At 46.4% G+C, this 123,230-nt stretch overlaps 4 protein-coding genes across 26 annotated transcripts in view; all 4 read right to left on the bottom strand.

The window, feature by feature from the left end:
* Positions 1–9,269: 9,269 nt before the first annotated feature.
* Positions 9,270–43,096, bottom strand: IFT52 (intraflagellar transport 52). The gene is made up of 14 exons (XM_060618172.3): positions 42,954–43,096; positions 41,076–41,200; positions 40,128–40,215; positions 36,396–36,525; positions 36,041–36,116; positions 34,886–34,957; positions 28,995–29,121; positions 25,952–26,038; positions 23,283–23,351; positions 19,152–19,306; positions 14,709–14,796; positions 13,741–13,849; positions 11,159–11,304; positions 9,270–9,586 (listed from the first exon to the last, which is right to left on the bottom strand). Exons 1-14 carry the CDS (start codon positions 42,972–42,974, stop codon positions 9,539–9,541), a joined length of 1,341 nt encoding a protein of 446 aa, XP_060474155.2. The 5' UTR covers positions 42,975–43,096; the 3' UTR covers positions 9,270–9,538.
* Positions 43,097–44,756: 1,660 nt separating this feature from the next.
* On the bottom strand, positions 44,757–67,734 carry SGK2 (serum/glucocorticoid regulated kinase 2). Of its 10 annotated transcripts, XM_081795350.1 has the most exons (16): positions 64,984–65,652; positions 63,904–63,969; positions 62,360–62,598; positions 61,094–61,153; positions 60,533–60,582; positions 59,947–60,004; positions 59,661–59,744; positions 58,620–58,751; positions 57,448–57,560; positions 57,112–57,148; positions 56,032–56,118; positions 53,284–53,379; positions 52,235–52,390; positions 50,146–50,235; positions 46,255–46,454; positions 44,757–45,151 (listed from the first exon to the last, which is right to left on the bottom strand). In XM_081795350.1, exons 4-15 carry the CDS (start codon positions 61,127–61,129, stop codon positions 46,290–46,292), a joined length of 1,104 nt encoding a protein of 367 aa, XP_081651476.1. In that variant the 5' UTR covers positions 61,130–61,153; positions 62,360–62,598; positions 63,904–63,969; positions 64,984–65,652; the 3' UTR covers positions 44,757–45,151; positions 46,255–46,289. The 10 variants fall into 10 exon arrangements, 8 of the variants coding, with proteins under 8 accessions (XP_081651476.1, XP_060474219.1, XP_060474166.1 ...); XM_060618236.3 differs by lacking the exons at positions 63,904–63,969; positions 64,984–65,652 and adding an exon at positions 67,557–67,734 and having other exon boundaries at positions 58,620–58,748; positions 62,360–62,604; XM_060618183.3 differs by lacking the exons at positions 63,904–63,969; positions 64,984–65,652 and adding an exon at positions 67,557–67,730 and having other exon boundaries at positions 62,360–62,604.
* A 7,554-nt stretch (positions 67,735–75,288) lies between these two features.
* On the bottom strand, positions 75,289–117,601 carry L3MBTL1 (L3MBTL histone methyl-lysine binding protein 1). 14 transcript variants are annotated; one of them, XM_060618062.3, is made up of 24 exons: positions 111,817–117,601; positions 108,730–110,820; positions 102,929–103,094; positions 102,550–102,776; positions 102,087–102,228; positions 101,709–101,859; positions 101,416–101,545; positions 100,696–100,780; positions 93,041–93,129; positions 92,416–92,520; positions 91,376–91,511; positions 90,933–91,042; positions 89,611–89,762; positions 89,099–89,175; positions 88,444–88,529; positions 88,134–88,244; positions 87,552–87,666; positions 86,611–86,710; positions 86,230–86,427; positions 86,090–86,139; positions 81,778–81,935; positions 81,285–81,347; positions 77,926–78,056; positions 75,289–76,405 (listed from the first exon to the last, which is right to left on the bottom strand). In XM_060618062.3, the coding sequence occupies exons 2-24, from the start codon at positions 108,940–108,942 to the stop codon at positions 76,195–76,197; spliced, it is 3,006 nt and encodes a 1,001-aa protein (XP_060474045.1). In that variant the 5' UTR covers positions 108,943–110,820; positions 111,817–117,601; the 3' UTR covers positions 75,289–76,194. The 14 variants fall into 14 exon arrangements, with proteins under 14 accessions (XP_060474045.1, XP_078300184.1, XP_060474051.1 ...); XM_078444058.2 differs by having other exon boundaries at positions 108,730–111,944; positions 112,861–117,601; XM_060618068.3 differs by having other exon boundaries at positions 112,861–117,601.
* Positions 117,602–119,741: 2,140 nt separating this feature from the next.
* SRSF6 (serine and arginine rich splicing factor 6) overlaps positions 119,742–123,230 on the bottom strand; it is a 4,057-nt gene continuing 568 nt past the window's right edge. Inside the window, exons 2-6 of the mRNA XM_060618257.3 lie at positions 123,210–123,230; positions 121,725–121,849; positions 121,151–121,359; positions 120,798–120,881; positions 119,742–120,701 (exon numbers count right to left, since the gene is read on the bottom strand). The exon at positions 123,210–123,230 is cut by the window's right edge and continues 128 nt beyond it. Coding sequence (XP_060474240.1) covers positions 120,341–120,701; positions 120,798–120,881; positions 121,151–121,359; positions 121,725–121,849; positions 123,210–123,230 — 800 coding nt within the window. The 3' untranslated portion in view covers positions 119,742–120,340. The remainder of the gene's footprint in view (positions 120,702–120,797; positions 120,882–121,150; positions 121,360–121,724; positions 121,850–123,209) is intronic.

Raw genomic sequence — 123,230 nt, 5'->3', positions numbered from 1 at the left:
TTGCGGTCCTGAGCCGGCCGCCATTTGACTGAGGCCGGACCCAGGCCAAATGTGGTGGGTCCCGGGCGGCCCAGGAGTTGCCCATCCAGGAGACTGAGGAAAGGTAGTGAGGCATAAGGATGGGAGAGTCAGGCCAGGGAAACAGCCTGTGCAAAACCCTAAACGCTACTCCCAAGGCTCTCCTCCGTCCCCTCACCCCTACCTAGGCAGGGTCTGTGCCTTCGAATTGTCTCCCTGCTTCCTCTCCAGCCTCGAATTCGATGGCTCTCGCTCGGTCCAACTCCCGGCAGTCTGAGTGAGCTTCCTAAAATGCAAAATCGATCTTTCCTCTCCGGAACAGAAAACCTCTCTCCCCTCCCTCAGGGTAAAATATTCCCTAATCAGGTTTATAGGATTCTGCCAAATCACCACCCTGCCCCTAGCCAAAGGAAACTAGCTAGCCTCCTGGCCTTTTGCCTTTGCGTGGGGCCATTATCTGGCCGGGAACACTTCCCGCGTCTCGCACCGAATTCCAATCTATGCTTTGGGTTCCCTGCCCACCATCTGCTCGTCGACTAGTGCATTTTTCCCTCCGAACTATGGGCACGCTGAGGTCCAAGCGGCCTCTCAATTCACTGCAGTATCCCCAGGGCCCAGAATTGTTCAAGTGCTTAAACTACTAGAGGCTTAGCAAGGATTTTCCATTTTAAGTTGCCATTTATGCCAAGTACCTCCCAAGAGGCACGTCACACCGGGCTCCCTGGGAGGAATGCTGAGAGCAAGGTAAATGAACTATGCGACGGGAGACTGGGGAAATCTGGCTGAACCCCAGCTCTTAGCTCCTGCTACGTCTCAGATTCCTCTTCCTGAAATCTGAGGAAAAGGCCACCTTACTGGGCACCTGAGGCCAAACTAGCCAGCTGCTGCAAACTTCATTTACCACAGCAGAAGGAACACTGACATCTTAAGTACCAGAAGCTTCCACATCAATTAATTCAGGTCTTCCCCCACCCACTTCCTTCATAAAGTAATTCATGCGGACATCCCCTCTTCATTGCTAGCGAATGATATTTAAAAGTGCAGGCTCTGAAGCCAGACTTCCTGGGGTTTGATTCCCAGCCCCATCATTTACTAGTTGTGTGATCTTAGGCAAATCACTTAACTCCTTTATGCCTGTTTTGTCATATGTAGTAATTAGATTTATCAAAAACTTAGCTTTTACAATGTGCCAGCCACTGTTCTGTATGCTTTATAAATTTTAATTCATTTAATCCTCATAACAATTCTATGAGATAGTATTAGAATGATCCTCTTTTGGCAGATGTGGAAACTGAAACACGGCTGTCCCCCTCACCCCCATACTATTGGTAAATGGCAAAGCAGGGATTCAAACTTGGGTTATCTAGTCTAGAGTCTATGCTCTTTTTTTTTTTTTCAATGTTTATTTATTTTGAGAGAGAGAGAGAGAGAGAGAGAGCAGGAGAGGGGGAGAGAGAGAGGGAGACAGAGAATCCCAAGCAGATGCCTCACTGCCAGTGCAGAGCCCAACCCGGAGCTCAGTCCCACAGAATTGCAAGATTGTGACCTGAGCCAAAACAAAGAGTCAAACACTTAACCCACTGAGCCACCCAGGCGTCCCTAGAGTCTATGCTTTTAATCACCACACTGGTACCTACTTTGTAGGAAGGTTGTAGGACTAAACAAATTAATATGTATAAACCACTGAGAATAATCCTTGGCCCTTAGTAAATATTACTTTACTTTCAGTTTTTGTTATTGTTATTGTGATGGTGATGATGATGATGGTGATGATGATGATGACTCTTCAGCTGCCCTCATGCTTGTTCTTTGAAGTCCAGGAAGCTGCTTTGCACACGTTCCCACACGGATTACTAGTTGTATTTCAGGAGAAAGACAGAACCTGGCAGCTCAGGCAAGGTATTTGTCCAAGGCAAGAGACAGGGAGCAGCTGGAGAGCCCACGCGGAACCTGGAACTGGGGCTGACCTGACCAATACACTAGAGCCTAAGAAGCCTAGGGTCAGTGCAGTGAGTCAGGGAGCAGGGAGATCACCCTGGTGTGGGATGGAATCTGGTAATCTCCATGACTGTGTTTTCTCCAGTTACCGTCATATCAACAGATACCCTCTGGAGACAGGACTCCCAAGTATACTGAGTACAGCCACACCTGGGAGTGGTCCCTGGGGCCAGGATTGATTACACACTGCTTCTGGGAAAACTTTCCTGGACATGCCCATCTTGGACAGGGAAGCTGCAGTCATTTGGTTATTCCACAATATTCCCCACCCCAGGGTCCAAACTCAGGGCCTGCCTCGGTCTTGGGAACACAGAATGAAATCTACTTATTAAATGCTCGGGGCCCAGCACCAGGCTGGACACAAAACAAACAGATTGAAGACAGGTAAATGATAAGTAGGATCATGTGGCCCTTCTGCCTGGCTTCCTCTCCACCTACAGAACACCTTCCTTAACATCATTCTCCCATCATACTTCCTGCGCCCACAATTTCATTGTTCTCTCAAGAGCCTGGACAGTTCCACATTCACATTTTTAGCTTCAGATCTCTACCATAATGTTTGGCTCCTAGTAGGTACTCACAGAAGGGATTTTACACTTTTTTTAATTGAATGAATGAAATATAACACTAATATTTGGGCTAGAGGGTTAGTAAGGCATAGACCAAAACTGAGAGGATGTGCCACGCTAGAGTCTGAATTGTATTTAGTAAGATATGGGACATCAAGAGATTTTGAAACAAAGGCAAGTTTTTCAGATACTTTTGCCCCACGCTCAAGGGTCTCAGTGTAGAGGACAGTCATGGTAGCAGGTAAGTGGTGAAGGGTGAAGACAGACCTGAGAGGCCAGCACCAGGACTGGAAATGGCACAGTTACTACAACAGGGTGGATTCCCCAATGCAGGGAAAGCAATTCAATTACCTGCTGCAAGGAATCTGACCTCTACAGAAAAATTTTCCCACTCACTTCTCAAAAGATTGAGATTTTATGAGTAACTATTTGTAAAGCACCTATCTGTGAGTTCCAGGAAAAAAAAAAAAAAAGGCAAAATATCCAAGTTAGAAAAGTTGCCATAATCATACTGCTAGAGGGCTCGTAGCTTGACATAAAGCACCCATAATTTGAAATGTAAATATAATGGATACTGTTTGTGAAAATACACTGAAATGATTGAGACTGGGCTGCAGGCAGGGGCTAGTCATTGTGAGGTCATCTAACCATCCATACTCTCCAGAAACTCATCAGCTAATAGGATAGACAATGAGCAAACAGAAAAGTAGAACTGTAAGGGTGAAGATAAACTTCAGGGGCTGTGGGTGCCACCCAAAAGGGTCACTGAAGGCTCTTCAGACCTTGGTGGTTTAGGAATTTGCAAGGTAGCTAATGTGGGGAATAGCACTTCAGGCAGAGGGAGCAGCCAGTGCATGCCAGGGAGAAGAAATATTAAAAAGTACTCAGGGATTGGCCAGAGTTGAAGTCATTTTTGACTCTTCTCTCACATTACTTATCTGATTCATTTGCAAATCCTATTGGCTCTACCCTCAAACTCTACCTTCAAAATATATGGGAAATGCGAATTAAAACCACCCAGCCACATGGAGACAAGAAAAATGAGTGCGTATGTCCACACAGAGATTTTTACATAGCTTTGTCTGCAACAGCCCCAAACTGGAAACAACCCAAATGTCCATCAACAGATGACTGGGTAAACAAATAATAGATATAAAATAAATATATCCAGGGGTGCCTGGGTGGCTCAGTCGGGTAAGTGTCTGTCCAACTTCAGCTCAGGTCATGATCTCATGGTTCGTGGGTTCGAGCCCCGCATCAGGCTCTGTGCTGACAGCTCAGAGCCTGGAGCCTGCTTCGGATTCTGTGTCTCCCTCTCTCTCTGCCCCGACCCCACTTATGTTCTATCAAAAAAAATAAATAAACGTTAAAATAAATATATCCATACAGTAAAGTGCTATCCAATAATAAAAAGGAATTACTGATACAATATGAATCTCAAAAATAATTATGCTGAAAAAGCCAGAAAGTGGATATTGTATATCATTTACATACAACTGTAGAAATTGCATAACAGAACCAATCAAAGTGACCATGGTTGCAGAGAAGAGATTACAAAGGGACAGAAGGAATTTGGGGCAGTGACTGATATGTTCCATTTGCATAACTCTAGGGGTGCCTATTCAATCACTGGGAGAAGTGTGGGGTCACTGACCACAGAACAAGGGAAACAACTCTGCTGGGTTTGTCCAGATCATGCCGGCCCCTGCTGTGTCCTTATTTTCACAACTGCACAGAATGAGAATTTGGTCTTTTAGAAACCATTTAACCCAAACTTCTGGCGTTCTTGTAAGGAAGAGGAGACTCAGATACAGCTGCCAGGGCCCTGGGCTGCTTTATACACAATGTTCAGCCTACAGCCCCGACCTCTACCCTGGGCTTTCTGGGCATCAGCTTTCACAAACTGAGTTCTTTCTTTTGCAATGTGTCCACTTGTCCAGCAACCAAGCAGGGAAGGATTCACAGGTTAGGGAGTTCCAGCACAAAGTCAGGGATGGAACCGTCGAGGGACACCAAAGCCTCCTCTGGCGGCGGTGGAAACCACTTCCACAGCCTGACCATGCCCCGCGGCCACCCATGGCCCAGGGCCGCGTCATCACCCACACCTGGGAAGATGAAAGGAAAATCGCGTTTTGAAGTCCACGTGGCAGTCTGTCGCCGCCCGCTGTGCTCCGGAGCGAGTGACGTGACCTGTTTTGAATCGCCCCTCTGGTAAACGGGGCCACACGAAGGCCCGAGCGGTCGGACTGCCGGGCGCGCGTTCTGTGTCAGGCGCGGCGCGAAGCATCGCGGGAGTCGCGCCTCCTGACGTCACAAGGGGGCGCCTGCGCTCGGGGTCCCCTGGGAGCCAGGCTGCGAGGTGTGGAGCCCTGACAGCTTTGCCTCTTCCAGCTGCTGCCTGGCGCGTGATCCCTCGAAGCTGTAGTAGCTGGGAGGCTTCTCCCGACGCCTGCCATTTCGGGTCGTGCGGAGGACGGGTGAAAAAAAGGACCAGGGGTTATGGAAGTGGTCGGCTCCGACCTCGTGGCGGTCACGGGAATTGGCGTCCAGTGGTCGCTCGGGCCCAGAGCCCTGTTGACCGCTCTGCCTCCACCTGGCCCTGACTCCCCGTGTATTTCAGCAGCCCGGCACAGGCTCCTGACACTGCAGTTTCCTTCATGCTACCATTGCGCGTAACCATTTGCGACTCTACGAAGTTAATTTCTCTCCCCAGTTAGATTGTGAGCTGCAGAAGCAGAACGCTAGTGTAAACGGTGGTAGGCTTCATGGTAAAATTTGGTATACGCAAGATTTCTTATTCTTTTTAAAGTAAATATTTCTTGGGGCACCTGGGTGGCTCAGTCGGTTGAGTGTCAGACTTTAGCACAGGTCATGGTCTCGCACTTCGTGAGTTCAAGCCCCATATCGGGCTCTGTGCTAATGAATAGCTCAGAGCCTGGAGACTGGTTCAGATTCTGTGCCTCCCCCTCTCCCCCCCTCCCCTCCCCTGCTCATGCTCTGTCTCTTTTTGTCTCTCAAAAATAAATAAATGTTAAAAAAAATTTTTTTTAAATAAATATTTCTGTTTCTTGAAGGCAGGGGAAGAAATTGATGACATTAGTTGCAGAATAGGGAACTGAATGGCTGAGGAGGTTGAAATTCTTTCTCTTCAAAATCCTCCAGTTCCATGCATAGGTATTACCTAATCTTTTAAATTAAGTTTCATTAGGGCACACGTAACACTCTAGAACCTTTTAGGGAACAGTTTGAATAAAACCTCTCATATTTGGTTTAATAAATAAATAAGTTAGCAAAAGCCAGACTGTAGGTAGATCTGTGAATAAGATACTCCAAATTTTCCTTCCTGCTCTTGGGGAGAGGAGAGACCTTTGTCCCCAACATGTTATCTCCCCTTTCTCATTATATCTCCTCTTCTTTTGACACTCAAGTTTCTCTGAGCAGAGATGTATTTGAGTTCAACAAATAAGATCTCCAACAGTTATTTTTATGCTGTTACCCACTAAGACTGATACTATCACTTTTTGTTGTTTTTGTGTTTGTATTTTTTTAAGGAGTTTTTAAACGTTTATTTTTGTGCATGCATGAGAGAGAGAGAGAGAGAGAGAGAGGGAGGGAGGGAGACGGACAGAGGATCTGAAGCAGGCTCTCTGTCAGCACAGACATGGGGCTCAAACTGACAAACCTCGAGATCATGACCTGAGCAAATGAGCCACCCAAGTGCCCCAGTTTTCGGGTATGTTTTAAGAGTGAAGTTGAAATACTTGTTCAGTTCCATTAACTTTTTCATTTCGAGAGGCTTGCATACCAGAAGTTCGAGAATATAGGTGAACAGCAACTGGGATAAAAGCATTCTTGTAGCTCATGTTTGAATTTATTTATTTATTTTTTTTTTTAAATTTTTTCCCAACGTTTTTTATTTATTTTTGGGACAGAGAGAGACAGAGCATGAACGGGGGAGGGGCAGAGAGAGAGGGAGACACAGAATCGGAAACAGGCTCCAGGCTCCGAGCCATCAGCCCAGAGCCTGACGCGGGGCTCAAACTCACGGACCGCGAGATCGTGACCTGGCTGAAGTCGGACGCTTAACCGACTGCGCCACCCAGGCGCCCCTCATGTTTGAATTTAAAAGCACCCCTGCTCACTACCTTAACCAGTGGATTGAACTTAATTTCTCTAATAGAGGACTGTGATATACACAGCATCAGCTATGAGCTATTCTTGCCAAAAATGTTTAATTCAAAGATAGTCAAGCCTTTAAACTTAACTTCCACTTTGCAGTAAAGGAGATAATGGGACAATAGACACCATCAGAAAAATCCAGAATGTGGGACATATAATTTAGTCTCCTCAAAAAAATCAATGTCATTAAAAAAAAAGAAAGAAGAAGGAGGAGGAGGAGGGGGTGGGGGGAGGAGGAGGAGGAGGAAGGGAAGGAGGAGGAGGGAAAGAAACACAGGGAACTGTGTTTTGGACTTAAAACAGATCAGAGACAATCAAATCCAATGTGTGAAACTTGACTGGATTCTGGCTTGAAAAAACATCTATAAAACATTTTGGGGACAACTGGGGAACATCTGACTAAGCATGAAATATCAGAAATGATAATGGTATACTGTAGTTATATAATGAAGTATATAATGTCTGAAGTTTAATATTAAGCATTCAGAAAAATATACACACATATATAAAGTATACATGGTAATATGTTAATTTTTAAAAGGTGGTAGGTATTGGTGTTTATTATACTATTTCCACTTTTCTAGATGTTTCAAATTTTTCAAAAAGTTGGGAAAAAACATACATCCTTGCCACAAGGGAAAAAGCCACATGACCCATGACAGGACAGGCCTTGCCCCCTCCAAGGCACCTTTTCAAGTCCATGTAATGGGAACAGCTCTAGGTTAGTAGGCAGGCTGTCAATGCTGCTCTGCCCCTAGGTCTCTCTAGGCCTCTGTGTCCCCTTTGGGAAGTAAAGTTGGATTAAATTCAGATAGATCCAAAAAGTTCTTGCTAAAATCGTAGGTATATGTTCTAATCATCTATTTCTACATAACAAACTATTCAAAATAAGTAGCTTAAACTGTGATTTTATAATGTTTGTGGATTCTGTGGATCAGGAATTGAGAAAGGTACAGGGACAGCTTGTCTGCTCCATGATGTCTGCCGCCTCAGCTCAGACAACTCAAAGGCTAGGGATGACTTGATGCTGGAGACAGGAATCAGTTTGGAGGCATCTTCACTCACATGTTTAGCAGGTGATACTGGTATAGGTTGGGACCTCTAGCTGTTGGCCAGGACACCTATATGTGGCCCATCCACATAGTCTATCCAAGTGGCCTCAGACTTCTTCCATTGTTGGCTTGTAGCTCTAAAGGTGAGTGTCCCAAGAGAACTAGGCAGAAGCTGTATAGCCTTTTATGACCTAGCTTCACAAGTCAGTGTCACTTCCACTATAGTGCCTAATTCAGAGGGAGGGAACATGGACCTCATCTCTCAATTGCAGGAGCATTAAACCCACAGTGTAAGAGAAGAGGATATGGGCTGGGAGACAATAGTTGAGTACATTTATGAAATGTATTCCAAATACATTGCCACAACACTCCAGTTGTTCTATGGCTAGTTTTCTCTCAGCTGGCCTCCAGATTCTACCCTCTGAGCAAAGTGGTCTCCTCCTTCCCCAAGACTCTGCTCTGACTTGGCTACTCTGAATAAGCCCCGCACTAGGGCTCCAGTGTGTGAGACAATGGAAGCCTGTGAACAGAGCTTTAACATGAATAAATAGTTTGAAATTCAGGATGTGAGCCTTTATTTCCAAGGCTCTGAATTTCTAAAAATGTTAATTCCTTGGTAGACTGTTCTCATGACTTCAATTATCAACTCCATATGAACAATAGCGATATCTTTTCTAAACCTCGGATTTCTAGCTATTTACTGGTTATTTCCACTGCTATGAATTGCCATCATCTCAACTGGATTCATATGCTCCAAAGCAGCTCACTTCTCAGAATCTCCATCTTCCAATAGCTCCACCACTTCCCAGGATACCAGGCTCAAAATCTTGCCAATCTGACCTTCCAACCATCAGACCAAATCTATTTCAAAATGCCACCTTTCTTACAACAGCACTTGAGTTCATCCTCATTACTTCCTCTTGGGGTTATATCACACTCTCCATAAATGGCCTTCCTTCCACAGTTCCCATCTTTATAGAACCCACCAGCTAAACTGTTCCCATTGCAACACATTCCTTACACACTGGTAGTGGCTCTGCAATCTTCTATCTGGCTTTGAGGGTCCACCAATGCAGGTCCCCAGTGTATCCAGTACCCAGCTGTCCCATTCAAGCACGTACAGTCTTTCCCATTGTCCTCGGGACAGATGATCACATCATTGTAACCGAAAATGACAATTCAGTGCTTCAGGAGCTCAGAGGAGGGTGGTAAAGTGTGAATGGAGACAACAGCCTCCAAATGGTTGTGTCCTGGGGGTAGCTGAGAAAGGAAGGGGTGAGTGATCTATGTAAGGAAGGTATCTATCTACTATTTCATCTTTTTCATTAAGCACATTTGGCGAACAGGTCATGTGGGTTAAGTTTGCTTTATATCCTTGAGGTAGTCCAAAAGCTGAATAATATTCATAATATTGACATTTATGCCTTTGATAAAAGAGACTCAAATTCAGAACTACAGTTGGAAGAAAAGACTTCAATGAAAGACTTTCATAAATTATAAAAGTACAGATTCAGTAGGTTTAATCTTAAAAATGGAATGTATCTTACATAAGGATCTTGTTAGAAACGCTATACCTATCTGGGCACTACAGAAGACGCACAGACCTTCCACAACTCATGGAAGAAAGAGTGTATAGACAATGTTGATAAGGAATTGAGAAACAATTCAAAAATAGTTTACAAAGGAATCAGGAGGCAGAAGATGCTTCAAGAGGCATGGTCCTCAGAAATTGTTCTGGAAGGCTGGTTCACTTGTATCAATGTCGTGTTCCTGAATGAAGAAATAAGACACAGAATTTTAGTATTTCAGTACAAAGCATGAAATGGGAAGTCTGGTGTTTTATACTTTGATTAAGATTCTGAACCATCATTAATTGGGACATATAGAAATCCCTGGCTTTAAGGCTGAATCCAGCTGGAGGATCAAGTTTTCACTCTCAGGACAGGGCTTTTGACTACTGCCCGCCACCCACCGCAATGAGCGGGGAGCAAATACAGTTGAAGGCACCAAGGCAAATACCACACCAGACTTCTTATCTTGGCCTTAGGGGCCTGTCTCTGCCTTGTCAGCAGGGTGAGTACTGCCGAGAACCTACCTGAGCAAAATTCCACATTTCAGTGCTCCGCAGTTATATCAACTCACTTCTGTGCTCCTCACAGCATTATATCAGAGCGCTGTTAATTGCCCCTATATATTCCAGTCTCCCCCACTGCATGTGGCTCAGGAAGAGATAGCAAAGGCCACTTTCATCTTGTTTACTACCACAGCCCCAACACCTAGCATCATGAGTACCCAGCAGAGTCAGTCCCTGCCAGTAGATTCCAACCATTCCACTCAGCACATACAATCCTAAGTATGTATATATTTATAGCCCTTCCCCCCAACCCCATTTACCATATCCTGAATGTCTTCCCAAGTCCTCAAACATTCTTCTAAACATTTTTAATCTTAGGGATGCGCCCTTGGTACTTAACTAGCTCCATACTGATGAAGATTTTTCTTCTGTTAAAACAGTGCTACACGGAGCATCCTGGTTGGCAAATCTACACACCTTCAGGATTATATTACTAAGACAAATTCTGAGGATTAGAATTGCTGTGTCAAAGGTACATACATTTTGAGGACTTTTAAGCAATATAAAAAAGCTCTCCAGAAAAGTGGGACAAATTTATTCTCCCATTGGTAGAATAGGTAGTATATAAATGCCCATTTCCAACGGTGGTTGAACATTTAATTTTAGAAATCTCATCAAGGGATAGACAAAATGAAGGCCAGGCATAATTTTAAAGCCCTTGATCCTCAGTCCAGAGAAAGATGATTTCCGTCATGAGGTGCTGACCTCATGGCCTGCTTCTGTATCCTGTGCTCAGGTCTCTCTAGCAACATTGACATCACTGCTATGCCTCAAAAAAGCCAGGCCAAGCCCAGCCTTCAGGACTTTGTACAGGTCTCCCTCTGCCAGGGACACTCATCTCCCAGCTATCTGCATGGCAAAATCCTCAACACTTTCAGGCCTTTGCTCCAATATCACCTTTGTAGTGAGACCTACCCTAACCACCCTATTTAATACTGCCACATTCAGCACGCTTGATCCCTGCTCTACTTTTTCTATGCCATCACCTTCTAGCATACCATGTGATTGACTTATCTATTATGTTTATTGTCTTCTGTCAAGCTTCAGCTAGAACATAAGTGCAGGGATCATGGTCTGTTTTGTTTACCTAGTAGATACTTAATAAATACTTGCAGAATGAATGAATGGCATAAAATACGAGAAGTCCAGTTTATGGAAGATACCACCACTCAAAGAGCTTCCACTTCAGTGGGCTTTCTAGGCTCTACCTGATTCAACTTCTTGAACTCCACTACTTGGAAGAAGATGTGCTCAAGGATATGTCTGGCATCTTGTTGGTCCTTTGGTAGTTTACTGGTTACTCCAAGAATATCACCACACTTCCTGACGTAGAATTCCAGGTCTTCTTCAGTACCTAAGCACAGTTGGAGCAGTCAGATTAACCCTTATTTCCTGTCCTTTCCAAAGTACAGACTTACTATGGTATAGGTGTCCCCTTGTCAGGTTCCTATACCTCTCAAGATCACTCACTTTTCCTAGGGTAATGTGACCACAGGACCTACACAGTAACAAACTAAAGAGATCTCTGATGTGCTGCTTTTATAAATCAGGACAAAAGTGTGACACTCCTAATTAGAATAAAACTGGGGGCGCCTGGGTGGCTCAGTCTGTTAAGCATCATCCGACTCTTGATTTCAGCTCAGGTCATGGTCTTGCAGTTAGTGAGTTCGAGCATCGGGCTCCCTGCTGACAATGTGGAGCCTGCTTGGTAGTCTCTCTCCCTCTCCCTCTCTCTTTCTCTCAAAATTAAATAAATTACACTTTAGAATAAAGCTGGAATGGCTCTGGCTCTCCTATTCCCAGATCCAGCATTCCTACATTACAAAGAATAGGAGGAACTAGAAGGAAATCAAATTACCATTCTCTGAATGTAGCAAGGACAATTATGAGAAGGGCATATGGGTATTTTAAATAGCATTTATTATAGCAATATTATAGAAAAGGAAATGAAAGAAGAAAAAAAAATCACTCATAATTCCACCAATAACATATCTCTGTGCAACCATCCCCAGCAGCCCTGTATCAAGGATGGACAGCCATTACAGCCCTTCTTACACTATACTGTAATTCCTTTCTGTTTTCCCCTTCTGATGTGCATTTTTTAAAGCTATGATAGAAATGTAAGTTTTTTATTAAAATATTCAAACCATAGGGGCACCTCGGTGGCTCAGTTAAGCATCTGACTCTTGATTTCAGCCCAGGTCATGATCTCATGGTCAGTCATGAGATCAAGCCCCACGTCAGGCTCCACACTGGGCATGGAGTCTGCTTGAGATTCTCTCTCTCCCTTTCCCTCTGCCCCTCCCCTACTCGTGCATGCACACACACTCTCTCTCTCTCAAAAAAAAAAAATCAAACCATACAGCTGCAAAAATCTCTTGCCCCAACTTTATCTCCACTGATACCACCTAAGGTAATTATTGCCATGTATGCCTACATATTTACATATGTGTAAAAAATAGGATCAAACTATAATAGTTCTGTAAGTTGCTTTCATTATTTAATGATGTCTCATGGACATCTTATGTCAAAGCTTATGCTCTGTATCTTTCCTTTAACAGATGTATAATATTTCGTTATTTTTTAAACCGAACCCTCTACTGATGGGCCATTAGACTGTTGTCAATTTTTTAATGCTACAATTAATATCTCTATAGCTATAATTTTTTGTTTCACATTTCTACAAGGATTTCTTTGGATAAACTGGATAAATTAGAAACAGAAATGCTGGGTCAAACCATCTGACACTTCACAGGTGTGTTATTCCTACTGCACCAATCACTACGTCTTGCTAATTTTTGCTGTTCAGCACTTACCACAAGGCTTGACAAAGAAGAGAGATGCAGTTAAGGTGTTCTACACTGAACTGTTTTTATTTTTGCAGTCTCCTTCCTGGTCCTTGGGTACATATAGATGTTGTTCATAGTTAGGATCCTAGTGAACATGGAATTTTATATCCTGCCCTTCCTCATTTAGGATTCTCACTTAAGTTCTATCAGTGTCACTCCCTGGCCCCTGGAAACCTCTTTTATAATGACATGTCATCCCATCAAATAAATGTGACACAATTTACTACCATTCCCCTGCTAGTGTACCCTAAGCCTATTCCCAATGGGTAAATAATTTTTATTCCTAATTTAAAAAATAAATAACATAGTAATCATCTATATGCCTTCACATATCTCCTTAGATTAGATTCTCAGGAGTGGGGTCACTGCCTCAAAATGGATGGTTAATTTTATGCCTCTAGGCACCTGTGTGCAGGCCCATTTGCTATGCATGTCAGGGGAGCACTGGGCCAAGAGTCAGGAGAACCACTCACCTCGTAGGCATGAGGCTTGGGGCCTCACCTCCTCATCCACATGTCAAGGTGGGTACACATAACTCTCCCAGGATCCCTTCCGATCTGAAGTCTCTATAATTCTTCTGGCCTTGACTGAATTTTCTTATTTAACGGCTCGTATGACCAATGACCTAGACTTGCTAAGTGGCAGCCAGGGTCAGAATGCATCCTATGGTTACTCAATAAGTCAGAACTAAAGACCTATAAGGGTTAAAGCTGAGACCTTGGCTTCTGCTTTGCATCATGTTCTAACTCACTGAGCAAACTGGCCTGAGAGAAACAACCAATATCATTTACATGAAATAAACAGAAACTCTCATTTTACACTGCCATTCATATTTTGTTCTCCCTGAACAAACTCCAGCTTTCTCTCATGGCAAATCTCAGAAGTTCACAACTACATAAAACTTACAAAAGAAAACAAAAAAAAAACCTGGCCAAACTTACACTTATTGGTAATCTGAGCGAGGCGGGCCTTCTCCGAAGAGAATGTCTCATCCAAGTCAAACAGCTCCAGTGGGGGAGGTGGTAACTCCCTGAAGCTGGGAGGGAAAACCTGAAAGGAAATCAGGTCTTTCATGAAAGAAGACATGCAAAGCCACAACTGACAGTGATAAGATGGAAGGAAATGAGAAGCCAATTCAGCCCTTCCCTGGGATGAACCACCCAAATGCCTGTCACCTCCTCCTGCCCTAACCCGTTAGACCGTATCAAGCAAGAGGACTAGTGCACTGTAAGCAATCAAACAGAATCAGCTCTAAAACAGCACTAAACTGATCAAACTGACACACCAGTGCCCACTAACTTGTGCAAGGACAAAAGCTTGGGGATAATTATGCTTATTTGTGTTGAACATCTGATTGGACAACTTGTTTCTCATTTAACTATGAGTTCATTAGGGGCAGAAATTGGGGAAGCAGATGTAGATCCATGTAGAAAGTGTATTCCAGAATGTGGTGGGATAAGAGAGTTTTGAAGGTAAGTTGACTTAATGCTGGACTGGAATGTTGAAAGTGACCTGTGCACACGTGACTACCCCCTGGGCTACAGACTGTGCTATGAATCTGAGGGCCTGTTGCCTAGAAAGCTGCAGTACAAAGCATTTCCTCCTTTCCACCCAGGATTTCTCCTATATACCCTCCAAGTACACCAGATGGGAAATGCTTAACGACCAGAAAAGTCCACGCCCTTGATTTCTCAGTTGGGAGCTACACCCAGTGGAAGTCCCTAAGGAGTACTAATAGGTTTGGTCTCTGCATGTTTACAGCCAGAGAAACACAACTTCCTGAGAAGTACCACATGCATTGGGTGTACAACTACACATGGTTGGGAGAAGGACCATGTGATGGCCCCGCTGGAAAGTAAGGACAAACAGTGGGGTTCTGTAGCAGGATCCCCCATGCACACCTACTCACCGCTGGCTGAAGGGCTGGCAGTGGGGTCTCAAACTGAGGTTGGATGAGCTGGAGAGGTTCATGTTTCACATTTAGCTGTTCATGGGCCCTGTGTTAGCAAGAAGACAAAAAAAGCAGGAATCAGGATGAGACACTGTGGCAAAGCACATCTAACTGACCACACTGCGCTGTTCTCCATCAAATCACGTGGTTCAACACTTTCACAGAAAAGCACACAAAATGTGTTGGTGTATGTAATGTAATGATCCTTTCACGAATATTCCCTACTGTGTCACATGGCACAACTATACTGTGAACTGAAGGGGAAAGTTTTTTCAAGTTTCATATCAGGCTTCTCCTAGACAGGCTTTTTCTTTTTACCCAGTGGACACTATAAATGTGGTAACTCACTCTGTTTCCTTATTTTTTTTCACCACCAAGAGACAGGAGTCAAATCTGAAGTCTGCTTCTTGCAACTGAACAGATCTATACAATATATACTTTTGTGTGCTCACTCAGCAAGTATTTACTGAATATGTACTGTGCACCAGGCGGTTTTATACACCAGGAGAACAGCAACGGTGAAAACAAGAGACCAAGGCAGCCCTCGTAAACTTACATTCTACTAGAGGAGAGACACGCAATAAACAAGACCCTAGATGACAGGTGTCAATACGTAGTAAGAAGAAAAGCAAACCAGGACAGAGGGATAAAGACAGGGAAGAGGCAGGGGGTACAGCCCTGAGTGAAGAAGTGAGAGAAGTGAGAGAAGCCCTGAGTGAAGTGAGGGAGGAAGTCATGCACTTACTTTCAAAAGTATCCCAGGCAGAGGCAAGAGCAAGGAGAACAGGAATAAGGGTGCTAGATATTTTCACAGAACCTCAGGGCAGCCAGAGTGGCTACAGCAGAGGGAGAACGCCAGTGATGAGTTTACAGAGTCAAGTGCTGACCTTACCCCTGTGTTTCTTTTTGATTATGGCTTCCCCTCTGCCTCCATTCTCTCAAACATTCCTTTTATCCTTTTGCACTGTAATAATTTTGTAAGCTGGCTGAACTCCTCTGGAAATGAGGCAAATTAAAATATACTCACCTAATTTAAACTATGAACACATTTGTGACCTTTTAAAATTAAGCTAAACAAGCAAATGTCAATGGGTGTGAACAAAGTTCATGCCTGCTTCTATGGACAAGTGATTGTAGAAAGGAAAGAGGTCTGTGACTTCAGAAAGGCACTTAGCTGAGCTGACTGCTATCACTGCCTCCACTATTCCCAGGTGCCTGGGGCGAAGAAGCTTTCCTGGCAATGCAGAAGATCCCTAGGGAGGGAACAGGAATAACTTTCACTGAGTACCGACTGCAAAACAACCCTGGTCAGTGGGTATAATCTCTTATAGAAAAAAAAAAGCAGAAGTATAGAGATAAAGAAGCTTCCCAAGGTCACATGGGTAAGAAGTGACAAAGGCAAGATTAGAACTCAGAGCTGGCCAATCCCTGCCAACCCAAAGCCCCATGACTCAGTCTATACTGAAGGCAGAATGTCATTAGGGGCAATGTTTAAGCTAAAGGTCCCACCACTGGCACACGAAGAACCCTGCTGCCATGATTTTCTGGCCTTGGCCATCCCAGCCATGATTTTTTGCTTTCTGTCTGCAGATGGAGCTGGCTACACTGAAGCCCTGTGTGAATAAGAAAACAAACGCCAGTGCATCTTCTCTTTCTTGCTCAGCTCGCAACTCGCCCAAATCTTCCTCCACCTACGAGTCACCGTGCGCTTGATGGGAGTGGGGGATGCGTGGAGAAACTAATCTTAAAACCAAGAAAACCTAATTCAGAAAGCTGACTGCGCGGTGGGGGTGCTGGGCGGGGGGGGGGGGGGGGGGATAAGGGGAGGAACAAATGCCAATGCTAAATAGAAACCTATGAAATGGGGCTGAGTTATCTATTTCCAGAACACCCTGGCCTGACCTCTGGCACTGTGTTTTCACCACTCTATGTCTCAGTCCCCAACCCATCAGTCCATGAACTCAGAAGGCAGGGACTCCACGCTCTTTGTCTCTACCTCACCCCCACAGGCATCAGTAAATACCAGATGGACAAATGAAGTTACTTCAGAGCAACATCATTCAGATGTTTAAATATTTAAAGGCTAATCGAATTTTTACTTAGAAAAGAGGAATTGTATTCAAAAGATGTTACTACCAAATATAAATTCCTAAGAGCACCATATAGAAACTGGCCCATAACTACTGTCCTTTGCTTTGGTATAAAAGACAAATTCAATTAAAAGAGCTATCTAAGCTCCAAAATATCTACTACTTGACTCTGATGGCACTAAAATAATGGTTCCAATCAATCCCACATTCAGCACAGTCACAACACCCTGATGTAAACCACATCAGAAGATGACAGAAAGCAAAGGCAGAAACTGGGTGGACTGTAACTCACAAGTGGGGCAGCCTGCTGTGCCTTTTGTTATTCTGAGAAAAGTTCCAACCACAGAGGAGGAGGAGCCCCGGGCCCATCTCCAGGCCATCTGGTTTCCCAGTTTCCCAGTTCTTTCCTACTCCCTGCCCCACACCCTTCCAGGGATTCTCCTGCTGCCCGCACTCCCCTGCCCCTCCAGCTCCTTCTCCCCAGCTTGCCAAAGGCCCTCCTCTTCTCCTCCTCAAAAGCAAGGGTAGCTGTGAGGCCCTGTCTCCAGCCCAATTCCCACTCCAGTGCTGTCCTTGAGAGTACCTAGCCCTTCCCCCACTTTTCTAATCACCTTCTCTAGGCCTCTTCAACATCTACACTGGTGGTTCCACCTGCATTCTTCACAGGGCAACCTCTCAGCCACATCAGATGGAGGCGCCTGGAGCAGAACTCCTCTCTCTCTCCTCTCCCCGCATCCTGAGAGCCAGTCCACAGCACTGCCAGGTGCCCAGATCCCTGAGGGAGAAACCACTATCTCTGACCTTGCCATCACAGCCTTCCATGGCCTGTGGCTTAGGATTCTTTCTTCCCAAACATCTCTTGAAACCACAGCTACTGCTCCCACCAGTGTCGCCCCTCAACCCTCCAATCTACTGTCAACAGTCGCCTAGCTGGTTTCTTCTACTCCCCCCACCCCCCCATCAATTGTATAAACTGCCGCAAGGCATTGTTTTATCTGGTTTTAGAAAACAGATTCAATCCTGTCCCTCCTCTAGAGGTCTTTACTAGCATCCCATTCACAAATTAGGCCCTTGCCCTGAGCCTCAGGCTGTCTGCCTTGGCTTCTTATTTCTGTGATGCTCAGGCAGGTCTCCTCAAGTGCCCGTGCTGGAGAACACAGAACAGATTGTTGCGGGGCACTTCAGAGGACCAAGCTTTCAACTATTACTAAGTTGGCCTCATTTGAAGTCAAGGCTAAATGCAGTTCAAAGAGCAGTTAGAAATAAACTTCCTTGCCTGGACACACCTACACATGTGAACATGTGGGCTTTGCACAGAAGCTACATCATCGCCCACCTCTCTCTCTGAACATCCCTGTCATCTCCTGAAGCCTCTTCACCCCTTACGGGGGAGCACCCAGTACAGTGCCAAGCAGACACAAGGCCCCCTAAACTGTTTGTTGAAAGAATCAATGCCTGGCTAAGAGGGCCCCTCTTTCATAAAGGCTTCCCTGCTCACCCCCTTAAGAGTCAAATTCTCACTCTTCATTACGCCCATGTTTAGCATTAATACAATGACCTTGCACCACAGCCTGTGTCTGTCTCCTGCATTAAACCATGAACTGTGGACACAGTGCCTGGCACAGGAGGTGGTCAGTAAGTATCTGGGGAACCTGAACATAAATACAGCAGTAGGAAGTTAGACACTCATCAGTAGTTTACACCCTCAGCCTTTGGTTTATCCAGATGTAAACCCCATGCCTGGCCAAAGAGGCTGAGAAATGTTGCCCTCAGTCCCTGTCCCTGTCATTAGGAATGGACAATAACAACAAGCAGGCAACAGAGCAGGCAATGAAACAAGAGAAAGCCCCAGTCTGAAAGCCATTCAGGCTCCCACCTTGGGAGAAGACCTTACCCTCCCTAAACCTGTTTCCTCAGCTGGAAATGCAGCAGGTAATTCAGAGGCAATTCAAAGTATGAAGTGAAGTAATAACATGGAGTGCCTGCAGGGCACCTTGCCTAACCAGCTCACTTTACTCGGAGCTCCTGGGGGCATGAGACCCTCTTTGCAGAAACCAGGTAAGTCCCAAGCAAACCAGGACAAGCTGGTTGCCCCAAATGCCTGATACAGAGCCTGGGACACAACAGGAGACTAATAACTGCAACCCCCACCCCAATTTTCTCAGCTATCTTTGTCGATCTCATCAGAGATCTGAGAACATGTTTTGCATACCACATATGCCATGACCCTATCTCCCGTCCCCAGGCTCATGTTTTCAAACCAAACACTCAAGAATGAAGTTCAGTGCAGCTGAGAGCTACAGGTACTGACTTGATGACCTTGGGGAGGGAGGTGGTATCCAGCTGGTAAATGGACAGATCGAAGAGGGTGGTAAAGTCTCTTGGGTTCTCATCGCCCTCCTGGAGACACACTCGAAGCCGCTCTGACAGGGTGGCTGTGTCGGGCAGCATCATGTAGTCGGAAATCTGAAAGCCACAAGAGGGTTCATCACACAGCACAGCAGGAGTAAGAATTTCATCTGTCTAACTCTGCAATAGTTCTGCTCTTGCCAAGAGATTTCACTGTCTCTGGTCACTAACAACTAAACCTTAAATAAGCCATTTCATGTGGAAAGAGGAATAAAAGTCACTTGGCTAAACCCCAACGCTGGTTAAATCCAACTCTGTAATTCCTCATGCAGTACTGAACACAGCTGGATAAACAACCATGCCGACTGGCCTCCTTTTGATTTCCTGACCACTGATCTCAAGTGCTCAGCAATCAGCTGTATTTGCCTAGTTCATTCACTTCCCGTTGTCCTAGGCAATACCTTCCTTTTGTCGCTTCATCCATCTCAAACAATTTTACCTTTCTTAATTTTAGCTGAAGACCTTATTTTCTATTTCAGTTGAGAAAACAGAAGCAATCACAAAAGACAGTCCACAAGCTCCCACTACAGCTATCCATCCACCAGCATCTAGGCCTTATACTCGGCTTCCTCTCCTGTTATATGTATGAACCGCCTGTGACCCCGGCACAGATGACCCTCCCACTTGGACACTAGATCCCAGCCCTTCTCACCTAACCAAGGACATGCCTCCAGCACTGCTGAGAGCCCTAAATGATGACACATGCTGTGTGCTGGTAACTGTAAAAGACCAGGAAAACCTAAATGTCCATCAATAGGAGACTGGTTAAACATACTTCAGTACAAACATTAGAAAATAGTCTTAAAGAAACAAAATGAACAAAAATAGAAAGAAAGCTCTTTATATGTAAATAAGGAAACATCTCTAAGACATATTGCCAATTTTAAAAACTAAGGTGGTGAATACACACAGTGCCATCTGTGTAAAACAAAAAGGAAGGAGATACACACACATACTTGTTTGCTTATAGATATATAAAGCATCTCTGGAAGAATATACAAGAAACAGTTGAGATTGTTGTCACTGGGGAGGGGGACAAAGTGGTTCAGCAAAAACAGGAGGGAAACTGTTCATTGCGTATGCTTTTGAATTCCCAACTGTGAATGCATTACCTACCTAAAAAGTACATTTAACTTTAAATAAAGGCGTGCTGACAACAAGAAGTTGACTCCTAATTGCCCTCTGAAGTCCCCTGCAACAATGTGTTCCACATTTTCCAGTGCCAGAACTTGAGGAAACACACTTAAGCATTACAGAAATAAGCCTATACAAACAGGCTCGTTTTTCTCTATATCCCAAGAGATGTATGTCCCAAGAGATATGTCTGTGTTAGAGGTTTCAACCCGGTAACAGAATGGGGGTTGAAGGTGAGAGCAATAACAAAGGCCCTGACTGTGTCAGAACACGCACAGCAGGAACATCAGTAAGGGCCAAGCATCCCAAAGGTCCTGAGGATGGTTCGCATCTTTGCACAGAGACTTGCTACCAAATCCTAGTTCAGAAAACCATCAAGACCTTAGATGTCCAGACAGAAACATAAGAGTGTTCCCAAGACCACTGGTTTTCATGACTTCCTAGCAGATTTAGAGATTAAAACTTGTCATGTAAATCCTCTTAGCTCTTTACTCAGCTACCATTTCATTAAGTAACATTTGAAACTGAGCTGTTGTCTGGGTTTGAAACCTATTCCAACATAAGATTTTATCTGAAATCATATGAAGTTTGGATTTTCAGAATTTCTTACTTTGCAGCATTACTGGGCCCAGCATTTTACTTGCCAAAGCCTTACAATGCAAAGGACATTTGCACCAGGTCTCATATGCAGAACATACAGGAGACTGCATGATTTTAGAGAAAGGCCTCAACGACCCCATCTTCCTCTGGCTCCCTATTGACACTTCCCTTCTGAACCAGTCCAGTGTCGCGTGCGGTAGACAGTCAACAACAGAGCAGCAGAAAAGCACACGCTCCAGAATCAGCCTAACATGCGCATTAGTTATGGCTGGCCAGGTATCAACCTCAGCAGGGACCTTGAAGAATGTACTTACTTCCATTTCCTCAGCTAGAAAACAGGAATGGCAGAAACTTAGTAAGAGCAGGTGGCCACAAAGACCAGGAGCAGACACAGCATCTCGTAGTGCTGCTTCCCTCGGCCCCCAACGCCCTAACTAGGACTGGCAGCTGTCAAAGATGCTATCCGCTCAAGAGTTGGGTCCTGTGAGATCTGAAAAGTGAATTCCTGACTGTACCCCAATTGTTTTATTTGGGAGGCTTATATCACTTTTCGGGAGGAATTTAAGCAAAACATCCATATACTTCATGTTTCCGTATGAGGGAATGTTTTAGACACGGGGCTCTTCTGTTTCCTAACCCAAGTCCGTTTTGGGGAGGCCACACCCTCAGCTGAGGGAGGAAGCAGGCAGCAGTCCACCATTTCTGACCATATTCTTACCCGCTCCCTGCTATCCGCAGCCAGGAAATCACTTTCCTGACACTTCAGAGTTTAAGAAACAGAGACACAATTGTAGAGCAAGTAGACTTTGGGTTTTTGTTTTTTGTTTTAATTTTTTTATTTTTTAAAATAAACATTTTTGGGGTTTTTATTTATTTTGAGAGAGAAAGAAAACACACACTCAAGCACGCGTGGGAGCGAGGGGCAGAGAGAGGGAGAAAGAGAATCCCAAGCAGGCTCCACACTGTCAGCACAGAGCCCAACACAGGGCTCGATCTCACAAACTATGAGATCATGACCTAAACCAAAATCTAGAGTCGGATGCTTAACTGACTAAGTCATCCAGGCGCTCCAGAACAAGCAGACTTTGAATAGAGACCTGGGTTTCAGTTCTGGCTCTGCAAGTGTTTGCTCTTGGGGCATACTGCAATCTTGCAGAATTTCCATTTCCTCATCTCTAAGATGAGAATAAGACCATCTCCTTCCCAGGGCTGTTGTAAGGATTATATAAGATGACTTATGTGGAAGTATATGATACACAGTGCTTGTATATAATAAATACAAGGGTTTAAGAAAGTCTGACAGCTGTATAGCGCTTCCTACACCTTTTAATTTAATAAGTAAGTATACATCTATTAATTGAGGTCTCACAATTATCCTGTGAGACAGAGTACAGATATTGGTGTGTCTGTGAGAGATGAGAAAACCAGGACAAGAAAGGGTTAGAAATAGCCTGCTTAATGGGGCGCCTGGGTGGCTCAGTCAGTTGAGCGTCCAACTTCGGCTCAGGTCATGGTCTCGCAATTTGTGAGTTTGAGCCCTGCGTCGGGCTCTGTGCTGACAGCTTGGAGCCTGGAGCCTGGAGCCTGCTTCGGATTCTGTGTCTCTCCATCTCTCAGCCCCTCCCCTGCTCATGCTCTGTGTCTGTCTCTTAATAATAAATAAATGTTAAAAAAATAAATAAAATAAATAAAAAAAGAAAGAAATAGCCTGCTTAAGGTCTGATGGCCAGAATGGAGCAGGACAGAAAAGCAGGTTTCTGGCCCCTATTTCCACGCTGGTCTCACTCTCCATCATCTGATAAATAGTATCCTAAAGGATTTAGGACTGTTGTTCCTAAAGGCACCAAAATTATAGTTTAAAATTTAAATTCAGATGATGTTTATTCAAAAAAAGTTATTTCTATATCCTTCGTATTTCTGAAAGAAGTATTTCTCTACAAATAATGATCTTGAAAGCTTGGCATATACATATAAAGAGGTTCCCATCTCAATTAAATCTATAATTCACTGATCGTTTTTTTATAATGTGGTTTTCATCACCCCAGAAAGCATCACTTCTTTCCATCTGTCTTACAGATAAAGTAAGAGATACATAATCCTTTGGAGCTGGTGCTGGCAGGCTGGACCCATTTGTTCACTTAGAAGGGTTTTTTGTTTGTTTGTTTGTTTTTTAAGTAAGTTCCACGCCAAATGTGAGGCTCGGACTCATGACCTGGAGATCAATAGTCGGATGCTCTTCTGACCGAGCCAGCCAGGTGCCACTCACTTTGAAGTTTTTTAATGATTCACAGACCCCTACCTCTGGGTCCTCAGCATCAATCTGGTTTAAGTGGATGTCTCCTGTCGTGAGCCACTGGAAAACAACATCCTGGATTTAAAAAACAAACACAGGGTTACACTTGGTTATTTGAGAAAACCAAAGTGGGACTAGATAACTACATCAATTAAGAAAAAATGATAAAGGGAAAAAGACTATACAGCAGTGATTCAAAAAAAAAGAGTAACCACCATTCCCTTGGTGAAATCATACGAATTCAAAGTTTTCTTCAGCCTAATGTCACTTTTACTACTGGAAAGTTATTATTTGTCTTAGGGCACTTTCACCTCTAACCACAGGCCAAAATTTATTAAAACTTGCTCATGATCAATCCCAAAACAACTCCTGTTTAAATGTGCCCATGACAGGGGTACCTGGCCGGCTCAGTCAGAAGAGCATGCAACTCTAGATCTTGGGGTCATGAGTTCGAGTCCCACGTTGGGTATAAAGATTACTTAAAAAAATAAATTAAAAAACTGGGACGCCTCGGTGGCCCAATCAATTGAGCATCCAACTTCAGCTCAGGTCATAATCTCACAGTTGGTGGGTTCGAGCCCCATGTTGGGCTCTCTGCTATCAGTGCAGAACCTGTTTTGGATCCTCTGTTCCTCTCTCTCTCTGCCCTTCCCACAATCATACACTCTCTCTCAAAAATAAATAAACATTTTAAAACAAATAAATAAGGGGCACCTGGGTGGTTCAGTCGGTTGAGCGTCTGACTTTGGCTCAGGTCATGATCTCACGGTTTGTGAGTTTGAGCCCCGTATCGGGCTCACTGCTATCAGCCTGTGAGCACAGAGCCCTCTTTGGATCCTCTGTCCCCTTCTCTCTGCCCCTCCCCCGCTTGTGCTCTCCCCCCAACCAAATTATTTAAATAAATAAATAAATCACTTTAGAAAATAATTTTAAAATTATTTCAAAAAAAAATGTGCTATAAAGTAGACTGTATCGGGGCGCCTGGGTGGCTCAGTGCGCTGGGCATCTGACTCTTGATTTCAGCTCGAGTCATGGTCTCACAGGGGATCTCATGGGGTCTCAGCTGGGATTGAGCTCCACGTTGGGCTCCATGCTGATGGTGCAGAGCCTGCTTGGCATTCTCTCTCTCTGCCCCTTTCCCACTCATTTTCTCTCTCTCTCACTCTCTCAAAATAAACAAACTTAAAAAAAAAAAGAAAGTGGACTATATCTAGATACCCCTGAAATGTGTCTAGAGACACTAGAATTTCATGTAGATTCCACAGAAACAAGATCTTAATCAATCTCTCAATCCAGTAACAGTCCTTGAGGCTGAAGGAATTTGTTCCATTAATGAAAAAGTTCAGGGGACCTCCTTCCTCTAGCAAGTGAGTCACCAGAATCACACCAATGTCCAGCTCTGGCACCCACCGTCTGTCATTCTTCACAGGACATGTTTCCACCACACAAAGCTGACAAACAACTGCAATGCCTTTACCTCATTCCCCACATCAACCAGTGACCAGTCCTGTCATAACCCCTCCTGACACCGCTCCTGCCAGCCGGCCCTTCCCCTCATTCTCGCCTTCCCTACCTTCACTCATGTCAGCGTCCCTTGCTGCCTGGCTGACTCTACCAACCTCATAACTGACTCCACCTCCTCTCTCTCACCTGCCACATGCCTGACAGAAGAGTTTTTCTGAAACACAGATCTGACCGTGCTCAAGGCTGCTGGACACTCTACATGGGCTCTCCACAGCTTTCTGCAGAAAGTTCAAGTTCCTGGGCTTTACGTGTGAGGCCCTGGTTGAGCTTACTCCTCACCTCCAGGGTTGGCTCCCACCCCAATTTGGCATGCTTGAAAACATTCACCATATCCTTCCCTTCTCTTTTCTTTTTCTAAAGAGGGAGACAGAGAACACCTGTGAGGGAGGGAGAAGGGCGAGAGAGAAAGAATCCTAAGCCCCATGCTCAGAGGGGAGCCCAATGTGGGGCTTGATCCCATGACCCTGGGATCATGACCCAAGCCGAAATCACTCAACTGACTGAGCTACCCAGATGCTCTTTACCTCATCCTTCTAAACATATGTCTCTGTCTCTCATGCTCTCTCTCAATGTACTATAAACTTTTTCAAAGCAGTGACTATGCCTGACTCAACTTTGTATCCTTAGTGTGAGGAACTGAGCTGAAGAGCTGTTCTCTATTTTGTTACTATCTTTTTTTTTTTTTAAGTTTATTTATTTCTTTTTAGTAATCTCTGCACCCAGTGTGGGGCTCGAACTCACGACCCCAAGATCAGGAGTTCCATGTTCTTCCGACGGAACCAGCCAGGCACCCCTGAAGAGCTGGTTTTATTTTTTATTTTTTATTTTTTTAATTTTTTTTTTTCAACGTTTATTTATTTTTGGGACAGAGAGAGACAGAGCATGAACGGGGGAGGGACAGAGAGAGAGGGAGACACAGAATCGGAAACAGGCTCCAGGCTCTGAGCCATCAGCCCAGAGCCTGACGCGGGGCTCGAACTCACGGACCGTGAGATCGTGACCTGGCTGAAGTCGGACGCTTAACCGACTGCGCCACCCAGGCGCCCCTGAAGAGCTGGTTTTAAATGAATAGATGAACTTAGCAGTATTTTTTTTAATGACATGAAAATCATACACATTATACATTAATGTGATGAGAGAGAAGAGCTTACCATGATTTTGCTGTTTTCTTCTTTATCCAAATATTGGTCACTGAACATGTGACAGGAGCCAAGAACTGCCAGCTTCCCCCCCTGGTTCTGTTGATGACAAAGTAGTGTCACATAGATCGTGAAATGCACCCCAAGCATCCTGGTCTCCAACAACTCATCATCAGAATCATGTGAGCAACTGTCTTATATACTAAGTGCCAATTCATATCAGGATTTTAATGGTCTAAAAATATCAACTATGACCACAACTACATTCCCACATGCTTCTCATTTTAGACACTTCCATATCCTTCTATTTGACTTTAACAAAAAAGCAATGTGAACTGGTTCTACAGTATTTTCCCAGTTAACTTGTAAACGAAGATTAGAATTTTAAAGGAAAAAAATATCCAAAAGCAACCTGTAAAGATCTAAAGATATTTTAGAGTACCAAAAGACAGTGTTTAAGATCCAAACGGAACACTAATCCACGAGCAAGAAATATTCATAAAAGAAAGAATCGGTTAATAAGAAAACACTTTAGTGACTTAAAAAAAATCAAAACAATATTTTTGCTGATCAGATTAATAAATATGAAAAAGATGGCTATCAACAGCGTTGGTCAAGTCTCAGTGAAATAAGTTCTTTCACACATTACTGCTGAAACTGTCAACATACGCAACACAGCAGGTAAGACTCTCCGGACAATTTTACAGTCATAATCACAAAAAGTGAGAAATCCAAATGTTCACCACAGAAGAAGTGGTTAAGAATAACAGAACTCCTCCAGTGGTGAAGTTATAGTGACACAGGGTTTTCAGTGACATGGAAGAATGCTTTTGTCATAACATTAGGTTAAAAAAAAAACAGTATACCAGACGCTGTACAGTCACCCTAGCGTAAAGCCCATGAAGCAAACCAGCAAACATAAGCCAAAGCAAAATGATCAAGACATCAGTTTTGTACTGAGAGGCATTCTTTTTTTTTCTATCATGACTGTATTTTCAATTTGTCTACAATGAGCATAAATTACTTTTGTAATGGGAAAAACAGCGCAATGTTCAAACTGCAAAACAAATGCGGTTTTTCTAGCAGCATCAGGGAATTGGCACAGCTGTAAGGTACTATGAAAGAAGGACTCTCAAGAGATACAAATAGACAAATTCTATAAATAAAACAAAATTTGCAAAACGAACTGTGACTTGTACCACATTAAAAGCAAATGTCTCATAGGAAAAATAACACTATTGCTATAACACAACCATTAAAAACACATCAGTTACTGAGAACAGGAAGTGAATCTGGTGGAAACGCACAGAAAGAATGGGGGAGCGCCGAGTGAACTCTGCTGCGATTTGAACTGACATATGTAACTAAATACAGGAAGAGGAAAGGACTTTCCTTCTTACTACTACCCACAGTTAGGCCTAGAATTTTTCTTTAATATTATTTTTTTCCCTACCTCCTTTATTTCAAATAGATTACAGATCTTCCTTTAATCCTTTTATTCTGTCCGATGGAGATCCTATGGAGATCCTACCGTTGTCTTCAGCTTCCTTTTCCAGCTTTTGTCTATAATTTGTTCCAGTTAAATAAGAGTATATCTACTCAAGGACTGATTTGCTCTTTCGATATTATTGAGTCTATCCTAGTAAAACACCTAGAAAAGATCATGACAAGCTCAAGAAGGCAATGGCCCTGGGCAAGGAGACAGCACTGCTCCCCCCCTTCCACTGGTTTATCTCACAAACTTAAAAGTGACAGGCAACATCCTCTCTGAAAGATTGTATTTATAAGGTAGGACTAAACACCTGTTAGGAAAACAGGCTTTAAATAGTTAGGCAATGGGCAGATGATAATCTCATGAGTTCAAGAAGAATCACCACAGTTAGCATAGAACTCTGTATCTAATAGATGCTTCATAAAAATCCACTAATTAAGCCAGGTAGAATCTCTGTGTTAAAAAGTAAAAAAATAATTATAGTTCTGGTATTACACTACCAGAGGCCCCTTAAGACAGTGTCTCATTACTTTTGTGCCTAAGTGACAGTTTATGTAGACCAATTATTTCCACATCTTAAATCATTTAATACTTTAATTTTAAAGAAATATTTCCAGTTTTTTGGGAGAGAATAACAACCATAATAACTATTTTGAATTTTGTCTAAATATCACTTTCAAACACAGCATAGATATTTATTTACTTTCTAATAAAATGAGGTCAGAGCTTTTAAATATGGAAGGGAAAAATACCTAAATCCCACAAAGAAAAATAGGATATGAGGAACTAAAGAAAAACTGGGAGGTCAGCTGGTGATTGGTAGACAAATAAAGGTGAATTCAGCAAAACACGAATTAAAAGGCAGTGGCGGGGCACCTGGGTGGCTCGGTTGAATGTCTGACTTCGGCTCAGGTCATGATCTCATGGCTTATGGGTTCAAGCCCCCCATCGGGCTCTGTGCTGACAGCTAGGAGCCTGGAGCCTGCTTCAGATTCTGTGTCTCCGTCTCTCTCTGCCCCTCCCCCACTCATGTTCTGTCTCTCTGTTTCTCAAAAATAAATATTAAAAAAAATTTTTTTAAGGCAGTGGATAAGTGGGGTCGCAATGAGAGGGGCTATGTCCTCTGGGACTACATGCTCCCACATTTTGTGGGGTCTCCAGGATGACAACTAGTCTTCTGACATGTTGCTCTGGGACAAACTAAAATAAAGGCAGCACAATTCTGTGTGTTTTGGTATAGTTTGTTAACTCAACCTTTCCCTGAATGGGTCCTCTTACACTCAGAATGACAGCCTGTAGTTACAGACGGTTATAATATAGACAGCCTCATGCTACAGTGGAATAGCTGTGGATTTAGAATGATAAGAGCTGGGTTTAAGTCTTGACTCCATCGATTATTGGACGATCTGCTATTTCCCCATAAGTATAGTTAATTGAAGTACTACCTCACAGGGCTGTTGTAAAGACCAATGAGAAAATACATGAAACCCCTCTGGAAATAGTAGTTTTTATTATTTCAATAATAAAAATAACATATCCACCCATATCTAAGAAAGGCTGTACCTTCGAGTGATAGAAAGCCAGAATGGGTCTGTTCAGCGGGAAACAGACAGAGCCTGTGGACAGAACAGCCACTGCTGGTTTCATGACACTCAACGTGGCACCAAAAGGATAGACAAAGGTGAGAGCCCTGTAAGAAATGAAAGAAATCATCAAAATTTTTTAAAAAATGAATAAAAATTTTTTGAACATAATCTCAGTGCTTCTTGAACAATTCAAAATCAAACACAAAATTAAAAAAAAAAACACGTAAAAAAAATTTTCTCTAAGCTTTAGTTTGTTAACTCAAAAACTGGTATAACTCTAGCTACTGGTTTAATAAAGCATTTAAAAATATATCAATGTAAATTAACAACTTCTCATTGTATGTGTAAATGACTGTAACTAGAAGAACTAAAGAAATCCCTATGGAGGAGGAGGAGGAGGAGGAAGAGGAGTCTCATCTAAGAGCTGAACTAGAGCTATAAATGAGCTTGCTCTGTGTGACAATGTCTTCCAGGTAAACATTTTCCTCTTCCTTAGAGATCTGACTGGTGTTATCTCCAGGAATGAGTGGCTGTCATTAGAAGGCTGTGTTACCAGTGAGTACTTATGTGAATAAAGACCTGCTACGCAGACCTGCCTTGGAGCCGTTCCCCTACTGTGTCCTAACAAGACCTAAGAGTATCTAGAGTGAATCAGTCTGACTTGAGGCAATGTACTCCTGGAAAGGGTATAGGATGGTCGAGGAGGGGGGGAGGGGCGGGTAAGGGTGGGATGCAGACCCTGCAGTATGGACAACCCCTGCAGGAGGGGTTAAGGTTTTACTGAAAGTAAGATGGAGCTCTGCAAAGGTAGTTATTTGAAGGAAGTGCTCTCAGAATGGAGAGCAACAGGAATCTTATAACAAAGCATAAAGTTAGAAATCGGCAGGGGGTGGGGGGAAGCACCCATGAAGAGCTCCCTATAAAGATAATGTTAATTTTCCTTTCTCTTAGACCAAGCTAAAAGAATTTTCTTTTTAGCTTAAGTTCACAATGATTTCCTGCTAGTGTTAAGTCTTCCCCTCCCTTCAGTCAAGTCTCACCTATCCCTCTGACTTCTGTGTCATATTGTGGGTGAGAAGTGGCACCTGCCCCACATTCTCCATTCTCCCCTTTTCATCCCTACCCAAGCAGTAGCCCAGGGAAGGGGACCATAGGCCATGAATCCTAGGCCAGAAGCAGAAATAAATGAACAGTTGACGGGGCGCCTGGGTGGCTCAGTTGGTTAAGCGTCCGACTTCAGCTCAGGTCACGATCTTGCGGTCCGTGAGTTCGAGCCCCGCGTCGGGCTCTGGGCTGACGGCTCAGAGCCTGGAGCCTGCTTCCGATTCTGTGTCTCCCTCTCTCTCTGTCCCTCCTCCACTCATGCTCTGTCTCTCTATGTCTCAAAAATAAATAAACGTTAAAAAAAAATTTAAAAAAAAAAAAATGAATAGCTGCCATGCAGGAAGAAAAGGGATGTGGGGAAAATGGTTACATGGATGTCGGTGCATATCCTTGTCCCACACTTTCCCCAAACGCACTGTAAGGAGATGATTCGCAAGGAGGAAGGGAGAACGGACACTTGAGTCATATGATGAAAACTGTCAGCTATTATTTATACTCCTCTATTTCTTTTATTATTACTAAGAAATCAATCAGACTGACATTTTGATAAGACTTTGAACATAAGGCTATACACCCATGCAAAAAACAAAAACAGGACTTTTCCAAACCACACACGAATGAGTAAGATTAGCAGACTGAATAACTGGGAAAGTGTATTCCCAACTTTAAATGTAAGGCCTTAGGGCCTTATATGTAGAGGTCCTAAGGTGGGAATGAACGTAGTGTATTTAAGGAATTGAAACAAAGCCGGTGAGGCTATGGCTGAGAGAAGGGAAAAGGGACATGATAGAATATGGGCAAAATGAGAACCTGAGACTCCAATAGGTCAAGATATCTCCAAACATAAAGCACAACTAGTTCTCCACATTTCAAAGCCTGCCCAGAAAGTGCTGCTTCCAGGATGACCCAGAAAATAACCAACCAGCCCTCTGCCCTTCACAACTGAGGACATAATAATGCAAAAGCAGGTAAGATACTATGTCATGTGCCTTACCAAGCACTTCTACAAGTATGGCCTCACTAGATTTTCCCAACAACTTTGTAAGATTCATATTGTCTCCATTACACAGACATGGGAACAGAAGCTAAGAGTAACTTGCCTGGGTCACCTTGCAAGTAAGACACAAAAATAAAAATTTTTACCTCCAAGTCCAAGTGCTTTTACCTACACCAACTGGATAAGCTGACACAAAGCTTAAGAATTAGATTATGATAGGGGCGCCTGGGTGGCGCAGTCGGTTAAGCGTCCGACTTCAGCCAGGCCACGATCTCGCGGTCTGTGAGTTCGAGCCCCGCGTCAGGCTCTGGGCTGATGGCTCGGAGCCTGGAGCCTGTTTCCGATTCTGTGTCTCCCTCTCTCTCTGACCCTCCCCCGTTCATGCTCTGTCTCTCTCTGTCCCAAAAATAAAATAAAAAACGTTGAAAAAAAAATTAAAAAAAAAAAAAAAAAAAAAAAAAAGAATTAGATTATGATCCAGACACCTGGGTGGCTCAGTCAGTTGAGGATCTGACTTTGGCTTAGGTCGTGATCTCACAGTTTGTGAGTTTGAGCCCCGCATCGGGGCTAGCTGTTGTCAGTCTGTCAATGCAGAGCCCACTTCAGATCTTCTGTCTCCCCCTCTCTCTCTGCCCCTCCCCTGCACAGTGAAGGAAACAATCAGCAAAACTAAAAGCCAATGGAATGGGAGAAGATATTTGCAAACGACATATCAGATAAAAGGTTACTATCCAAAATCTATAAACTCAACACCCAAAAAACAAATAATCCAGTAGAGAAATGGGCAAAAGACATGAATAGACACTTTTCCAATGAAGACATCCAGATGGCTAACAGACACATGAAAAGATGCTCAACATCACTCATCATCAGGGAAATACAAATCAAAACCACAATGAGATACCACCTCACACCTGTCAGAATGGCTAACATTAACAACTCAGGCAACAACAGATGTTGGCGAGGATGTGGAGAAAGAGGATCTCTTTTGCACTGCTGGTGGGAATGCAAACTGGTGCAGCCACTCTGGAAAACAGTATGCAGGTTCCTCAAAAAATTAAAAATAGAACTACCCTACAACCCAGCAATTGCACTACTAGGTATTTATCCAAAGTATACAGGCGTGCTGTTTCGAAGGGACACATGCACCACAATGTTTATAGTAGCACTACTGACAATAGCCAAAGTACAGAAAGAGCCCAAATGTCTGTCGGCTGATGAATGCATAAAGATATGGTAAGTATATACAATGGAATATTACTCGACAATATAAAAGAATGAGATCTTGCCATTTGCAACAACATGGATGGAACCAGAGTGTATTACGCTAAATGAAATTGGTCAGTCAGAGAAAGACAAATATCATATGACTTAACTCGTATGTGGAATTTAAGACACAAAACAGATGAACATAGGGGCGCCTGGGTGGCTCAGTCGGTTAAGTGTCTGACTTCAGCTCAGGTCATGATCTCATGGTTCGTGAGTTTGAGCCCCGTGTTGGGCTCTGTGCTGACAGCTCAGAGCCTGGAGCCTGCTTCAGATTCTGTATCTTCCTCTCTGTCTGCCCCTCTCCCACTCATGCTCTGTCTCTCTCACTCTCAAAAATAAATAAACATTTAAAAAAAAATTAAAAAAAGAAAAAAACACATGAGCATAAAGGAAGGGAAGCAAAAATAATATAAAAACCGGGAGGGGGACAAAACATAAGAGACTCTTAAATACAGAGAACAAACTGAGGGTTGCTAGAGGGATTTTGGGTGGGGGGACAGGCTAAATGGGCAAGGGGCATTAAGGAGGATACTTGTTAGGATGAGCACTGGGTGTTATATGTAGGTGATGAATTACTGGATTCTACTCCTGAATTTATTGTACTATATGTTAACTAACTTGGACATAAATTTTAAAAAATTAGATTATGGTTCTTGAATATCAATAATATTAACTCTATGATATATATTGCCATACGTTTTTCCCCTTTACTTTACCTTGGTTTTATCCTAAGAAAGATCTTCCCTACTCTAAGATTATAAAATATTCGCCCATACTTTTTTTGTAGTGCTTTTATGGTTTTATATTTTTAACATTTAAACTTTTAATCCATCTGAAATATATGAGTGTGTTGTGAAAATGGAAATATTTTGTCAAATGGTTACCCACAATTGTGCTATCCATTCTCCAATAGTTTGTAACGCCACTTTTACTATAAACTAATAATTCCCACCTCTCATATATATTGAGTCTGATTCTAATTTATTTATTTTTCACTATTTCTGTGTTAGTACCACATTATTTTAATCACTAGAGTTTTATAATATGCTTTAAGTCCATAAAATGTTCAAGTCCTATGGGGTGAAATAACTCAAAATAGAAAGGTAAACTGGAAAAAATATCTGCAACACAGGGAAGTCTTATAAATGCATAAGAAAAGACAAACCATCACAATAAAAATGGGCATAAAGTAGTGAAGAGGAAATTCACAGAAGAAATGCAATCAGCCAAAAGATTTTAAAGGTCATCCTACTCAGTAATAATCAAAGAAATGCAAATTAAAAGAAAGAGATATCACCTTCACTAGAATACTGCAAGCTGGCAAGAGAGGAAAAAGGAGCACGTTCATAGGGACAATAAGTGCTATAGACTACCTGGAGGGCAATTTACCGAAGTATCACATTTGGCAATGCATCAGTTGGAAAACCCTTGACCCAGAGGTTCTAATGCTATGAATCTAGCCTTACTAAAATATCTGTATAAGTGCACAAAAATTGTACATACAAAGACATTCACCAAGTGCTTCATTTATAGTAACAAATATAAAATTCTGTTTGTAATATCAACATGGAGCAGAAGTTCAGAGTACAGGCCATGGAGCAGAAGTTTAAAACTAAGTTCTGACACTTATTAGTCAAGTGAGCTTGGGCAATTAACCTCTCTGGTATCTCGTCTATAATCTTAGTGTGTTGTTGTGATGATTAGAAAGAGGTAAAAATTCCTGTCACAGAGTAAGTGTTCAATAAACGTTAGGTTTAACTATTAAAACAAAATATCACCAGGGCTCCTGACTGGCTCAGTCAAAAGAGCATGCAACTCTTGATCTTAGGGTCATGAGTTCAAGCCCCACGTTGGGGGTAGAGATTAAGTAAAAACTTTAAAATAAATAAATGAATACATAAATACATAAAGCAAAATGTCATAAATGACCTAAATGTTCAATAATAGGAGATTGGTTAGATAACTTAGAATAACTCAAATTTAATCTAGTCATTAAAAGGATATGGTACCTATCTGTATTTTTATATATGAAAAAAATCTAGAAATCTAAATACCATAGTATTAAGAATAATTGTCTTGGGGCGCCTGGGTGGCTCAGTCGGTTGAGCGTCCGACTTCAGCTCAGGTCACGATCTCGCAGTTTGTGAGTTCGAGCCCCGCATCGGGCTCTGTGCTGACAGCTCGGAGCCTAGTGCCTGCTTCGGATTCTGTGTCTCCCTCTCTCTCTGCCCCTCCCCCACCCACACTCTGTCTCTCTCTCCTTCAAAAATAAATAAACATTAAAAAAAAAGTAAAAAAAAAAGAATAATTATCTTTGGGGAAAGGAGCATACAATTTACAGTGGAGGGCTTCTATTTTCTTCCTTTGAACTATTCACAATGTTTTTTTTGGTAAGAATGACTTTTGTAATCAGAAATGAAAACTCTTCACTTTGAAAAAGAAAACTCTTTAAAATGATAAATACATCCTCTTTAGGTAGCCTCAGAAAACACACTCACTGGGCATTGTTTCCACTGCTCTCCTCATCAATGATTCCAGGCACAGCCTTCCCTGCAGCTCGGCTGATTTCCCTTGAAGAAAAAAAATCTAGTAAACAAAATATTTTTAGAATTTCACACCCCATTCATTAATAATAAGTATGAATGAACTGCAAGCATTTTTCAGACTTGTTCAAAATGTAATTCTTGAAACTTAAATAAAGGTACATCTATACACCTACACCACTTTGTGTAGCTTGCAAAAGTTAACATTAAAATATGAGGATCAGTGCTTTCTTGACTCCTGAGGGAAGGATCAATATACTAGACCACATTCTAGACTAGACCCACATTCTAGTCCTATATTCTAGACTCCATATCATCAGACTCAGCAGAGTGCCTGGCATGTAGCGAATTCAAGCGTGGAATGAAAATTTTTGAATATAGGGAAAAGCTCACAGAGGCCACCTGATGGTGTTCCTCTCATGCATTCATTTCCCACTTCGCCAAAGCCCCTAATTTATCCTCTAAGATCCAGTAAATCAGAAAAAAAATTAACTTCATCCCAGGCTCCAGGGGTAGAGAATATGACCTCGCCATACCATCAGGGTATTCTATGTCTCCTGCCACAGTGACCAGTTCAGGATGGGCATGTGGCCTAGGCCAGCTCCACCAGAGCAAACTGCAGGACTACTCTTGCTGGGAACGCTGTGACCAAGACAGGCTCTCATGATGTGGCGTGCAGATATAAATTTGGGAACTGCTAAAACTATTGAGCCCACACACAAAGGAGAGCAACGCCAAGAGAACTGGAGAGCAATGGAACTGGAGCCCGACAACATCATGAATTTTCAATCCACACCCTAACCCTGCCCTATTTCTGGGCTTTTCAATGACATGAATCAGTAAAGTCTCTTTATTGTTTAATCCCATTTGAATAGGGTTTTCTGTGCTTATAGCTGAGTGCATTAACTGACAAAAAGGTGAATGTGGAATAAGGTTTCAAAAGATGGGAGGAATGTAACTTGAGGAATGAGAAGTAATACAATAAAATAAATTACAATATAGTGAAATAAAACAAAAAGGCAAGAAAGGGCCAGCGAAAAGAATGTGTGAGAAGAGAGGAGAGAAGATAGGAATTATTTGTAAAAACATTTCTGCTTTCAACATGCTTACCTATTCAAGACTCCATTGGAAACCAGAGCTTCTTTAGGATGGAAATACTTATAATATACATTTCTAACCACAGCATCTTTAAAGGGCAAAGAGAGGAAGTTGCACCTTAATTAGAAATAGGTTTGATATCAGATGAATACAAACTTGACCTGTAAGAAACCCTGGAACTCTGTTGCAATTCCTCCCACTTTATAAATGGAAAAAGCCCCAGAAGCCTCAGACCGCCACTGAGATCAGAATGCCGGACCATGCACCCTCAGCCCAGGGCTCTTCCCATTGTACTATTAGGTCCAGAGGACTACAGTATGTATAATAAATAGGAAACGGCTACCTCTACTAAAATGATAATAATTACCATTATTAATCATGATTCCATATTCTTCCAGGAGAAAGTTAATATTGGTGTCGTATCTGGATTCCCCACCCTCTCCTAGCATCACAAGGATATCACCACCACCATCAAGGTATTTCTTCAGGACTTCAAACTACATAAAAGAAAAAAAAAAATCTATGAATATACCCCAAAGACTTCTGTCCAAAGTACTATGAAGAAAAATAAATAAATCTGTGAGGCACTTAAATATAAACATCTGTAAGATATATAAAATTTACTCTCTATGTAGGATTTCAAGCTTGTTTTTAAGTACAAAGTTCCAAAATACTCAAACTGAATTGACATTTTCCACACTGACTATCTGGAAAGCAAACTCAAAGTGGAAAGTATTAGCTAAAAGAAGCTCACAGGTCATTGAGCAGCATCCCCGGTCTCAATCTACCAGATGCCAATTGCACCTACCCTCTCCTGCCAACAACCAACGAGGTCTTCAGACATGGCCAAATGTCCCCTGGGGCCAGGGGAGAGTGTGTAGAAAAAAATCACCCATGGTTGAACACTATCGCTCCAGACCATACCTTGCCCTGCCAGCCACGGACTCAGGATGAGAGTATTGTACACCACCCCCAGGGAGCAATTCTGGTCAAGTCACTGACTGATCAAGCCCTAGTGAGAAATGCATGGCATCTGCTTATCTTCTAGGAAGCTCTCTCTTGTTTTCACAAAGCTAGAGAAGGGAGAAAAATCTAGGGCTGACCTTGCTGACCCAGCCTGAGAAAACCTGGGGTGAGTGGTCTAGACCAATAGTCCCTCAACTTTCCTCAAGCACCCCAACAGCAAATAATGTGAAAAGTAAAGTATGTATATTTATATAATTATAGAACATCCTCCCAAAAAGGAAAAATGTGAAGGATAATAAAGATATGACAAATATCATTTCCCCCTGGCACCTCAGTGATTGATCACACACATCCCACTTTGGAAACCACTGGCCCAGCCCAGCTTTGCTACAGACAAACCTTTGTGCTCTTGCACACTCCCTGGATTTCCTTCTCTCTCCCAGCCCCCCAAATATAGAAGACATAGTGCAACAGTTAACGTCACCAAGGGGGCTTGCTCCCAAATGAGACATAATTTCACAGATCCTGAACTCTGCACAAAACTGTGCCCTTCATGGGGATCCTACATACCTATTTAGCCTTTGTTTCAAAATGTGGAATATCAAGAGGTGCTCTAATGTATGTATGCTCAAGCAGTAACAAACTGATATTCTTCTAGTGTTTATACACCAAAACATTGACAATTTGAAGTACACGTGTTCTTTTATAACTCATTTTTTTTAACTACATTACAGTTGAGACACTTTTTTCAATGGTGGTGGGTTATATTACCTGGGCTTTTCAATTCAGAATAATAAAGGTGTATGTAAGTGATGAATCACTGAATTCTACTCCTGAAACCAATGTTGCACTGCATGTTAACTAAAATTTAAATTAAAAATAAAATAAAATAAAAAAGTTAAAAGTGCTTCTGCCTTTCCTTCCTACCTCGTTCCACCTCTAAAGTGAAGGCAAGGTGCCAGGAACTGGTCTGGTGTGAGAACATTTTATTAGGCTAAATATGCCTCTCAAGGAATTCTATCATTTGGAAGCCACTGCCTTCCATCTCTAAGAGCTCGAAGTAAGGTTTGACCTAGTGCCTGTTCCCTCTTGGGGAAAGGACCAGGCACCTATCTCTGACCCTCTTTCCAGATGCCCTGGCTTTCCTGACACTGCCTGCTCCTCAGCAAAACCTCCTCACGTCTCTTTGTCTTCACTAGCTGGAGAAGGGAAGTTGGCGGGGGGGGGGGAGAAGGGAGGTAGCGTGTAGCGTGAGGCCACTCCAAATCAACGGGGAATATGGAATATAGTATTCCTTTGCAGGCCACTGCACACTGTGTGTACATTTCCCTCAGGCTCTCACTGGGTGGGGGCAGCTGGCCACCTCCATGCTCCTAATAGGAATTCCTGTTCCTTCTCTCAATGAACCTGATCAGTTATGTCTCTTCTCAGGTGACAAGGTGGCCTTGCAGTTGGGTCAACAAACAAAAGAACAGAAATGCTTCCCTGTGGACCTCCTCCCTATGTCCCCATCCAAAGTCAGAGCAGAAGACTGGACCACACCGGTGCCACCCTGCCACCACCTCCCTACTCCCCACAACCATCCCTGAGCACCAAAGCACTTTCACATCTCTGTGAGAAAGGCTCTTGCTGTGTTCTGGGGTTTCTGTTTAGTTGTGGTAAAATACACATAACATAAAATTTACCATCTTAACTATTAAGTAGTGTTAAGTAGTGTTAAGCACATTCACATTATTTGCAACCATCACCACAATCCATCCCTAAAACTCTTTTCATCTTGCAAAACCAAAGCTCAAGACCCATTAAACAACTCCCCATTTCCCCCTCCTCGAACACTTGGCTACCTCGATTTTTTTTTCTTTTCGTTTATTTATTTAAATTCAAGTTAGTTAACATACACTGTAGTACTGGTTTCAGAAGTAGAACCCAGTGATTCATCATTTACATATAACACCCAGTGCTCATCCCAGCAAGTGGCCTCCTTAAAGCCCATCACCCATTTAGCTCATCTCCCCACCCACCTCCCTCCAACAACCCTCACAGTTTGTTCTCTATCCTTAAGAGTCTCTTATGGTTTGTTTCTCTGTTTTTATCTTATTATTCCTTCCCTTCCCCTATGTTCATCTGTTTTGTTTCTTAAATTCCACATATGAATGAAATCATAGGATATTTGTCTTTCTCTGACTTATTTCCCTTAGCATAATACACTCTAGTTCTATAGAGACTGAAGATGACAGAAAGAAATGGAAAAAACATTCCATGTACATGGATTGGAAGAACAAAGACTGTTAAGATGTCTATACTACCCAAAGCAATGTACACATTCAATGCAATCTCTATCAAAATACCACAATTCTAACTTTATATGAATTTGACTATTCTAGATATGTCGTATAAATGGCATCATACAGTACTGGTCTTTTTGTAACTGGCTTATTTCACTTAGCCTAACATCCTCAATATTCACCCATGGTGTAGCATGTATCAGAATTGCCTCTCTTTTTAAGGCTGAATAGTAATTTATCACATGTATGCCACATTTTGTTTATCCATTCATCTGTTGGTAGACTTAGGTTGCTTCTGCCTGTTGGCTATTGTGAACAATGCTGCTTTAGACATGAATGTACAAATAGCTCTTTGAGATTCTGCTTTCAATTTTTTTGGATATATATCTAGAAGTAGGATTGCTGGATCATATGATAATTCTATTTTTAATTGTTGAGGCACTGCCATGCTGTTTTCCATAATGGCTGTGCCATTTTACCTTTTCATCAACAGTGCACATGGGTTCCAATTTCTCTACATTTTTACCAATACTTGTGTTCTGGGTTTTACGTTTATCTTTGTCTACTCTATGAAATAGAATTAAAAACAGCTTAAATTTAAAAGGAATTTTCCTATTTTCAAATGTGGCAAACAAGTATGGCTAGTATTTAATTAGTCTCAACTATGCGTCTGGCACTTTATATGCATTATCTCAGTTAATGATCACAACAACTCCACGATGAAAAAAGAGATGAAAGTGATTACCTTAAGGTGATACAGTGTATGGTGAAGTGGGATTCATATCCGGAATTTCAGAGCTCATCTGCCAACCATCTCATTGTATTTCTTCTTTTTGGATATTACTTACCTCAGCTGCAGTAAATTTTTCCCTTGGCCCAGCTGTAATCCACAGTTTCACCCCAATTAGCTTCTCAGATGTGATTTCATCTTTTAAACTAGAAATAGGATTTTTAAAGTGTTAGATCCATAATTTAAAGCAATTTATGAACTACTCTAGCCTCTAGACTGTATGGAACCAGAGGCCACAGAGGCCCAGAGATGAAGGGATTTAGAGGTATCAGGTACAGCCTCTCTCCCAAAGTGAGAATCCCCTCTACAGGCTTGTCTGAGATCAGCCTCTGCTCAAATACTTCCCCTAGGCCAAGATGCCCAAATTAAACATACAAGAGTATAAAGAGTCCTCCAACTACTAATTCAATCAACTCTACATTAGTTTGTATAATTACATAGCCTTACCCATTAAGAAAAACCATTTACACACACAACAAAGGCAGAGAGGAATTCTCATCTTTCCTTTCCCTAAACTGAAGTATTGCCCGAAGTTAAAATATGGAGAAAGCCTCTAACCTCTTAAAAAGTTGTGTATGTATAATTAGAATAATTATTTGATTTGTGATTTGGGGGACAACTTAATATACTAATTGCCAACTTTAAAAAAATACGTTTTTATAATAATTTATTTACTTTTTTTTTTTTTTTGAGAGGCAGCGAGCAAGCAGAGGAGAGGGGCAGAGGGAGAGAGAGAACCTCAAGTAGATTCCACGCTCAGTGAGGGGCCCAACGTAGGGCTCAATCCCATGACCCTGGGGTCATGACTGGCGTCGAAATCAGGAGTCGGATGCTCAACCAACTGAGCCACCCAGGCGCCTCTATAATCAATTTATTTACTTCTGAATGTTCTTCATATTGAATTTCTCCTGCCTAAACAACCTCTTACATAAGAAAGTAAAGACTTTCCAATATTACCAGCAGGCTATTGTCATCACTTAGAAAGGAAAACAATATATATGGTCACCTCTGAATCTTCCAATTACTCCGAAGTCTTTTCTGCATGGATTTATAGCCATTGTTGGTGGTAAATACTTCTTTTTTGTACGCATTGAAAAGAATGGTGCTCCGAAGCTCTTTCTCCATGGTTACCTTATGGAAAAAAGAAGAGATCAGAAAAAATGAAACAATAAACAATATTCCAAAAGACCATAAATGGAAAAAATAGTCTTCTTCTAATTTATCAAGAGAGGAAATACAGCTGCAACCTAGTTACCAAATCCCTACAATTCTCAAAGATTGAGAGTGAAATGCATACTCACAGCCGCAGAAACCTGAGGCTATCTCTGGCTTTTGCTTCCTGTCTCTGGCCCTGGCCTTCCCACCAGCCTATTCTCAGGACCCTGACCTGCCATCACCCTACCTTTATGCCCTGAGACCATGATGCCCACCTGATTTCTGACTGCTAACTACTGTTGAGTGTGGGGTATAGCCCTTCAGATTCTTTATTTTTTAATGTTTATTTATTTATTTTGAGAGAAAAAGAGAGCATGAGGGAGGGAGGGGCAGAGAGAAAGGGAGAGAGAATCCCAAACAGGCTCCAAACTGCAGGGCCCCATGTGGGGCTTGAATTCACTAACCATGAGATCATGATCTGTGCCGAAATCAAGAGCTGGACGCTTAACTGACTGAGCCACCCACGCGCCCCTGGTTTAATATTTTTCTAACTGACATTAATTACTTTCATAGATTTACCTGTCTTTAGACTTAGCTTCTAGTAGCTTTTTTGGTTTGGCTTGGTGGAATTTTGGAAGCCAAACAGAGGTTTTAAATTTTTTAGAGTCAATAGTATTTATCTTTTCCTTTCTTGCTTTTGGATTACATGACATATTTAGAAATTTTTTTTTTGCTGTGCTAACTTTACAAATACAATGCTTTCTTCCAGTACTTTGTTATGTGGTTAAGTTAAATTTGGTCTGTTTGGAATTTATCTGGGTGATCAAAATAAGCTTCATTACTGTGTTTTTTTTTTTTAATTACAATAAAGCTGCCTGACATCAAACCATCTTCTTAATGCTGATTTGAAATACCCCTTGACTACATAATAAATCTCTAGAAGTATTTGTATTTGGATCTATTCTGAATTCCATTATTTTCTATCTGCATGTAAGTTCCTGCTCATTTCTATACTATTTTAATTATTATAACTTTATAATATGTTATAATATCTGGTGGTGCTGGAGAACTAATCCTCACTAACTTTTTAGAATTTTCCTGGCTAGTCTCATATTTTTTCTTCCAATTGAACTTTAAAATCATTTTGTAAGCTCAACAAAAACAAACCTCATGATTACAGCACCACTATCTTTTCATGTTCCAACCATCCTTGCACACTATTGTTTTCCCAATGTGTACATACAATACCCTATCCAGCCTTTCTCAGTTAACTAAAAGAAAAGTCTCCATGGTTAGGATAGTGGCTGCATGATCTAGTGCATGATTATGCCCTAATGAACTCCACCACTGCTTTCATGAACATCTTTTCAATTATTTCGCCTTCACAAACCCTATTGGAATTTATACACGTCTGTCTTTGCCGTTATTTCTGCTGTAGGACAAATTCCCAACAATTTCCTAGGATTCCTAGGAAAACGGGATGAGACAATGCTCTCTGATACTCAGCAAGAGAACTAAACAGCCCAGCCACAGGCAACGGAGATTCGAATGCAGTCCGAAGTTCGGGATCCGGGCCTGTATCTGCGGCCTCAGTTTACTTTATCTCATAAGACCTCGATTTTCCACAAGACTGGTCCAGAGGCCCCAGGAACAGGCCGGCGAGGCCCCCGCCAGCTCCCAGGACGCTACAACGGCCATGCCGGCCCATCACAGTCGGAGCCCTTCTTACCTGAGGCCCAGTGACCACCATCTTCACCTGACACCGCCCAGCATCCTGCGGCCAGGTATCCAAGGCCGCTTAGCAACGGCGTAGGCGAGGCAGCGCGCTGGGGAGGCGTGCACTGCGGCGTGGACCTACCTCCGAACCAACGTGATGACGACAGAACGGAAGACGCCATTTCGCCTTGAGCGTCACGGGGCTGGAGGTCAGGGGGCGGAGCTAACGTGGGACTGTACCATTACATTGGTTGAGGGGTAAACCCACACAGAACGTGAATTAACTTTAGGCCAAAAATAAACCCATCTCGTTTCGTACTTTAATATCAAGTATTATTGGAGACTGATACAAGTAGTAGGACCCTGGGGCCCAAACTTCGCTCCACCCTGAGGGAGGAAAGTGAAGGCTTCCGGCGGTGGCGGGTGGGAAATGCCCCATCCTCAACTCCCAAGAGCGCAGGCGCACAGCTCCGGGGCCAATCCGGGCGGAGAGTGGAGGACGGAGTCTAGCTGTCGGAAACGCCAGATGAGAGGTTCTTATACGTGCTGTGGAAGGGTCTCGGCCACTTGGCACCTCGGGAAGCCTTCCCCGCGAGAGATGGACAAGTTTAGTGGTGCGAATGGTCACTCGAGATAGTTCTTCCTCTTTAGTTAGCCCCGCATCTCTGAGCGCCGAAGTGCTAGGCCCAGGATATGACGGTGAACTCGCCCTCTAGGCCTTCCCAGACGGGGAGTTGGACCTTGGCCAGATCCTACCAAACAGTGAAAATATAAACTGCACTAAGGGAGCTGTGAGGGACCAGAGCTAATCTGAAAGGCGCTCCGGATGAGCGGAGTAATATTGATAAGGCATGGGCTGGAGAAGGAACTGCTACACCAAAGAGCCATCGCCATCAAAATGAAAAACCAGGCTCTAGTAACCACCAACAGGCCACAGTTTGTTCCAGGGGAGCCCTTGCCTGCCCTGAGAGTGTGTGGACTGTGTGCAGTGCCGCCGCCTCACCGGCGCAAACGAGCAGAGACACACCACGGTTTTGGTTCACATTTACGTTTGTTACAATCTTCAGTTAAGTACAGAGCAGTAGGAGTCTTAGGAGCTTGAAACACACAACTCTTGTTGCCTTTACACAACTACTGCCACTGCAAAGTTAAAAAGTGAAGAGGATGGTTGAGAATTCTCTTCGTGGAGATGCTGTATTTTGGTGCGAAATTAATACAAATGGAAGTGAGGGGAGCCTGGGTGGCTCAGTTGGTTAAGCATCTGACTCTTGATTTTGGCTCAGATCATTATCTCCTGCATGGTTCCTAAGTTCAAGCCCCACGTGGAGCTCTGTGCTGGCAGCCTGGAGCCTGCTTGGGATTCTCTCTCGCCCTGTCTCTCTGCCCCTCCCCGGCTTGTGCGTGCATGCTCTCTCTCAAATAAGTACACATTTAAAAAAAGAAGAAGTGATACATTCTACTAGAAAGGGTACATAGGGCGTGCCACTCCACAGTTTGGACAGGTCTGGAGTTCTCTGCCTGATGTGCAGTCAGTGTTTCCTATAAAACCAAAGGAGTACCTGCTCAGAGCCTTTCTCCCACTGATGGAGGCTGTAGAAGAGCATGGGTTTTAAAAGCAGCAGCCACCAAGTTCAGCTCTGGCTGTGCCTTGTACCAGCTGGGTGACCTTGGGCAAGTTGCTTAATCTCTCAGTGAATATTTATCTGAAAAGTGAGGTTAATAATTTCTAAATGCTGGTTTCTTGTGAGGATTGTAGATAATGCATGTAAAGATCAGAATGTGCTCAAAAAACATAGGAGAAGTATGATCAATATCATAGTTTTTCTACATTTTTATTTTCTGTCTTGGTGAAAATTTTGTGATTTTACAGTCTTAGAACACATGGAACCATTATGTGTTTCACAACCCATAGTGGGTTGTATACTTGTGACAGTACTATCATGTTTCCAACAATTACACTCTGTTGCTTTTTGCTTTGGGAAGTTGGGGAAATTTTGGCCACTCCCACATCTTGTTCCACACACTTGTCAAATAACAGATACTGCTATGATGGAAATCAAATCACAGTGTTTCAGAGTTCTCAGCACATGCCAAAGGGTAATGGTAACTCTTCCTGACCCAGCTTAGATCTCCAGTAGGTCTGTGTTGGTGTTGTAGGTGTGTTTTCCATGATCTTCCAGCTTCATCCCCCATTATTCCTGGGGCAGGGAGCTGGACAAACACAAATGGAAGAGCAAGAGTGAGATTAACAGGAAAAGACAATAAAACTGCCAGCACACACTGATGTTAAAGTTGTCTCCTTGTCCACAAGCCAAAAACCTAGTAAGCCTACCCTGAAACAGCCGATGAAACACAGGTTTGGGAGCGGGGGCAGGGAAGACTACTTTGCCACTGAAATAAGGCAGCATGATCCATCCTACTCAGTTTTGTGAGTACTGTTGCCGTAGCTACCACATAAAAGCTTCTAGTCCCTCCCTTGAGTCAAACTCTGGCACAGGTGCATCCCCGGGCCACATGCGTGGCCCCAGCAGTAGAGGAGGCTGGGACAGTCAGTATCTAGCATTTTCAGCTACTGTAAGTAGAGGTAATTATTGCCCCCTCATAAAGGCTTATTAGCTAGGACATTCCCTGAATATAGGAAAGGGTTCAGATGCCAGGCAGACAAACCTAATAATAAATGTCCAATACCATCCACAACAAAGAAAGATACCATCAAAAGAGAAAAATAAGAGCATGTTGGGTGATCGCCTATAGGCTTATTACATTTCTGTCATTTTACACGTTGAGTTAAAGATCCAAACACCAAGAGGTCCTTTGGTAGAGAGATCCTGGTTGCCTACTGAACATTTCTCCCTTCTCCCTTAGTATCAGAGCCCTATGTTTTTAGGGGTAGTAATGTACCCAGCTAATAAACCACATATCCCAGCCTCCATTACAAGTAGGAGTGGGTGGCTAATGAGCCAAAGCCATTGGTTGGGGCTTCTGGGGAAGCTCCCTAAAGGTGCTGTTTTGCTCTTCTCTCCTTGCCTCCTTTTTCCCTGCCCAGGACACAGAAGCAGTGGCTAGAGCTCCAGTAACCACTTTGTATCAATGCAGCAATCCTGATACTGGAAGCCAATTGCCAAGGATGGCAGAGAAGAGATACAGAAAGCCTCTTAGTATCTGATGACCTGTCGAACCAGCAGCCTTGGACTACCTAACAACATTCCTCATTCATATGCTGGAAACATATATGTAACCTTATTTAAGCCATTGTTACTTTGAGTCTCTGTTACTAGCAGCTGAAGGTAAGGAAGGCAAGTCCTTAGGGATACCAGCTGTCTTCAGTGGTTACACGAGTGCTTCTCTTCTAGTAGTCCAAGATGGCATCATCCTCTGGTGCATAGGAAAATCCCAGGAATGCACTTGAGGCCCCAGAGCTGCTGGCCACAGTGTCGGGAGTGCAGCCAATGGACTTTGACACAACTTCCTGGGTGAACTCTGGGTCAAAGTGTTTTAAGTCAGCAGGTCCTGCCTGTGAATATAAACCAATGGTGAGATGGGAACACTAGGGTCAGAGCCGCCAAAGGAACCCACGAGCCCTGAGAGCGATGTTAGGCCTCCCCTCCGAATGCCTTGTGGACACCCATCTTTAGCTATCACTTACCCATGTGTTTACATTAATCATTTTATTCCACATGGTCCACTAACCACATATCAATTCCTCTAACCTCCTGGCACCCTGCCTGCTTCACATCAACCCTCAGACAAGTCTAGTCAACATACACTTACTGACTGTCTATCAGCCACTATTCATGGCACTGGGGACACAGAGGAACAAAATAGAGTGGGCCCCGACTCTCATGGAGCCTATATTATGCAGAGGGTAGGAGGATTGATAATAAGCATGTACACAAATAGACAAATAGACAATCTGGGTTGTTGACAGGCCTTATGAAGAAGATAGAATAGGGTAATATGGTAGAGAGTGACTGGCTGCTTTCACCGTTTTGGAGGAAGACCTGTGTATGAGATTGTAGAAATGGTCACAAATCCTGCATTTGCCATCCAGAGGTAGAGTCCATCTCTCCATACTTATAATATGGGTTAGCCATGTGACTTGTTTGGGGCAATCTGTTACCAGATGTGGTTCAAGCAATGGTTTGAAAGATGCACATTGGGAGTTGTTCTCTCTTGCAGCACTTGGAACCCCGGGCCACCTCCTGAACAAACCCAGGCCAGGCTGCTGGACTACGAGAGGCCTTAGAAGGAGAACCCAGTCTCCCCAGCTTCTGGCCAACTCCCAGGCATTTGAGTGAGGCACCTCTAAACCACTGACATGAGAGAGAGCAGCAGAGACTAGCTGGCCTGGCCCAGGCCAAAAAAACTCACCCAACCAACCCAGAGAATTGGGGCAAAATACAAAATTGTTTTAAGTCACGTAGTTTGGGGGTGACTTGTTATGCAGCATGAGCTAACCAAATTAGTCTCTTTGTGAAGAAGGCACAGTCTGTGGAGAATGCTAGGCCACCTGGGTTTTCCGAAGTAAGCAGGTGAACAGGTGGAAGGGTGTACGTATGTGCTTGAGTGTGCAAGCCTTAGGTTGCAGAACCAAATAGACCATGATTTCCAGCTTCTTTAAAAGGCGACCAGGCACAGCGGTCTCAGTTCAGGGCTGAGAGTTCCAAGACCAGAGTGTAGATCCTGGCCCTGGCTCTTGTTAGCTGTGTGGTCCTAGACAAGACAGACATTATCTGTTTTCTACAAATGATATCGATGCTAAAGATACTTATCCAAGTCCTCACAGAGGTGGGTAGGTGGCAGAACCAGGAATCCACACCCAGCGTGTCTTACTTTAAAGTCTATTCACTGCATTCTGTTGCCTCCCTGTCTAGTATTTTTTATATTGGTCTCTCTCCAGGGTGTATGTTCAATATTATCCTCTGGGTCTTTTTTACATTCCCAGATAAAGAAATTTTTCAGGTACCTGGACTGAGCGTAACCTATCTGACAACCACTGTCAAGAATCTGGAGCTCAAAGATACATTTGTGAGCGGGTAATTGACGAAAGGCCAGGTGTAAATAGCGAGTTCACACTGCAGTGTTGACATATGCAAACTACATGGATGGAAAGGGCTTGACCCTATTGGACACCGCAGGTGGCTGAGAGACCCTCCAATGTCCGCTTCGAATGAGGCTCCTTTCATGCATACTACCACTGCTAATTAACATTCAAACACTAACTGCATTCACTATAAATCAAAGAAATATAAGTTAAAACAATATGAGATACCATTTTTTACTTAACAAATTTGCGAAGTTAAAAACAATGAACTGCACATGTTGCAGAGACAGACAAGAATTCTCCAGCAGACGCTGCTGGCAGGAAGCTGATTCTCCTCCCCACCACACAGTTAAAGCAGTAGGAATCAAGAGCCTAAACAGTTATGAATCAAGAACCAAAGGGCTCCTGGCTGGCTCAGTCTGTGGAGTGTTGACTCTTGATCTTGGGGTTGTAAGTTCAAGCCCCATGTTGGGTGTAGAGATTACTTTAAAAAAAAAAAAAAAAAGCCTAAAAGTGTTCACATACTTTGACCTGGCAATTCCCCATCTGAAATCCATCTTAAGGGAATAATCAGCACTCTGAGCAAAGATACATGCTTAAAGAGGCACCTGCATGGCTCAGTGAGTTAAGCATCTGACTTCGGCTCAGGTCATGATCTCATGGTTCGTGGGTTTGAGCCCTGCTTTGGGCTCTGTGCTGACAGCTCAGAGCCTGGAGCCTGTTTTGGATTCTGCCCCAATGCAATGTTTTGGATTCTCCCTCTCTCTCTGCCCCTCCCCCACTCATGCGCGCGCGCTCTCTCTCTCTCTCTCTCTCTCTCTCAAAAATAAATATTAAAAAAATTTTTTTAAAGATACACACTTAAAGGTGTTCATCAGTACATTATGATAAAGAAAGAATGGTAGTAACATAAAGCTCACCGTTAGGAGCATGGTTGAATAGATTATGTTACTTACCAACATAGGGTTTAAATATTATGTAGCCATTTAAAATGATACTTATAAAAGTTTTACATGATTTGGGGAAATAATGACATAGTTTTTAGCAGAAAAGAAAAAGGAAGGGGAGAAGATACCTCTATGTATAAAGTATGACCTGTGTAAGAAACACAGAAAAAGACCGTAGGGAACACGTCAGCAGCAGTTTCTCTCGGGCAGTGAGATAATAAGCTTTTCCTCCCTGTTGCCTTAAACTCTGTTTTATATATTTGCTACAATAAATACATGTCATTTTTATTATCAGGAGAAAAAAGGTTAAAGACAGAAAAAGACATTTTTATAGGGCTTGGTTCTGTCTGGGTGTGCTATGTGACAGACCACTTTCTTTCTTTCTTTCTTTTTGAGGTTCAAAAAATGTTTTATTGGGGCGCCTGGGTGGCTCAGTTGGTTAAGTGGCTGACTTCCGCCCGGGTCATGATCTCGCAGTTTGTGGGTTCGAGCCCCGCATCGGGCTCTGTGCTGACGGCTCAGAGCCTGGAGCCTGCTTCCGATTCTGTGTCTCCTTCTCTCTCTGCCCCTCGCCCACTTGTGCTCTGTCTCTATCAAAAATAAATAAAATGTAAAAAAATAAAAGGTGATCACCAAGCCCAAGGTCATCTAGATTTAAAAAAAAAAAAAAAGTTTTATTTATTTATTTTCAGAGTGGGGGAGGGGCGGGGGGGGAGGGAGAAATCCAAGCAGGCTCCACGCTGTCAGCGCGGAGCCCAACACAGGGCTCAATCTCACGACGGTGAGATCATGACCTGAGCTATCAAGAGTCAGATGCTTAATGGACTGAGCCACCCAGGCACCCTGAGATTTTATTTTTAAGTAATCTCTACACCCAGCATGGGGCTTGAACCTACAACCCTGAGATCAAGAGTCACACTCTCTTCTACTGAGCCAGTCAGGTGCCCCCAGAGAGTGCTTTAAACAGCAATGAGGGTTATTGGTGTTGAAAATGAAGGAAGGCTGTGTGGCTCATCACACAGAGCTGGGCTGGAAGTCGGGACTTCTGAGTTTTGGAACCAGTTCTGCCTCTAATTCACCATGTGGTCTCAGACATATCATTGAGCCTCTTGGGCCCTTGGTTTTACCACCTGTAGAAAGAGGGTTGGTCCAGATACCCTCCAAGCTCCCATTAGCCCTGGGAATCCAGAATCTGGGACATGGTGACCTCTTACCACATTTGGGTTGAAGGGTGGAGTCAGCCTCTTGTGGTACAGGTCATCCCAGTTTATGGGGCTGAAGAATACATGGTTCTTTATCTCAAGCTGCAGGAAGAAGGTGCTGATCAGAGTTCCCCGTAGCACCCCACCCCTCTCCACCACCCACCCCCATGTCCCAGATCTCCAACTCTACTGGCAGCTGGCTGTCAAGCCATAAAACCTTTACTGGGAAAGTAACCTACACTTCCAGCTGGTTTCCTGGGACAAAGGGGTGTTTTGTAGCCAGGCCTCTTCTCTCATCTAGAACCCAAACCCTTCTCCCCCAGAGCATTTGTTTATTCACAATTATTTACTGAGCACCTACTCTGTGCCAGCACCATGGTATGCTTTGGAGGTATGTCCATGAATAAGATAGCAGGACCTGCCCTTGGGGTTCCCAGGGGCTCTCGCAACCCCACCCACCTGCCTCAGTGCATCTTGATTCTTCTAGAATACAAACCAAAGGAAAAGATTACATCAAGTCAGTAAGGAAGGTTAAGGAAGTAAAGCCCCAAGAAAAGCTACAGTTTCCCGGAGACCCAGAATTTAAGACTCAGCCTTGGGCATGAATCACTACTTCTTTCCTAATCTAAGCCAATGTCAGCATCAAGTGCCTCCTATCCCAGCAGGACCCTCTCTGGATCTGTGTTTTGCAAGGAATGATTCTCCAGCTCCCTACATCACACCCTCCCCACCCTGTGGACTTGTTAAAAAGCCAGATCCATGATATACTGAGTACCCAAGAAACAGATAACACTGGTTGCCTTTAAACTAAGGAACTGAGTCACTAGAGGAACTTTTTCTGAATATCCTTTGAATTATGATCTATGTGAATATACACCTTATTTGAAAAATCATACATATTTTTTAAGATGCAAATTTCCACCTGGAAGAAGGGGAACAGTGTTCATGAAAGTCTCCCTCTTTAAGCTGGCTAGGGATGGGTAGACAAATGCCCTAAAAATTGTTACGCTTCACAGCATCTGGCATGTGGGGGTACAAATGCTTAAAAAGCACTATGTGCCAGGCACTGGCCTAAGTGCTTTGTATATATTAATTCATGTAATCTTTGTAGCAGGTATGAGCTAGGTGCCATTATTGCCAGTGGGGAAACTGAGGCTTAAAAAGAGAAGTTTGCCCAAGGCTCTACAACCAGTAAGGACTAGTAAGGTGGAGGAGGGATCTGAACCCAGGTAGTCTGTTTCATAGTCTCTGCATCGCAACCACTCTGCCAGAAAGAGAAAGCAAACTTCCAGGGAGAAATGCACTGTGGTCTTCCTCTTATAAATTCAAACGGTCTTTGGTTGACTCGAGAATGTAAGATTATTTTTTAAGTGCTACTTTAATGAAAAAAAATCATGAACTCATTGCAGGAATGGACAAATTATTCATCTCTATATCCTGAGTGCCCAGCCTGGCACTGGCACAAAACAAGTCCAGTCCTCTCTCTGCACAGAAGCCAGAGGAATTTCTTAAAACTGAAATTGGGTCTTACCACACCCCTATTCAAAATCCCCTAAAGTGTACTATGCTTCTTGTTTCTGCCACAGGACCTTTGCACATGCTGTGCCCTGTGTCTGGGATGCCTCCTCTCAGCTCTCTGCATGAGTGGTTTCTCTCATCCTTCAAGTCTCAACTTAATTGTTACCTCCTCAGAGTGGACCTCCCTCACCATGCCAGTGTGAATTCACTCCCTCTCATTATCGTCTATCTTGCTTCATTTACTTCCTGGTACTTGTCACACTCCACAATAATTATACACCATGATGTTTGTTGTCTGCCCCCCCCCACCCCAACTTAATAAAGCCAAGGACCCAGCCCATTGAATCCCTAGCACCTAGCTTGATGTCTGGTGCATAGTAGGTGCTCAGTAAACACTGGCTGAATAAAAGAACCAAACTAAAGGAAGTAATTAAGCAGCAGCAGCTGTGAATTTCCAGAGGAAACAGTTAGCAGTGCCTGGTTTTAGAGGGCAGCTGGATGCACATCACTGTGCTTCTCAGCTGCTTCTGCAGGATGCTGAGTGCCCTGTCAGGGGCCAGTGGTCCACTGGCAGTTCACCTACAAAGTCTGATTTGGAGCCCAGCCGCTGCCTCTGGTCCTTGTGGAGAAGGCCTTGCAGGAGGTCGCAGGCAGCCACCGTCTGGCCCCCCGGGATCTGTAGCGGCTGGTACAGAATATTCTCATACATCTGGGACACGTCTTGGCTGTAGAAGGGTGGCTGGTGAGAGAGAGAGAGAAGCTGGAGGCTCATCCATGCCAAAGCGGGGGGAGGTCTCAGGGAGAGTTGGAGCAAAGCCAGATAATGGAAAGATTTAGCCAGACCGCGTGTTGCGCAATGGCTCACATGGCAGATCGGAGAGAGACAGAGACCTCTGGGCTTCTGGCTGCTGGGAAGGCTGAGAAGGGACCTCCCAGGAGCCTGCCCCATCCCACCTCTCTTACCCCCTCTTGTGCACCAACTCTGCACTTTGCAAAGTTAACACTTCCCCCTTGTCATTCCGGCCCACCCCTCACAGCCGTCTCTGAAGGCAAGCAGCAATTTGTTGATGAGAACACAAGGCTCAGAGAGATCAAGCCACATGGCCAGGAAAAGAGCCAGCCCCAAAATGTGCCCAGAGCCCACTCTTTCCTGGTGCTCTCCACCCCCACCTCCTCCACTGGCCCTTCTTTGTCCTGACGCCACAGAGCCTGCTCTTTCACATCCCCCGTGCTCTGTTGACAAAGCCACCCGAGCAATGCCTGCGCTGGGGTGAGTCTACCCAAGCCTCCAACTAAGCAGGCAGCTTAGGATGGGGCCCAGGGCTGGCTCCACAAACTACCATCCTTGGGATCTTTCTGGGCCTGTTTCCCTCTCTGTACATAAGAACAGCTCCATTTCCTATAGTGGCAGCCTCCAAAGGCTGTTTCAAGGTGCCAAAGAGTGTGTGTTGTCAAGCGCTGAACTAACATTACTGAAAAATATACATAATCCTCACATCATCTTTTTTAGCTTGGAGTAGAGAGCGAGCGCTCTTTCGGTTCCTTGAGGAGCCTGAATGGCTACACAAGGCAGAGATCCACCCCCAAGGGACCGAGCCACAGGTCCCTTGCAGATGTTTACACCCTACTCACCAGGCCTTGCAGCATCTCGTAGAGAACTGCCCCCAAGCACCACCAGTCCACCGCCCGGTCATAAGGCTCTTTACGGAGCACTTCTGGAGCCAAGTACTATTGAGAAGAAACATACGTTATCTAAAGACACTCGGCCTCAGTCTCCCCATTTGTTTTATTTTTATTTAAAAGAAAATATTTTTTATATGTTTATTTCTTTTTGAGAGAGAGAGAGAGAGAGAGAGAGAGAGAGAGAGAGAGAGAGAGAAATGCAGCACAAGCAGGGGAAGGGCAGAGAGAGGGGGAGACAGAATCCAAAGCAGGCTCCAGGTTCTCAGTGGTCAGCACAGAGCCTGATGTGGGCCTCGAACTCACGAGCCATGAGATCACTACCTGAGCTGAAGTAGGATGCTTAACCCACTGAGCCACTCAGGGGCCCCTCAGACTCCCCATTTGTAAACAAGGCACTGGGAAGAAAAGATCACCAAGGGTTGCTCCTGCTGTGATATTCACCTGGTTGTGTGCATATGTTCATTCAGCATCCATTTGTCAAAGGCTTACTCTGTGTATGACCCTTTGCCAACGTGCTGGGGACATAGGGAAGATCAGGCAGGACTGCATTGTACAGTTGTATATGTTGTGCAACATACAAAAGTACTAGCCAAAAGGAGACAGGGGGATGCAAGCCTGGCTGTGATCAACTCACCAAGCCATAACCCTAGTATAGGGCTATATCTGGCAACTTTATTAATATTTAATGGGGTAACTTTTTCTAGTGAATCTGCCCAAGGGGGTGCCTTTATCTAATTTGTGCAGAGCATCCAATCGGTGTCCTGGGAATAGGAAAGCCCTGTGAGTACTCACAGTGCATTGTGGAGACTAATGGTTAGTAAACATGGCATGTGCTTGTACTGGAAACCGTAGTAACAGAGAGATGGACAGGAATCGGGAAAGAAAAGGTGACACTTGAGTTCATATTGACAGATGAATGTATGTCACAGAGCTGTGCCTTCCAACAAGAAGAGGACCTGAGGCATGACAGTGTTTTCTGCCAAACCCAAGGGCTTGGCGACCTCTTAGCCTGACGTCTCTGCCATGAGGAAGGGACAGCAACAGACAAAGCCATTTTGAGAGACTGTGTGGGTCTGGGAAGGGCAGGAAGTTACACAGACCTGAGCCCTATATAGGGCTCATTTAATCTACTAGAACCTTGATTTCCTCCTCCATAAAATGGGGTTCCAGGATCTCTCTTTTAAGGTTATGTGCTAATCTGTGTGGAATATGGTACACGTGTAGGCCTTAAACAGTGATCGCAACTATCGTTACTCTTGTCTATGCTTTCTGGCATCACAGCAGGGGCTGAGTTATGGAAGAGATGACATGTTGGGGCCACATGTCTCCTGCACAAGCCAGGGTGTCATATGCCCTGCTCCTTGCCGCTGACAATGTCCAAGGAAGGGATGGCTGGGCTGTCAGGCTTTGGGACACCAGCTCTGTCCAGAAGACATCCTACCATATACAAACACAGACAATGGCTCCTGCTCGGAGTAGTCACCTGTCCATCAGCTGTCCCAAAACCAAATGGAGGAAGCCCAGCTGACATCTGAGATCCAGATGTTCAAGCATATGGAGAACAATAGAGCCACTAAAGTCTTGTCCCATGTCCCATCAGGAGGAGCTTCTGCCCTGCGGCCTCTGCCTTCTAGCCCCCACCCAGATATCTGTCAGCTGGGAAGTCCTCTGCATCCCAGGTCCAAGGGTGGGAGTTCAAGGAAAGATTTTAACCCCAAGGCTACAGGGAGGCCTTGGCAGGACAGATACACATGTAGGAGCTACTGCTGAGACCCACAAATCTGAGCCCTCCAGGTTCTTGGTGGCTGGCAGAGGGAGACAGACCAGTGTCTTACACTCCCAAGTCCTGATCTTAACTGTCAGGCCGAGCCCTCCTGCTCCACACGGCCCTCACCCTGTGGGGCAGTGCTGTCCCATACGGCAGCCACTTATTACATGTGGCTCCCGAACACTTGAAATGAGGCTGATTTTAGCTGAGGTGGACTGAAAGTGTAAAATACGCTCTGGATTTCAAAGACTTAGTTAGAAAAAAGGAATAAATGATCTCAACAATTTTATATTGATTGTATGTTAAAATGACAATATTTTGTATATATTGGGTTAATGAAAACGTACTACTAAAATGCATTCCATCTGTTTCGTTTTACTTTTTATTTTTTTTAAATGTTTATTTTTTTTTAGAGAGAGAGAGAGGGTGTGAGAGCACACGCAAGTGGGGAAGGGGCAAAGAGAGAGGGAGGGAGAGAATCCCAAGTAGGCTCCATGCTGTCAGCACAGAGCCCGATGCGGAGCTCAGTACCATGAACTGTGAGATCATGACCTGAGCCGCGATCAAGAGTTGGACACTTAACCGACTGAGCCACCCAGGTGCCCTTCTTTTTACTTTTTTAATGTGGCTACTGGAAAACTTTACATTGACTATATGGTTTGCATGGCTATTTCTATTTCTATAGGTCTGCATTGCTACAGAGCTTCACCACCTGCTGGCCGGGGCCCAGCAGGCCCCTGAGCTGGTGCTGCCGTTACACAGATGAGGAAACCAAGGCAGAGTGCACAGCCAGATCAGGGCAAGGGCTTGGGTGAAAGGCGTGAGCATTCTTCCGCCCCTGCCCAGTGTAACCTGTTGGTTCTAAGCAGGAGTTGAGGCTCAACCACTTATGACTTGACCTCTGACCTCCCCTACAAGGTTTGGCTTACCTCGGGGGTGCCACAGAACGTGGATGTGGTCTCCTCGGGCTCTACACCCTCCTTGCAGAGGCCAAAATCCGTCAGTACCACATGTCCCTGCAGGGGAGGGGGGGCAGGGGCAGGAGAGTGGTCTAAGCTCAAGGTATGGTCAGGCCTAACCCCAAAGCCCAGGTAGTATACCCCAGGCCAGCAGCTACGGAGACTTATGCCTCTGGCACTGGCTATATGTTCCACTGGATGCCAGGAGCAATACAAGGGGCAAGGTGGGGAGATAGCATTCCACTGTCTGCTCCCAGTTTATCACAGACTCAGCCGTGCTCTACAACAATGGCAGCCCCATGAATGTCCTTGCTGGAGGGGTCTGGTGGTGGCAGCTGCCCTGACAGAGGGCTGGAGACTCAGAAAGTAACTGGGCAGCTGGGCAGAAGAGTGGCTAGTGGAGGGTATGGAGACAGTGGGTAGCATGGGACTCTGCTCAGATCCCGTCTTTAGGGACTGTCATGCCCATCCCCTCCCCCTGTCCCCGACTGGTGGGACACTGCCTTCTCTCAAAGTTATGCCCCTCCCAAGGGGCAATCCACACCCAATGACAGGTCAATGCAGGGACACAAAAGCCCAGCCTCCTCGCCTTAATTTGGAACAGTTCCAAAGAGTTGTCCCAGCTGGGGCCCTCGCCACCCCTGTAAGATCACCTGAGGCCTCCTCATCTGCAACCACAATGCAGGTGGGCTTCCACCTCTATCCAATCTTGCCTCCTCACCCCCTTAAAACCGAATCTCTTAGAGCATTCCCCAGTAACCATCTGCATTCAACACTCCATCTGTTTCCAGGGAACCCAGTCTAGGACATGGAGAGACTACAAAATCCAAGAGCCTCCACTTGGCTCCACCCTTGCTCATACAGACCTCATATACACACACATGCACATGCGCATGCGATGTGCACTTACATGCGTGTGCACGCACATGGGTACACATGCACACATACTTGAATGCATCCCTACCCATATGCACACACGTACAATGCATGCATGCACACTTGTAAGCACATAGCACACATGTGCACCTATGCACACACACATACACCAACCTGGCAGTCCAAGAGAATGTTCTCTGGTTTCAGGTCCCTACAGAAAACAAGAGGAAAGAGCACTGTAATGTCTCAACCACTTAGTGAGGAGAGTTGGGCCTCTAGAGTCCTGGTGGGAGGACTATTCACGGAGGCTCTCAAACATGTAGAGGGGGAGACCAAGGAGAATGGGCACTTGATCCTAGAAAGGAGGATCCCTACTCCCACTGCTGAACCATCCTCCTTAGACAGAGGACCAAGTTCACTGGCGTTTAATCGGGACCTAGGGGTCCACACAACCCCTGGCATTTGCATCAGACAGCCCAGGCCTGGCTCTGAGCCACAGGCAGGCCTCACCTGTAAATGATGTTGAGGGAGTGCAGGTAGCCAATGGCGCTGGCCACTTCGGCGGCGTAGAACCGGGCCCGGGGCTCCAGGAACCGGCGCTCCCGCTGCAGGTGGAAGAAGAGCTGGAGGGGGAGGAGGTGCATGAGAAGGTCTCTAGGTGGGGGGCTCCAGCTCCTAGAGTGCAGGGTGGGGGGCAGCTGGCCAAGTCGCCCCCTCTGTGAGCTGCAATGTACTCAGATGAAAAAGAGCATGCTGGCCCCCACCCCATACCGTAGTTGTGTGTGTCCAAAGGGTCAGCAGGAGAGACTAATTCACATGGATTGACAGGTACTAGGTTCCAGGCTCCAAGCCAGACCCCTTCACAACTCTTATCTCATTTAATCCTCACGACTACCTTCCAGGTATCAAATATGATGCCAGTTTCACCAAAGAGGAAAGTGGGAGGGGCCAGGTGACTTGTCCAAGGTCATGTAGCTCATAACTGACAGAGCTGCCATTTGAACCTGGGTCATTCAAAGATGTGTTTTTCCTCCCACCTGGGCAGTAAGATTATTATAGCTGTCAAACTGAGCCCAGCCTAGATCTGTCCATGGGCCAATTGCTTTGGTCTGTTTTGCTGGCCTAGAAAGGCCTTAGCTGCACCAGGGGACTCAGGGATGCAAAGCAAAAACTCTCCTCTTTGGTATCAGGCCAAAAGTCATGAGGTCACACAGACAACATCTGGGGTCACTTGCTCAGAGAGACAGAGTGAAGTCCAGGATGGAGCCCAGTTTATCCCAGCTGTGCTTCCGGGTCACCAGGTGACCTCAGGTCTCAATTTACCACAGGGACCACCCCCACCCAGTGGCCTGTGGTATAAAATGGGGACACTGGAAATCTTGACCACAGAGTTCCACTAACACTGACTTTGCCCAGGTGCCCTGAAGAGTGTCTAGGCAGCTTTGCGTGGGGCAGTCAAGAAATGCTCATGGCTGGGAGCCAGACAGACTTGCATTCAAATCCTGGCTCTGCTAGATACAGCAGGCTGGGTGGCCTTGAGCAAGTGAGTTACCTCCCAAGCCTCGGTTTCTTCAGCTACAAAATGGGTCTGTTGTAAGGATGAGGTGAGATAATTCCAGAACCTGATACACAATGGGCATGTCAGAGCCAGCCCAGGGGAGGCTCCCTGTGGGCCCACCCACCTCTCCCCCGTTGACATAGTCGAGCACAAAGTAGAGCTTCTCGGGCGTCTGGAAGGAGTAGCGTAGGCCCACAAGGAAGGGGTGTTGCACGCTCTTCAGAAGCACACTGCGCTCCGCCATGATGTGGTTCTGCTGTGGGGTCATAGACAGGGGCCCATGTCACAACCCAGCACAACCCCTTCTACCCTGGCACTGCCCACACGGCCTCACTGGTGGGGGTTGCCGGGCCCAGGGCCTTCTCATGCCCCTACTCAAATAACGGCTGTGGTTCCTTATTCCCCTCAGAGCCAGGCTCCTTGCCTACTAGCCAGGATTCTAAACGGATCAGCCTCATTCCCAGCCACAGCATGTAGGTACAGCTCCAGCCCCAGGGGTCAGAAACCCCTGCTGCCCTCCTCTGGGTGATAAGGAAAGTGTATGTGATTACTACGTTCATGCTTTTGTTCATGCTGTTTTCCCTGCCTGGACGTCCTCTTTTCAGACCATCAGAATCCTACGTTCAAGGCCAGCTGCCAGGCCACCTCCTTCGCAAAGACTTCCCCCATCTGCCCTCTTGATGTCCTTGTTATCATTAATTTCCTTGCCCAAGTCCTCTGATTGATATTCAAGCCTCTCTCAGGGCCTGTTCTATCCCCCTCATGGGGTTGGCATTAAAGAGACTCAAGTCAGCTGAAGCATCTAGAACTCCAGGATGGCTGTGGCTTTGAGGGGCCTTTGGAGGGTATCAAGTGTGCCCCCAACACTGCACAGATAGGGAGACTGGCAACTAGACAGGGCGGAGGACTGCCACGGAGCCCCGAATTCCCCAGGCAAAGGCAGAGGGCTGGGACCTTCCTTCTGAAGGTCCTATGGGTGAGTCGATTGGCTTGCCCTCCTTGAGAAAGGTCAGTGCCCTCAGCACCACCTGGCTGCCCCCTGCGATGACCACCGCTGCACCCAGCTCCATGGGTCCTTCAGAGTTGGCACCCAAGAGCTTGGGAAACCACCTTAGCCTGGGAACAAGAAGCAGGAGGGGAAATGCCCGTGTGCAAGCTTGGATACCTCTTTCTTCTGTAAGATGGACTTTTTCTGCAGCACCTTCACTGCGTAGAACATCCCGTCAGACTTGCGCTTGGCCAGTAGCACCTGAGCAGAAGCACAAATGCAAGGCCCCACAGGGGACCTACTCCTCTGAACTTCTTATTTCTCAGGAGCCCCCAGTTCTGGCCCCACGTCCATGATTCTGCAGGCTGTGAGCTCCCTCTTTGCACATGCAAGTGACAGGCAGAGGGTGGAGGAGGTCAGGGAAGGGAAGACCCAGGCCTCCCAGCCTCACTGTGTCACTCACCTTGCCATAGCTCCCTTTGCCAATGACTTTCAGGAAGTCAAAGTCGGTGGGCCGGGCACTGGGGGAGGGGAAAAGAACACGGGTCAGTGTTTGTGAATTTGGGAAACCTGGCTCCTGAGATCATATCCAGGCTTCTTTTTAACTTTGAAGCTGGGGAACAGAGGGCGCTTTCCAAGAGACAAGCCTCCTCACCACTGAAGCATGCCATGATCTCCCAGCCAAGAGGACTTCGAGGACAGGCCCCTGCCCCTGGGGATCCAGTCAAGCAACCAACAGGCGAGTTGGGGAGAAAACCAGACACAACTGTATAGAAGACAAGGGATCTGGCCTCCAAAGCCCGAGAAGGGCCTGAAGGGTGGGGAGCTGCTAACAATGCAGACTTTGGGGTGCATTTCAGGCACAGGGCTCATCATGGGCAAAGGCTTGGGAAGTAGTGGGAGATAAAGCAGGGGGACAGTCCTGGGTCCCAGATGGCAGAGGGTCTTGGCTATAGACCAGAGAACATGGATTTTATTCTCAAGGAGAAGGGAGCCAGGTACGAGGAGAGCCAAGGAGGAAGAAAGTTGCTTGAGAGACCAGAACTTACTTTGGGTTGGCTGAAGGCCCCAGGTTGACGTTCCCATTGGCCCTTGAGGGCTAAAGATATTTACAGAAAAGTTATTAAGATCATCAGGGACTGTGTTAGGATCCTCTGCACCTCCCGTTCCTCTGGCCTAGGCCCTGCTCCCTTCTCTACAGGCCTGCTTCCTTCCTTCTTTCCACTCGTCTACCAATCTATCCCCCATCTCACCTGCTCCTCCTAACAGCCTTGGGAAGCTGCTGACTATTGTGCCAATTATGAGGGTGAGGAAACTGAGACCCTGAGAAAAGCCATCCAAGGACTTACAGGCAGCTCCACTGGCATTAGAATCCAGGGGTCTTCAGGGCCAATTGTGTATCCCATCTTCTTCTTGAATCTCTTGCCCAACTCTACGCCCTACTTGCCCTGCAAATTAGCCCATTTGCATGAGCTCACAGTGACCCCTGTCGGCCCCCCAGTCCTGCTCTGTGTTGGCCCACCAGGCTAGCCTGTGCGTCCTCAGGCTTCCTCCAGTGTGGGAAGAAGTGAGCCCCCTGGTGGTGGGTGGGGGAACCAAGACTCACTCACCTGAGGACTGGGGCTGCCCGCCGGGCTAGAGTCCATTCTGTAACCGTGATCAGGTGGGTTCTGGGGGCACAAGGGGGACCAGGAATGAGAGAGCTGTTGTTGGGGAAGGAGCATGACCTGTCTAGAGTTTCAGGCACCGCTGCACTGTCCACCCCTCCCTGGCCCTGTGCACCTGCCATAGTCTGAGCATCTCCTACCGGAGGCCAGTGCCCCCTGCATGGGAAAAGAACTGAGGTGCCCTGGACCCAGCATCTCTAATCAAACATCTCAAGAGAGAGCCAGGGAGAATGGCCCAGGGTATCCCTCCCAAGCTGAATCTTTTCAAGGGCTGGGGACAGCCAGGACAGTAAGATCCCTGTGAGCCAGGGCAGATCCAGAAATCTAGGATGGCCAGGGCTGGAAGGACCCTTGCAGAGCATAAAGTCCCAACCCTTGCCCCCCTTTCACAGGTGGGGAACCTGAGGTCTAGAAAGGGGTTCGCCTGGGGCTACACAGTTTGTGAGGGGCAGGCTGGGCTCCCCAGGCTCCCAGACAGGCATGTTGTGACCCCAAATTCCTGTGGACACCCTGATCTGGGATCTGTGTCATATTGACTATTATCTCCCTGCCACAAGGACTTCTACCTAATGCCCCTGGAATGCCAGCTGCCCTGGGAGCTTTGGGCCCGAGCTATGAAGAGACCCAAGCCTGGCTAGTGTCTGTTTGAAATCAAATAGTGAAGAGTGTGACCACCTGGTCTAGGCAGCTAGGAGCACAGTGTTTTCCTGCCCCCTGGCCTGCAGGGTGAAGGAGGCTGGTGTGCCCAGGCCCTGGCTCAGGATGCCCAGCGCCCCACAGACTCACCCCTGTTTGGAAGGCCAAGGCCAAGAACCTAGAGGCTCATGGAAGCTGCCCGGTACTGTATATCCCAAGACCCCAGCCTTGACCCACTGTGGGGCCTGGGCTGCAGCTTAGCCTCTCTGGGTAGAAACCACCCATCTTTACAAGGCAGGATCCTACAGCAATCACCCCATGGCCTTTTTGGGAGCTGATGAAGTGACAACAGGGGAAAGGAGGGAATCGCCCACCCCAGGCTGCTCCAAGAGGCCCAACCTTGTGGAGCCCTGAGAGAACAAGCCGGAGAACTGCCTGAGAAACGTAGCCTGGCTTCAGCCAGTGCCCCAGGGTTCGGGTTCCCCCAGGGGGCCCACCACACCGCCACACCCTGTCCTGGGCTGACCCTTGTAGGCCCCTTTGCCAGGCCCTGGCCTCTCCAGCCCCACGTACCTGCACAGCCTGAGGAGAGGCCCCGGAGGGAACCAGCAGTTGGAGCCGGAGGACAGGCAGTGGACAAGAGAGCCTCTCTCTGTTCTCCCAACAAGGGCCGAAGTGTCTGTGCCTGGCGCCGGCCCTGCCCCAGCGCCCAGCTCAGAACTCCCAGCAGCAGCAGAGGGCTGTTGATGTCACATGGGATCCAGCAGTGCTTAAGATGAGACCAGAGACCTCTGTTCCCTCAGGGACATCGCCTCCCCCTGGAGGGTGGGTGGAAGGGGGTGGGCAACAGCTGTAGGAATGCCCTGCTGAGGCTTGGGGCTTTTTAGAATGCGTTTGTGTGGGGGTCAGGCTGTGTGTGTGGTGTGTGTGAGTGTGTGTACAGGTGTTTCGTGCATCGATGTGCTTCAGTGTGTCTGGTGTGTCTGCGTGTCCCTGCACGTGAAGGCTTTTGTGTTAGTGTGTCTGAGTCTATGTGTAGACTACTGCATGTGTTCTGCTTATTAGTGTGCATCAATGTGACCGTGTATTTAATCTTGTCAGTGTGTCTGTGCATCTGTAACTGTGTTCTCTGTGTGTGTATCGATGGGCTTCTGTGTAGTGAGTCAACATGTCGGTGTCAGTGTGTATCTTTATATATGTTGATGTGTTGTATGTATGTGTGTGAGTGTGAGTCTGTGTGTGTGTCTGCAGATGAGTGTAGGTGTCAATGCATGTGTATGACTGCATGTGTAACCACATGTGTATTTATAGGTTATTGTGTGTCTGTTCGTATTGGTTTATATTAGTGAGTGAGTGTGTGTGTGTGTGTGTGTGTGTGTGTGTGTGTGTGTGTGTGTTTATGTAGGGGACTTGTCTGTAAGAAGACATGCTCCCTGGGGCCTACCCAGGCCTGGTGTAGACAGGCCATCATAAGGTTCCAGAGACCTCAGTCATGGCAACTGAGAGCTCTTTGCCTCCTGAGAATCTACAGATATTTCAGAGCATAGGTATCTAGCTCAGTGCAGCTGGCCTTGGTCTTTGCCGAACACTTGGCCATTTGGGCCCTTCCTTGCTGGCTGCTCCAGGACTCTGGCCTACTGTCTCCAGGGCAGGTCAGGTCAGCCCAGAGCTCTCCAGCTTTGTGAGCGATAGGAAGCAGGGTCCCAGTCAGCACCCTGGCTCGTGAAGGCCCGGCTGCATGGTGCAGTCATTAGGTACTCGTGGGGTCCCTTCCTCTCCCCAGGAGATCCTGAGGGTTGTTCTGAGGAATGAAAGAGTTGACAGGGCCTGATCCAGACCCTGCCTTTCCGGAACTTTCTGTGTGACAACCATATGCTACACTTAAGCCTCTGCGATTCACCACAGTGGAGGGATCCATAGGCTGGGGCTAAGAAGGTTGGACAGAAAGGGACCTGAGCCCAATGGCCTCGGCGGTTCTCTCTGGGCTCCGAAGAGCAGGGGACCCGAGGGTGGCAGCAAAGAAAGCCAGAGTGAACAATATCAGAGTCTTCCATCTTTCAACCACACAGAAATGTTGAACCAATACACAGATGGGTAGGATGTCATGTTGACAAAACACATAACCAGAACAAGGACACTTCTTCTCAGTAACAAGACACTGATGAGGCCTTTATTCAGCAGCACTGTTTTAGAACAGGAGAAGAATAGTGACCATAATCATAACTGAAATGCCCGGCTCAGAGCACGTCAGAAGACCCGCTGGCTGTAAAACTCCCTCTCTTGACCTTACGTCCCTCTCCAGACACAGTTCTGCTTCTCTGTTCTCCTTTCCAGTTAAATTCCTCGAAAGAGCTGTCTGGACTCAGTTTACACTCCTTCTTTTCTCTCTTGAACCCATTCCAAAGAGGCTTTTTTTTTTTTAAATTTTTTTTTTTTAACATTTATTTATTTTTGAGACAGAGAGAGACAGAGCATGAATGGGGGAGGGGCAGAGAGAGAGACACAGAATAGGAAGCAGGCTCCAGGCTCTGAGCCATCAGCCCAGAGCCCGACGCGGGGCTCGAACTCACGGACCGCGAGATCGTGACCTGAGCTGAAGTCGGACGCTCAACCGACTGAGCCACCCAGGCGCCCCCCAAAGAGGCTTTAATCCCAGCACTCCACCAAAGCAGCGGGCCTGTGACCCCCGCATTCCAGAGCCAGTGGTGGCACACCGGTCTTCCCACTTGGCTTTGGGATCACCTGGTTTTCCTTCCACCTCACCTCTTTCTCCATCTCTTCTGCTGGATTTGTCTCCTCTTTTGCCACTGGCCTATCCCCATAGTCCCCGGATCTCTATCTATACTTGTTTCTGAGTCAATCACAACCAGTTTCATGGCTTTAAGTACCAGCTATACACTCGACAATTCCCAAACTTGTCTCCCTAGTTCCGACTCTCTCCTGCACTAAATCTGGGTTTATATCTCTAACTGCTCCCTCAGCAGCTCACTAGTTGGGTCCCTGGAGGCACCTCACTCGTAACACATCCAAAACAAGAGTCCTGGCTCACATCCCTTCCACTCGGCCCCACCCTGATCCTCTGTCAGTCTTCCATCTACCACCTGCTCAAAAGTTCAAGCTGGCAACTTGGAGTTCAATTTAGAAATATGGCACCCTCACCCACCTCCAGTCCACCATGAATCCCCATGAGACTCTACCTTCAAATTAAATCCAGAAGGCACTGCTACTTGCCAGTTCTGCTGCAACCTCCCTGTCTGAGCCACGGTCACCACTTGGCGTGGACTATTGCAATAGCTTCCTACTGTCTCCTGACGTTTATCTTTACCCTCTACAATCTTTCTCCACCCAACTCCAGAGAGCCACTTAAAAAAAAAAAAATCTAAGTGGATCACATGAGCTGGCTGCTCAAAAACTCTGGTTGCTTCCGGTCACACCTAGGATTAAAATCCAAAGTCTACCATGGTCTGCAAGATTCCATGAGACCTAGCTCCTATCACCCTCTCCACCTTGGTTCCCATGCTCTCCCTGTCACTACACTCCAGCCTCTCTGGCTTTCTTGCTGTCACTCAAACACACAGAGTGCCCTCTGGCCTCCTGCCCCTGGCATTTACTTTCCACTCTGTCTAGAATGCTTTTCCCCCAGACTTCTGCATGGCTAGGCTTCCACTAATATCCCAGAGGCCTCTGCTCAAATGTCACCTCTCAGGCCTTTTCTGAGATTATGAGTGACTGAATAGCCTGGTTTGTCTGGGACTAAGGGTTTCCTGGGATATGAGACTCTCAATGCTAAAGTTAGTACAGCTCTGGGGCAAACCAGGATGGCTGGTCACTGTACAACCCTACTCCCACCCACTCTTGATCCACTTTTTCTGCTTTGTGTTTTATTTTATAACACGTACCACACTGACACCTTATCATCAACTCTTTGTTTTCCGTCTTAAACTAGAACATTGGCTCTGTGAGGGCAAAGACCTTTCTTGTTCACTGTTGAATCCACAGCACCTAGATAAGGACCAGCAATATGATCGGAGCTCAGTACGTATTTGACTAATGAATCAGGAACGAGCTGATAAGATCGATTATAGTACATACATAAGGTGGAAAAGTACCCAATTGAAAAATAATAGCTAAGGCTTTGTAAATCAAAACGGGAATATGTGTGTCATACAATGTCAAGCAAAAAAGGACTTTTCAAAATGATAGGTATATCAGGGATACTAGCTGTATAAGAATGTGGGGCACCTGGGTGGCTCAGCAGGTTGAGCGTCTATTTTGGCTCAGGTCATGATCTCGTGGTTCATGGGTTTGAGCCTCGTGTTGGGCTCTGTGCTGACAGCTCAGAGCCTGGAGCCTACTTTGGATTCTGTGTCTCCCTCTCTCTCTTTCCCTCCCCTGCTTGTGTTCTGTCTGTCTGTCTGTCTCTCTCTCAAGAATAAATGAACATTAAAAAAATTAAAAAAAAAAAGAAAAGAAAGACATGTATGCGCAGATACATTTGTGCGTAGCCACCAAAAAAGGCTAGAGGGTTGTGACCCAAGGGGACAGTGGGTTAGGCTAATTTTTGTATTTGTACCTTTGTGTAAAATGTCTCAAGGTGTTGCTGTTCACTTAATATTGCGGCACTAAGGCCTGGGGAGAACTCTGACATGTGCACTTCCCACCACACTCCCATTGCCTTGACTGGTACTCACACCTGTGCAGCTCTCAGCCTATGGCTGCTTTCACTCCTGCAGCATAGTCTTCTGATTGTCTGGCCAGAGGCTGGGCATCAATATCTTCTCCTGACTATTCAGACCTATAGAGACCCCTGGGAACTCCCAGCGTGTGGCCCAAGTCCCTCCCTGAGCCCCACAAGCCCGCCCCTTCCTTCTAAGTGCCCCAGCCTAGACTTGCATGCCTCTGTCCCACCAGCTCATGGACCTGCTCACTCGTCCTTGGGCCTGCTGGACACAGTGAGGGTGGGGGTCACACAGTTCCCTGTCCTTGGTGCACTGCTTTGACCGTTCTGGTCTTCTCGGCTAGCCCTTTGCATTCAGCCTCATATGCTTTCCCCAAAAGTCTTGCCAGATCATCCGCTGGCCCCGATCCCATAAACTCTTGTCCCCTTCTTTGGGCCCACTGCTGTTATTACACTTGTCTTCATTCTGCTGGAATTTATTCATTTACATGCCCGTCTGCCCAGTGCATACCAATGACATACCAATAACAGTGCAACCAAGTGCCAGCTTGGTCTTATTTTGTTCCCACAGCACCAGGGATTAGAAACCATCATTATCCCTGTTTTGAGGAGGAGGAAACTGAGGCATGGAGAGGTGAAGTGGCTTGATCAAGACCCCTAGCTAGTAAAGGATCTAACTGGAATTTGAGCCTAAGTAGTCTGACTCCAAAGCCTGTGTCCTGGAATTTCAGGAAGAAGTTAGGAATTTAGAAGAGGAAGGCATGGAGTTAGAGGGAAGGAAGTGAGGGTATAAGGGATTAGTTAGGAAGAAAGGAAATCGGGTGGCCCAGGAGGCAGAGAGGTAGTTGAGAGGGAAGGAAGGAAAGGAGAGAGGGGAGAAGAAGCTAGGAAGGAAGGAAATTAGGAGAGAAGAGAGGAAGGCAGGGACAGTTAGGAAAGAAAAAGGAAGGAAGGGAATTAGGAAAGACAGTGTTAGGAAGGAAAGGGAGGAAACTGGTAGCCAGAAAGGAAAGGAGCCAGGTACCTCGTGTGTCAGCTTGGCAGCCCAGCAGGCTGGCAGGCAGGGGTCCTGCTCATGCCTGAGCCTCTCACCTGAAAACTCTGGGTCCAAGCTCAGGTCCTGGGGAGCAGTCCTGGGCACAGCTCTGTCCTCCTGTCTCTCGGCATGGTCCCTCTGACCTGAAACCCAGTCCTGACTTGCCGGACAACCTTCCCAGCCGGGAGCGACCTGTCACCCACTCGCTTGGCTCCCAAACCAGCGGGGAGCTGGCTGCAGGGCCTTTCAGTTACTAATTAACTCTGGACCTGAATCAAGATGCCCAGCTGTACCCACTGGCTTCTAGACAGGCCCTGCCCCAGGGACCCTCTGAACTTTTAAGAGCTACTGCACAATTCAAGTTGTGTGACCTTGGGCGAGTGACCAGCTCCCTGAGCCTCATGTGGATTGATGAGGATCCTGCGTGTCCTGCCTCACAGGGAGGGTCTCTGAGGTCCCTTGCCACATGGTCACATTTGCGTTCTCTGAAATGGCCCCCAGGTTCAGCCCAAATGCTAGTCTCCCACATAACCTTCCCTGACTCCACCAGCTAAATCACATCCCCTTTCCCTTAGTGCCTGGAGGACTGGTCATTGAAAGGGCTTGTCTCACACAACTGTCCTCTCCACCCCTTCCTGGAAGGGGACCACCAGCCTCTGCAGTTAGCCCGTCCCCAGACACCTCTGGGGATGGACGGCTCATTCCGTCCTGAGCCAGCCTCATTGCCTGAAGACTCTGGCACACCCTCATGCTGAGCCAAAGTCTGCTGCCCAGAGCTCACCTGCTCTGGCACCACTCGGGGAACCGTCCTGGGAAGAGAACTGCAGCCGAGCTGAGCCCCATGCTCCACTCTGCCCTTTGGAGACCCGAGGCTCAGGAACCAGGGCTCAGCCCTCCCCAGCTTGCATGGAAGGAAGGCTTTGTCCTGGTTCATCTGCAGCTGCCCAGACTGAGGGTTCTAACTCAGAGCAGGGGCAGGGCCTGGCCTGCTGCACAGGTGAGAAAAGTTCTGCCCGGTGAGCCCTCCTCAGTTGGCAACTCAGGGTCTGTCACGCAGCTTCCTCCATTGCCTTTTCATTAGCATGTCAGCAACTTCTAACTCACTCTAGCGCCTGAAGGCCCGGCTGCTCTGATGTGCCCTGGGGTGGCCCTGCGTGCCCTCGTCCCCACCGTCAGCAGCACACACAGCACCAAGCGTCCAGGCTCCGCCCAAACAGGGGCCGTGGCTTGCCCACGTGCCAGGAGCAAATCAGGGCCGAGCCCTGGGTCCTGCCCCCTTCCTCAGCGGCCCTGCTTCAGCTCCACCAGGCTCCTCCTCCCCCTGCATTCCCAAAGCTGGTTTTTAACAACCCCACACGATGGTTCTGCATAAACCGTTTTGAAAAATTCCAGCATATAGAACATGGAATAAAGTGAAATCTTCTCCTCTAACCCATCTTTAATCTCATTTCCAAAGTAACTGCTGTAAACTAAATGGTGACCATCCTTTTGGACCTTTGTCTACAACCTATATATCTTATACTAGTTTTCCCAGAAAAACAGGTCATACTATACATATGCATAGCAACTCACTTTTTCTCACACACATCTTTCCATGTCAACACATAAGAGATTTGAGGCACCTGGGTGGCTCAATCGGTTGAGTGTCTGACTTCGGCCCAGGTCATGATCTCACAGTCTGTGGGTTCGAGCCCTGCGTCGGGCTCTGTGCTGACAGCTCAGAGCCTGGAGCCTGCTTCCGATTCTGTGTCTCCCTCTCTCTCTGCCTCTCCCCCGCTCATGCTCTGTCTCTCTCTCTCTCTCTCTGTCAAAAATAAACATTAAAAAAATTTTTTTAAAAAGAGATTCAGTTGTTTTTTTAAAAAAAAAAACCATCTGCCTCACATTGTATAATGTGGGATTAATTTCTGTATCCCTGTTCCCTATTTACCGTTTCTTTGCTGTTGGACATTTAAGCTGCTACCAATTTCACAATAATTCTAATAAGGCCGTGGAGAACACGGATGTGTTAATGTCCTGTGGCCTTGCACTCCTGTTTCTGTCTGATAAACTCCTGCCCGGGGGGAGGGCTGGGTTCATTTTGACCTATCTACCAAATTCGTGTAAAAAGCTGGGCCAACTGACATGGCTATCAGCAGTGCTTCCACTTGCCTTTCCCTCCCCGATGCTGCAGAAAATAGCCAGGCCACTCCTGCAGCAAGGCCACCGCAGGGGTGCATCTCTTCTCTGTCCTCCTCCTCCTCCTTCCCCTGCCACCCTCCCTGTCCACTCCTCTCCCTCTGGCTGGCCGGACTCTGTCGTTTGGGTATGAAGGCCAAAGACATGTTTTCAGGAATGAGAAGGGGAGCCAGACACTGAACCAATGGGAACCCACGTCCATGGATATTCCCTCCACGTTGACGTTCCTCAGCCCACTTTTCTGTGCTTCCTCGGCCCCCACCCACACTCCTACCACTTCCTCCACCTGTACACACCCTTTCTCTCACCTGCAGGTTCATCCACAGGCAGAGGGGATAAGGGCCACGGGATTCGTAGGGAAAAATCTGTCACTCACATGAGCTGGGCACAGGACCTTTGGGCCAGTGTTCACACATAGTCCAGAGAGGGGCCCCAGGTTTCCTTCTGAAAAAAAGATTTTTAGAAATGGATGAATGTACAAAAGTTTAAAAAAATCAAATAGGACAGGCGCTTGGGTGGCACAGTCATTAAACATCTGACTTTGGCTCAGGTCATGATCTCACGGTTCTTGAGTTCAAGTCCCCCATCAGGTGAGCTCAAGTCCCACATCAGGTGAGCACAAGCCCCGCTTCAGGTGAGCCCCACTTCTCTCTCTCTCTCTCTCTCTCTCACTCGCTTTGTCTCTGCCCCTCGCTCTCTTGCACCCTCCCTTCTCCCCCATTCCCCCCAAATCAAATAGGACTATGAGGTGGATAATGAAAAAGATCAGGTCCTTTCCCACTCCTCAACTTTTTAAAAAGCTGCTTCCTTGGGAATTGATCTCCATGTGTCTAAATAGCATGATTATCCTGATATTCCTCCTCCTTATGATTTTAAAAAATTATCAAGTGGACTCCTTTCTACTACGGAACGAGAACCTTTAGATCTCACCCATCCAAACTCACGCTTCTGCTTTTCCTAAAGTTAATTAATACTACCTCCTTTGATGGTTTGAAATATCAAATACACACCAAACACACACACACACACACACACACACACACACACACACACACACACACACACTTCTCTCTTAAACTCTGTCTGATAGAGCTGAAAATATCCTCTTAATACAATAATACAGCAGTTTTGATTCATTTGTTTTGTTTTCATCCTTTCTGAACATTTTCATTCTTCTCTTCTCACCTGGACACTTGTTCAGTTGTCAACCTGGCCCTTCCTTCCCATCACTCTGGACATTCCCTTCATCTCTCTCCTTGTTGGATGTCCTACTTCGTGTTTTCTGTCTTCCTTCCTTCCTTCCTACTTTCCTTCCTTCCTTCCTTCCTTCCTTCCTTCCTTCCTTCCTTCCTTCTTCTTTCTGTTTTCTTTCTTTCCTAATTTTGAAATTGTGGGTAAATCTATACAACAAAACTTGCTACCTCAACCATCTTTAAGTGGACAGCTCAGTGACATTAGGTACATTCACACTGTTGTACAACCACCATCGTTATCTATTTACAAGACTTTTCCATCACCTCAGAGAGAAACTCTATGGCCAGTAAGCAATAACTGTCCATCCCCCTTTGCCCCAGTCCCTGGTAACCTCCAGTCTACTTTCTGTCTCCATGAATGTGCCTATGCTAGATATTTCTTGTTAAGTGGAATTCATGCAGTATTTGTCCTTTTGTGCCTGGCTTATTCCACTTAGCATCATGTTTTCAAGGTCCATCCATGTTGTTAAATCCTTTTTAAAAAATTTTTATTTATTTATTTGAGAAGTGGGGGAGGGCAGAGAGGATGGGAGAGAGAGTCCCAAGCATGCTGCCAGCACGAAGCCCAATATGGGGCTTGATCTCATGAACCATGAGATCATGACCTGAGCCAAGATAAAGAGTCAAGATGCTTAACCGACTGAGCCACCCAGGTGCCCCTGGGTTTAATCCTTCTTTATGGTTGAGTAATACTCTGTAGTATGGATAGACCACATTTTGTCTACCCATCAATCTACCGGTGGACACTTGGGTCCTTTCCACCTCTTGGCTATTGTGAATAATGCTGCAGTGAACAGTGGCACACAAGTTCTCTTTTCAGATCTTTCAGGTGCATACCTGGAATTTCTGAGTAATGTGGTAATTCTATGTCTGGCTTTTTGAGGAACCAAACTCCTCCTCAAGCAGCCAACCTGTTTCCCACAGTGGCTGCACCATTTTACATTCCAGCCAGCAGCTTCTCCACCCTTGCCAACAATGATTCTTTTCCATTTTTATGCTGACAGCCATCCTGGTAGGTGTGAAGTGGCAGCTTGTGTGGCTTTGATTGGCATTTCTCTAATGACAAATGATGTGGAGCGTCTTATCATGTGTTTATTGGCCATTATGGTAGTCTTTGGAGAGATGTCTAGGCAAGCCCTCTGCCCATTTTTTATTTGGGTTATTTGTCGTTTTGTTGTTTGGTTTTAGGAGTTCTCTGTACGTTCTGGATATTGAACTCTTGTCAGATAGACAATTTACAAGTATTTCCTGCCATTCTATAGGTTGTCTTTTCACTTTCTTGATGAAGTCCTTTGATGCACCGAAGTCTTTCATTTTGATGAACTTCAACTTGTCTGTTTTCTCTTTTGTTGCTTGTGCATTTGGTGTCCCATCTAGAATTCACCTTCAGTTCCAAAGTCATAAAGATCTGCCTCCATGTTTTATTTTACCTCTACAGTTTTAGCTCTTATATTTAGGTCATTGACCCATTTGAGGTTCATTTTTTATGTGGTATAAGGTAGGCGTCTAACTGCATTTTTTCACAAGTGGAGATCCAGTTGTCTCAGTACCAGTTGATGAAGAGACTGTTCTTCCCCCACTGAATGGAATTCTAATAAAAAAAATCAACTAGCCATAGATGTATGGGTTAGTTTTTGAACTTTCAACTCTATTCAATTGGTCTTTACGTCTATCCTTGTGCCAATATCACAGTTTTAATTATATTGGCAGCAAGTTTTGAATCAGAAGATCTGTGTCCTCCAACTTTGTCCGTTTTCAAGATTGTTTTGGCTTTTGAGATCCTCTTGCTATTCCATATGGATGTGAAGATCAGCTTTTCTATTCCTGAAAAAAGGCCATTGGCATTTCAATAGGTTTTGAGTCTATAGGTTACTTTGGGTAGTGTTGACATGTTAGCAGTATTAAGTCTTCCTACCCATGAACACAGATGTCTTTCCATGAATGTAGGTCTTTTTAAATTTCTTTCAGCAATGGTTTTGTAGCTTTTAGTATATAAGCCTTTCACCTCCTTCTTTAAATTTGTTCCTAGGTATTTCATTTTTTTAGATGCTGTTGTAAGTAGAGTTTCTTTCCTGTTTTCCTTTTTGTATTGTTTGTTGCAGGGGTATAGAAACACAAGCGATTTTTGCATGTGTTAATCTTATACCCTGTGATTTTGCTTAAATTAGCAGCTATGGCAGATCTCTTGTGGATTTTTTTTATATAAGATCATGTCATCCATGAATAGTTTTACTTATTCCATCCCAATTTGGGTGCCTTTTATTTATTTCTCTTATCTAATTGCTCTGTCTAGAACTTCCAGTATGAAAAGCAGTGGTGAAAAGTGGGCTTCCATGTCTGGTTCCAATCTTAGGGAGAAAGTCTCTTACCATTGAGGATGATATTAGCTGTGGGGCTTTTTGTAGATGTCTTTTATCATGTTGAGAAACTTCCCCCTCTATTCCTAGCTTTCTGTTTTTCTTGTGAAACAGTGTTGGATTTTGGCAAATACCTTTTCTGCATCAATGGAGATGATTGTGTTTCCTCCCCACTTCACTCTAGTAATGTGGTGTATACATAGACTGACTTTATTTTGAACTATCCTTGCATTTAAAAAAATGTTTATTTGAAAGAGAAAGAGAGAGAGAGAGAGAGCGAGCACACGAGTGGGGGAGGGGCAGACAGAAAGGGAGAGAGAATCCCAAGCAGGCTCCACGCTGTCAACTCAGAGCCTGACTCAGGGCTTGATCTCACAAAGCGTGAGCTGAAATCAGGAGTCGGACGCCTAACGGACAGGGCTACCCAGATGCCCTGAAATGCCTTTGCATTTTGGGGATCTTCCTCTTTTTTGATTTACTCTCTCATTTTAATGGAGCACATCCTCCAGTGGCTGAGGAAAGGTTCACAGGAGATAAAAGTTTGAAACGTATGTTTGAAAATGCTCTTTCTGCCTTCACATTTGATTGACAGCTCAGGTGGGTACAGAATTCTAGGGTGGAAGTAACTTTCCGTTGGAATTGTGAAAACATTGCTACACTCTCTTGCTTCCAGCATTGCTGTTGAGAGGTTCAATGCTATTGATTCATGTTCCTTTGGATGAGACCTGTTTTATTCCCTCTGGAAGCTTTTAAATCCTTTGTTGTCATTATTCTGATATTTCACAGTAATGTAGCTTAGTGTCATTCCTTTCCACCCACTGTTTCAGGCATTCAGTATAACCTTTCAACTTGGTGACTATAGTCTTGCAACTCTGTGAAATTTCCTTTTAGTAAAAGTTTTTTTTTTAATATAATTTCTTTGTTCTCTTGTATTGGCATTCCTATAAGTTGTATATTGGACCTCCAGCTAGTCCTTTAATATTATTTCCCGTTTTTCATTTCATTGTCTTTTTATTCCACTTCCTGGGCAACATCAACTTTATCTTTCAACCCATGTGTCGAATAATCTCTGCAACCAATTTTAAATTTCCAAAAGTCCTTTCTTGTCTCTTAATGTTTCTTTTCCTTTTACAGCAGCCACGGCTGGTAGAGGACTAGCTTCTACAAGTGGAAGGATCAACTCTTCTACTATAATAGGAAAGAAAGAAGTAAGAATGGAAATGGATGGGAGGAGATTGGCAGATGAAATGGCAGGAGGGTGGAGGTATTCCTCCTGATGACTTTCATTTTCTCTGTGATATAGATGATGAACACATGTATTGAGACAACAGGGAAGGTAATGGGGCAAGATGTTTGAAGAGTATGAAAAGGGAAATCAAAGATAACCCCCACAAAAAACCAACTGTTTCCTGGGCAGCCTTGAGGGTCCACACAGAAGCCAGAGACCATCAGTCAACCATGGCACCAATCCCCTTAGTCAGATAAGCTCTTGGGAAAGGTGTGGAGAAGATGGGCTTTGGACAGTTCCACAGTTGGTACTCTAGCTAAGTAGTCCAGAAGAGCAGCAGGGCAAAGAAATTAAGGATAGTGACAAGAAAGGGGTTGATGTGATCGAACAGGGCATTTCTGCCACTTGCCTACCTGCTCAATCTCTGGGAAACTTAAGAGTCTAACCATTCAGCTTGACATTTCCCCACCTGAAAGTATGATGTTATTTTAAAAACGGGAGGCTTCATTGAATTTTCTGCCCTTGACCATTTTTAAACTGTCAAGGATCAGGCCCTTTCCACACTATTCTTTGGGGGTTCCCATTGTTTACATTTCTCAGTGTAGACAAGTATATCCATTTATCTTTATCCTTTGTTTCCTATCTTTAAAATAGAATAAGGACTCCTAACAACAAAAAGAATACTTTATTCTCTTCAGTGATGGCACTATTGATATACATTTCATGTTTTCTGGATGTTTTACCATGAAAATACAAACAGACTCTGACTATATATCATCCAGATGTTCCAAGTTTATTTATGTTGTTTCAATACACTGACAAAACACCACAGTTTTAACTTCTTCTCTCTCAAGAGTCAAGAGTCATTTTATCTTAAACCAGAGGATTCTCTTAAAGAACACACATGCACACACACGCACACGCACACGCACACACACACACACAGTAAGTACAAAAACAATTCCACCAAAGTGCATGTGAATGAAAGTGCAAACAGGCTTCATTTTCAAACTCTGGGATCATTCTCTCTGCTTCAGAAATTAAACAGAAAGGTCCTCAGCGCCCTAAGCCAGGGCTGGGCAAGGGCTGGTTGTGGCTGCCGGGGCCAAAGTGTAAGCGGTATCTGCTGCTGGAGAGCAGGGCAGAGGCACATAGCATGGGCACTGGCACCAACCCTCTCCCTTCACTGGGCACCCAGGTCAAGGTGCGACGATCTTGTCTGGGGACAGGACGGGGGTGAAGGGGCAGTAGGGCAGATTTCTTTCCTTCTTTTTATGTGTTTTTTTTTTTTTTTTTTTTTCCCCAAAGAGTCTGACGTTGGTGCAGAAAGTGCCGAGGTCTCAAAGTTCAGAGCCTGGGGGTCCTTTTCTCAAGGCCCTAAGTCCACCTTGCCCTTCCTGTGGGCAAGCACTGGAAGTGTGGTTGGTAGATCCACATGGCAAAGCTGTCCCAGCCCTACTCACTAGGACAGGTGAGGTCCCGCAGCACAGCTGTGAGCACTTGCTGCCTCCTCTTCACACCACAAAGCCAGTGAGCATCTCTCCTCAGTTTCAAAGAGGAGCAAAGCCAAGGAGCTGGTGAGTTTTGCCACCACCCAAGCAACCAAGTCAGAGAGGCTCAGACTCGCTCCTCCTTACTCTTGGCCAAGGCGGCAATGCAACCTCTGTAAACCCGAGTGTCAGCCAGAGGCAGAGACTGCCCACTTTCCTCTCGGGAAGCCTGTGCTCAGAGCTGCCTCTCGGGGCCGAAGGGAAGGAACGTCTGAAGCCAGGTGGGAGTTCAGCTGGGTGGCTGAATGGCTGTGCTGGCAAAGCTGTGTGACCCCACGAAAGAGAGGGTCTCCTACTGGACTGTGGCAGGAAATCAACAGAGCTTTGAGTGTCCCACTTCTGTGGGGAAGATAAAGCTTCATATTTTAACAATAATAGCCCTTGACATTTTCCCAGCATCGAGCCTCATAGCTGCACCTGTCAAACACTCCCAAGGGTGCCCTAGGTGCACACACACCATGTGACTGAGGGAAGCGGCCTGGCTCTGCACCCCACGGGCCCATCTCAGCACCTGGGGCCACAGAAGTGTGGTGGTTGCTCCTCACCTCTGTGTAGGGCCAGCTCCCGCCGGGCTCTCTGCCTCTGCCCCACCCCGGCTGGTCTGGCAGTGGCTCGGTGGAGGCTAGGCCCCCACTTGGACATAAAGGTCTAAGTCCCAGAGCCCCAGCAGGCACCTGGCTGGCAGTGCAGGACAGACAGAGGGTGGTACGAAAGGTAGGGGCCACAGAGAATTCAAAGCTAGAGGAATTCGCCTTCTCAAGGTGCAAGTGGGCTTTGTAAGACTCCGCAAAAGCAAGACATTTAAGGGACAGGTCGAATGTGATGTCATGAGGTATGTGTGCTAGACATAGTGGCATATTCCCACAGCCGGAGTCCTGGCAGGTGTGGGGCCCTCACCCCACGGGCAATGTCTTGGCTGAGATGCATGGCTGCAGGGAAGGACGCTATGCCCAGCTTTGGGGACCATCATGCCTGCTGGAGCTTTCCCTCTGACCAAAGACCCGAGATTGTCTGACATACCCTTGAGCTGCCTCTTCCCCACACCTGATAGAGGAAGGGTATATGGGGAACATCCGTGGAGCCTTGACCTTTTCTGCAGAGGTAAAACAGGCTCTAATCACCTATTCTGCTAGAAACAGGACTTGGCGTGGGCCACTAAAATGCTAGCCGATCCAGAACTGGGCATGCTTACAAAGGCATCTTGGCTTGGAATCCCCCACTTGTGGGTAAAAGGGAGAAAGGCAGCCAGAAACTCCCAGTGGGCCTATGAAAACATGCTTATGAGGCTCACCCATCCAAGAAGGAAGAGCCAGTGGTCTGAGTGGGTGATGGCATGGGCCCTGCCCCGGAAAACCAGACAGCAGAGTGAGTAAAGATGTGTGTGGCAGGGTCACTTCTGGGTAGGAGCCAAGGAAAGAAAAGCATGGAGAGATGCCAAAGAGAAATGAGCCTCTGATGGGAAGCCTCCCATTCTACCAGATTGTCCTTAACGGCTAAGAAAAAGACCCTTTGGTGATAAAACAAGTCAGCTGGAGGTGTGGGGCTGCCATAGGCAGGGCACCTCCAATTTGTTCCATTGGCAATGCTCCTCCAGCCCGGTCACACTTTCACTGGTGTGCCTGGTGGCAGATGAGCCCCAGGACGCGGGAGCCAGGACTCCAAATTCCCCAGGGCTCCTCTGCTCCCACGTACCTTGTAGGAAGCAGCCCCGGAGAGAAGGAGGACCCCTGGTAAGATGTAGAGGGTGTTGGGAGTGGGGGGGGGGGGTGGATATGAGGAACTCAAGTCAGGAAGGAAGCATCAGCTGCAGAGGGAGGCCCAGCTCAGGCTGGAGGAGAGCCCAGCCCTGAGCCACTCACTTTAAGGTGTCATCGGCGTTTTTGAACATGAGAATGGCGTTATAGATCTTCAAGGCTGGGCCCAGCTTGACGCTCATGATCTTCACAATGTCCGCCTGTGTCAGCAAAAGGAAGGCCTCGCCGTCAATCATCTGAGGGGTTGGGGGAGGGAGGTGGAAGGAAAGTGGGGAGAAGGTGGAGAGGGCCGCGGGGAAGGCAAGGCGTGAAGGACAGGTGGGGTATCCATGGGGAGTGGGGAAGGGAGAAAGAGAATAGGGAGTAAAGGATATATGGGAGGAGGGACGGAGGACAGAGACGGGAAGAGGAAGGAAAAGGAGAAAGGAGAAGGGAAGGAGAAAGGAAAAAAGGAAGACAGCAATGGGGACAGAGAAGGAAAGAGAGATATCCACTGGTTTCCCCATGTTCACACACATACACTTTCTCTTTCTTTCTGTTGACTGGTCTGATTTCAATGTGTGTTTGCATAATATCTTCTCAGTCGTCACCGACAGTGGCCTCAAAACACTGGCTGCTGCAGTCCCCCCATAAACCCACTGGTGAGTGTTAGTGCTGCTGACAGTAAACAGGCAGGCACTGTGAGCGTGTCTGGGTGATGCAGTTATGAGGTACACAGTATTACCTATGAGCTATTATTCTTAAGAGGGGGGTTAGGAAGGCAGAGAGGAAGGGAGCTGATTTAATCTGAATCTGGGCAGACTTTCCTTAGGGCCATCAGTGCCAACTGCCAGACTGGACAGGCTGACTACCCATAAGACCATCTGTCTGCTTTGCTCTCTAACTTCTCAATCATGAAATATCCCTCTCATGACCGGTCTGTGTCCCGGCTGGAGAGATTCTTGACCCGTGTGTCTGAATGCATCAGTCCAGCCAGACAAAGGCCACTCCCTAGAGCATGCGCCTCCTTGGGGAAGTTGATGCCGTGGACTAGGTCCTGGAAAAGATCATCCTCAGCCCTCACAAAGGTCCTGCTCCCCACTGAGACTCCATTTGTTGCTGGCAGTCCACCCTTTGCCCCCTTTGGCCATTGCTTTTGTATCACAGACCATGCTGAACTGAGAGATGAGGTAGATGCCCTGGGGAGAGAGACGAGGACCAAATTCTTGCATGGTTCTGCGGCTGGCTGAACACATGCACTCAGAGACCACTTAAGACTCTTGTCACCAAAGGAAGACCTCTGCAGGGTACCACATGGTTCTATTTCATTAAACACGTGTGGTGAAGGTGTGACTTAAAACACAGAAGGTTTAGTTATCAAACGACAAGTTGTATGAGACTGGAAAGGCTCATTAATATCAGAGATGACAGAATCAAGATTTAAAACAATGAGACTATGAAACCAACAAAATAACATTTAATAGGGATAAATGTAAAGTTTTACATTAGGTTAATTAAAAAAAAAAACCCAGTGGTACAAGTAACAAAGTGGAAGATGTGGTTAGACTACAATGGATAATTGATATAAAAGGCACTTGGGGACTTTCATGACCTCCAAACTGGTCTGATATGGCTGCAATAAAGCTCATGCAAACTTAAATGTTACTAATACATATATATATATATATATATATATATACACATACATATATATATATGTATGTGTATATATATATATGTATGTGTATATATATATATATATAGTTCATATCTAGGGGAAAAGAAAACCACCCAAATATCCATTAACAGGAGAACTGTGGGCTACTCATAAAATGGAGCACTACTCAGCAATAAAAATGAACAAACTACCAGTATACACAATAACACGGATGGACCTCGAAAACATTACACTGAGTGAAAAGAGACAGACACCAAAGAATAGAAGCTGGACCCATTTATAAGAAGTTCAAGAACAGGTAACACTAACCTATGGTGCTAAAGATTACAACAGTGGTTGCCCATGAGGGCGGAGACTGACAAAGGGGCCATGAAAGAACGTTCTGGTGTGATGGAAATGTTTTATATCTTGACTGAAGTACTGGGTTCCAGGTGTACACATTTCACAACACTTGTGGAATTGTACTTTTAAGATGCGTGCATTTTCGTTCCATGTACATTTTTATCTCCATGAAAAAACAATCTAAGTATCAGTTTGTTATAACAAGTGCACCACTCTGAGTGGAGGTGATAACTGGGGAGGCTGTGCACATGTCAGGGATGGGGGTATATGGAAAATCTCTGTACGTTTCTCTCAATTTTGCTGTGAACCTAAAAGTGCTCTATTAAATCCTTTTAAATATAAAACCAAAAAACATCTAGGAGGGGGCAGAACACAGCCAGTGTGTTCTGTGCTGGTCACAAGGCATCTGAAACCAGGGTACAGCTGTGGATACATATGTGACAGTAAGATCACCAGCCCACGAGGCCACACCCCACATGGGGAGGAGTCTGGGGGCTCCACCACACAAGGACACTATGAAGAAACGGCTGACTGTGTTGGGTCTGGATAAAGAGAAGCTTCTAGGGGAAGAGGAGCAGACTTCTTTCTTCTGGGCACCTGACCTGGAGGGGCTGAGACTACATGCTGCTGGGTGAAGGGGGATACATGTATTCTTTGGAAAGAAGATCTGAACAAACTCCAAAGTCCCTTCTAGTTTCAAATTGTGTAAACTAGGAGAGTCACAGTAAAGTTCTTTACTTAAGGACAACTATTAAAAGTCAGAACCACCATTGAGCCCCCACTGTATCAGGCACTCTTGTATAGTGATAGGATTTATATACTATTCTACAGCATGGTGGTGATATAGTTATACTAGACAGTCTGGTACAACAATCCGTTCACCATTTCCAATGCTCACAATGGCCCTGCAAGGTTGTCGTTATACCCGCTCTATTTCCATCTTATAGATAAGAAGATGCAGACTCAGAGACAATAAAGAGCTCAAACCAGCAAAACTGGGATTCACATCTACACTGTCTGCAAAGCTAGGGTTCTTTTATGTACAACTCATGGCTTCTTATCCTTGGTAAGCTTTTGGGTCTCGGTTTTAAGTATGTGTTAGGATCCTTGAAGTAAAAGGCAATACCTGTGCCATTCAAGACACACTTTAACTTACTGTCCCTGGTGAAGCCTAGGTTTGGAAAACAAGCTGGGCGGAGAGCAGAGAGGAGTGAATGGAGCCCTGTCTCCAGGAGGCATTTTCCTTCCTGAGGACGCTCTGAACACAGCGGTTCACAAGCTGGGCCACGGCCTATACCCGATTTTTCCCAGAGGCATGGGCCACTGTGACCAGTCTCCCACAGGCCGGACAACAGAGGGCCCTCCCTAGCAGAGGGGGCAGCGCTGATGAGGCCACCTGCTCCCTGCCGTCTCACTGAGTGACCCTTCTGTCCCCGCTCTGCACTTGTACCTCACCTCACCTCACCTCATCTTTGAAGAGTCGTGCCTGGTCCTCACAGCCAGTCAGGGTCTGAACGAAGCTGAAGACCTTGGAAACCAAAGAAGACGTGTTGCCAAGGGGTTGGGGGGAAAGGGGAGGGGAGAGGTGGGCCCAGGTGGACTTGGTGCTCTCTGGGCTTCGACAGTGTTGCTTTTTCTTGTCAGCCCAAGAGGATCCTTGTGTCTCTGGTGCCGGGTGAGCAAGGAGAGGCCCAGGGGAAGCCTGTCTCTCCTGCTGGACTCCACGTGAACCAGCAGCACGTCCCTCTCCCCACCCACCGGGGTAGGCCTGCTGGCCCACGTCTCGGCCCCTGCTGGGCACCAGGAGGGGCTGTGGACGGGAGGGATGAGCGGGAGGTAGTGTCAGGTGCAGTGCCTGCTCTGCCTGACAAGGGCCTTTCCTGAACCCTCCTTCCAGGGTGTGGTGCGGTGACAGCACCAAGTGGGGAAGAGGAGTGGGGAGGGGTCCTCGCTCTCACCTCGTCAATGGTCCACTTGGCAACTGCTGAGGCCGAGATGCCTGCCACTCCCGGCAGGAGCTTGCAGTGCTGCTCCCAGCACACCGACAGCAAGCGGTCAGGGCGGGCCGACAGGGCTGACGTGAAGAGGGACTGGTGCATGGCGTCGGGAGCCAGTGCTGAAGGCAGAGGCAGAGGCTGGCAGGCTGGCGCTGAGGACTAAGCTGGTCCCTGAGGCCCACTCCTACCCATGCCCCTAGGGAGGACCAGGGCCTCCTGAGAGACTTGCACAGCCAAGAGGGAGATCTGACTCCTCAGCCACTGCCCACTCCTCCTGGTGAAGCGAGCGCCTCGCGTTACAGACTCTCAGGAGTCGGCTGTTAGGACCCGCCCAGCCCTCTCTCTCTCTGAGGCTGCATCACCCGGGGCCCCGGCAAGGGGGTGCTGTAGCACCCCTGACTGTTCTCTAGATACCTTGTAGCAGGATGGCTTCCAACATCTAAGAAGCTCAGCCCTGACAGCAGAAGCCTGTTCTGTTTGCCCTCTTTTCCTGCCTGACTCTGGCGGAGTCAGGGTGCTTCTGTGTGAGAACCCACCCCGCAAGCGTCTGCCACTGCCTCCAGCTCCATTCTTCCCCCCACCCACTCCCCGGCCTGTTCCGGACCTAGAAGGTGATCCCTGACCCGCTCGCCAACTCCACCCTGCCTGTCACCCTGCTTTCTGACCTGCTCCTGTAGTCCTGGCTCTTGGCCTCCAGCCCAGCTGCTGTATGATCTCATGACTGACGCTGTTTGGCCTCCTCCTTGACCAGGTCTGGAGCTCACCTGCCTGGACTTCATCTACTCTTGCAGGCTCAGACACACCTGGCCCCCGCCTACCTTACCAGCCTCGACTGGCTTTGGGCCATGTGGCCACTGTCCCATGGGGCTTGCCCTGCCTCTCTCTGCCCACAGACCAAGAGAGCTGCCTCCCTCCTGTTCACTGAGCTTTTAGTTCTAGACACACGGCTGCAGCTTGCCATTGCCGCCTCCCCAGGGGCCCTCCCCCAGCTCATCACAGACCAGCTTTCCCCGCCCCTTTGGCCTTTAGCTTCAGCCTTTCACCCTGACTCCTCTGCACTTCCAGTCACTCTCGGAGCCTCTGGGATCCTGTCACCAGCCCCACGGGCTGCTCTCTGTAGCTCGGCCTGCCGCCTGCCGCCATGTCTGCTTATCAGACCCAAGCTCTGGGCCACACTCCACAAACAGCCCAGCCTTCCGCACCGTGAAGGACCTGCTGCTCCCCCGGCTCCACCTGCTCTCAGCACTTGCCTGCAGCACAGCCGGGATCTCTCCTGACAGTTACCACCACAAGCACTTCATCTGCCCGGCCACAGCCTTGGCCTCCTGTTTCAAGTCCTCTTTCTGGTTCTCCAGGAACCAGGTGAGGGACAAGGCTGAGAGGCTGTAGGGAGCTTTGCTCCTAATCCTTCTTCCCCGGAGCCCAGGATGGGAACTTTCACAGGCAGTCAGGGTGTCTTATCTAACTGCAAGCCTTCTAGGGGCAGGTTCTTCTGCTTTTTTGGCTTATAAACAGCAGAAATTTACTCCTCACAGTTCTGGAGGCTGGTTAGTCCAAGATCAAGGCACCAGCAGATACACTATATGGTGAAGGCCCACTCCCTGGTTAACAGATGGCCAACTTCTCACTGTGTTGCCATATGGTGGAAGGAACAAGGGAAGGCTCTGGAGTCTCTTTTATAAGGGCACTAACCGCATTTCTGAGGGCTCCACCCTCTTGACCTGATCATTTCCTAAAGGCCCCACCTCCAAATATCATCACATTGGGGATTAGGTTTCAACATATGACTTTGTTGGGGGGACACAAACATTCATTCTATAGCATGATGATGATGATGATGATGATGATGATGATGATGATGATTAGGTAAGCCCTTCCTTGCCCTCTCTGGGCCACAGCCTCAGTCTCTGGAAAGATTTAGCTTCCCAAGTTCTCCGGATACTTTTGGAATGAATGTACAGGCACACGCCCTCTGGTGGCCAGAGCCAGACCCTGGAGTGGAAGCTGGCCAGATGTCCCCTGGGTGGGTAGAAGAGGTGCCCACTGCAGTCCCATCCTCAGAAGTCCTAACTCCGAGGGCCTGAAGGCTGGCCAAGCACCTTCTCACTCAAGCCTGAAGCTGCAGGAAGTGCCGTCTGTTTCCACCAGGAGGAGACAGCATGGAATGGCAGCAAGAAGAGGTGAGCCAATAGACAAGGCTAATAATACCAGTACATAATTGTGCTAAGCCCTTTACCTGACCTTCTCTAAATGAGAAGCCTCCTACCAGCTTTTGAGGTGGGCATATTTTCAGCATTGCACAGATAAGCAAGCTGAGGCTCAGACAGGGGGTCCCTCCCCAAGGTCTCACAGCCCATAAATGGCTGCCCAAGTCCAGGGCTGTGCTCTTAACCACCATGCTACAGATCATCTGGGTTGCAGAGACTGTTCCTGAAGAACCGGAACACCTTAAGTCCTGCCCAGAAACTGCAATGAGCCAGGCTATCTCTCATGGTCTCTTCTAGCCTTAACACGGTATGCATTCAACTCAAATAAGGCATGATCCCTAGAGCTCCTGCCGTGTATCAGGCTCTGTGCTGAATTAAAACAAAAGAAGTTTTTTAATGTTTGTTTATTTTTGAGAGACAGAGTGTGAGCAGGGGAGGGGCAGAGAGAGAGGGAGACACAGAATCTGAAGCAGGCTACAGGCTGTCAGCACAGAGCCTGACATGGGGCTTGAACCCACGAACTGCAAGATCATGACCTGAGTCGAAGTTGGACGCTTAAGTGACTGAACCACCAGGCACCCCAGGCCCTGTCCTCAAGATGTAAGATGAATTTGTCACCCAATGGAAGGCTCAGTCACCTTGTCCCTCCCTTTGGAGCATGTTATGGGCTTAACCGTATTCCCCCAAATGCATATGTTGAAGCCCAACCCCTAGTACCTCTGAATGGGGCTGTGCAGTTAACCCTGAATAATGTGGGGGTTAGGGGCACCAACACCGCACGCAGTCAAAAATCCATGTGCAACTTTGACTCCCCCAAAACTTTACTACTAATAGCCTACAGCTGACTAGAAGCCTTACCAATGACATAAATGGTCAATTAACATATATTTTGTATGTCATATGTATTATATACAATATTCTTACAACAAAGGTAGCTAGAGAAAAGAAAACATTATTCAGAAAATCATGAAAAACTACTTTTACAGGACTGTGTGCAGTTCAAGTGGCTGTTGTTCAAGGGCCAACTGTATTTGGAGATGGGTCTTTAAACAGGTGATTAAGTTAAAACAAGGCTGTTAGGGTGGGCTCTTCTCCAATCGGGGGTCCTTGAACACATGTAGAGAGACACTGGGAGGACACACGCATACAAGGCAGACCACGCGAGGACACACTCAGCAAGAGAGCGGCCACCTGCAAGCCAAGGAGCGAGGTCTCAGGAGAAACTAGCAGATATCTGATCTTGGACCTTTAGCCTCTGTAAGTGTGAGAAAATACATTTCTGTTGTGTAAGCTACTGAGTCTGTGACACTTGGTTGTGGCGCCCAAGCTAAGGCAAAGGAGACCGAGGGGTGGACGGACATCTGGGTTAGGTGCTTCTGGCCTGTTACGCCAGCAGCACAGACCAGGAGTCAGCTCTGAGTTTGAATGCCAGCTCTGCCCCTTATGAGCCGAATGACCTTGGGCAAGTGGCTTCAGCCTCTGAGCCTCCTCCTGTTCCTCTTCTCTCAGAAGAAGAGAATGCCATCCATATTACAGGATGCCTGAGAGGGTCAGCGACAGTATACGTATGGCACCTGCAACAGTGCGTGGCCCGTAGTAGGTGCTCAGTAAACAGTACTGGTAACTACTATTATTTCAGGTACTTGACACTTGAAAGTATTACTCATGTCTTCAAATGAGACTGAGACTCAGAGATATGAAGCGATTTGCTTAAGGTCACACAGCTAGAAAGTGAAAGCCATGGCCTCCCTCCCAGGAGGCCTAGAATCAAGGGGAATGGGGCTGGGGGGCATCCTCCTGCTGCACAGTGGAGAACCAGAGGCCCAAAGAGGCTCAGAGTCCCTTCTGCAGACCCACAGCAAGGCCACGGGAGAAGCGGGACTGGAACCCATGGTCACCCCTGTGTTCTTGCCGCTGCTCTATGCTCTGCAAGTGCCCGAGAGGAAGAGGAGGCCTCCCTTCCAGTTGCCCCCTCTAGGTCCCCCTAGTGACTCATCCCACCAATTACTAAGCACTCACTGTGAACACCTTGTGGAGGGCATGGGAGTAGATGACCCAGGACTTACTTGGGAAATCTTCTTGCGGGATCTTCCGATACTTTGGAGGGCGTCCAATCCTGGAGAGAGAGGGACCGGGTCCGTGGCAGGGAATCAGTGCCTGGCCTGGCCCAAGAGGACACGAGGCCCTGCACCCTTGCCCTCCGCACCGGCCATGATGGCGAGGCTTCTTCCTTAGGGAGAAGCCTGAGAGGTTCCTCTTACGGGCCGAGGCCTCTGTGTCGGACAGCTCCGCCTTCAGCCGATTCTGGTTCCTCTCAGCCAGTGGGCAGCCTGAGAGGCAATGGTGAGCTGTGAACTTGCCTGTGACGTGACCAGAACCATCACAACCAGGAGTGGGGCACTTCCTGGGGAAGCGAAGAAGAAGGTGGCATAAGCTGGGTTGAATATGCTTGTTCCCACTGAGCCCTTCCCAACTCTGGTCCCATTGGGAGAGTGTCCTGGTGAACCCCGATTGGCTGCACACAGCAGGTTAAAAAAGCCCCTCTCTGAACAAGGCCTGGGGGTCTCAGCAGGGGCCCTTCACTCACCGGTGGTGAAAGTTGTACTTGGAGGTCCTGGTGTGTGGCAGGCTCCGATAGCTGAGAGGGGGACAGCCCCCAGGGGAGGCAGAGCTGGGCTCTCTGGGTCCTGGGGCACCAGGAAGAAAAGAGTCAGCACAACGTCCTTGGCGGGGGGGGTGGTGTGAGATGAGGGGATGGAGGGCAGGGAAGGAACAGTTTCTAGGGGGAAGGTTAGAACTAGGAGCGAGTTCCTCAGCTACAGGGGCCCTAACCTAGACTGTGACATCATTTCCTGCTACTGGGTATCTGCCCCTCTTTGGAGAATGAGGGCTTGGCTCTCATACACTCTGTTCAAACCTCAGGCCATGATCTCTGCCCCTGAGAGAAGGAAAACCCTCTGGGAGAAGATCAACTCAGAGCTGGTGTAGGCACAGCTGTACCTGAGAAGCTGCATCAGATAGGTTCATGTTATTCTGTTTCCCTGTTTCATTCTCAAGGCGTTAGTAACTTTCTTTAGGCCCTACTCAGATTTGGAGAATAACTGAGAAGGATCAATACCCGACGTGACTTGGAACTGAGTGGTGCAGTGACCTGACCTCCAACCCTACCTGCAGAGACCAGGATTTTATTTAAAGAAACCTGCTTTCCTCAGCAAACATAACGTCTGCTCTGTGTGGCTCTGGTGGATGCTGAGAGAACTCCCTGGGTGCATAACTCCCTCCTAGGTACATGCTCCCAAGCGAGCTCGCCCTGCACATCTCAGTACCCTAAACCCAACAACGGCTCAGTGTGGCAGAGACCGCTGAGGCAGGGGAAATGCGGGATTCCAGAGCTCACTGTAGGCACTAGGGTTCACGTGTGCACAGTCAGAATCCCCTGGGCAAGCTGCAGGAAGGGGACTGTCAGAGCTTGTGGGGTTGAGGTGGACATCAGTAGGAGAAGGGTCAGAAGGTCCAAAAGGTACACACGGAGAGGAGGCTGCAGAGGATGCCCTGTCTTGGAGCACCAGCCTGCAGGGTGGATGTCGGGATGGTCGGCGTCAATCCAGAAGTCATAGGCGTGACTCCAGCCATCAAAGTGGAGCTGCAGAGGGAAGGCCCTTGGAGGTCAGGTATTCCTCATGGAGCCCAGCTCAGCCAGGAGGACCTCCAGGCTCCAGTGAGGCTCTCCACGTCCTTGGGGCCTGTCAGAAGCAAGATCCTGGATTGGAAGAACCAAGGCACCAACCTCACCAGAATCCACCTCCACCACCACTTTTTCCAAGGGCTTCACTCATTAAGTTACTGGCATCTCCCATCAATCCACACACAGGAAAAGGATCATTAGGCCCACTTTATAGGCTCAGAGAGGGGAAATGACTTGCCCAAGCTCACTCTGGATGAGGCTAAAGTTTGACCCCAGATCTTCGCCCTCAAATGTAGAGCTCCCTTCCCACAACCTGTGGCCTCCCTTATGTCTGACTCGTGCCACGCCCTTGACCTCTAACCAGTCCACAGAATTCCTGCCCAAACAGCCTGTCCACTCCCCTGGCCTGAGGGGCCCGGAGCCACCTTTATCCGATGGTCCTCCACATCCTCCACGCTGGCCACACGAATCAGGGCTGGGTTCCTGCGGTCCACGGCCTCCAGCTTCATGTTGACCAGGAAGCTGTGTGGGGGTCGCTGCAGGGGGACAGCAGCCTTCAGGCCAAGGCCTAGCTCAGTAGAGCTGAGGTCCCAAGAAAGGAGCCCAACTGCTGTGACTTGGAAATTGTGGCCTGCCAAAGGGGGAGCACTCCACTTGGCCTCCATTCCATGTGGCTGGCCAAGTGCTCCATGCCTTCCCAGAGGTCAGCTCTGGGGGCAGAGAAAGCTGACTCACCACCTTGAAGGCCCAGGTAGGCACAGCAGAGGCCCCGGTTTCTTCCAGATATTTCTCCCAACAGAAGCTGTCAGGGTCTGGGTAGTCTGGAGGAGAGGATGAGAGCAATGTCTAGGCACTGTGGCACACTAGGGGAAGTTCTCTCTCCCCAAACAGGACCCGGAGAACAGACGGGGTACAATCCCCCCAACACCACCAGAGCCAGCTGCTGGCAGGGGCTCCTGAGGCAGAAGGGTGCTAGCCGGAACCAAGCATATCACCAAGCAGTTCACAGGGCTGTCTGGGAACGCTGGCCCCCCTTCCCCCTTCTTGGTCCTGCTGCTCCAGCTCAAGCCCAGCCCCGTCTGAACCTCTCCTGTGTGTGGATCAGAGTAATACTCTGAAAGAAAGGACACACTTTCTCTGCTCTGGATTCCTGCTCCCTTGCTGAGGGGGGTTGTCTAACTTTCTTCCTTTAAACCTCAACAGAGTCAGGGGTTGACAGGTCTCTCCTTAAATCAAAGGTTTCTCAACTCCCAGGCAAAGACGATGAGGCTCCAGGATACATCTGTCCCCTCACCCAGACCCTAAAGACCCAGCTACTGAGGTAAAGGATCAGGAGGAGGGCTGTGGGGCCAGGCCTGGAAAGGGGCATTTGCTCAGGCTGCAGGGTCACCTTGTGGAGGGGTGAGGGGCTTTCCTTGCTTCTGGCACCAGCCCACCGGGTGGATGTAGGGGCTGCTGGGATCACACCTGAAACCAAGAATACTTCACTGTCCCAAGTGACACTTTGAGGCCTATGACAGCACAGCTCCAGTGCCCACCCTCATTCTACTGCTTAGTGAGAGCTACACAGACGGCTGATGAAGTCAGAAAACTGTAGCATTAACTACAAACTCTAAGACTACCATAACGTAAAAGGGAAAATCATGAATCACAGGTTTGCTCATCCTAACCTTGGTATTTTTAGGATGAAACATTTAATTTTGCATTGTATTTCTTATGATATAGATCAAAGCCACAGGACAGTCCGTGATGCCCCGGAGCAAATATCAATGTCAGGACCAGGTTGGGGTTACATGGTGCCTGAGGTCTGAAAGTATTGCCTCCTGCCTCCACCATCCCCTCACCACCACCGCCCCCCCCCCCCCCCCACCGACCCCGGCCAAGTCTGGGCCCTCCCACTACCAGTAGTCATAAGTATCATCCCAGTTGTCAAAGTGCACCAGGAAGCGGCTGTCCACCACGTCGGTCACACTGGCCACACAGACAAGGGACGGGTTCATGCGGTCAACAGCTTCCAGCTTCATGCCCACCTGGAAGCCCAGGGGTGGGGGACTCTGTGGGCAAGAAGAGAGGCTGCCATAACAGGCTGGCTAGCACTAACCCAGAACCCACTGGCAAAGGAAGGAGTAGGTTCTCCAGGAGTTATGCCTGGGGTGGGGTAGGGTAGGGGGCACGGGAGAAACAGGCTGAGAAAGAGGGTCCTTCCAGGGCAGAATCATAACCCCAACCCTGAGCCACTTGGGAACTTGTGGCCTCCAAGGAAGGAAGCCTCACTGTGGTGGAAGATGAGAGACAGGCAGAAAGCCACGCATTCACCCAGAGAGTCTGTCTGGTTGAGTCTAAGCCTCTCCTACACAGACCAGCCTGGCCTAGCTTGCATTGAGGTGGCTGGGTCACTAGTGGGTGCTGGGAGGGAGAAGCTGTCGTGAGGCAGGGAGAGGGGAGGAAGAACATCCATTGGGCGTAAGCTTCAAAAGCCATCACCTCCCTTGACCTTTGCAACAACCCTGTGGAGGTAAGTATGATCATCTCCATTTTATAGATTACATAATTTGCGCAGGACCACAGTGCTAGTCAATGGTGGGACCGGGATTTAAACAGTTTGACTTAAAAGTCTGCATTCCCTTTCATAATAGCAGGCAGAATCCCACCAGTCACTGGGAACCTGTAGGTATGGTCTGTGGGGCCAGACCCGGGCGGGAGAGTAACTACCTGAATGGCATGGTGGACGCCCTGACCCCTGGGGACCCTGCACTCTTGACCTGGTAACAATTTTAATGGGGGTTCCCTAAATCTTGCGGACTTCTAGCTGGAGATTAGGAGCTACTTTGACTGCTGGATACAGTTGCCAGCTGCCTTGAACAGAGAAAAAGACAAGGAGTGAACGTTGGGACTAAATGGGAGAGTCGCGGTGTTGGTCAAAAGGAAGGAAAAAGCAAGCTCCCAGAACAGAGGCTTGGACCTTACCCCCAGGTCTGCAGAGCAAACCAATGCAAGAAATAAGGACAGTGGCATCCCAGTGCCCAGGCTGAGATGGTGGGTGCCCGGAGGACAGGGTTTCTGCGGTAGGGAGGAGGGGAACCTGGGCAGACCCCATAACCAGGTCTCCCTCTGGCCCTCGGCCTGCCCAGAGCGCCCCTCCCATTTGGTGTGAGCTGAGGGCACTGGTAGATGAGCTCTCTTCTGCTGGGATTCTGTCCCAGAGGGTGGGAATACGCTCTCACTTGCTCGGGGCCACTCACGTGGCTCTGGTTCACAAACAGGTGCTTGGGGGCGGCCTGAGCTCTTGTGCTGCGCAGGTACTGGCTCCAGCTGAACTCCTCCTCCTTGTAACCTAGGCCCCTCAGGCGGGGAAGAACAGAGCGCCGTGAAGACAGAGGCTGGGCCATCACGAGGACACCCCGCGCTGAAGCAGCAGAATCAGGAAAGCCCAAGGACCTCCCAACCCTCAAGAACCTGCCCAGGGAGACCCTGCTGAGGTGGGACATGACCCGGGTTGTCATTCCAAGGGCAAGGGCAAAGCAGAAGCCCTGGGGCCTAGTCACAGCAGGATGAGATTAAAAGAGGCTAGTGGTGGAACGGGGAACAGGGGAGAAGGTCCCACAGGGAAGAACCAATGGGTCTGAGGGCTCACTGCCTCACTGTGACCAACCTGGCTAGGCCTTACCTTTGGGGGGCTGCAGTTTGTGCCCAGTCTTCTCAAACCAGCCAGCGGGATGAATGTCAGGGGAGTTGGCATTGATCCAGAAGTCATGGCACTCGGAATACCCATCGAAGTGTAGACGTAGGCGGTAGCCACACACCTAGCCCCATCAGGGGGAATCACAGGGACTCTGATGCCAGCAGACTCCCACTCCCTCTCCCTCACCTCTCCTGGCCCAGCCTGGTGGTCTCAAGGGTCTCGAACGCTAGCAAGTTCCCCAGCCCACCACTCTTCCCCCCATCCTGAACCTTGCCCCACACTCTCCCATCCTGCATTGAGGACAGATCATGTACTCATGAGCCGAGTCTGCATGTGAGACAGGCAGAGTCTAGGACATCCTCCTGCCCTTTTAAGCCCTGGACAGAACCACAAGGGCACCTACCGAGGCTCAGGCCTGTTCAGAGGGCCCCTGATGACCCTTCCTTCTGCTACCATCTCTCACTGCTCCCCCCTCACACTGCTGTGACCTCACTGAGCTGATGGCAGCTCCTTGAACTTGGCTCCCTGTTCTATGCCCATGACTTTTGCTTCTTCTGCCTGGAACACCTACTCACTCACAATTTATCCCTCAACGCTTGGCTGGAGGCCTTTCCTCTATGAAGCTCCTCTTGCCCCCTTGGGGCTGCCCTGCTCACATCTGCTGCCCCGTGTGGTAAGCTGCTGATGTGTTTGTTTATCTGGCTGATTCCCACACAAGTGTGAGCTCCCAGAGGACGAGATCATGGTTGGACTCATGCCAACACCTCTGCCCTCGGGATCCCTCCTCCTCAGGCTCCCCCAGCACTGCAGGATGCACCATTCAGTAACGTCTCCACGCCCAATATTTAGGTTTTGTTCCTATTTTAGCTTTCGGTGGGTTCCACCATAACCCCCTAAAGACTGGGTGCTTTCTGAGGGCAGGGCAGTGTCTCCGTCATCTGGGTCAGGACCTCCATGTCCCTAGCAGTCCCCATCAGGCTACCCAGAGAGACATCACCAGAATACGGGAGCAAGTCTCAGCTCACCTCAGCCACTGTGAGGATGAAGTACATGGACGGGTGTTGAGGGTCGATGCCTTCCAACTTCATGCCCAGTCTGAAGCCATTCTTATTATGAGTGACCGCCTGGTACTGTCAACGCACAGATTGGAGAGGACCCAGCCTCCATCCAGCCTTAGCCTTGCCTAGTGGGCTTGGGGTGAAGGAGCTGCCTTTAGACCCCACCCGCCTGGTATTACCAAAGTGGTAGCTTATGTGGGAATCTTTAGTGCAGGGATCCACAGCAGGACACACTAGCTCCCAGGTCCTCTGAAAAATGTGGGCTAAGTCAGGGCTGGATTTAAGGGCTTGCTCTTACCCAAGTCATAGAGAGATCCGCATACAAGAACTGAGCAGAAGGTACCAGGATTCAAAAGTCCACAGGTCCAGTGATGGGTGAGCCAGGGTCCCACCTCTCTACTTCCTCCTATCCTGGGCGCCTCTCAAGAGTGAGCCCTTCTCTACTCTGGGACCCTAACCAGCCTCTCCCCCTTCCATTCTACCAGTCTTTTGAGGGATATCAGACACACAGAACACCAGAAGGTCTGAGGTTGGTGGTGAGTTCCTGGACTGGGTATGCAAGCTCTTCCTAGGTAGAAATTGCCTGACTCACGTCCTGGAAGAGGCTGACAGGGGCGGTGACAGCCTTCTGCTCCTCCAGATAGGGCTCCCACGACCAGCCTTCCTTCTTCTCCCCTGATGCTGTGGACAGGAGACAGACAGACTAACCTCTGGACTGCTCCCGATAGATTCTTCTCCTGAGTTTCCCCTGACTCAACTCTACCTTACCTCCAAAACAAACCTTTGTCTATGATCACATGCTGCCCTCTGGGCCCTCCCAGCCATGCCAGCACCGGACAGCAGGGGTTCAGACTTCAGGGGAGACTCAGTCTCAGGCGGGGCTGCACCCAATTCTGTCTGCCCCACCCTCATCCCCAGACCACTGTCAGCAAAAGTACTTTGGATTATTTAGCAATTAAATTGAGGTCCCACAGAGGGACTCAGTTTTCTGACAAAGCCCAGTGACAAGTCCTGAGCCAGAGGAATTCATCACAGTGCCACCTAAGCTCACAGGGATAGAAGAGGAAAAAGAGAAATGAGACAGAAACCATGGAAGGAGGAAGAAATGGAGGAGCAAGGTCACACAGAAATGAGAAACTCTCTTTTTTCGAATCTTCTTCCTCTAAACACACACAGGTACACACAGATACACAAGTATGTTATATGTGTGCTTGGTATGCCCACAGAGTACAGACTGATTCCATGGCCCTCCTTGATATACACATGCCATGTGTGCACACACCTGTGTGCGCACGTGTGCGCGCGCTGCGCGCGCGCGCGCGCACACACACACACACACACACACACACACACACACACACACACGCTGTGGTTAGGAATCTCCAGAGGAGATCCCTCCTGGGGAGAGGGAGAGAAATTTCCCTACGGGACCTTCAGGTTAGTGTAAGATGGAGACCAGGCCTCCAGAACAGAGAGAAACATCCTTTAAAGACTAGAATAGGTGGCGATGTGTAAGGTAGGCTCACAAGGTCAGCCTGAGCTGCCTTTAGCTGAAGGCTACAGATAATGAAAGAGGCAAAAACCTGCAAAAATCAATTCATATCCCTTGGGTAAATAGCTCCAGCTTCTTCTAGAAACTTCACTGACTCAATTTTGTCATCTAAGATATGCAGACAACTTCATCTACCACAGGGAGTCATTTGCAGAAGGAAATGAAATGCTGTGAGTAAAAGATCTTCTTGAAATGCAAAGTGCTGGTCTTGTGTTACTGGTCTTCCTAGGGTTCCATGAAGTCTGTCTGATCTGGATTCTAGCTCTGCCATGCTCTGGCTCTCTTGGCTACTGCCCTGGATCATTCAGATGTGGAGTGATTTGTTACTCAGGAAGAAGCTTTTCTTCTTTAGCTGGAACCGCAGTGGCTAGAAGCATCTCCCTAGGAGCTGCCTAAGTTCCCTGGCCACTGTACTGAGCCTTGAGATCCCCACCATCTGACCCAGCTGGGCCAAAGCAAGTCTTTTCTTCATCAACTGATCAACCAAGCCATCAGACTGTCTCAGAGATCTACACCTACACACCAACCCAGAGTACATCTCTTCCCACTACCCTCTGTCCTGAGTGAAACCTGGATTGTCCCTTGAACACATCACTTGTGTTCCCTCAAGAAATCCTCAGTTCTCCCACTTGGCCTTTATCCAGACTTACAGAGCATGCCAAGGGAGGAGAGAGTAGGCTTTGGGACGCCAGGCCTGGCATCGTCTCCCCGCGTCTTGCCACTGCCGTTCTACGTTATCCTGCATAATACCTCTTCACTTTTTCCAAATCACCACTATTATCACCAGCCCTTCACAACCCCTGAGCCTTTCTCCCCAGATGTTCTCACTTCTCACTCTTCCTAAACCGTACATGAGCCACTTGTTGGGACTTCTCACCTCAGGAAGCTCTGCCCCTCCTGGGCTCCTAACTCTAAGTTCTTCTCCCCTCAGCCACACTCCAATGTGGCCAAGCTCTAAGACACCCCCCCTCTGCTGCCCAGGCCACAGTAGAGACCTCTGGCCTCCCCATCTTCTGTGTCTTACCCTTCCAACCCCCAACCATGACACTTACCTCCCTAACCCTTTATTATCTGCATTCTCTCACTAGTCACAATGCGTAACAGGTATATCGACTTTACAGTTTACCATCACCACCATTTCCATTTCCCTTAACCATTCCTTCACCACTGAGTGAAGGCTTCACCACTGAGTGGGGCTTCCTGTGTGCCAAGGCTGGTGCCAGAAACTGGGGGTACAGGGATGCCTCAGAGACCTCACATATGTGGTCCCCTTTAATCTTCACACAATGTCTCAAGGAGATAGGTAGGACTCATGGTAATCCTTTTCACAGATGAGAAAAGAGATGAGAAATGGAATCAAGTGGAGAGAGGTCCGACTACTAAACCCTTCAGTAATGACTCGACGTCTCCTCCCTGACCAAGCCCCAGCCTCCTCTGGTTTCCTGCATCCTTTTCCCATGGTGAACAACAGGCTGAGCTGTTAGCTACATCCTCAAGACCAGATGAGTCCCAACGCTTCTGCGTACAGTTGTACAGTATGCACACTGTACACAGGTGCCCAGCCAAGAGGGTGAATGGGCTGAAATCCAGCCTAGGCTCCTTGCCGAGCCATGTGGCTAAGTCTACTGTGAAAAAAGGTTGCCTTTTTCTAATTGGGTCTGTTCAGAAAGGGCACCTGTTTACAATGTGTGTCAAGGTACCGCATAGGCCAGCTGTGGTACTCATCCTCTTTTGACTTCCAGAAATGCTCCTTTGCTTATTCCTGCTTCCTTAGACTAGATGCTCTTGACTAGCAGTTTCTTCAGCTAGCTTAAGCTGTCCAAAACCAAATTCATAACTTCTCTGCCAAAGCTGTGGTCTTCTCAGTCTAGTCCATCCTGGTCGATGGCACGAGTATCCATTCAGTCACATAAGCCAGGAACATGAGAGGGATCCTTTATGTCTCTTTTTTCACGCCCAGCCTCCTTCAGTCCCTGAGTTCTGCTGACTCCAACTTCTACCTGTCTCTCGAACCTATCCCCATCTTTCTCTATGCTCACTGTTGGTCTCACTTTGAGCCTGGTTCAAGAGCCCTTGGACTGATCTCTCTGCCTCAGATTCAGTCTATTGCCAGAATAGCTCTAAAATAAAAATCATTTCTTTCTTTGCTTTATGTCCACATTGGCTTCTGATTTACAACCAAAAGTCCAAACACCTTTCTGCAGCACACAAAGCTGTCAGTGACTAGCTTACCATGCATTTCCACGTCCCTGTGTGCCTCTGTGCCTTTGCACATCCTCATCCCTCTGCCTCATAGATGCTGTCCCCACTGTGTCCCATCCTCTTATCTTCTTCTCACCCACAGCTCCGGCACTAGCACAGGGTTTTCACAGAAACATAATCACCAATTGTTTGTTAAGTGAATGACTAGGAGGATGTATGTGTGCATGCACGGATATGTGGACGACTGGACGTATGGATGCAGGGATGTATGGATGTATAGACGCACAGAGGGAAGTAACATCATCCCACCTACCCTGTGCAGCCTTCCTTGGCTCTATGAGGCAGCACTTGTTCCGTGACAGTCCTTTGTACCTACATACCTCAACCACAACAGTTATTATACTATTCCATAACTACCTGTTTAAAAAATTTTTTTTCATTCATTATTTTTGATAGAGACAGAGACAGAGAGAGCAGGGGAGGAGCAGAAAGAGAGGGGGACAGAGGCTCCGAAGAGGGCTCTGTGCTGACAGCAGAGAGCCTGATGTGGGACTTGAACTCACAAACTGTGAGATCATGACCTGAGCCAAAGTCAAACGCTTAACTGACTGAATCACCCAGGTGCCTTCTCTCTCTCTTTAAAGTTTATTTACGTATTTTTGAGAGAGAGAGAGAGAGGCAGAGAGAGAGGAAGGGAGAGAATCCTAAGCAGGCTCTGCACTGTCAGCACAGAGCCCAACACAGGGCTCGAACTCATGAACCGTCAGATCATGATCTGAGGCTTAACCAACTGAGCCATGCAGGCACCCCTCATTCCTCAAATGTCTTGATGTCCCTGTGCTACCAAGCCCCCTTCCATCTGAGCACTACCTTCTTGCTGCACTCTCTTAGCTGTATCTTCTTCCTCTTCTCTTGCCATCGGTGGTTCTTTCTCCCACCCCAACCCTGCTCCTCAATGGTGGGAACCCTAGAAATACACCAATTGCTTCCCATTTCCTCTCTTTGTGCTGACTCTCTTGGGAAGCTTCTTGAGCGCTGCTTCAGTAGTTTAGGTGGAGGTAATTCGCAGATTAATGGTTCTAGCCAGACTTTCCACTCTAAGGTCTACAGGAGAGAAGGAAAACCTAAAGAACAGAATGCTATGGCTCAAGAACAACCAATCACAAGCAGTCACCAGGGTGCCAACCATGTGCTGGATCTTTTTGTTTTAAATTTGCCACAGAAACATCTATTTGCCTATCTCTTCTGCGGTATGGTTAGCCAGTATTTGCCTATCTCTTCTGCAGCATGGTTAGCCAGTTCAGAATCAGTTCATTTCAAGACAGAAAACTTAATCAAGAGCCAGCCACTTGAGGTCAACATGTACCTGGCAAGGATCTATGCCTGGGAACACCAAACCAAAGAGGCTGGGCTCCATAATGCTATGGTCTATTCTTCACTTGGCCTTCAGTTTCTAGCAAGTACAAATGGACCTTTCTGAAAATCTCATGAAAGTCATGGACCATCTACCCAGAAAAATAAACAATTCACAGAATTTTGCACGTAAATTTAGATTAGGGACCTCAGTTACGAAGGCACTGTTGTAAGAGTCCTACTGATAAATGACTTGTACCAAAGCACACACTCGTATTCTCAACTTGCTCCCCAACTCTACGGCACACTCTTTGTATTTCAATATAAAATATGTTCCCTATACCAAATTAAAAAATGGCATGGATCTGAATAAATATTTATCTAAAGAAAATACATAAATGTCCAATAAGCACATGAAAAGATGCTCAACATCATTAGCCATCAGTGAAATGCAAATCAAAACCACAATGAGATATTACTTCACACCCACGAGGATGGCTATAATAAAAAAGAGACAATAACAAGCATTGATAAGGGTGTGAATAAACTGGAACTCTCAAACTGGTGGGAATGTAAAATGGCACAGCCACTTAGGAAAACAGTCTAGCAGTTCCTTAAAAGGCTAAACACAGAGTTACCATATAACCCAGCAATTCACTCCTGGGTACACAATCAAGAAGAATGAAAACATATCCACACAAAAACTTATACATGGATATTCATATCAGCATTACTCATAATAGCCCCAAAGTGGAAGCACCCCATATCCATCAATCAATAAATAAACAAAGTGTGATATAACCACACAATGGAATATTACTCAGCAATAAAAAGGAATGGGGGTACTAATGGCCGCTACCCCATGGATAAACCTTTAAAACACTGTGCTAAGTGAAAGAAGCCAGTCACAAAGAGCCACCATATTATGTGATCCCATGTATGTGAAATGTCCAGACTAGGCAAATCCACATCCACAGAAAATAAACCTGGGGTTGCCTAGGACTACAGGAGTATTGGTGATTTGGGGGGAATGATAGCTAAGGGACCCAGGGTTTCTTTCTGGAGTGATGAAAAAAATGTTTTGAAATTGATTGCGGTGGTGGTTACAGAACTCTGTGAGTACACGAAAACCCACTGAATTGTACAATTCAAATGGATGGACTGCATGGTTTATGAATTCCATCTCAATAAAACCGCTAAAAAAACCTGTACCTTGTAAAAATACATATGAAGCACTAACTGCGAAAACTGGATAGAGTGGACACCAATCAGAATGAAAACATTCTGCTCCTCAGAAAACATCATTTAGAAAGGAAAAAGCAAGCCAAAGACTGGGAGAAAATATTTTTTTTAGCATATATGTTTGATAAAGGACTTATACCCAGACTATATAAAGAATCAATAATAAGAAGATAAACAACTTGATTAAGAATGGGAAAAAATGTATGTCTCAGGCAACTATAAGGAAACAGAAGAAGATGCTTGCAGGACTGCTCTGGATGTGAAAAGGCTGTAACAAGTTGACCCCAAAGAATCCCACCTGATCTGGATGTGGGCAGAACGAGAGGGGACACGAGAATATCAGAATAACTGTTAATGACTAAATATACTGTAAAGACTTTTACCATGATGTGTTAGAAAATGATTCTTCAAACAAAGTGGCTGTTGCAACGATAAAGCAGATATATGCGAGAGAGAGAGAGAGAGAGAGAGAGAGCGAGCGCGAGAGCGCGCCTGAGTACACATATGAGTTACACGGTTCTAAACCGTAAACTATTGGAACATCCTGTGAGGACTAGATAACGTCAGTCTTGTACAACATGAGCCCAGCAGCTGGCCATCTAACCGCCAAACAGTGTAAACAGAACACAGATTCTCCAAAACACACACAGGACACTCAAGCAAACCTGCCACCCCCACCCTGAGCCCTAGATTCTTCTGCCAAAAGACCCCAAAAATGAGTGGGAAAAAATTTAGCCATAAATGCAAACTTCTGTTGACTAACAGAGTATCTTTCCTTGAAAAAAGGAAAAAAAGACAGAAAATGGAAAATATCCAGAAGATGGTGAGAAGTATGGTGAGAAGTATGAATCAAAAGATAACTCTGTACTGGACAAGAGGACCCAGCTAAAAGAATGCTGATTCATGAATCTAGCTCCCTAAGTAAGACAGAACAGTTGAACCACTGTCTTGAGGAGTTAGACACTGTCTCCTTCCTCTGAATAAGACTTAAGAGGCCATAAACCAATGAGAGCTACGCTTTTGGCTTCTGAAGTGAGAGCCTTGGGTGAGAGACAGCAGTGAAAATTTGGTTTGGATGTGATGGGCAAAATTTCCAATAGGCACTACAGAGTTTGGAACCCTGGGCACAGCCTGGGTTCCTCTGGCTGGCACTGATCTGTCAAGGCAGAATGTCTTAAGAACTCACCTCAGACTCTGGCTCTCTCTGGGACAGGAAAGACAGTAAATCATGCAACTGAACCATGGTCCAAGTGGAACCACCAACATACGACTCATCCATGCATGCACTGAATAAACATTTATTGAGAGTCTACTCAACACCAGTCGCTAAGCTAAGTACCGAGGATACAATGATTAATACAGCTTTGAGGGAGGAAGGTAGACATTAAACAAGAAGTGTGATAAATGTTACTTAGCTTAGCAGACTGTTGTCACATGGGAATGGAAAAGGGCTGAGGGCCAGAGGTGACTATGAATGACTTTTGTTCCACTTTTCTTGGAACCAAAGGGCCAGAATGGAGGCCCAAATAGCAAGGTCAGAGGAATGACTGGTATGAACTTGCTCACACCACCAAAGGGAAGCAATGCCATGTGGTGCCATTAAAAGCTGTTTAAGTCTTTGGATACTGAGCCTGGCAGTGAGGCCTATTCACAACTAGATAATGGAGAATACACAACTACATGATACAGTTCTCCCCGATATACGCATACCAGCGCATAAATCAGAATCATTGTCTCTCTCGCTCGTTTTTTCTCCCTCTGTCTCACATACACCAGTTCATACTCATCTATATATATACCACCCACCATCACATTCCTAACCCATACTCCCAGCCTCACACCTCCAAAAGCATATACACACGTCACACCAATATATATACACACACAGGCCACCATACCAGGCTGGCTGCTGTTCCACTCCTCACTTTCCGGGGTGCTAGCAGCGGGCTGTCCCTCTGGATCCTTTCCTTCTTCTTGCTTCTCCTGTGGAAGGCAAGCCTTATTCCTGTCCTCAAGGGTTGAAGTCCCAGACTCTATTCCCCTGCCTGGCTCCCTGGCCACACGGTGTTCAGTCACAAACAAGTGGAATTTCTGCTAGGCTACCAGCTGGAACACAGCTCCAGCGGACAACCCCTTATGAGGTTGAGGTGCACTCACATGACCATACAGCCCCTAGCGACGCAGTCTGATGACAATCTTCCTCATTCCCCTCAGAACTGCTCTGTGTGGATTTTACCTGCCCACTGGAACTTTCATGCTCTGTCTCTTCCAGCTTCTCTGCAACTAGAGCCCTGTGCTCCCAGGCCTCTGGCCTTGTGACTGGGCTCCGGTGATGGAGCTTTCCATCTGCCTACACACCTACTTGGGTGCTGCTTTATGTGAATGCGACTTAGCCCTGACATGAGACTGAGATGGGAGCTGCAGAAAGCAGGAGGGTGATTTAATCATTTTCCTCTAACCAAGTACAGGACCTGAATCAAAATGGGACCCCAAAAATATGATGAGTGAGCCATCATGTGTCTTCTCTGGCCCAGCCCCACAGCCTGGATTAACAGAGAGGGTCGTGAACTGAGGCAGTCTCTAGCCTCTGCTCTCCCTCCCCACTGCCCTCTTCCTACCAAGGCCTCTGGCTCCGACTCCTCCTCTGATGGGCTGTGGTATTCCCTGCGCTTCCTCTTCTTCATGGGTTTGAGGAGTTCAGAAGCGCTGGTGCTGGAGCTCTGGCCGGAGTTCTCCACTATGACTGACCTGAGGGAGGAAGGCCTGAGAGAAGGAAGCACCCACCCTGCACCACCCAGTCCCTCTCTTAAGCCCTGAACAGGAAGAGGGCTTGCCTCCCCCTTCCCCCCCCCCCCCCCCCCCCATTGCCCCACAGGCAGAGCAAGTAGGGTTGCAATCCCCTCCCCCTTACCGCTCTTGGAACAGCGGTGGGCAGTCATCATTGGAAGAACCAGGATCCGGACCTGCGCTTTGCTGAGGTCCACACTCCTGGCACTGACAGTTCCCATCATCTTCTGGGGGGTCCTGCGGGGGATCTTCTGGAGGGTCCTGGGGGAGGTCCGCTGCGGGGGGGCCAAAGGGGCCTCAGGCCTCCCACCCACCACAGCCGCACCTGTCAGGCCCCGCCCACCTCAGAGCCCACGCCCCCTCAGGACCAATCCCTGGGTGCACTCACAGAACCAGGGCACCCTCACCCCAACCCCTAACCATGGAAACTCCTTGGGGAGCTCGGGCCTCGCCCCACCCGTGCAAGGCCCCAGTCTGGGGACTTGGTGGGTGGGGGTCCTACCGGGCTGTTGGGTGCCCGCATCGCCACCTCCCGCCGGGGCCTCGCCATCTTCATACTCGGCCACACCTTCTGGCCGCAGCTCTGGGCTCGGGGGCTGCTCTGCTCCTACCATGTTCAGCGGTGCGTACTCGCTTATCCGGAACTGGAGCGCAGGACTGTCTGAGGACAGGACTCCCGTACCCCCTCGACCCGTCCCCCACTCGGCACAGTCCCCTCAAGCCGCCTTACTCCGCAAGGCTCGGCTCCGGGTGCCAGGCTCCAAGCCACGCCCCCAGCAGCCCTCCAGACTCCGAGCGCCTCCACCCCAGCCATGCCCCTAGAGAGTCCCGCACTCAAAGCCGCACCCTGGAACCCTTCATCGAGGCCCCTTCCCCCTCCTTCGCCTCGAGCCCCGCCCCTGGCCCGCTGGCCCCGCCCCTCAGGTGCGGCTCGCCGGGCCCCGCCAATCCCCACAGACACTGACCCGCAGGCCGCTCCCAGGAGGCGGGGCCGCGGCCTCCGTCCACTCCAGGAGCCGCACTGTGGTGGCGCTGGAGCTGGCCACAGGCCCGGCGCTTAACTGCGGCAGAACGGTGGCCGTGACAGGTACACTGCCCGCCACTCGCTCCGGAGCGCCCACATGGATCGGTTCCCGCGGAAAACAGGACACGTCTAGGGCACTGCTGGGCAGGCCAAGGGTGGCCGAGCTGGCTGTGAACAAATACACGGACTGTCATGACACAGGTAAGCCTGGTGGTCGTGCCCCATGCATGTGTGTGGGCAGGTGAAGGTTTGTCTTTCTCAGGATCCATACCTGCCTAAGCAGGTATGCTCCTTCTCCCCAGACCCCTGGCTTGGCCCACCTGGGATGATGAAGGCAGTAGTGGGCAGGTGAGAGCCAGAACCTGAGCTGTCTCTGGCCACCAGGTGCACGTTGACCTCTCCTGTGGAGGGCCCCTTCAGTGTCCTCAGCATCTCCATTTCGGCATTCCCCTCCATCCTGGTAGGCCTACAAGCTGAAGACAACCCCTAGGGCGATCAGGGCAGGAGGGGGGCTTCTTTGAGGAGCAGCTGGTCACCCTCAGGCTGGCAACCTGCAGAGAAAATCCTCAACCCTAGGTAGAGCAGACTGTTTTAGGAGACCAACATAAACTCTGGCTCCTGGCTCCAACCAGGTCACCCAGATGAGGGCTCTGGCCAGGCCCTGCATCTCCCCCAGACTCTGGGAGATGGGCATGCGTGAGGGTGCTCTGTAAACTGTGATGTTCTGAACTGACTCTGGGGAGTAGGTCTTGGGCCAAGGTTCTGTCTGGCCAGCTGTCACGCCATAGCCCAGGCTAAGTCCAAACTCCCCTCTCTCAACCCTGACCTCCGGCCCCACTAGAATCAATCCCTTCTCCCTCTGGAAATTTAGAGCCCTCAAGTACCAGGTTCTCTCTCACTCACAAGGTCCATTTTCCTGGGAGATGATCTTTCCTGATCACAGTCCTTTATAACCCCTGCCCACAATCCTTCAACCCCAAGCACAGAGTGCACACCGTAACATCTGTTGAACAAATGCATGCATGTGAAGAGCACAGAGGTATCTGAGAGCCCAGACAGTGCATGAGTTTGCTATAAATAAAGCAAGGGCAAAAGAGGCATTTAATACAGAGGTGGTTGAACAGGTAAATATATGGGGAAAAAACACCTAATGACATAACAAATATACTTAATATCTATCATTTACTTAACTCTTAAACTATCTTGGCCACTGTTAGTGCCTTACCAGCACTGTCCAGTAGAATCTTCTGTGATGATAGAAATATCTTAGGCCTATATTGTCCAACACAGTAGTCGCTAGCCACATGTGGTTACGGAGCACTCGAAATGTGGCTAGTGTGAACGAAGAACTGAATTTTTTTTATCTTCATTTAAATTGGAATAGCCACAGTGACCACAGTTACTGTATTATACAGCAAAACTGTACACATATTATAATTGGCCTGTCGGCACTACCTACAAAACACATCTCAAAGTCTGACAACTTCTCTCCATTTCCTTGCTGCCACACTAGTGCCAACTGCTATCAGCTCTCCTTGGACTTGAGAAACTGCCTCCTAACTCATTTCCCTCCTTCCTTGCCTGCCCCCTACAGTCTATTCCCAGGCAAGAGAAAGCTTTAAAAATGTAAACCGAATCACATTATTTCCCTATCTAAAATTCTTCTATGGCTCTCCACTGCCCTTAGAACAAAATCCAAGTGCTTTATCCTATAGAATCTGACCCCTGTCTTCCCCTCTGACCTTATCCTCCATCAGTCTTCCCCTGTTCTCCACCCTCAACAAACACTGGTTTCCTTCTGTTGATTAACAAACATTCCCACCACAGAGCCCTTGATCCTTACTGTTCCCTCTGCTTAGAATGCTCTTCCCCATCCTCTTTGCTTGGCTGCCCACCTCCCATCCTCCAGGCCTTGGCTCAGTGGCCATCTCCTCAGAAGAGGTCTTTCCTGGCCATTCAATTTAAAGCAGCACACCCCTCACCCATTCCACTACTGCCTATCCCATTACTGTGTTTATTTCCTTCACACCCTTCATTACAATCAATAATGATCTTCATTTACTTATTTGTGTTTGATCAGTCAACCCCACTGAGATAGAAGTTCCATGAAGGCAAAGATTTGTTATCTGTCCTGGCCACTGCTCTATGGCCAGTCCTCAGAATAGTGCCTGCACACAGTAGGTGCTAAAAAAGTGTTGTATTTCAGTAATTTCAACTTGTTAATAAAAAGCTCTGTATATGTGATTGATACTGGGTTGCTTTAAGGTGTTAGCAGTAATTGACAATGGCTTCTGGCATACACGCTAAAGGAAAACATAGCCTAGGCTTAAGACTGACTTAAGACTATGAATCTCAGCTCCACCACTTACACCTGTGCTTCTAAGTAGCTTACCCTCTTTGAGCCTCAGTTTCTTCATGTGTAAAATGTGGCAACGGTATATGCCTCAAATGGCTGTGGTGAAGACTAAACGGACAAAATACGTAAAGTCTTGGTAGCAGCAGAGCAGACCTTCGACAAATCCAACTCCACTCCCTTTTAACAGAAATTCCAGGAAGCTTGGTAGCTTGTTGGCAAAATCAGCTTACAGTGCTCACTGTCTCTCCCAGCCTCCCTCCTGCTATTCTTGTGCATTCATTTATTTTCCAGATTTTCTTCCTTAAAATAGAGTCCATCCTCTGTATTATAGAGTATGTAATCAGGTAGGCAAAGGCTAGATACATAACCTGATTAATTCAGGCAACGTTCAAACCAAGGTGTGTCCCGTGTTAAAATTATAAAATAGAACTCCCTGAATTTCAATTCTCCTTATTTTGTTTTGCACAGCTGATGTACCATTTTAAGTGCTTTTCAATAGAGTCAATCTTCTTACTCAAAACCTTGGCAGTCATTAAGAGTCAATGTGGTAGGATGCCTGAGTGGTTCAGTCTGTTGAGCGTCAGACTTGGTCATGGTCATGGTCTTGTAGTTTGTGAGTTCGAGCCCCACGTCGGGCTCTGTGCTGACAGCTCAGAGCTTGGAGCCTATTTCAGATTCTGTCTCCCTCTCTCTCTGCCTCTCCTCTGCTCTCACTCTGTCTCTCTCTCTCTCTCTCTCTCAAAAATAAACAGACATCAAAAAAAATTAAAAAAAAAAAAAAGAGTCAGTATGGTTACTCCTGGAAGAATTTCATTCTGTTTCCAAACTTATCACATGCTTTAGGTGTATCCAGGAAGGGAGGCTAAGGGGACTGCCCTGCTATTCAGTTTGTTGCCCTCGTTTCAGCAAACACTGGAGGGCCAACTAGGTGTCAGCACCGTTCTGTGCCCTGCGAAGACAGTCTCAAAAAAGAGTGCTCTCATGAAGCATATATTGTAGAAATAAGGGATAGGGTTGGGCTGGAGATATAAATTTGAAAGCCATCATGTATAGCTGGCGTTGAAAACCATAAAGCTGAGTACAAAGAACAAGGTAGGAGCTTTGGAGCTCACCAAGATTTATAGGTTGGGAGGAGGAAGAAGATCTAGTAATAGAGCTTCTCATGAGGTCAGGGGGAATCCAGAAGAGTCTGAGCTTCTGGAGGACACATGAGCAAAGTTTTCAGGAAAGGGGGCCAGATCAAGTCAGGTGAGGGAGTGGACCATTGGGGCAATAAGGAGTCATTAGAAACCTTGACAACAGCCACTTCCAAGGAGCTGTGTACATAAAAACCTGGCCGGAGTGGGTTCTAGAGAGAGATCATGGATTAGCTCAATATTTATTGAGCACCTACTATGTACCAGTTCCTGTTCCAGGCAATGCAGATTTATCAATGAACAAAACAGACAACCCCTGTCACAGAATCCACATTCTAGTGGGGGAAACTAACAGTAAGGATTGATCCTCGTGGGAGAATAGGAGAAAAGGAAGTGGAAACAACGGGACTACCAACTCTCTTAAGGAGGTTGTGATGTGAAGGAGAGCATGGAGTTGGGGGATGGTGTTTGGAGAGTGATGTGGTCTCAAGGAAGGGGTGTGGGGTGTTTGTCGGTTTGTTTTTAAATAGGAGATGTCACAGCATGTTTGTACCTGAGGAAAATGAGCCTATGGAGAGGAAAAAACTGACAGGGCAGGGAAGAAAGACTCAGTCTAGAAGACAAATCCTTGAATATGCAGGAGGAAAGGGGACCCAGTGCATCTGTGATGTGGGGACCCAACACACAGTAGCCTTGGGCTCCTGCCAAGAAGCACCTACTGCTTCTGTGTTCTTCCTCCCCAGCTAGACCATGAGTTCTGAGGCCCGAAACTGCTTTCTCTGTGATTTGAATTCGTTCCTCCTCTCCCGCTGCCACCCCTTGTGCTTGCAGCCTATGTGGCATTTTCATAAACACTGTCCCACCTGGTACACACAATAGCACAACCAGTCTGAAATGGCTCCCGGGCCTGAGCCAGGTGCCAGGAACATCCACTCTCACCCCTAGAGCCTGCTTGCAACTTCAGAACCCCACTTCTGTGTCCTGCGCATATATGGTTCCTTCTGCTTGGTACCTTTCCGTATCCCATAGGTCTGGAAAAATCCTAATCACCCTCCAAGATCCAGCTTGAGTGACACCTCTTCCTTGAAGTGTTCCCCAAATCCACCCCAAAACAAAGTTAATCATCTCCTTGACTGTGCTCCATTCCACCACAGTCTAATTATGCATTAGCTTGTGGGTCTCTGAGATGGCACAAAGCAGCTGATGTGCAAAAAGCCTGACACAGAGGTTGCACTCAACAGTCACTGAATGAATGAATGAGAGAGCTGGGAGTAAAAAGTGGTCAACATATTAGAAACAATGATATTGAAATACATCAATGGTTTAGCCATTCATTCCTTAGGGGCTAGAATACAATTTCCTCCAGCGTTGCTCAGAGGCTAGGGGAGGAGGGGATAAAGAGGCAGTCAGCTACCCTGAAGGCAGCCCTGGGCAGTCAGCTTCTCTGGGAATTGCCCTCAGCCAGGGGAGCTGCCTCGCCCAAGTGCCCTCTCCTGGAAGCAGCCATCCTGTCAGACTAGTTGATAAAGGGTAGAAGGGCCTTGCCCCTTGCCTCAATTTGGGTTATCTCAGCAGGGCCATGTCCCTTCCAGAGCTATCCCTGGGACAGGTTGAGGCCTCTGCAGAGACTACGTTGGCACTTCAACTTCTGCCCACCACTTTGCTGTCTTCACTGTCCTACAGGTGATACTCCCAAGGGCACTCCAGTAAGTCTGCGCTTACATCTCCCTCCCGGAGTCTGGTTTCAGGGAACCCGACCTAAAACAGTCATTGGGTCCCTGGGACAGCGCGGTCTCTGGCACATAGCATATGCTCGGCAAACATTTATTGAATGAGTATGTCCCTGTTTATTTTTCCTTCCTCTCTGCTAAGGTTCTTCCCACTGCTTGCCCTTCAAGGCTTCGTATACAACAGACGCTCAATAAAGGCCCTGGCTCTAGGTGTCGGGAGTGGGATTAGCGCCCCAGACATCCCCACACGCCTCAACACACACACACTCAGCCCCAGCGAGATCGGGCGCCACAAACTTGGGGCCTGCCCCCGGCAGCTGCGGCTGGGACGCGGGAGGGGCGAAAGAGGCTCCGGAGTCGGGACCGCCGCCCGCCCTCCCTCGGAGGACTGGTACAGACGGCGGCGGGCGGGGCGGCCACCGACCCGTCGGCCACGCGCAACGGTTACTTTTTAAAACGCCAAAATGGCGGAATTCTTTTTATTCTTTCCCTTTATGGCAAAATAATAATCCCATTTCCCGTTATAAAAATCGGAAACCAACGGTAGGAAGAAGAAAGTTTGCCAGATGACCCATTTCCTAAGAAACCCCAAAGCCCGCCCTCTACACCTTCCGTCGTATTAATGAAAAACTCTTAATTGACTGCATTTCGCTGAAGACGGAGCCGCCGCCTCTCCCACGCGCGGTCGCGGCCCCCAGCCCCGCAGCGGCCGGCCCCAGCCCCGGTAGCGCGCCGCCCGGACCCCTTCCGCCCCGCTCCCCCCGCCCTCGTCCCCAGCCCGCGTCCCCCGCCGGAGGCGCTCGCCACTAGCCGCGCGCCCGGACCGCGCGCTGGGCACCTGCGGCAGGGCGGGCGGCACCCCATACCCTGGGCCGAGCCCCCGCCGCGGGGTCCCTTACCTGCGAGGCCCGCCCGTGGCCGCCCGGTGCCGAGCCGCCGTCCGAGCCCCACGCGGCGCGCGCCTGCGCGCAGAAGGGGCGGGCCCGCCTCCCTGCAGGACGCGGGGCGAGCGCCGAGTGGGAGCAGGGGGCGCGGGCCCGGCCGCGTGGGCCTAGTGGCCTCTCCCCACGCCTTCTCGGTGGAGATTCATCCTGCCTCCCCACCCTCCGCATCTCGGCCAACGGTGTGCAGGGGGCGCGGGACCCGCCGAGCCGGAGAGCGACCTGCTGGGCCCTAGCGGAGTGGCCAGTGACAAAAGACGGGGTTGCACTCCCGCACGCATCCCGGCTAGGGCGCTGCGGTGTCCAACGCCCTCCTACCGCACCGCCCCACCCCCCAACCTGGAGAAGGGGAGCCAAGGAGCGTCAGACAACGGCCTCACAATGGGTGAAGGGGCGTGCGACCAGAGGAAGAGGCCTAGGGGGGCGTGGGTTCCAATTCTGACCCTGCCTGGCGTAAAGGGCGGCACTGACCAAACCTGCGTTTGGATGACCCTGTTGCCACGGCTGCTAGTGTGACCTGGAGGACATCATTTAATCCTGGCACTAATTTCTCCATTTGTAAAGACTAACCTACTTCATGGCATATAGTTCCTGTTTTGGTGTTACCTTGAGCAAGTCACTGCTTCCCTGTGCTTCAGTTCCCTTGATCTAACTGGAAAGTGGATGTAATAACATACTGCATGCAGATGAAAACAGGGCAACTCTTGGTCCAGCCTAGAGCCGGGGGCTCCTCTCCCATACCAAAGGATTTAACCTAATCCCTCGTTTTACAGAAAAAGGACACTGCTGTCCATTTGGCCTACTAAGATCATGACCACAGTCAGACCTCCAGCCTCCTGACTTGGTCCCAATGAGAAAAAGATTCCTAATTAATTGTAAGCAAATTCCCCAAATTGTGATCATCAGATTTAAACCTGGTTTAAATAAACCAGACTTTATTCTGGTTGCCACGCCAACGCATTACATGTGTTCTTCCTTGCTGCAATGTCAATTTTTAATCACATCTCATATTATTGGGAACAGAACTGCATCAGTTGAGGATGCTGGTTGCCATAACAATGTAAGTCTCTTTATACACACCAATACACACACAACCATCCGCTCTTTTTTTCTCTCATCTCTACCCAGACTGCTTGTTCTAGATTTTCCAAAAGGTTTATTTTAGGTATTCAGATTACAAGAAAGTGGTGGAACTACACAAACACATGGCTTCTCAATTACAAATGCATCTTTCAGACAGTGATTCAGACAGACAAGTGGAATCTGAGCCAGCAGGATGCAGGAACGAACAGGAGTTGCTAAGACATTATTCTGCCCATTACCAGTATTTGGTTGGTCCAGATACTTTTGGTGGTCTTGCTTGCTTTGAACACCTTCGGGGATGCAGAGCTCCTCCCAAGTTGATGTGATTTGGGGAAGGTTCTCTCACAGAGCCAGCGTTTGTTGTGCTACGCCAGAATGCCCTCAAAAGCAAGTGAGCTAGTCCAATCTTTCCCTCAAGTGACGCCCCCCTTCTATATGTTAATAGCCCCAAGATCTTCTCCAAGTTAACCTTCCACCCCAGTGGACCCAAATTTGATTGAAATGTTGATAGAAGCATGGAGAAAACTGTTGTGAGCAGCCAACAACTTTCTGTTCCTACAAAATTTAGTTCCCTCTTGGTGCAGTCACTGTGTTTTAGGAAAATCATCAAAACATGCCCTTTATGTAAGTGTGCAAACATCTCTGGTTCTGACAGAAGATTTTACTAACAGGGAGCCCTTTCTAGCATAAACATGCCAAAATCCTAGGTAAAATATTACAAGAAAAAAAGGAAACCAGCAAAGGAGGAAGAAGAGTGAATTCATGGTTGAATTTGCAATAAGGGGAACGAACAGGAGTCAGAAACAAGAGGGAAACAGAGCAATAAGGAAGGGGTGGCCTGGTGTCCTTCTTGTCCTGGAGGCTGTTATTGGATAGACAGGGACCAGCTGCTAAGGACTGGGGTTTCATCACACACTTCGTGGCAGGAGATGGGATCTTAGGTCCAGGTGATACCGGGAGGAGGTACTGAAAAACGCATGAAAAGACCACATCTCCAGACAATGTAATTGTGGGCTCCATAGTGGGAAAGGCAGGGGAGACACAAGTTTCCAAATATGATTAGCTTCAGGTCCTGCTTCCACCAGAGCATGGGTTTTTATTACCCAAAACTTCAGACGTTGACAAAATTTATATTTGGGTTTGGGAACTGAAGCTTCTATTTGTAACCGCTAGGAAAAAACTTGTTTCAGTGAAGCCCAGAGCTTCAGCTATTTCATTTCCTTTACCCTCACGCTGTAAATATCTGAACCCTGTTCTCAACAATTTGTCTTATGATGACCCTGAGGAACCCAACAAAAAAAGAATCAGCTAACCAAGCCATATTCATTTTCTATCAAGGAACAAACTGGTGGCTTAAAACAACACAAATGATCAAAGCCCAAATTGGGTCTCGCTGGGTCTCAAGGGGTTTTATTTCCCAGTACCAAGGATTTTTCTCCCCAAGGAATTTACCTTGTCAAGGGGACAAACACCACTTAGGAAAGGTGGACCAAGAACCGAAGTCTATACACGCCATTATTTTGCTTTACTCTGACTCTATCTGCTCCAGGGCATCTTCTGATGTCATTTATCAGATACCTCCATTTAGGCTATGACAGAACACCACAGACTATACTAGGTGACTTACAAAAAAAGCTTATTTCTCACAGTTCTGGAGGCTAGAAAATCCAAGATCAAGGCACTGGCAGATTTCATGTCTAGTGAAGGCCTGCTTCCTGGCTTCACCAACAGTCATCTCCCTGCTCTGTCCTCACACGGCAGGAGGAGCAAGGGATCTTTTATACGGGTGCTAATTCTAATCATGAGGGCGCCACCTTCATGACCTAATTACCTCCCAGCATCCATACCTCCAAATATCATCACATTGGGGATGTTTCTACATGAATTTGGGAGAGATATAAACATTCAGTCCATAGCACGTCATATCCCACAATCAGCTGTTTGGATGAGGTTGGAACTTACCTTCCAATCTCCCTTCTTCCACTCAAGGAACACATTGGCTTTCTGGTACAAACCAGCTACTTGGACAGTGTTGGCCAGGTATGGGGGTGGCAGAGTAGGTGGGCATCTCCCTTAGAAAAGCTTATCTACTGAGAGGCAAAAATAAAGTTCCTTGGCGTACTTATTAACTCAAGAACCTCTCCCTGGCTTTGGACAGGAAATGAAAAAAGTCAACCTTTCAACTTTGCTTTATTTAGCGACATCATCAAGTTAGTGTAAGGTTTTATACTTTATTGAAATACGAAATATTTGTTATCTGTTAAGAAACATGGCACACACTCCAACTGAGTAAATCTGAAGACAATTTAACAAAGGATCTATTTTTAAAGGGATGGGCAGGTTGTTGGAAAATCACAATTGTTAGAGTAAAACCATTGGGGCTAGGAAAGAAAGGGGAGACTGTGGTTACCAGGACTCAGAACAAGAGGGCCATATGTAGCACACTGTGCCCTTCAGATGAGGACTACCACCAGCCTGAACCCTACAGAGAGGAGGCTGTGGAAATAGGTGTTTCAATCTCAATCTTTTCGCTCTCTCTCCTTTCCTACTGCTTTTCCCTAATGGCTGAACCTAATCAGAAATCAGAGGGCAAAAGAGTATGTGGACGGAGCCAATAGAGATTAACTTCCTGGGGCTCAGAACAGAGAATGGAGGCGTGGTGGTGTGGGAGGGCCAAATGGAAAGTGTCTATTTGTTCAGGCAAAATGAAATTACTAACCCCCTAAGTTTTTCTTCTTCGTACACAGGTTGGTGGATTTAGGCTGGGCGGTCTCAAGCTGTAGGCTTGAGGCTAACAGGCACCTTCCCTTACCCCCTGACACCTGTCTCATATCCTAGGACCAGCAGGCTGACAGAGGGATATTATTCTCATAGTGATGGTAGAGATGCAAAAGACCAAGTCCATTTGTGTAAGCATTTAAGCCTTTAGTCATGTTGTATGTTTCCTGTAGCTACAGTAACTAATTACCATAAATTTGGTGACTTGTTAAAACAAAAATTTATTACCTTGCAGTTGTGGAGCTCTGAAGTCCAAAATGGGTTTCATTAGTCCAAATGGATTGAGGGGATGTTTAGCCTGGAGAGGACCTTCACAAGGTTAAGCTGTGGGCAGGGCTGTGCTCCCTCCAGAGGCTTTAGAGAACTGTTTTCTTGTCTTGAGGTTCCTTCTGTTTTCAAAGCAACAGCGTAGCATCTTCTGGTGTCTGATTTTGCTTGTTTTCGCATCAGCTTTTTCTGGTCCTTTTACCTTCCAGCCTATTGTGATTACACTGAGCCCGCTTGGATAATCCAGGATAAGCTTCCCATTTCCAGACCTTAATTTAGTCACACCTACAAAGTTCCTTTTACCATGTTAGGTAACATATTCACAAGTTACAGGGTTAGAAGACAGGCATCTTTGGGGAAGGGGAGGGCAGTATCTAGTCTACTAAACATGTCATGCCTACCAAAATTCCACTGGTCAAAATCAAAGGACAGCAGGTACTCTGCTCATTAAGGGAGGATGGGGATATACACACACACACACACCTATAAAAGAATCTGGCAAGGCCTTTAAGAAGTATTTACTGAATGTGAGTTTAGACTATTATGACTCGGGTATCATACTGATCATCTTACTATAATCACAGCCACAGCTATCCAGGCTTGAGTTCCTGCTGGGTCCGCAACGGAATGTCATCTATAGCAAAGGTGGATACAAGCTGTAATTTAAGATCTTATTTGTGCATCCCAATTATAATGCTGCTGTGTATGCTACAATCACACTGAAATTTAGGCTCTGAATTTCCTTCTCCCTCTACTCCTATCACCCAGAACAAGAGGACACATTATTTACTTTAAACCCTTCTCTGAAGGTGAAGAGATTCTGCAGGAATACTAAAGTTTCCTCACTCCTTTGCCAGAACTGGCCCAGAATTCAGCTGAACATCTATTAAGGCAGGGAGTCCACATACTACTTGCTTTGCTCTGAGGAGGTTAAAGCAAACCTAGAGTGCTGTTGCTACTAGTGGGACCCATTCTGTAAGGATACTGACAAACCAAATTCAAAACTGATGAACTGAAAAGGGCTGAGTGGATGTTTAGCCTGCAGAAGACCTTCCCAAGAGCAGACAGTACTATGATCTGTGGGGCCTGAGAAAGATCCAACTAGTAGCAATGAACACCCAAAAGTCCAGACTATACTCACAAAATACCATTTCCAAATAAAGATAACCAGAGCTCACTGGAGAAATGGCTGCCTCCAGATCTGAGATTAGAGAGAGGAGCCTGGAAATCTCATCATATTAGAAAGAAAAGAAACTGATATTATTATATTATTAGGGTTGCTTCAAATGAACTCATGAGGCAACCTGAGTTGACTTTCATGAACCAAAGACAGAACAAGGCAACATCAATAAGGAGAACTCCAATGGATTTAAAAAAAAAAAAAAAAAAAAAAAAAGGCATATAAAATCATGGTTTGTGGGTTTAATAATAGATTCAGGAAAAGATCATCAATGGCTGCCAATGACAAAAAGATACCCAAGTAGTTTTGGGAAGGAAAACAAAACAGAATCTGATAAAACCTCTAGAATAATGGGTCTCAAGTTTGAATAAGCACCAGAATCACTTGGAAGGCTTATTGTAACACCTATGGCTGGACTCCACTTAGTTTCTGATTCTAGGGTGGGGCTTGAGAAACTCTGTTTTTAACAAATTCCCATATGATGCTGATGTTACTGGGCCAGGCACACTTTGAGACCCATCATATTGTTCTTAGATCTAGTCTAGAACATGCTAAATATCATTAGCATGCAATCAGCAAAATCAAGACTGAAAAACTACTCAATAGTGGCCTTCAAAAAATATACTGCAAGGGACAAGAGAACAAAGAGACTTAGGTCTTTAGTCGTATATAGTGAACAGTCTTCAGCTGGAGTATCTAGGATTTCCTTCAAAATTATCTGGAGGAAATGGACAGACATACATTGTTAAAGCTGAATTAAGTATTCAGGAGTTGGTTCACCATACTATTCTCTAACTGGTGCTTGCAAGCTCATAAAATCAAAGTAACAGCAATATATTTAAATAGTATACTCAAGGCTGTTCATGAATAGCTAAAAAGTAGCAGTGGTCACTTAATCAGATACTTGGGCACCATAATCAGCAACTGTGCTTTGCCTACCTTTTCCTCAATTGGCTAGGAAAGAAAGTATTAGGGTTTGACTACACAATATTTTAGTCCATGGAGTGACTGTGCCAATGTTTTGATAACAGCATTTACCCCCACAACAATACTAGAGGGCATGGTTTTACACAAGAGAACATAGCTTATTTTCTATGGAATCTATTAATCTCTCCTCTATTTAAAGTAGCCTCCTGCTCCCTTTTTGGCCCTGGGCTAGGAGAACCACACTCCAGCTTTCAGTGGTAATGGTGTACTCTCTGATGCTATCCAAGCTCTCCCCTTCAGCAGCTCTTAAACTTGAATATTAGCTCCTTCTCTCCCTAAAAACAAAAACCCCTTTTCTTAACTTTATTTATAAGACAGTCTATTCACAGGAAGTACTGCCTTACAGGTTATTACAAGATGACTGGACATGATGAGCTGAAGATAATCTCATTCTTGTGATATTCCTGGTAAAAATGCAATGAGGAGACAGCAGACAAACCCAAATTGAGGCCAATTCTACAAATAACTGTCCTCTACTTTTCAAAAATGACAAGGCCAAGAAAAAGGCTGAGGACGTGGTCCAGATTAAAGGAGACTGAAAAGCCATGACAACAAAACGTGGCAAATGATCCTGAACCAATAGAAAAAAAAGACAAAGAATTATTAGTGGTCAACTAATGAGACAGATCTATGGAGCACGGATTAGACAACAGTACTTTATTGATGTTATTTTTGGTAGGCACTGTAGTTTAACAGAGAATGTCCCATTCCTAGGAATTAGTTTTTAAGGAAAAAACAGCAAGATGTCTCTAATTTATTTTCATGATTCAGGAAAAAAATTTTTGTAAATGAAACAAAGTATAATTAGTGATGGGAAAAGGGTATACAGTTTTTTGTACAAGATTTTTCTGTTTATCAAAATTATTACTTAAAAAGTCTATTCATTCTCTACTCTCTGAGCCTTCCTTAATCTGAGCGCTTTTCACTAGGAGGAATTATCTGACATTGTTTTTTGTTTTTCTTTAACGCTTTAGGGCTGTTAGGAACTGAACCAGGATGTAAAGCCTGCCTCTGCTAATAAATCATGTTAATTCCATGATTTCCTCAGAAATGATATTGAAAATGGGTATAAACGAGTGTCAACAGTAAATAAAAACTTAATTACTAAGTTTCCTAGTGTCTGAGCTGTAATACTCAGTACCACCTGCTTTTGCAAAATTCCAATGAGCTCTGATGAGACTACCCGGGAAATACCAGTTCTTTTAGATTTACATCTCCAGAAGGATACACAAGAAACTAGTGTTCCTGGCTTCTTCCATGGGGTCAAAGGTGAAATTTGCCACGTTAACCTTTTTAGATCTCTCAATTTTTGACTCCTTTCTATTCAAGTATAAAAGCCTAATCACTTAAGTACTATACTGAGGGCCCATCTGTAGGGTTGCTGTAACCTAGCCAAGCAAATCTAAACAAGCTATTGAGGACCTAGATCAATTACACAATTGCATCAACTCATCCTTTTGGCAAATGGAAACCTGGTGTTAAACATACATAGATCCATCTTATTCAAGATGTGGTCATTGCCTCAAAAAGTTCAAAATTTAATGTGTAAATTGGTAATTAGTAGGTACCAAACCATGTAAAAAAAACTTTATCGTTTGATATTGAACATTAAAAATAGTATTTTTCATTCCTACTACACAAGCCAAGGGATTAAATAGAACAATGAGGATACTGAACAAGTATGCTTACTATATATCCACTCAGGAGTATACTAGTCAGCCATTTAAAATAGCAGATCTTAGTAAAAGCAAACTGCAGAACACCACATACGGTAAGGACTAACAGCTTATTGGGAAGAATAGGTTTTATGATCAAATAATTCTGGGGAGTGACAGATACTGTTAACGGCAGCTACCTTAGCCAGTGAGCTCTAAAGGAAAGATACCTTATATTCCCAAGTATATATTAATTTTGCAATTAAAATTAAGTCAAAACTTAAGAACAAAACATCCAACAGCCATAGGACTGAAATTGGATAAAGTCAGAAAACTGCCTTCTGAAAACAAGGTAAATAATAAAAATTTGAGGTTTCCTAAATGTAAACTGCCGAAGTTTAGAGTGCTCCAAGTCTAAATTAAGGAAATTAGGTTAAGGACTTTGGAAAAGGTGATTAAAGCTTCCTGGTTTACCTGAAAAATACGTCACAGAAAATGCTCAAACCACTATTAACAGGTAAATTTTATGTGAAAACAAAGCAAGACAATACAAAAAAGTTTCATATGGTTAGTCCTTCACAACAGCAGATAGTACTTATTATGGCTATTACATGTCATATGACATGTTCCTGATATTAACCTCTTTTTAAAAAAAGATTTTAAGTAATCTCTACACCCAACATGGGGCTCAAGCCATAAACCCCAAGGTCAAGAGTCTATGCTCCACTGATGGGGCCAGCCAGGTTTCCTGATCATCATCTTTAATCTCCACAACTCATGGCTTGTCCTTGCCAATTTCATGGATGACATTAAAGCACAACGACTCGCCCAAGATAAACCATCCACTATGTCGATCCTAAAACAGGTCTCTGAGGAACTGAAAAGCCCTTTTCCTCATACTCAAGTCAGGAATGGCTTGCCAACTGGCAACTCTAGTTGAAAAATCATTTACCAAATATTTGGTACTAAGTGGGAATACACAATAAATCCAAAACCAGCAACCCTCAGTAAGCATTTTATTGAGGAGATAAAGCATAAAGTAGGTTAACAAAGTGGGGAAAAGAAGATACCAAGATGAAAGGTAGTAACAACACAGGACTGGAACGTAAATCACAGGAACTGGTAGGACTCAAATTGGCCTTAAAGGCACTATGGCGTGTCAGTCAACACTATCAGGTAAAAAGAAAGGGGAATCAAGATGTTGCTCATTTCTATTTTTGCGCTCAGTTTAATACTCTATCTAGCCAAGGATTTACACATGGCATGTTGCAGACTCTCAGATTCTACTGATAAGTTAGCAAGGAACTAATAAACATTTCAGCAGTCAACTCTGTTCTCAAGTGGGCCAGTGTTATAGTGGTTTAGGTATATCCAATGACATTGAGGTCCACAGGGATAGAATAGGACTAGATTCTCAATAAGTTGGTCTTTGCTATTACCAGGAAACTTTTATGGGCGTAGGCACTTACCCATATAATTACCCACTTTGGGGGCAAGCAAGCTAACAACGTAGGTAAACCTGCCCATTACCATGTGAGGTTAGACTAACACAAGAAAGCCCAGTTGAAAGATGTTTTACACTTTTACAAAGTCAAATTTCACACTGCAATATTCCCCCCTCCTTCCTTTTTAAAAGGCTGTGGTTTTAAAAGCTTTTGTTCTTTCCCTGAAAACGAGAAAACTTTGGTCAAAGCCAATTCTTAAACCAACTTGTTCTTTAACCAAATTTCGAAAGGCAGCTGGAGATGTGCCTCTTCGTGAATTGTAACTTCTGTTCTTTCAAGTAGGAAAATAACTACAATCACAGACACTAGTGTCTTCTTTCAAATTCTGAAGTTTATACAGGGAAAAAACCCATTTCTTGTGAATATCTAAACTTTAAAACAGTATGAGAGTAAAGAAAAGAAAATAAGGTCATGGAAGAAGCATCAGCCTTTTGGGGCACTATTTTCCTAAGAGTAGGCTCTAAAATTTTCTAACAGGAAGCTCAGAAATTTCTGAATAACAAATCTTTCTATGCACCAGCAAGTACTCCTCCCAGCTACTCTGGGATTTTGACACCTAAATCTTTGACTCAATTTTCTCAAGCAGCCTCATCTCAGGTATGCCTTCTGGATTATTGGAACCTACAAACCAACTCTAGATTATCATGCTTTTTAGTCACATCTGTGGCATGATGAGCACTATGCCACTATGCCCCACTATAGTACAATCCAGTCCTTGACACCTTACGCAGTGACAGATCCTAGAAGATAATAAAGCGGAGTCAAACAATCTGTATCTTGGTTTCAAACCAAGATTAATGAGTGCTTTTAAATGGAATTAAAGTATCTGAACATAAAGATAGAGGGTAATTCATTTCTCAAATTGCAACTTCAACTAATTAGGTTTATAGATGCATGGACCCATTGGTTATCCAGTAACTCCTACAAATTTGCAGTATAATTTGGCTTCCACAGCATATATTAAAGTACAGAAAATTTAGAGGTTACCCATGTAAATTCTTTTCAAGCCCACCATATGCTGTAAAGTTACAAGGATGATCTAATCAATTATCACATAACCCCATCAACCATTAACGACTGATGGCTGGGTGGAATTTCACTCTAATCAGCAACCAATTTTACCAAGCAACCTGTTAAGTGCCTGTTAAATATAATAGTCTTCCAGCTGAAAATGCAGTATTTGCTTTTCTACTTTGAACAAGAATATGCTAAATTTCCAATCAAAGAAAGGCTACTTCCATTTTCATACAACAAACACTAAAGACCATGGAACCATATTCTAACAAAACACTAATTACTGACCATTTCTCCATAAAGTGGGATTACCAGGCTAAACGGGTTCTCAAGTATTAAGAACTACTTCTTCAAGAGTTCAATTAAATTTAAGTTGAAAAGTTTTCATCATTTAAAATCCACTAACTTAGGCAAAATCGTATAATAGACGGACCACGAAATACCTTTTAAACTCAAAGGGGCAGATAGGACTTTGGCAAATTTGATTAACAGCACAAAATGTTATCCAAATCCAATAATTTATTGCTGGTCTGAGGCTTGCCTTCTTTTACACTTTGAATTTACATCGTTTCCACAAAGAGTAGATTACCAATATTTAAAGGAATTTAATAGTGACCTATTCAGTAAGGCAATTATCTTGGTAGCAAATTTTTATTGAAATCTTACATAACTCAAGCTTATAAAAAGCCAACATAATTGAAAATTGGGTTCTCCCTCTAAAGCCTTAGGTATTCAAAGCTTGAAACGGTTAATTTAAAAGTAAGCAAACAAAACAACAAAACCCCTGCAGCAGATCCTGCTGAAATACTTAAAAAAAATCTAAATGAGCTTAATCTTTACAAAAGTTATTTTAGCTCAAAAGCTATAAAATCAAAGTTATCTTAATTCTACAAAGAAGGGAGAGGATCTTTGACTTCATGCCACCATTTCTTTAGAACCTCATCTTTTTCATCAAATTTGGCCACAAATCAAATTTCTGTGTGCCCCTGTTTTCAGGAGATTCCTCTTGCAAAGAGGCCAAGTACAAACATGGAAGAGTAACTGCTTAAGCAAGTAGGAAAGTGTTCCATAATAGTGTGCAAAGAATGTAGAGTTCTAAGTTAATCTCTGGAACTCGATCTGGACCGTGACCTCGACTTTGAACGAGATCTAGAACGGGATCTTGAAGCTCTTTTTGGTGGAGGGGACACAGAACGTGCCTTTGAGGGTGGAGCAGGTAGGGGTGAATTTGAACGAGACTGGCTCCTTGATCTAGATTTTGACTTTATATCACCTTTTCCATTTTCTTTGGGGGAACGAGATCGAGAACGAGACCTGCTTCGAGATTTCTCATACTCCTTAGATCTGCTTCGAGAGCGTGAACGGGAGCCCCGATCAGACTTGGGCTTAGATTTGCTTTTTGATCTGGATTTCCTGCCTTTTGATCGAGAACGTGATCGACCTTTGCTCCGAGACCTGGATCTGGACAAGAAGAGCCAGATTTTTTTCTCAATACCTTGCCAGAACATACAAATAGAGTAACATTCAGAAAAAAAGATGTAACAGCTCATTATTTACCTGGAGCGACTTTTTGAGATACTTCGAGATCTACTGCGGCTGCTCCTGCGACTCCTACTTCGTGACCTTCTTCTAGACCGTGACCTATAACAAAAGATGCAATAAAAAACATTAATCTCATATCTCAACACAAACTTTTGTGTCATTGACAAAAAACAGTAAACAAAATATAATTTCTTACCATAAATTAAGTCCACCTTGAAACATTGAAAAGAACCTCAATGATGCACAACACAAAAGAGACTACATACTGAACTTTCAGTTAAGCATCAATTGAAATACTGGTGCTTGAATTTTTCTTTGCTCTTAGCAAATATGGTTTCTTTTCCTTTCCCTGTATTTCAACAAATTACCTTGATCTGCTTCCAGAGTAAGACCGCCTGTGGCTCGTTCGTGGTTTATCCTCAATGAGCCTGATATTTCTGCCATTTATTTCTGTACCATCCAGTTTATCCAAAGCACGCTTCATGTCAGAGTAGGAACGAAACTCAATCACGCCTTCGTTTGTGCGTTCTTTGTGAGCATCCGCATAGGTTACTTCACCTGCTTGTCTCATGAAATCCTAAAGAAGCAACAAGATTAAACTCAGAAATGTAATGAAAAAAATCTACGTACTGTACTGGATTCTCAGAAATTTAAGAAAAAAGTGAAGCAAAAGCCTACCTTTTAAACATTAGCCATATCGTTTTTTTTTTTTTTTTTAATTTATTTTGAAAGAGAGCACACACACGGGTAGGTGGAGCAGCAGAGAGAGAGCGAGAGAGGATCCCAAGCAGGCGCCGAGCTATCAGCGCGGAGCCCGGATGTGGGGCTCAAACCCACCCAACTGTGAGATCATGACCTGAGCTGAAATCAAGAGTCAGATGTTTAACTGAGCCACCCAGGTGCCCCAGCCATATCATTTTTATCTCAAATTATAGCACATACCTTTAAATCTTGCCAACTGCAACGACTAGAAAGATTTTCTACAATAAGCCTGAATTCTGTACGAACAGGTGGTCCATATTTGTCTCTGCCAGAGGTTCTCCGACTGCTGTATCCACCTCCACCACCTTTATCACATGAAGAGAATAATTAGATGCTTTGTAATGACAGGGATGCATGTTTTTTGAAAGTTAGTACAAACATATCAACTTTTATTTACTGGAGTAGGACTTTGCTATTATACTGCTAAACCTTCGATACAGTTGTGATTTGCCATAAATTAAATTAAGGGCAAGTCAAATAGACTAAATCCAACTAAACTTCTCCTACAATCTGTTAGAGAGTGACTGCTCCTTTATTCGATTTACCTCGCTAAGTTTTATTTTACAGAACATTGTAAAATATAAAACTTAACTGATTACATGCATTTCTACATTTTACAAAAATGTTTACTAGTTACACTAAGTACTTACATCACAGTGTGAGGTTTTTGGTGGTGGTTTGGCCACAAAACACGCAAGGTAACAGTCACCTAGTTCAGATTAACCAGTTTTGTCTAACCCTTGGAATCCTCACCATCACCCTGCGTCTAATGGCAAAAGGCTGCTGTCGTCATGGCTTCCGGTAAGGTCAGCCAAAGGGTCATAGGGCAAGGGTCACACAATGTATGGAAAAGCCAAGGCCAATCAGGAAAGGCAGTCATCTTAGCCTCAGTGGACACAGCCTCAGCCCCATTGGTCACTTTCAAATTGAAACATCAAGGACTTGTTAAAAAGTTTGAATTCAACATGCAACAATTTCAACATCAAACATTTAACATAACCAAACCCCTCCCACCTCCTCCCAGTAACATGCCCCAAATAATTCAAATGCAGCATAAAGCTTATTTAAATCTGTGTGGTACTATACCACATCAGTTAAAAATAGTATTTTCTTTGGCCCCCGCCAATTTTAATAACTCTAAGACCTAAACTTAAAACTCCTCCCCTTAACCCGCCCCCACCCCACCCCACCTCCACCCCAGCCTGCCCTCAAACTTCTACTCTAAAACATTCACATTTCTAGCTAAAGCACTGTCAGGTAAGCAAGGGGATACAACAAATACTGCCATCCCTCACTTCCTCTGTGGGCAGAGCCCACGACAGTGCTGACAGGGGCCCAAGCCACCCCCCGCCCCCAACTTAGCAAAAAAAAAAAAAAAAAAAAAAAAAACAACAACAAAAAAACCCCCCCACAACAACAAAATTAAATATATAAGCCCCAAAACAGCCCAACCCTGGCTAGCCAAACCCACAACCCAATCCCCGCGCTCCGGCGTCCCGTAGCTGTCCCGGGCAGGCGTGAAGGCAGCGGCGCCCGTGGACACTGGAGCCAGTGGACCCCTGCCACCGCGCCTGCCCGGGCTGGGAGGCCCCACCCCGCCCACCCTAAGCCTGCGCCCGCCCCCCAGGATCCCAAGGACGCGGAGCGCGCGGGGGTGGGACTCACTGCGGCTTCCGTAGCTGTAGC

Source organism: Panthera onca, chromosome A3, assembly GCF_046562875.1.
Source record: "Panthera onca isolate mPanOnc1 chromosome A3, mPanOnc1 haplotype 2, whole genome shotgun sequence".
Lineage (NCBI taxonomy): Eukaryota > Metazoa > Chordata > Mammalia > Carnivora > Felidae > Panthera > Panthera onca.
The sequence above is the reverse complement of the archived record's forward strand: the minus strand, read 5'-3'. Positions and strand labels throughout refer to the sequence as shown.

Coding starts and splice junctions, on each gene's coding strand:
- L3MBTL1 (XM_060618062.3), bottom strand. CDS start 108,942: ATGCGGAGGGTGGGGAGGCAGGATGAATCTCCACCGAGAAGGCGTGGG. Junction 89,176..89,610: donor GATGATACTTATGACTACTG/GTAGTGGGAGGG, acceptor TCTTGGTTTCAG/GTGTGATCCCAGCAGCCCCT. Junction 81,348..81,777: donor CCAAGTGGACCATTGACGAG/GTGAGAGCGAGG, acceptor TTGGTTTCCAAG/GTCTTCAGCTTCGTTCAGAC.
- IFT52 (XM_060618172.3), bottom strand. CDS start 42,974: ATGGTGGTCACTGGGCCTCAG. Junction 40,216..41,075: donor AGTAATTGGAAGATTCAGAG/GTGACCATATAT, acceptor TCCTATTTCTAG/TTTAAAAGATGAAATCACAT. Junction 14,797..19,151: donor TCCCTCCCCAAGGTCATCAA/GTCAGTACCTGT, acceptor TTGCTAACACAG/GGCCCATGAACAGCTAAATG.
- SGK2 (XM_060618228.3), bottom strand. CDS start 61,129: ATGGACTCTAGCCCGGCGGGCAGCCCCAGTCCTCAG. Junction 56,119..57,111: donor ACATTCTCTTGGACTGCCAG/GTTGGTGTATGT, acceptor CCTCCCCTGCAG/GGACATGTGGTACTGACGGA. Junction 52,391..53,283: donor ACGAGATGCTGCAAGGCCTG/GTGAGTAGGGTG, acceptor CTCTCTCACCAG/CCACCCTTCTACAGCCAAGA.